We start from the raw sequence: 137,919 nt of genomic DNA, 5'->3' as shown, positions 1-137,919 counted from the left end.
TTGTTTTTCGTTTTTTAAAGACAAAACAAGAGCTCGTCGAACACGAAATGCCCCCCTTCATGCATTCAGTAATTGCACAAGGAACAGAAATTATATGCTCCCTGTAAACAAAAGTTCTACTGTTCTGTTCCAATGTGACCTTGACCTTTGACCTTTTAACCAAACAAGAGATCACAGAGTGGTCTTGGCACCAACCACTGAGCCATTTTTGAATGTTCCAAATTTCAAGACTAGATCAAGATCAAAATCAAGGTCAAATTTTATTTTGGTACAAAACACTGTGCATGTAGGTCACTAGATCAATTTCAAGGTCAAAGTTCATTTCAGTAGACAGAATTATGCATGTGCTTCAAATTTGGATGCTGTAGCTTGAGAAATGTGAAAGCAGATACTAAGTAAAAATCAATGTCAAATTTCAATTCAGAACACAAAAATATGCATGCAGTCAAAATTTGAAGCCTGTAGCTTTAGAAATGTGAAAGTAGGTCACTAGGTCAATCTCAAGATCAAAGCTCATTTCGGTACAAAAAGCTATGCATGTGGGCCAAATTTGAAGGCTGTAGCTTGAGAAATGTGAAAGTAGGTCACTTTGTCAAAATCAAGGTCAAATTTATTTCGGAACACAAAACTATGCATGTGGTCCAAATTTGAAGCCTGTACCTTAAAAAATGTGAAAGTAGGTCACTAGGTCAATTACAAGGTCAAAGTTTGTTTCGGTACACAAACCTATGCATGTGGTCCAAATTTGAAGGCTGTAGCTACAGAAATGTGAAAGTAGGTCACTAGGTCAAGATCAAGGTCAACTCATGCCAAAGTTCATCTTGCCACTTAAAACAATACATGTGGTCCAAATTTGAATGATGTAGGTTATAGACATGAAAATTCTATGTTTTTCCCTATATAAGTCTATATGAACCATGTGACTCCCCGGGGTGGGGCCATATTTGACTCTAGAGGGATAATTTGAATAAACTTGGAAGATAACTACTAGATAATGCTACATTACAAATATCAAAGCCCTAGTCTTTGTGGTTTGGACAAGAAGATTTTCAAAGTTTTCCCTACATAAGTCTATGTAAACCATGTGACCCCAAGGGCAGGGCCATATTTGACCCTAGGGGAATAATTTGGACAATCTAAGTAGAGGACCACTAGATGATGTCATATACAAAATATCAAAGCCCTAGGACCTGTGGTTTTGGACAAAAGGTTTTTCAAGGTTTTTCCTATAAAAGTCTTTATAAACCACCCCCGGGGTTGGGCCATATTCGACCCAGGGAAATAATCTGAACAATTTTGCTAGAGGACCACTAGATTTTGCTACATACCAAATATCAAAGCCCTAGGCCCTGTGTTTTTGCACAAGAAGATCAGAAACCATTTAACTGTTCCTGGCAAATGTGACCTTGACCTTTGACCTAATGACCTCAAAATCAACAGGAGTCATCTACTGGTCATGATCAACCTCACTGTCAATTTTCTTGATAACAAGCCTAAGCGTTCTTGAGTTATTGCCCGGAAACCATTTCACTGTTCCTGGTCACTGTGACCTTGACCTTTGACATACTAACCCAAAATCAATAGGAGTCATCTACTGGTCATGACCAACCTCCCAATTAACACTCATGATCCTAGGCCCAAGTGTTCTTGAGTTATCATCCGGAAACCGTTTTACTGTTCAGGGTCACTGTGACCTTGACATCTGACATACTGACCTCAAAATCAATAGGAGTCATCCGCTGGTGATGACCAACCTCCCTATCAACTTTCATGATCCTAAGCCCAAGCGTTCTTGAGTTACCATCCGGTAACGGTTTTATTAATCAGGGTCACTGTGTCCTTGACCTTTGACATACAGATCTAAAATTCAAAAGGGGTCATCTGCTATTGATGACCAACGTTCCTATCAACTTTCATGATTCTAGGCCCAAGCGTTCTTGAGTTATCATCCGGAAACGGATTGGTCTACATACCGACCAACCGACCATCTGCATCCTTCTTCGAAGAGGGGCATAAAAATCCGATATCCCCTCCATGCTTCCGTAGATGTGAAATGTAAAATGGAGATAGATGAGAGGGAGAGCAGCGCCTATAAAACAACACTATGCTTATTTATTTTCAAATATATTCCTTTTATAAAAGAATCTTTTTCCAAGGCTACCTCTTAAGTGCTTAAAGTATTCTATTTTTAATAACGTTTCCACCGGGCTTTCTTTAAAATGAAGAGGAAAGGGAGCCTGATATTTGATGGTTGTGTGTGCGAGCGTGCGTGCGTGTGTGTTTGTGAACGGTGTTCCTAGTATATGGCAAAGGAAAATAAAACTCCTTTGTTAAGTCAATGTAAAGGAAAAACTGCATGATTTGAAAGAAATTTGCTGAGTGGAAGAGGCATCTATTAGACTTAGAAGAAATGAAGCCGTGGTAAAATGATAGTGCAAATCAATCAAATTCACATCATTGTTATACTAATAAAGCTAATTCATTGAAACAAAAAAAACCCCCTAGCTCTAAGGTTAATGTCACACTCAGAAGACTTAGTGCTCCAACATTTTTAGGAACGACAACTCGGTCATAAAAGAGACTTTCATCGTGATTGTCATGGTGGAAAAATCTACTGTTCTTTATTCACAATGAAATGATCTAAATGATGATTTATGTAAACGATTTTAAATAAATGTCATATACAGTACTGCATTGTGTCACACAAGATATCAGGGTCCATAAGTCTAAACATGTCTTATACAGTACTGCATTGTGTCACACACGATATCAAGGTCCATAAGTCTAAACATGTCTTATATAGTACTGCATTGTGTCACACAAGATATCAGGGCTCATAAGTCTAAACATGTCTTATATAGTACTGCATTGTGTCACACAAGATATCAGGGTCCATAAGTTTAAACTTGTCTTATACTTTAGTGCTACATTATGCCATACAATATACCAGGGTCCATAGGTCTAAACATGTCTTATAGTACTGCATTATGTCACATCATACCTCTTCTCGGAGGTCCAATTTAATTTCTAGACAATATCTTTGTATATCATGAGATTAAAAAAATTGTCGCCTTAAGTTTGTGGCACACGTGTTTCAGTCAGGCTACTTTGAAGAGATTCATGAGTATTCTGTGCTGCTTTAAAAATAATTATATTTTTCTCTGTGTTATTTCCTCTTCCAAAGCGATAGTCTTGGTTTGTCTTTCGCTATTAAGTGAAATGTATTGTTAAACAGGCCGGTAGATAATTCAGTTAAAATGTTTATATCTCATCAATTATTGTAAAATTTCTTACAATAAATTGATAAGTAATTATTACAACTAATTAAATTTTACAAATATGTTTTATATCTGCTTCCTGGATTTCGTACAAATACTCGAGCGTTTTGAGAGGCCGCCATGGAATTCCTCTTTTAAAGGGATCAGAACCCAGAAACACCACTACAAGAGATCGACGCTTAACTACAGTTTTATTTACGGTGTATTAGACTGTATGTCTGGTGTTTAGTGTGGTAAGGGGTCGTACTTGGTATCTGTTCACATCGCATAGCTTTTGATCGATATTTTTGAAATTGTTGGGCTAGTTCTAAGTGAGCTCAAATTAAGGGACTAATATTCGGCATGTTCGTGTCTTTGAGCGTTGACTAGATGTTTAATGATCAAACGTACTTCTCAGTATTTTCGAACTTCTAATTTGGAGTTACTGAATGTTTATTGTATTCATATGGTGAGGCTGGTATTTAGTTTAGTGGAGAATTGTTTATGAAAAAGGGGATTAGTTTTTGGTTTGGTAGAACTTTGTCTAAATTTCTATATTGTCGTTGGAATGTCTCCTACAAAATAATTCATAATGTACTATTTCTAAATATTAATAATAATATTCATAGAGTTCTTTTTTCAGTCCTTTATCTATAGAATTTTAGTTAACATCGTGACACTACCCAAAAATTATTTTTAAAATTGATGTAAGCAAAACTTTGCAATTCATTGTAATAGAATTTTTCAAAAACTCGGAACTGAAACACAATTAGGGCGTAGTTATTTTACATTTGCTTCGCATATCTGCGGATTTAACCATTCTCTCATATGAGGTAAAGTATGCAACTAGCAAGAAGGTATAATACCGGCGGCTTTAGCCAAGTACTCGCCTGCATGTTCTTTATAAAATTGTTCAGAGGTGCACTTGGGGTCTTTCACCGAAGACTTTATATGACCTATATTTGTGCTACTTACAATTAATCAATATAAGCAACTCGTTGTTTAAGAAGTCATGATATGCATGCAACCTTTCCAACCACTGGTGTGAGCATTTAAAACTGTAATTAAAGTTTTAATACTGCTTTATATAAGCACCCGCACCCGAAAATGCACTACACATCGGAACTGGTTCAGCCTGCAGATTTACGCTCAACTATCTGATGTGTCATGTCTCACAAATCCACAGCTACGTTTTGTCCTTTAATTGACCAAAGAAGCTCTATATTCTATCTCCGAAATCAAAACTAGCTGGATCACGAGTATACAACACACGTACATGTACAGCGATAGTGTGTATCAAGGAAAAATATTCATTTCAAATTCATAACAGCATAACAGATATGAGATCCGCAGGTGATGCGGTTTTTTTTAGCATTTGATTTTGTTACTCCCCTAGGAGCAAGGAGTACTGGCATTGTTTTATTTTAAATCTAGACAAAATTATGTTAATGCAAAGAAAAGGGTTACTTCTTGATGCATCAGAGACAAAAAAGAAATACATTACTATCTAATTGTATGAAGATGCAAGTATATATAGTCATGGTAAGTATGTAAACATTGTTGGAGAGACGTTGCTGCTGCTACTTTTTGTCAATTTCAGGATTCAGCATCAAAAGAGACTTAACAGAACGATGCGGCTCCAGTGTGAAACATGTTTACTTTGTTGACAGTCTGGAATGTGCCAAAAATAAGTACCTTCTTAGTTGTGTGCAAACAGCGTCAGACTATATCAATAATGTCACACTGTGTAATTTGTCAAATATACATTTGGGTTGCTAGCAGTCGCCACACCGTTGCTAGCAACCATACTCTTACTCATACTCAGAATCTTATCTCACGAACAGAACAATGAAGGTTTTAGTCGAACAGTCAGCATCTGAGACGGAGCCACTAAGGTTTGGTGTCCCGCAGGGTTCTTGTGCCGGACCTGTGATCTTTACCCTGTATATATCGGCTCTTAACCGAGTGGTGCAGAAATATCCAGCTGATCTCTATGGATACGCGGACGACCACAAGATTGCGTTAAAAATTCAAGCGGGAAATTCTCAAAATGAGACAACTGTTCTTCAACAACTCGACAGTTGTCTAAATGAAATCATAAAAGGGATGACAACCTTCAAACTGAAAATGAATCAGTCTAAAACTGAAATTATTATGTATGGAACAAGACAACAGTTAGCGAAATTGGACATCACAAGTGTAAACGTTGGTGGGTGTGACGTAAAATGCTTCAATCACGTCAGAGACCTAGGTGTAACTATGACCAATACACTCAACTTTGACCATCACATTAAGAAAAAGTGTCAGATAGCTCATGTACAGTTACGAAACCTTAGGGCTATACGGAAACATCTCACACAGAAGTCATCTGAATCATTAGTGCATGGATTGGTTCATTCTCACATTGACTTCTGCAACAGTTTATTTACAGAAATTCCAGCCTACCAAATCAATAAACTACAGCGAGTCCAAAATCATGCCGCTAGAGTAGTCAAGAATGCTTCCTATGAAAAACCAAGTACCGAACTTCTGAAAGAATTACATTGGCTTCCAGTTAAGGCTAGAGTAATGTTCAAAGTTTTAGTAATAGTCTTCCGTGTCATCAATGGTACAGCTCCAGTATATCTGAGGGAAATGTTTGTACCTACTCGACAACGATACAGACTTCGCTCACAAAGTGACACTAACTTTAACATCCCTAGACGGCGAACAAAACTAGCAGACAGATCTATGGCAGTCGTTGGTCCCAAATGGTGGAACGTTCTGCCTAGCTATCTGAAAAACATTCAGTCTGAAGCCAGCTTTAGATCAAAACTGAAAACACATTTATTTAGGCAGTTTTATGAACAATGAGTGTAGTCTTGTTAAAATACAAAATATTCAGAAGTGGTGTAAAATAGTATTTATATATGTCCAAATCTTTAAATCTAAGTTCTAGAATCCTGTTCATATTTTGTATGTATATATGTTAAATGTGTGTTATGTAATTGTAAAGCGCAATAGAATATTTTATAATTTTTGCGCTATATAAATGGCATGTATTTGTATTTGTATTTGTATGTACTTCTTTATATGTGTTACGGGTCAAGCCATCTAGCTTGCGACCCACGCTTAATAATGGAGCCGTGTCAGTTTGAAAATCCATATCTTTAAATAAATGATCGAATATAATCAATAAGGATGATAATAAACCTAGAATATATCATGGGTTAATGGTTTGATAAATACAGGTACGTGTGTACCTATGTCACCATGGTAAATGGGTCAAGGTCACTGCCTGTAAGTGTTGAATATCGTATGTACATATAGCAACACTTCCTGGTTGGCCGTACTTTGTCTGTTTCCGTATCTGTCTGCCTCTCCAATAATTGAATATTAACAGTGATTTTATACATGTTTGTGTATCTTAGACTAAATAAATCGTTTAGACGGAGGGTACTTATAAGATAGCCGGAACAGCCTTTAATGGCCACAAGGATGCGAAAAGGAGTAAAAAGTTATTACAAAGTAATGAATGAACAAAGGCTTTCCTATGTTCGAGCATTTGATTTTATTACTCCTCTACAAGGAGCAAGGAGTATTGGCATTTGTAGCAGCTGAGTTTCGAAGAATCAGATTCAAATAGTGCGTTACCTGAATTTCCTCCCCCAACCCACCCCATTGTCTTTAAATAACTTTCTCATTATCTCTTTCTCAATACACAAGAAATGAAGCAAATAAGCAATCCAAAAAAATCAGTTTTTGATGAATGTTTACATGACCTGGCTACTGAATATCAGTTAGACATGAATTGTTTACTTTGTGATTGATGTTACTTAAAATACCTCTACAATAACGACACTGAATAAATGTGCATTTCTGTGGATCAATTGTGCCCAGACCTCTTGAAAAACAAGAAAAACCTCTGAACTTTAAAGTGTTTACATTATTGTGATAATATCATGTTACATTATTTCAAGAGTCAAACTGCATTAGACTAAGCTCCCTTCATTTATGTTGCTATGTTGTTTATAACTAAGCTTCAGAGAATATCTACGGTATTCATCGATACAGATGAGTTTCGGGGAGTCAGAGCTTACACGGTACAATTGCTCATTTATCACTGTCTGCAAGTTTATTTCTGTGCATTTGTCTTTGACTGTAAGCTGTAAAACGTCTCCCCGTACTTGGATTCAGTGTTGTTATATTTTCTGGTCCTTTGGGATCATGGAGTCCATTCAATATAATGTGTAATAGAGTTCCGCTTAAGGCGGTGCTAGCAGGCGTGAGAGGCGTTGCACTTTTCATTACCTCTCGTGAACAGACTCAATCAAACCGAGTCTGCTTTTATCATTCTTGGTTGCATTATTTGCTTCCAAGGATCTTTTTACAGATTTTATTACCGATACTTTATCTTTCTTCAGCGGAAATGCCAGACTGTCTCATGGTGGGCTGTATTTACGTCGACCAATGCTCTAACTTTAATGCTTATCTACTAAAATAGAAACTTTGAGTAGCTTTAACAATAATTCTATTTTCCTCTGATTTATTTCACCTTCTAACGCGATAGTCACACTTAATGTTATCATTGTAATTTGACTCTGTGAAAAGAATAATGAGTTAACGTATACCTTATTATATTTAACAATGATATATAATAATAGTTTGTATTTCATTTAAAAAATCCTTGCGTTTCTATAATGAACTTGTCCAATTTTCAATTTGAACAGTACCATTAACTGTTAAATGATCTACACTGGTCGCAAAGGCAGAAACAATCGAGTCCAGCATAATAAGGGTTAAGCGCAAAGGACAGACTCAAATAACATTTATTTGAACCTGAACAGAAACAACGTTTATTTCTGCCCTTGTAGTTGCATATAAAGCTAACAATAAAAGTTTCGTTCGCTGAAGTGATCAAAGGTAGTTAATCATGCCCATGTTCTTCATATTAAAATATTATATTAAAAAAATTAGAACCGATGTACCTATTTTTCATTCTTTCAATATGGTAATAATTAGATATGTAACGACTGACTTAAGCTTCTTTCGAGATTTTCAAACGCTAATCTTAGTTCTACATTTTACTGAATAGATGCTGACTGAATCTGTCAACTTGGATATTTTCTGTGTGGGTGTATTTCATTTTACATTCAAAAATGATCTGGATTGCTGAACAATGACCCATTATAAAATGGCCCTTTTGAAGAAAACCACTAAACTTCGTGCCTGCGAAGTCAAATGATTCCATAGTATTCATAAAAATCTTACAGTAACATGTCCTAAACAGGGTACAAGAACCCCTTGAAAACGATTTAAATCACACAGAAGAGCAAGTATGAATTCAGCAAACTTTAGAGGCAAATTGTATTTGCATTAACTCTCTTTATACATCGCACACTACATATGCATTTTTTCCTGAACTATAGAATTCATGGCTAAAGAGTTCTGCCAGTGAACTGAAAGATGCAATCTTGTGTCTCGTGGCAGTTCAGCAAAAAGAACACATTGTCACGTTTTAACATGTGTTTGCGTTCAATATTCAAACGATCTTAGTTTCTTTTCTTTTCTGGTGAATTAGAATGTTAAGTTAAAAATTGTAATATTTTTTTCCGATTTACTTACGCAGCTGTTCTTGTAACTCTACTGAATTAAAACATCGGTTGTCTGAATTTAAAGCCCTTAGGCACTTTAATATGAATAAGAAATTTAACCATTAACAAAACATTAAACAAATGTTGAAACAATCTCTGTCGCTAAAGGTTCTCGCTGATCTTTTAAAGTATATTTACTTAAAAGACTATGTACTGAGTGATGATTTGATTACGAGTATTACCTAATATTATATCAAATGGAATCTGCTCGTGTCCTTCAGAGTCAAAATTTCATTTATTGAATGCTTGGACTGTTTAACTTCATTTATGACATGGATGTTGGCACTCGATATGTTCTAGACAAGTGACTAGTACTCTTCATGTTCTGAACACGTCACTAGAACTTAAAATATATTCAAAGCTTTAAATATATACACCGTGGATAACAACAGTCTTCTGTCGAGTTTTAAGTTTTCTTAAGCAACCTTTGTGTATTATTGTTATGCTTACCAATGCCGCTATGAACCAGTTGTGATCAGGGTTCACCAAGACATTCCAACATAAAAGCAAATCATTCATCATTACATGATGATGTATCGTGTACAAGTTTCAGGTCTCTAGCTCACAGTTACAGGTTTTCGAGTTTCAATTCTTTGTCGAGTCCGTAATTCTGTTACGTTTTTGTCAAGAATGTTTACCAAAAGATAGTGACTGGTAAACTATTTGACATAAACATCTTATACAATGTGACATTGTCACAAAAAACTGCCATACCCCTAAATCTAAAGCATAAGATAACTTATCGGAGGTCCAGTGTATTTTCCAGACAATATCTTTGTCTTGTATTACAATATCTATAAATTGCTCTGTAACTTGACAAGGTACTGTGCATTTTAATTTCGACATTCATGTTAAGCTTCAAAAAAATGAATATATGATTTGCTTGTTACTCAAGCGTTTTAGTAAGATAATTTAAAAATGTAACTTCTGTCACTTTAAAAGATCACAGCGTTAACGAAATGTGCATTTTTGCACTTGGATTATACCAATGCATCCTTATATATGTATAAATATTTCGGTATAAATTAACAGAACACCGCCTTTGCTGGTTCATACGGATATCTCTTTTTATTGTATTATTTATAGACTTCGTGGATATAGTTTACCTTCAGAAATTCAAAGTTAACAATCTGAGCTTGTTTCTGACACTTCCTCGTTTACAGCAAGGAACTGTCTTTGTCACATCTTAAAGACATTCGGTTTCTAGGATTGTGAAAGTTTTGATATTTATGAAAAAATCTTTTATCGATATACTGGACTTCAGATAACAATGCTTACTTTTAACTTTGTTGAAATAAAACTGTCAAGACATGAAAATTGCATCATTATTCTTTAAAAAGCTAATTAATTTCTTCAGTCACAGTCCTTGAGAAAGGAAGGCATCTGATTCATCCTAAACTATGTACAGTACTGTAAAAAAAAAACATTAGGATCGCAAAATCGCATAGCAATCAAACGTCGTCATATATTCAAGAATGAATGATAGTCTGGGGTAACATTTCTGCAAAAAAAGTTAGCTTTTTGTAAAAGCTAGTTTACGGACCGTTTATTATGCTAATGCTCATCATAATAGAGACTGAAAGATCTACGAAATATATATACTGGCATACCACCGAGCAGTTACACAAAAAGGATTCAATTTACATGCGGCTCAGTCAGGACCTAGCAATAACGTTTCCAATCACCAGATTTATAGTGCGTTTTAATCGACCTGGCGCGGCGCGCGGCGGGGCTTCGCGACGGTCGTCTGCATTATTGTGTAGTATAATCGGCAACCAGATTTTTTATTCAGTGGTCATCTACCTTACATTGTAACTAATGTAGCGTTGAATTTTAGTCATCGGTTTGCTCTACCTATTTTGCTCGTTTTTTGAGATTATCATTATTTGCTAAGTCAGAGGTTAACTCCGCCCCACCAGGTCAAATAAAATGGACTATAAAAAGAAATTAAAACAACCGTCACATTGTTATTACAATCGCACTAATATAAAGTTACATCACTTTAGTGAGCTTCAATGATAAACTGCATTTGAATAACCTCCCTTCGTTCATCTGGGCTTGTTTCGTGTCAACTTACTGAATTTATATTTATATGCATTTGCTTTTGATTATACGTGCTATTAAGGAGGTAGGTTACCTTGTTACCAGGGTAAATTCAAATTAGTTGAACCGCAGTGATTTTTTGTATTTCGTGTAATTTAATGTTTTAATTGCTACAATCTCAGTTCCGTTTATCTCTGTCCCTTCAAGTACAATTTTTATCCAGGTTTGAAATACATGGCCCTCTTAAGGTATTTTATATAGAAAGAAGAAGGAAAATACGGATATTTAACACTTTTCAGTGTATTTTGGTTTCATTGTTATCCGTATAAGTCTGCATAATTAATAGTTTTACTAGTATGCGCATTAGCTTTCTAATAAAAGCTTAAAATGTACATGTCGCGGGGCTCGTGTTTCCATGGTAACGCATTTTCTCTAATTTTTCAACAATTATGAATGAAAATGGGTTTTTTCGACGGCTTCAGTGCCATTCTGTTATTGACCAACATGGAATATTTGGGTAATATGATTAGCAAAATACCAAGAACTTTACATGGTACTATGTTTTTCTTAAAGTTTAGAGTAACCATGGCAACAGAGATGTTTAAAATAGCTTATATGTTGCATTTTATCGTAATTTCTTATAAAAAATATTATATAAAATTATCTTTCTTGTTAATGTAGCTTTAAAAACATTTTATTTCTAACGTTAGTAATATTTTCGTATGAATTGCAGTTAATTTAACAAATTTCACAGCTTGAAATACTTACAGCAGTGCCCGTCGTCTGACATTTTTATTGAAAAATCGTTCTGCATGCTGCTATTATTCTCATGGATATTGTTGAAATGAAAATAAAAAGCCGAAGCTGTGTTCCTTAAATAGACCAGTGTCAACGCTTTTGAATTTTACAATTAGACATATAGGTCACGGGCTTCGTTTCCATGGTAACATCAATTTATTTCAAGACACCACAATTTTATACTGAAATTTGAACAATTTTAGAGCTTAGTTTTAGTATTTAAGTAACAAATTATCACGGAAACTGGGAAATAGGTATAACAAATCAAACTGCCCAATTTTTATATGTAAATGACCGTAATAAGTTACCTTTCAGCCAACTATATTCCCAATCACATCAGTTACCAGCATCCATTTTCTTACATTCCGCATAACATTTCAATATAATTACATAAAAGAAGCAAAATATTGATCATTTTTCAGAGCAAAAGACTAATAAAAAGTATTTCAGCAAATAATGGCTGTTTAAAAATAGTTCAAATAAAGAAAAAGCACAGAATAACGTACTTTCAAAATAAAAGCTATTAATTTTGCGCGGTAACTGACACGTAACGTTATGACGTCAATGACGTCATTTTAAGGCAACAATGTTCTGAAGCGTTTCTGCGGCAATTCTTTCATTTTTTCTGCATTATTAAACCATTAAACATAAGATCGGAGGCAGGTTCAAGATTTATTTCCAGAAGAATGGATATACAAACACATTTAGTTTGTCGTAAACGTCGTCGTAAATCGTCACGTTAGCTTCCGGTTGGACATGCGCACTTACAAATATCAAGGTAACCTACCTCCTTAATCACATATTGTGTCTGTGTGGAATCTACTAATGATCGAGGTAAGAGCCTCCGTGGCCAAGTGTTAACTGAGCTGACTTCAGATCACTTGCCCCTCGTCGATGTGGGTTCGAGCTTCACTAGTGGTGTTGCAAAGTCGCCGTATGACTTATACTTGTGTCGGTGCGACGTTAAATTCAACGAAAACAAAAAAAAAATAATCGAGGTATATCTTGTATGTAATAACACAGGAACAGTGATGTTGTATTGATTGATCTAATGTTTGTTTTATTCATTTCCAATTCCAACGCGTTTGCTATATTTTCTGTTATCATTGTTATTTCAAAACGTTACAGTGTTCTCGGAAATTTGATACTTTTGAATCCGCTCAAAATATTATTGTTTTGCACAAATTTATTTCGCGTAAGAAATGTTATATAATTGACTAAGTCGTTTGCATGAAAGACTTCCGAATCATTTCGAAATATTTTACGAAGGTGAACGCATTGCGGGAAACTTTTCTTGAGGATTAATCGCATTCAGTACGGTGTCTCATGGTACGAATGGTTTTAGAACACGTACATCTTATTCTCCAAAATAGTTTCTTCTTTTCTAATACTATACTATATGAAAAGTCATCTTGGCAAACAAGACAGAAAACTGCCGGTAAAACCGTTTTAGTCCGGTACTTATTTGCACAATACTTTGACCTGGTTACATTTTTCAGATTTAATAAGAAGTAGGCCTACAAAGCAGTCTTCTACAGATTGTTATATTTAGTTAGTATAGACTACATCTTTCCTGGTAAGTTCTCACCTTCATACAAAATGTATTCGTTTTGTAGATAAGACTTACTCTGCTTTTGATTATGGCACTTTTCATTCATTTAGTAACAGCCAAACATAATGAGTATTTGTACAAACGAAAAGAAAAAACAAAGACAAATATCAAACAGGAAATGCCACGCACCAAAAACGCAGCCTCCCCAAAACGAAGCCCACAGCACGCAGACATGGACACCACAAACACACACATATACACACACACACAAACTTGCACACAGGACAAAACGAACAAACAAAGGAACACAGTGGGGCTCCGCCTTGGAACGGTCAGTGGCAAAAACACCACTGGGGAGCTTAAACCGGTTTATGGTGCGCACCCAACCTCCCTCTTACCCCCACCATGTTCCAAAGATACGGGACAGTGTAAATCAAAGTAAAACCCTCCATGTGAATCTCTAACACACGTACTGGAAACAAAAAGGCATGGCATGTAAAACACAAAAATGCTCCTGTATAAATATATAAAAAGCAAACCTTAAGAACCAAAAACGTATGTACTCAATGCCTTTTCAGAAGACAGAGCAACTAGAGAAACACCCTTAAGGGCCCGACGAAATAGGCCAGAAGACAGATATCAAAACATTTCAGTCCTGGTAGGATTTAAAAACTGCTTATCATAGAGTCCTCCCCCTCTTCCGTTAGACACAATCAAACAGGGAAGCGTAGTGTCAAACTGTAAACGGGTTGAACACTAAACATGCGGTATGTCTCTTTTTCACATCCATTTTGTTGAAGTATATTTATCATTTATTTTATTCTACAGCCATTAATAAAGTAACAGGTATCAGCGTCTTTTCTTAGATAGATTTAGCGCTTGTCAGGAAATTCGCTTGTCCCCTTGATAATTCAAAACGCATATGTGTGTTTACAGGCAGATATTAAAATCAGTTAAATTTTCTGTCTTCAGCTGTCGTTGGAAAACATTTATAAGTTAATTCCTGATGATGAAATAAAAACGATTTAATCTTATGCAATATAAGTGGCATAGCAAATATGTGTTTCCTTACTATGTCAATATGCAACAACTCTCTAGACACCAATTTAGTCATTTCGCAATCCTTTGGTGTTATATAGCTTGAGATCTCGTGGCAAGATCGTCTGCGATTTTCAGCTTCCCTATGGTATTACATAATGCACGTATCTGCTAATATGGCCTGGCTTCAAAGAGATTGTCAGCATTTCATTTGATAAATACCTAGCATGGTTAACTTTTTATGTTTATTGTTTCCTACTGAGCTACGAGACGTTTTCTTTTCTTTGGCTATTCAAATACTAATCAAGTGTCTTAATCATTCTTATAGCGATGATGTGGCATTTTTAGTTTAACACAATGACTTGGAAATGATTTGGCATTAATACCTAGTTTCGTTTTCACTCTCAGGTCAAACGTTTTAATAAAGACCGCAAACTTAAACTTTTGTGATCGAAAAACTTTTGAAGTGAGTACATAAACACATACTTTCAACACCGGTTTAGCATAAGAACTATTCTTATATAGTGTTACTTGTTTATACAGGCCATCATCTACAGAACATTGATTGAGGATACGCAAAAACATTATAAAGATTAAATTTATATTAAAATATCTGATGACAATTTTCTAAATACGAACGTATATTAGGGGTGTCGTTTAGCTATTCAGAACGCATAATAATTATTTGTATAGTCATTTTCATGTTATGTTAATGAACGAAACTGAAGCTGAATTATAACTTCAGTGGTAGATACGTTTCGATCCCTGAATATAATATTATTATGTCTGCTTGCAATTCAAGCAATTCATTTTGATTTGTTAAAAGGGACACACACATCACTTTAGAAAAAGAGAAAAAGAACTTACATGAGCATGTCATTAATTCAATGATCTTCAGAGTCAAATTGCAATTGTGAGATACTCTCCCCTACTTCGTCAATATATTCCAATGTTTGGTAGAGGTTCTGTGGATCATTTTCCAAGAGGTTCCTTTTTGCATGTTTGTAATGAAAATTCCTTTTCAATATTTTCATCGAGTTAGATTAGCTTTAGAGAATCGAAGTTAATAATCTGATCTTGTTTCGTGTCAGACTCTCGTTTACTACTGACTGCGTGTTTATTTATATGCATTCGTCTTTGATGAGCCGTTTTATTGTCGACATTTTGTCTTTATTCAACTAAAAGACCACAATAGCTCGTGATTTTCTGTGTCTTCGTGAAATTTATCAATGATCTAAGTATTTTTCTTAGATAATGAAATAGGAGTTCTCTGAAGTCTTCTTAATAATTCTATTTTTCCTCTGATTTATTTCCCCTTTCAACGCGATAGTCACGTTTTCTGTTACAGTTGTAATTTAATTCCTTGGAAAAGGTTGTAACGTTATCGTGTAACTTCGTATGTTTGAATATGATATTTAACAATATGTATTGTCTTTTATTTGATAAATCAAGTCATATTTCATTGTATTATTCATTAGTCTAGTCGATTGAATGAAACATTCAAGATAATTAAAAATCTTAAATAAAACCATTTTTTATAACATTCTGAACAAAATGCAGATGTTTTCCTCCCTCTGCATTAACATTAAATATCCACAATATTACAATTGCTCGCATAAAAAAGTAAGGGGGCAAGGGACAGTAGATTTAAAAATTTAACATTTTTGCGCTGGAACCAGTGCGAAAAAATGTCATTAAAAATCCAATTTTGATAAATTCAAGGCAAGTGTTGAGCGGATGTATTGCATATACTTAGCACTTCATTATGTGACATTTTCAGCCTGCCGATTCTGTTGCTTCTGTGATAAAAATGAGTAAAACGCCGGTTTCAGGACACTAAATTTTGAGGCAAAAATGGCTCAAAATGCACACCTTTCGCGACCTGTACCGCATTATCTGCAAATGACTGACCTAAAACACATGTATATCTTTAAAGCAAGTGACCACACGACAATAATGGTGGGAAGAAAAGCGTCTTTTAACCGTTTACTTTTTCCGCAAATTTGAGCTGAATCTGGATGGATGACCGTATCCATTTCGTCTGACTTCCGTTACCTCAGGTAAGATTTCAGACACTGCCGTCTACACGAGCTAGGAAAATCGATTTAAGCACATATTTGTTTTACACAATAATTACTTGTACGCAGGAATACTTAGTTCTATAAACATCATAGATAATCTCAGGTAAGATTTCAGACCCTGCCGTCTACACGAGCTAGGAAAATCGATTTAAGCACATATTTGTTTTACACAATAATTACTTGTACGCAGGAATACTTAGTTCTATAAACATCATAGATAATCATTGTAATCGAACAGAAAAAGTTTACAACAGTTTTATTAACAGTACCCTTGATAATTCAAAACGCATATGTGTGTTTATGGGCAGATATTAAAATCAGTTCAGTGCCCTGTCTTCAGCACTAGGAAAACATTTTATAATTAGCTATTCCTGATGATGAATTAAGATGATTTAATCTTATATAATATAAGCGGTATAGCAAATGGGAGGTTCGTAACTTTTGACAATTTGTGAAATTTCTCTAGACACCAATTCAGTCATTTCGCAATAGACTACCTTTGGTGCTTTTATAGCTTTAGATCTCGTGGCAAGATGTCATCTTCAGCTTCCCAGTGGTATCAGATAATGCATGTTTCTACTAGTATAGTTTAGCTTCAAAGAGATCGTCAGCATTTCATTTGATAAATACTTAGCATGGTCATCTTTTTGTGTTTATTGTTTCATACTGAGCTATGAAACTTTTTCTTTTCTAGGGTTATTCAAATACTACCCAAGGGCCGTACTTATTCTTATGGCAATAATGTTTAAATGTTTATCTTACAATATTTACATGAAAACGATTTCGCATTTATACCTAAGGGTCGGTTTCATTCTCATTTCAAACATTTGAATAAAGACCACAAACTTCATTTTTTGACACTTTCAGCAAAATAATACATGTAAAACGGTTTATCACAAGAATTATTCTTATAGTGTCATTTGTTTATACAAGCAATAAACGCTTTTCACGCATTAGAGACATTTTAACAGATCATTTATTAAAACAAAAACATTATAAACTTTACATTTATATTAAAATGATTGAGTACTCTTTTCTTATTACAAAAGCATATTAGGGGCGTCAAGCATGGACAAGAATTCGTATATGCATATTCAAGTTATGCTTTGTGCAGGAAACTGAAATTGAGTTATAACTTCAGTGGTAGATACGTTTCTAACCGCTATAACAGGGAAAAGTAAATGACACAGTAATGTCTGTCAAACGATACTACTATAGAAATTGATTATAGATTTCTCTTTTTTGAACTTCAGAGCTATAACATTACACTAATCTTCCATCATTAAGTTTGTTACATTCACTGACAGGCAACGGCCAAGAGATACTCGGGTTATGTGTTACATTCCGTAAGAAATAGCAGATCTGCATGTGTGTAAACTATAATAATTTCTGACTACAATGCATTCTTCACCAGGCTCTTCAGGAGAAACAGAATGCATACGGTTTAGCTAAACTGGACCCAAGAACTTGCATAAACAGTGACAATGCTTCGATCGTCCTTAGACAGCATTTTTTCTTAAACATCTTCTGAAACTGCAAGAAAGAATTATGCTAAACTTGGTCTGTATCTGCGACCTCTCAGAAATCGTTCAAATGGTTTTACCTGAACACATTAAGCGGTCGTCAGGGCTGAAACAGAATAAATACTAAAAAGCTTCTAATAAATACGGATCTTCAAGAAACTTGTTACGAAGCATCATTGAATAGACGTTTCCTTATGCTTGTAAATAAAGTTCTGCATGAGGCATACATGACTTTTAAAGGGAAGAAAAAAAATATTGCGCTGCCAAACTTGCATAAACATATCATTAATGAAACGATCTTTAGAGCTAAATTGCAAATGTGAATTACCCACCATGTCTCATCCATGTATGCCAAAAGTTTGGTATGAGTTCTGTGGATCATTTCACAAGAGACTTCTTTTGCGAGTTTTTGACGGAATTTTCTTTTCAAGAGATAGATTAGCTTCAGAGAATCAAAGTTAACAGTCTGAGCTTGTTTCGTATCAGCACCTCATTTACTAATGACTGCGTGGTTTTTATAAGGGTCGTCTTTGATGGGCAGTTGTATTGTCGGCATTTTGTCTTTCTCCAGCTAAAAATCCACACTATCTCGTGATGTTCTGTGTCTGCATGAAATCTATCAATGAACTAACATTTTTTCTTAGATAATGAAATAGGAGTCTTCTTAATATTTCTATTTTTCCTCTGATTTATTTCCTACTCCAACGCGATAGTCACGCTTTCTGTTATAATTGTAATGTAAGTCCTCGGAACATTTGTTCCTTTTTTTTTTTGCATAGCATTCTGAACAAAATGCAGATATTTCCTCCGTCGGCATTAATTGGAAATATTCGCAATATTGAGTTACTGATTTTTTCTTTAAATAGCATTAAATAATATCGTTAAATGAATAGCACATACGATATATTTCAATTTCTTTCAAAGCCCCTAACAAAGGAATAATGTTCTACTTGTGTTAGAAATAGTTCCAATTCAGTTTTTTACTTCTTGGACGTCAGACCAGTCCCGTGCCTTAGTAAAAGACTGTGGAGACCGCGGTCGAATTTCGCATTCTGGATTCGAACAAGAGACCTCCAGGAAAGTAATCCTACGCTCTATCCTGTCGTAATATCGACTCGATTTAAAAATAATCAAACTTCATATTTTTATTCCTGGTGTCGTATTCATAAAGCATCTTAAGTATAAGTATAAGAAATTGATTATTTACTTAAGTATTACTTAGGTAAGAAATTTATTTTACTTAAGTATATTTGTTATTCATAAAATAACTTAATAAGTAATTCTTGGCTTTTATTGTGGACGAAAACATTAAAAAAAAACATTAATTTCAGACAGATACAACATGCACAATTATGTTTAAAGCGCTTTTATCTAAAAAAACAACACTTTAATCGTACTCACGACGCCATTTTGTTTTCTGACTTAAGTCATTTCTTACGTATCTTAAGTTTAAGCTGTTTTATGAATAGGACTTAAGTTTTTTACTTAGACTTAAGCTGAAATCACCACAAACTTAAGTAAAATATTCAGCTTAAGTCACAACTTATACTTAAGATGCTTTATGAATACGGCCCCTGGTCTATAATTTACATCTTCATTATCATTTTAATAGATTATAAATGTTTCTGTCAATTTTCAACAAAACAATCTTAACAGTCAAAAAGATTGTAAAGTTATGGAGTATCCACAAGGCTACAGAGGCTTATCATTGTTAGGCGTCTTAAACTGCTTATGCAAAGTTGATGGCACTTGACGTGTATTCTAATGGAGGCTTTGAATTATGACCTAAATATCTTAATGTAGTTGAATAATTCGTATTTAATATTCTTGGATAACGAGTTCATTTAACTGCATTTTATTGATGATTTAGTACATTAAGAGCACAGATATGATACATACTAAATGAATATCAATTAGATATAAAGGTTTCCTGTATTCTCATATTTGTAAATTATATTACTTTAATACTTCTGAAATTATTAACGTTAGCGTTTTGTAGCGGCTCAGTCTTGGCCTAGCAGTAACGTTTCCCAACCATGAAACCTGTTTAACAATGAAGTTACACCACTTTTGTGAGCTTCCACGACAAACTGCATTAGAATAACCTCCCTTCATACATACACAGGTATGCGTTGTGAATGCAGATCCGATGTTCGTATACATAGATTAGTTTCCCAGAATCAAAATTAACAATTTTTGTTTGTTTCGTGTCAATTGGTCATCCACTAGTTACTGTATTTATATATACATGTATGTGCATTTGTTTTTGATTATACATACTATTACCCATATTTTCTTTCAGACAAAAATTACTGGCCGTACTATGTCTGTGTCGAATCTACTAACGCTCGAGGTATATTTTATATGACATGAGGAAATCTGTGATGTTGCATTAATAAATATAATTTATGTTTTATTCATTTACTATTCCAACGCGCTCCCATTTTTTGTTATCATTGTTATCTTAAAACGTTACAGAATTGTGAAGTTAAATACTTTTGATGGTGCTAAAGATGTTTTCACAAATTTATTTGGCTTAAGAAGTCTTATATGTATTGAGTAACTCGTTTGCATGAAAAGATTTCCGGACAACACTTTGAATCAATTCAAAATCCTTATCAATGTGGATGCATTACAGCAAACGTTTCGCATTCAGTAGGGTGTCTCGTGGTACGAATGGTTTTAGAAGATCTACACCTTATTCTCCAAATTATTTTCTACTTTTCTTATACTATACAATGCAAAACATCTCGGCAAACAAGACAGAAAACTGCCGGTAAAATTATTTGAGTCCGGTACTTATTTGCACAATACTTTGACCTGGTTACATTGTTCAAATTTATTAAGATGCAGGCCTACAAAGCAGTCTTCTACAGATTGTTATATTTAGTTTGTGTAGACTACATCTTTCCTGGTTAGTTCTAACCTTCATATTGAGTGTAGTCGTTTTGTACATAGTTTCACTCTACTTTTGCTTATGGTACTTTTCGATCATTTAGTAACAGCTAAACTTAATAAATATTTGTATAAAAGCCTTTTTACATGTACATGTATTTTATTGAAGCATATCCATTATACATTTAATTCTACAGCCATTAATAAAGTAACAAGTATATAAGCGCATTTTCTTAAATAGATTTAGCGCTTGTCTGGGAATGAGCTTGCATTGCAGCAAATGTTTCTTGAAGTATCGTGGTACAAATGGTTTTTGAAGACTGCTTTGTAGTTTGCCTACTTCCTAATAAATTTGAAAAATGTTACCAGGTCAAAGTATTGTGGAGAATAAGATGTTACATTTAGTTTGTATAGGCTAATCTTTCCTGGCTACTTTTAACCTTCATACAGAGTATATTCGTTTGAATATAAGTTTCACTCTGATTTTGCTTATGGCACTTTTCATTAATCCCCCGCCACGAGTGGTGGTGGGGGCGGGGGGGGGGGAGAGAGAGAAAGTTATAGGAATGGTCTCCGTCCTTCCGTCCTCATCCATCCGTCCGTAACACTTCCGTGTCCGCTCCATATCTCCTAAACCCCTTGAAGGATTTTCATGAAATTTGGGTCAAATGATCACCTTATCAAGACAATGTGCAGAACTTATAAGTCAGCTATGTCGGCTCAAGGTCAAGGTCATAACTCAAGGTCATAGGTTTTAGCCTCCCATTTCGTGTCCGCTCTATATCTCCTAAACCCCTTGAAGGTATTTTATAAAACTTGGGTCAAATGATCACCTCATCAAGATAATGTGGAGAACCTATGAGTCAGCCATGCTGGCTCAAGGTCAGGGTCACAACTTAGGGTCAAAGTTTTGAGCCTTCCATTTTGTGTCCGCTCTGTATCGCCTAAACCCCTTGAAGGATTTTCATCAAACTTGGGTCAAATGATCAGCTCATCAAGGCAATGTGCAGAATATTTGTCAGCCATGTTGACTCAAGGTCAAGGTCACAACTCAGGGTCAAAGGTTCGAGCCTTCCATTTTGTGTCCGCTCTGTATCTCCTAATCCCCTTGAAGGATTCATATGAAACCTAGGTCAAATGATCACCTATCCTAGGCGATATGCTGACCTCATGAGTCAGCCATACCGGCTCAAGGTCAAGGTCACAACTTAGGGTCAAAGGTTCGAGCCTTCTATTTTGTGTCCACTCTGTATCTCCTTAACCCCTTGAAGGATTTTCATCAAACTTCGATCAAACGATCACCTCATCCAGAGCTCATGAGTCATCCATCTCAACTCAAGGTCAAGGTCACAACTCAAGGTCAGAGTTTGAGCTCTGTTTCTCATAAACCCCTTGAAGGATGTTCATGAACCTTGGGTCAAATGATCACCTCATCAAGACGATGTGCAGAATTCATGAGCCAGCCATGTCAGTTCAAGGTCAAGGTCACAGCTCAAGTCAAAGTTTTACCCTTTTACTATCAATAACAGTGGCGGGGGTTAAGCTGTCTTACAGATTGCCTTGTTCCTTGTGACAGCCAAACTTAATGAATATTTGTATAAATGAAAGACTTTTTCACATCTATATATGAGTCGCACCATGAGAATACCAACATAGTGCATTCGTGACCAGCATGTATCCAGACCAGCCTGCGCATCCTCGCAGTCTGGTCAGGATCCATGTTGTTCGCTAACGGTTTCTCTAATTGCAATAGGTTTTGAAAGCGAACGGTATGCATCCTGACCAGACTGCGCGGATGCGGATGCGCAGGCTGGTCTGGATCCATGCTGGTCGCAAATGCACTATGTTGGATTTCTCATGGTGCGGCTCATATATACTTGCTTCTACAGCCATTAATAAAGTATCAAGTATCAACACGTTTTCTTAATAGATTAGCGTTTGCCATGACATTCGTTTGTCTTAGAACATCATTGTGCTAGAACAGAAAATGTCTACAACAGCTTTATTAACAATTCCCTTGACAATGTAGTACGCATATGCAGACATTAAAATCAGTTAAATCCTCTGTCTCAGCACTCGTAGGAAAACATGATGATGAAATAAAATGATTAAATCTTATGCAATATAAGTGGTACAACAGATCGGTATTTCCTAACCTTTTTCAATTTGCAAAATTTCTCTAGACACCAATTTAGTCATTTCGCAATACTACCGTAGACTACCCTTGTAGCTTTAGTTCTTGTGGCAAGATGTCATCTTCTGCGATTTTCAGCTTCCCGATGGTATAACATAATGTATGTTTCCACTAATATGGTTTAGCTTCAAAGAGATCGTCAGCATTTCATTTGATAAATTTGTTTCCTGTTGAGCTATGAAAGGTTTCCTTTTCTTGAGCTATTTAGGTATTACCAAAGGGCCGTATTCGTTTTTTAAGGCAATAATGCTTTCATGTTTATCTTAATCAAAATACCTGAAAACGATTGAGTATTAATACCCAAGCGTCGTTTTCACTCTCAATTCAAACATTTGAATAAAGACCGCAAACTTAAAACTTTTCTTGACCGAAGAACTTTTTAAGTGAGTAGATAAATATTCCACACACTTTCAAGAGACACGGTTTAGCACTGATTACTATATTCTTATTACAAAAGCACATTTGCATGCTATCAAGCATGCATAAGAATTTGTATATGTATTTTAAAGTAAATTTTATGCACGGAACTGAAATTACAGAATTATGTCTACCAAAGGATACCATTATAGAAAATAATTATGATTTTCTCTTTTTTGAATTCCAGTAAACGAACTTCAGAGCTAAAACATTAAACTAATGTTCTCTCATTAGTTTTGTTACATTCAAACTTGGGTTATGTATTACAAACCGTACGAAATAGCTGATCTGCATGCATACAAGTTATAATAATTTCTGACTACAATGCATTCTTCATCAGGCTCTTTATTTGAAACAGTATGTATACTACCAATTCACCAATTTTACGGTTTAGCTATTCTGAACCTAAGAATAAGCATAAGCATGTGGCAAGGCTTCGATCGCCCGTAGACATTTGACAGTATTTTACTAAAATAATCTTCTGAAACTACAGGAAAGAATTATGCTAAACTTGTTCTGTAGCTGGGACCTCTCAGAAATCGTTCACGTTCAAATGGTTTTACTTTAACGCATTTAGTAGCCGTCTAAGCTAAATTAGAATAAACTCTGAACCGTTCTTCTAATGAATAAGGATCTTCAAGAATCTTGATATGAAGCATCATTGTATATAATAGAAAAAGTGAAAAACCACAGGTCGCCCATAACGACATAAATAAAAGGGTTGATGCTCGGTTTGATTGAGCCTGTTCATGGACGGTAGTGAAAATGCAAGCTACCGTCCACGCCATTTAGCCCCAGGTTGAGAGAACTCAACATTTGCACATATTATAAGTACAACCATATAATTTAGAGACATCCGAAGATGTATTCAAACGGCGATGCACATGGAACCTTCAATAATACACAGAGTGCAATTCCATGAACAGCGGCGTATGGTCCCCAGTTAAGATAATGGTTTTGTCCTAAACGAGAAAACAATGTGCAGAACTAAACAAACTGGAATTTATAGAAGGGAGCTGAGGCTTTGGGGTCTGCATATCACAGAAACTGTCAAAAGGCAAAATTAAAAAGCAGGCACAATACCCAAGGCTGTTAAACGGGAAAATTGGAGCCACCCAACCCGAAGTGGTCCAGCTGAAAAGTTAAAGAGTACACTTACACAACATAAATGTCGTGCTGACCTTTTCCTAATGTTTGCAAATAGGGTTCTGCCTGATAGCAGGAAAAGAATCTCTTTGAACAACCTCTTCTATCGAACCGCTTTTATCCTTAAAGGTTTAGATAAGTAAAGAAAATCCCAAAATACACATCATAATCATCATTATAAAAGCATGATGGCTGTAAACAAGACCTAGGTCACAATCTCTAAGACATGCCATTATACTAGACAATCAGTTCCTAAACTTAAACAGACACGTTCTAAGAATGTTGCACTTCAATAACAAATCACTAAAACAGTGTATGTATTTCTGTATAGATGACGAACACTTGCATGAGAATACACAGATGACGTCTGACGCGTACAGCTTTGATACAAATTTTGTTTGGATGAAGAAAAGTGGACAAATAGGACTGAAACTTGACCGTATGCTGCGCATTCTTAGATTGAAAGTCAAATATTAGAACTTCATTTAATTACGTGTGCTTGTAGTTCAAGCGATTAACTTCGAGTTTTAACAGACATATATATCACATTTAAAGACGGATAAAGAACAATTCTCTGCCTAAAATACATGATCATATCATAAATTAAATCACCTTGAGAGTCAAAATGCAATTATTAATTACGCATCCTTACCTCAATCATGTGCGCCAATATGAGTTCTGTGGATCATTTCACAAGAGACACATTTTTCGGGTTAGCAACAAAAAGCTTTTTTCAATATAAACTTCATCGAGATAGATTACCTTCCAAGAATTGAGTTTACAATCTGATCTTGTTTCGTGTCAGACTCTCGTTTAGTACTGACTGCGTGTTTATTTGTATACATTCGTCTTTGATGAGCCGTTTTATTGTCGACATTTTGTCTTTATTCAACTAAAAGACCACAATAGCTCGTGATGTTCTGTGTCTTCGTGAAATTTATCAATGATCTAAGTATTTTTCTTAGATAATGAAATAAGAACTCTCTGAAGCCTTCTTAATAATTCTATTTTCCCTCTGATTTATTTCCCTTTCTAACGCGATAGTCACGCTTTCTATTACAGCTGTAATTTGATTCCATGGAAAAGGTTGTTGTGTTACTATGTAATTTAGTACATTTGAGGATGCTATAAAACAATATTTTTTTGTATTTCTTTTAATGATTTATTTCATATTATTTCATTGTATTATTTAGTAAGTCGTTTGAATGAAAACAATTCAGGATCAATAAAATTTCAAGCAAAACATGTTTTGTATAACATTCTGAACAAAATGCAGATACTTTCCTCCCTCTGCATTATCGAGAAATATCTACAATATAGAGTTACTGAATTAGATGCATGTCCAAAAAAAGATAAACTATCCGCATTGTTGGCTTTATCTTCTTTCTGATTTTATCATTTATTCACTGGACCTCTCGGGAATAAATTATATCAACAACCGGAACAATATACGGATTGTCCACAATAAGAATATCGTCCAAACACCAGAGTGTCATTAATTGTAAAATGCAGTTATTTCATCTGCTTGGTTAACATCGTTACAATATAAAAACAAATCTGTCATCAGTGGTGCACAGTCAGTTCTCATGAGAATTTAAGTTACCTGTTTAAAAACTTGATTCCCTTCACTAAAATAATACATAAATGTTGTGTTATAAAATGGAGAGACTTTACAAACTTCGACATAGGGCAACATAGTGTAATATTGAACAATATTACAAGCGACACGCAAGAAAAACAGCATTATCCCATGCAAAACTTTTTCAATGAAAACAGAAAGTTTGTTATTTATTATTTTGTATTGCAAAGTGGCATATAAAGTAAAAAAAATCGTATGTACTGAATTTTACATTGACTAAGAATTTCACCGTATTTTTACTTTGACCAGTGCATGTGTTTCGGGCGTTTTCGTGTTCTTTTTCACAAGATCATATCATGTGGACTGTTATAACAGTTACATAAGAAATTAAAAGCTTAGATATGTTTGTAGTCGTATAACAGATTTGATTAGTAATGAAACTAACTTGTAAATAAAGTTGAAGAATTCAGTACATGCTCAGAAATTAATCGTTTTGTTTACATTGGTAGTGTTTTCAAGCAATTATTGAGATACGTTGCCATTAAGACATTCATTCTGCTTGTTCTTCTGTGTCCGACCCGAGATAGAATCGCGCGAACTATGCGAGAACAATATGGCGGAATGAGAAGGTACATCAAAGAAACATCGTAGCGAAATAAACATATGATAAATTTATGACCAAATAAAATACTATTTGAATGAAGAAATTACACTACTTTTGTAGAAATGTTGGTCTACCCCCGTTGATAATGTAAACAAGACTACAAAACTCCACTTCCGGTTCCCGGTGTTAGAGCGTTTTACTCGAGCTACGTGATCCGACTCGACTCAATTCCATCCGGGGAATAAACGCCCAAGGACACCCTCAGCTATTGCAATGAAGCATTTAGGTAGTAGCTGAATGGTGACAAACGTTACTTTAAAATGTAAACGCATTTAAAGCAGTTACCGTTGACCGAATCTAACCTAACAATTCAAACGTGTCTATATATTCAAGTTTACGTGAACTTAACTTTTGTATTCATTGTTTTCTTGACATATTTGTTAGAAAAAACACACATATCCCTTTTAAAGGAGAGAAAAGAAATATTGCGCTGCCTAACATAATCAGCTTAACTATCTTTAATTCAAAGATCTTCAGAGTAACAATGCAATTGTAAATTACCAACACCTACCTCATTTTTAAATGTTTACTTTTTAGTATGAATTTTGTGCATCATTCGCAAAAGACTTCTTCTGCGGGTTTGTAACGGTATTTCTTTTCAATATCAACTTCGTCGAGATAGATTACCTTCCAAGAATTGAGTTTACAATCTGATCTTGTTACGTGTCAGACTCTCGTTTAGTACTGACTGCGTGTTTATTTATATGCATTCGTCTTTGATGAGCCGTTTTATTGTCGACATTTTGTCTTTATTCAACTAAAAGACCACAGTATCTCGTGATGTTCTGTGTCTTCGTGAAATTTATCAATGATCTAAATATTTTCCTTAGATAATGAAACGGGAACTCTCTGAAGTCTTCTTAATAATTCTATTTTTCCTCTGATTTATTTCCCCTTTCAACGCGATTTTCATGCTTTCCGTTATAGTTGTAATTTGATTCCATGGAAAAGATTGTAGTGCTATCGTGTAATTTGTAACGTTGGAGTATGCTATAAAACATTTCATTTAATGAATTGTTTCACATACTGTATTGTATCATGTAGTAAGTCGTTTGAATGAAAATAATTTAGGACTGAGTAAATAAAGTTTCAAGCAAAAGCATTTTGTTTGCCATAACATTCTGGACAATATGCAGATACTTTCCTCATGCATTAACAGGAAATATCAACAATATTGAGCCACTGATTTTTTTGTCTTTATGTAATATCGTAAAATAAATCGGACATATGACAAATTGACATTTGAAAACTCCTAACAAAAGAACAGTTTTCTACTTTTGCTTGAAATAACGCCAATTTCCAGTTAAGATATATAAACCTGTTTATTCTACATTAGTTGTTTGCACACCTATTTATTTTACTTTCTGGATTTCAGAGTTTGTGAAGACCGCGGTCGAATTCCACTTTCTGGATCCGAGCCACCATTTTTCCTTAATAACTTAAAGCACGCTCAGCGGTGTAATATAGTGGTTCTAAATTAGACCATATTAAAGTGCTTATATTCGATACGTTCATATCATAGGATTTGTACTCAGTATCATAATCTTTTATTTAATTTTTGTTTCGTTTACAGGATGTATTCGTGATTCGATCCGATGACAAGGTTCATATTTACAACATTAGCTCGCAGTATTTTCGAATCGTGTTTTAGTCTCATTCCTTTAACAACACAGAGCTCTACGGTCGGAATTTGAAGTCTTTAATATGTTCGATACAGTGATTCGGTGACGTTTCTTTCAGACAGCGAGTTTGATATGCTGCTGGTGCAAACGTTCAGAAACGCATGTTTTAATTAAAGATCTTGAAGCAGTTTGGCCCAACTCCATACCATTCAGAAGTTGATATGATATGTTGAAAAAAAAAACTTCTTTAATTGCATGTACTATTAAATTAAACAAAAAACTTGTTTACAATATTATTATTATTATTATTATATTATTATTATACCAGATTTATATAGCGCCCTTTTCATGATCAATTTCACGTTCAAAGGCGCTTTACATAGTTCAAATGCAGCCACACAGGGCGCATAATTCATCCTCTACTAGTACAGACACAGAGCGATCTGACCAGAGGGAGAGAGTGAGACAAAGCCCCCCACGACAGAGAGATCAGAAATCAGATACAGGCTTGTCCGGCTAACTTAGCCTAGATCGTTGCGAATAGACAGCCTGGTTCTTTAACGTGCCCAGTGTATAGCACTGACACGCGCAAGGATTGCCTGGGTTCCTGACCAGTACACCTCTAGTTGGGTGGGAAACACTGAAAAGCGTTTCTGAAAATTCCGGAGTAGCTGCCGGGGATCGAACCCCCGACCTCAGGATTGGAAGGTCAGTGTGCAAACCACTGAGCTATCCGTCCACAATAATAAAATTTTGTAAAATACTTTCTCTGTTTAAGGATAATGAAGCGCTGCTGAAAGATGATGTAGGTAATATATTGATTATGTTAATTGAACATTTCAGCATAACTACACTCTCTACCAGATCTTCTTTGTTACGAAATATGTACCCAATAACATGTTACACGCGATTAATCACTGTCTAAATGTTGAAGGCTTACTATAAAAATCCATTTATTTTTCTTATCATCAATTAATTTTTCTATGCATAATATCAATATATTAGGAGATGCAAGTCCCATAAAACAGAAACTGGCTTTATTAATCAGAGCTCCTGGGAATAAGTAAGATCAACAACTGAAACAAAACACGTTTTATCCGTACTTAGAATACCATCCAAATACTATTATATGGCAGATTAATTGTAAAATGTCGTAATATCACCTGCTTGCTGATCTGTAAAAAAAAAGCTCTTATTGACAGTACAGTATAACAACAAATCTGCGACAAGTGGTGCATAATTAGGTCTTATGAGAATTCCTATTAACAAGCGCAAAATTACATACCCTATACTTTACATGACTATTTTTTTATGAACTGGAGAGACTTGATGGACTGCGACATCGAGTCACAGAGTGTAATTTTTAACATTGTTTATAGCGACATGACTGTGATATTCTACTCTGCTTCCGTTATATGCCGACTAAATACTCGACTTTTTCAGTGCTTAGTAGTAGTAATAAAAAGTACATCAAATTTTCTGAGACAAATTATTTCTAACTTATAAATTTATTTGTTTATATTTTTACCGTAAGAAAATGTTTCAGCCAGTATAGACAGTGTCAATAAGTTTCAAGTTCAACATCAGTGCATCTATATCTGGTCGTGTACATATTTTATAATTTCTGCGTTGTAGGCATCACATATGTCAACAAGATTATACTTGAACAGTAAATAACTTACAATTCATGTTCCAGTCTCCCAGACTCAAGTGTTTACATGGTTTTCTGGTGTGTATATTGCACTGTCATCATAGGTGACTTGTGTGATTTTCACAACAGTAACTACTTAATACTTTAATTAAAATTTACTTAATATCGGAAAATTCCGTTAGTCAACGCTATCCAATCATATAAAGGTGTTAATAATAGCATTTGATCGAGCTAAAATGTAGTGCTGTAAAGTACGACGATTTTGCGTGGTTAGAGTCGAAATAATGAATATGTTCAAATACACAAAGTGCATTCACGCTAACACTGAAATGACGTCACGTCAACGGACGATGATGTCAATGTTTTATTCGCGACCAAGAAAGGGCGCTTTTAGATAAATGGAATATTAGAATATAGCAAAATTGCGTTTTACTTGATTAATACAATCAATATCAGCCAACGGCGCCAAAATAATTCACTGGGGCTACGCCTTTGTTAAATTATTTTGCGGACATAAAACCTCTTTTTCATGTATTAATAACGTTTAAACAGGTTGTTTCTATACATTATTTCTTAAATAGATTTGGGTATTACCCGACATCATGTTATAAAGCTTATATGTACTGATGTCACTTACGCGCACGCTGATTTAGATAATGTTCCGATAGAGAAAAACAGGAATATCAAAAGATCTCAGGCACGTGTTCGGATAATTGAATATTTCTCTTTGTTGAGTAGGCAAGTATCAATCATGTTCGAACTATAGCTGCAACCATTACTAGTAAGGTGTCATAATTGAGCCGCGCCATGGGAAAACCAACATAGTGGCTTTGCGACCAGCATGGATCCAGACCAGCCTGCGCATCCGCGCAGTCTGGTCAGGATCCATGCTGTTCGCTTTCAAAGCATATATTATTACAGAAACCGTTAGCGAATAGCATGGATCCTGACCAGACTGCGCGGATGCGCAGGCTGGTCTAGATCCATGCTGGTCGCAAAGCCACTATGTTGGTTTTCTCATGGCACGGCTCATATAAGAAACCTTTTGTCATCCTTTTATTTTGATATATAAATTTCTTAGTAATTTACAAGCGAGCAAATACATAGCACGAACTCGTACCCTTTCCTTCGGTTAAGTTTAGCTTGTCTGTTATTTGTTCGTTTCATTTTCTTTCATAACTTTATTATGGTAACGAAAATTTTTACAACTCTTTTATTTATTAGAACTAGTTCTCTCGACAATTTAGATTACATGTTTTTGTTTTAGATTCTACTTTGTAATATAAAATCAGTTCATTTCATTGACACTAACACCCATTTCTATAAAATCATTTATTTTTAAGTTCTAAATGCTGAACTAAAATAATTTTATTTGTGAAATTACTAAATGTTATTACGGAATTTTGTTTTTAATATTTTATCAATTTGCAAAATTTCTCTAGAAACCAATTTATTTATTTTTCTATGCTACCGTATGCTTCTCTTGGTTTTTATAGCTCGAGATATCGTGCCAAGTTGTCATCGTGTGCGATGTTCAGCCTCCCAATGGTATTTCAGTTTCATGATACTGCATGAATCTGCTAATATGTTTTAGCTTCAAAGAGATCGTCGGCATTTTATCTCATAAATACCTAGAATGATCAGCTGTTTGTATTTATTGTTTTCTACTGAGCTAGGAGACACTGATCTCTATTGTTTACTTTTCGTATAGAGTATGGAAAGGGTTCACCAGTACCAAAACAAATACACTAACGTATTCATTTTTAATGTATACGTTTTTCTAGGTCAAATCAGAATGTAATTACATAAATTCCATTCCGGATCTCCAGGATCATTGAATTATATTAATTTTCTCCAAAATCCAAAGAAAGTATGTTGCATAATAGAACCTCATTGTATCACAAAAAGAGAAACTCTACAAATTACGTTATCCAAAAATACCAACAAGTTTACGTCGAAGATTAAACTTACGAGAAATAGACAAAATGATAAAATTGTAAAATTTCGTTTCGTACCTAAAAACCCATCTTCCACTTCTATATGATGGTCTATCTGTATGTAATATTAATTTAACTTAAAATAATACTGAATAATTCTAATGTATTCTTATTCAATCTATATTTATAGTAATTTCCATTGGTCTAAACACGGTTGCAAGATTATTGACTCGACGGAGAGGTCTTATACTCATATTGATCTATAACAGTGACGTCACCATGTTGTGACATCATCAAATATTAAGTTAGTAACATAAAAAAAACACCAGCCCTTTCAAATGTGTGCAACCCGTTCCAAAAGTAACCTTAGAATGATTGGGTTTAATTACACTGATCGAAAACAATTATTGCCTTTACGGTCAAGTCAATATGAGGATATATCAGCCCCACTGAAAGCCAATAATTGGCAATTATTGTATTGTACAAGTTGAATAATACCTGCTTTTATTCGTATATCTAGAGCAATTTATGTACGCATTTTGTCCAGTTACATTTAATATGTACATATAATTAATTTAAGCTATTACAATGCAACATAAACCATGAATATTACATTTTCAAAAGAAATTTTAATTCTTTGTTAATTTAACTGAACACCCGGACATTATTTCGGGCACGATCTGGCACATGGGTAATCATAATCTACCTTCTCGTAAGTCAAGTTGGGTGGCTTTCTCACATGAAATACATGTATACCCTAGGCGAGGTTTCTAACCTTTAGCGATGAAGGGTAAATGATTAGAAGTCAGCGACCATAATAAAATGCCCACAGGGCCTCTTAACACCGCGATGTGTTGAGTAATGTTATGTATGCTCCCTGAAAAGGGAAGCATATAATTATGTCGCCGCGTCGTCCGTCCGTTAATGCGTCCGTCCTGCAATTCTTGTCAGGAGAATTTCTCAGCAACTACTCGCTGGAGCTGAGCGAACCTTCACACCATGCTTCACTCCAAAGAGGAGATGCGCATGATATCTTTACCTTCCGGTCGTATGATCCTATCTAACAAAGTAAAATGTATCGCCATCCTTATCCCTGGCGTTTCTCAGCAACCTTTGGCTGGGATTCAACGAACGTTTACAAGAGAAAATGCGCATATTACCTTCATGTTTGGTCCGATGATTTTTCACCACATTATTGTCATTTGGTTTTACAACGTCAGTAAACAATAGCATCATTTCTTGTCTGGGGTATTCTTCAGCAACCACTAGTTAGAATTCAACGAAACTTCACAGGAAGTTCAACTCTCAAAAGGGGATGCGCATGTTGTCTTCATCTTACGGTCTTCTTGAAGTATTGCTCTTTGGTTTTAACATTAGCAAACTATAGTACCATCCTTGTCTCAGTATTTCTCAGCAACCACTACTGGAATTCAGTGAAAACTCATTGGGAGCTTCACTCTCAAGAGGAGATACATAATATTATCTTCGTGTATCGGTCCAATGAATTTTGCGGAGTTATTGCCCTTTGATTATTCAACATTAGAAAACTAAGACAAATATCAAACAGGGAATGCCACGTACCAAAACCGCAGCCATCCCAAAACGAAACCCACAGCACGCAGACGTGCACTCCACACACACAAACGCACGCACGCACGCGCGCGCACGCACGCACGCACGCACGCACGCACGCACACACACACACACACACACACACAAAGCCAACACACGAGGACAAAACGAACGAACAAACAAAGGAACACAATGGGGCACCGCCTTGGAACGGTCAATGGCAAAAACACCACTGGGGAGCTTAAACCGGTTTATGTTGCGCACCCAACCTCACTCTTACCCCCACCATGTTCCAAAGACACGGGACAGTGTAAATAAAAGTAATCCCCTCCAAGTGAATCTCTAACACACGTAATGGAAACAAAAAGACATGGCATGTAAAACACAAAAATGCTCGTGCATAAATATATGTAAAAAAAAAACCTTAAGAACCAAAAACGTATGTACTCAATGCCTTTTCAGAAGACAGAGCAACAAAAACTATAGAGCTCTATTGTCCGGAGTATTCCAAAGCAACAAATGGCTGATATATGGAAAGCTTCATGACACACATATCTTGCGCGTGCGTTCTCTCAACAACCACTTGTTGGAGCTCTAAGAAACTTATTCGGAAGCTTCACTTCAAAGACGAGGTATGTGCCCAGTCGATGTATTCTGCTTTTGTGCTTTTAAAATGCAATAAGCATATTTCGGTGGAACATCCATTAGTTTTACCGATATTTGATTTATCATATATATTAAAGAAAATTTTACGTCGGTTAAGTTTCTTTGTAGAGATTCAATCAACAGGGACATTATCCTAGCACAAGCTCTTGCTGTAATTTTTTCATAAAAAGAATAAGCATATATACATCAAACAGTTGTGTTCTTGTTTCCAACACTGAGGGTCTTGATTTGCATAATTTATACTTAAGGCAAATTTCATGTATTTATTAGCTTCAAGTCCCTTGCTGCAACAAAGCCTTTGGTACAACGAACGACAGCGTGTCTTGTGCTGTTAGGTTGCTAACCAATCTGTACTCTTTTATCGTTTAAAGGCCGATGGCTTTGCATTTGCGTGACAGAACGTTGTACTGCACACTGTATTTCAACAGTAACCAATGGAGCTTCTTCAGTACATGTAGGTAGAGGTCCATTCACACAAAATCCTTGTTTATGCTCTATAAAGGCCTCATTGTCTTTCTGACGTGCATGAAATCTGGTCAGACTGTTTGGTTTTATGAACACTAAATAAGGTCTGAAACTTGGTCATTTGAGATCAAGAACTCACTCCGTAGGTAAAATTATATAAACCCTGTTAACACGCCAGATGCCATTCCACTTGATCAATATTAAACTTATTCAAAATATTCTAAATCAAGTTTGAAACTGAATCATTTTGAATTGAAACTAATATCACTAGGTCAAATCAAAGAAAAACATGTTGCAGTGTTAACATAGATAAAGGGCAAATTGTCTATCCATTCTTAATGAAATTTCTTCAAAATATGTATCAAACTTTCAAATCAAAGTTTCAAACTGGTTCATTTAGGGTTAAAAACTAGGTCAGATTATTCCGATCAAGATCCATGTATGCCCAGTAGAAAATACGGCATTATGAAAAAGGAGTCGGGGTACGATATCTTATACTGTTCAATTAAGACTATAATTTAAACGATGTATTTTTATTCAAGACTCTGCCAGTCAAAATTCATTTATCTTCTGTGACGTAAAAACGCATGTACCTGTGCTTTAAACTTTTTTTTCAGTTAAACATTAATTGCAAATAATATCATGTTTTATCAATCTAAATACAGAGACTGTAAAAAACGTTGAAATATAAGCCACAATCTGACGTAATGAATAACTGAAGTCTATTACAAGTAGAGCATAGAAGTGTAATACCTAGCAACGAAATTGTCTGTTTTTGATAATGAACATTGATAAGTATTTGATATTTAATTCAATGGTATATGGTCTTCTTTACTGATTGTCATAATACACTGCGCGCACACTTAATATGCAATCAAAACTTATTTAACAGTCGGGTGTTTCAATGGTCGTTATATTTGGCCTTAACCAATAACATGTTTTATCACGTCACTAAATGATACGGCCAATAGATTATGTTTAGTGGGAACTATTTGAATATGTTAGCTTCACTGCAAAGACGTAGTTCCACTTTCCCTGCATAAAAGTTTGACTTCCGTACCCTGTTCTAATATTTGATTATTTGCATTATTTTTCGTTTTTTTAGTTAAGAGTAAAAGTAAATACAGTCTAGCAGATATTTAGTTGTATTGTCTCAGCTTACCTGGCCCGTACATTAGAAAAACATCAATAATACCAGGAGACTAAGAGCCGCTCAAAATTTAGTGCGCGTGTTCGTAAATTAATGCGCGGTGGAAATCAGTCAAGTTTGCTTTATAAATAGATCAGTTATAAAAATTGTGTGATTTTCTCGATTATCTTGACACATATCAACCGGGACAAAACACATTATTCATGTTTCACTTTTATTTCAATAATTCAAAGCTCGTAAAATTGATCGAGGCAGTTTAGTGCCGACAGGATTCTGTTGTTTTATGTAATAAATATAAATAATGGGGCAATAGATCGCGGCAGCTGGGTCTGTTTTGGTACAAATAATTAATGTAATTGAAAAAAAAATATGAAAAAATTGATAATCAATGCTAGTATATGTGGTTTTACAGCACCTGATTGGTTATTTCTTACAAACATTTCGAACTTGACCAATGTCGAAGCCGCACCATGAAATTTTCTTTTTTTCTTTTCATACTGTTTAGTGGTATGGTGGATGTTATATGAGCCGCACCATGAGGAAAACCAACAAAGTGCATTTGCGACCAGCATGTATCCAGACCAGCCTGCGCATCCGCGCAGTCTGGTCAGGATCCACGCTGTTCGCTCTCAAAGCCTATTGGAATTAGAGAAACCTTAAGCGAACAGCATGGATCCTGGTCTGGATCCATGCTGGTCGCCAATGCACTATGGTGGTTTTCTCATGGCGCGGCTCAATATTATATTGTTTCGCTGTTTCAAATAGTGATGTTATCAGTTATAAAGTCACTGGTACGGAACTTCGACTGAACGCAAAACAAAATGAAAACAAACATTTTATTTTTAGATATAAAAAAAGTGTATTTTCTTTTTTACTTTGAAACGAAAATTACATGCGTTAGAATCAGACAACTTTAGTATCTGATGTATTAAATTACGTTGATAAGCATCAATTTTCAAAGGACTAGAAAGATATCTTTGCTGTTTGTTGGAACAGCTTCTGGTGTAGACTTAAAGTTTGATCTTTCTTGGCAATGTAAGCGTACACCGCTTTACTTGTTGAATTATACTGACTGGCAGCATGTGCTGATGCATTTGTGCAATGCAGGGACGTACATATACATAGTTTTTCTTCTTTTGAAGCTCTAAGAATCGTTGCTGAAAATTGCACAGTGCTCGGCATCCACACCGCTAGGTAACTTCTTTAAAGACATGTGGAACAAAAAAATAGAAAAAATACGTCACTGACAATGCAAGTGAGTTTATAATATATTTCGGAAAAGCTTGAGTAAAACAGGCATATGAACCACGCATGAAAAAAAGGAATTTATATTCTTGTTCATTAGAAACTAAATAGTGGGTAGAACATAGATCTGTATACTACCAAGAATCCGAAATACACCCAACTTTAAACATTTAATAAATTATATCTCTTCAGTTACTCTACACTACTGGTCCATGTCGGGCTGTCTTTCCTATGACCACATATTTTTGTTTGATACTGATATATAAATGATAATTATTCCAACTAATTTTCTAACGTTGCATTCCATATGTTTAAACCTTTCACTAGACCCCGTTTTCTATCTTTTACATCACCTAGTTTAGTCAGGATTACTTGAAAATAAAGAATTTCAAAGAATTATGTGCAATGCTGCAAACGCAATTACTTGTTGTCAATTTCCGTTAAAGCAACCCGCCCATTTAAGAAATAAATCTTTTTCTTCTTTCTTCTTGTTATTTTTTCTTCTTCCAGTAAGTTGTAAGATCAGATGACCATAGTCGCACTGCGATGAACAATAATGGACTAAGAAGGTCCCAACGAACATTCAGTTAAAAGCTAGTTAAAATAAGCGTGGCTAAGGTTACTGGTTGTTGATAAATGCGCTAATACATACATTGAAGGCATCAGTAGATGGCGCTGAGATGGCACTATTTTGAATGAGATTTTTAAGTACTTGGGGTAGTCGAAAAGAATGATGCTTTGAGATCGTTGGCACGGTGCTCCAACAATGAATTGGTTACACTGCATCGGACATTCGAGCAGTTGGCATATTAACAAGTTGGTTAACTGTAGTATATTCACATGGAATTCCTCCCAGCTGAATTCTTTGGACTGCAGTACTTGGACTGCAGTGTGACAGAATATAGCAGAACTCTGAACAACATCTACCTTGTTGATGTTGGTCTTGGTAATCGGGTTCCAGAGGATGGGTGCATACTCCAGCTGGGGCGAATCAGTTGTTGTATCAAGGTGCCTTGATATCCTTTGGGCAAAAGACAGCTGCATATGTAGAAATGTTGTTGTTAGTCTTCCTGGACATAATATTGATGTAACTACTGAAGGTCAGGTTGCTGTCTAGGATGACACCAATGTACGCAGCACTGTGTTTTTTCTGACAGGTCCTTGTTGTGGATATAGAAGGTACTGATGATAAGACGTTTCTTGCTGGTGATGCGGATGTGCTCACATTTGTCTAAGTTGACCTCTTTATGCCAGTCACTCTATATCCTGGATGTTGTTTAGATAATTCTGTTGATGACTATATATAAACATTTAACAGCAAATTGGTGAGCTGTAGAACTGACACTAAAAGGTAGGCAAGAACACAACAGGTCCTTGGACTGTACCTTGGGGGACACCTGACGTGACTGGGACGCTGATGACAATTCTTATCTAAAACAACCTGTTGGCTTTAATCGGAGAGGATGCTCTAGATCCACGATAAGGCATTCCCTTGGATGCCATAGTGGTGTAGCTTCTCTAGCAAGCATTAGTTTTGGAAATTACCGAATGTTTTACTCAAGTCAAGAAAGATGTCATCAATTTCCTGTATGTTATTTAATCCTGATGGAAGATCATGGTCTGTATTGATGAGTATAGACTCACTTGATCTCTCCTTACGAAAGACAGTCATGCTGTTGATCGCATGATGTGACTGTGAACAATACGTTCCATGACTTTGCAACAGTTACTTCGCTGCCTTGCTTTTATCACCTTATTGTAGAGTGGATGTAGCCTCTTTTCAGCCGCCTGGGACACGACACATGCCTTGACTATTCTTTGACTATGTGGTGCCTGGAAGATAAGAGTCAAGAATGGTGACAGCGGGGATATCATTTTCCTTTAGAAGCAAGAAGATACCATTTCTGGTTCAGTAGCTTTATACGTGTTGAGATCATTTTCTGTTTTCTAACATGAATGTGTGGAGGTGGAACTGTAGAAGGCAAGGGCTGTCCATTTTATGGCATTAGTGCGTAGTCCTCCTGAGTGAAAACAGATAAGACTTTACGGTTCAGTATCTCAGGCTTAGCTTGGGTTTCTGCATGAATGACGTCATCTTGTTTGTGGTGATACACACCGTGCTTTTAACATAGGAGCAGAGCTTTCATGCCTCACTAACAATATTCCTTTTCATGTTGTGGCATGTGGCTTGGGTGTTGTGCTGGAAGTTTCGGTAACGCTTCCAGTCAGCAACAGTCTTAATACAGCGACACCTGCTTGAATGTTTCATTCTTCATTTGAGCCGCGCCATGAGAAAATCAACATAGTGGTTTTGCGACCAGCATGGATCCAGACCAGCCTGCGCATCCGCGCAGTCTGGTCAGGATCCATGCTGTTCGCTAACAGTTTCTTTAATTCCAATAGGCTTTGAAAGCGAACAGCATGGATCCTGACCAGACTGCGCGGATACGCAGGCTGGTCTGGATCCATGCTGGTCGCAAACCCACTATGTTGGTTTTCTCATGGCACGGCTCATTTCCTTCTTGACAGACGAAGGTTTTGTCAAAATATGTTGATGTCATCTTGCAAGGAGCATGGATATCAAAGGATTCGTCGCACTTCTGCAAATTGGGATGGACGGAGAATGTCTGAATTTGAAATTAGTGGAGAACTGCACTCGGTCTTCTGATATTTCCTGATAATTGCCCATTTTCTATAAGAAAATACCCGCTTCACAGTCTTCCGTCTGGATGGCAAAGTGAAGATTCACTATCAAGCCAAATATCCGGTCCTTGTATCTGGCATGAATGTCTTGCGTGACATTGCAGAGCTGCTTGTCTGAGGGAGCTTGTAAATGACTCTCATGTTGATCGGCTTCTTGGGTTCCCTATATCGAGAGGACGGTACTACAAATTACATGCATATATCAACTTTTACTGGGCACCAGCATCATGCCTGGCAATGATGCCAACACCCTATAGTGACTATTAGAAAGGCCGCATCTGGCAACAAATTTGTAGTTGGCTCCGCGTTCTGACAGTGAAGGACTGTGAAGATCAATAAAAAAGGGATTTACAGTTGGAAATACCTAGATACTGGATGCAAACAACAAGGACGTCACGTGGTGTAAAACTAGATAAAGGACGAAGAACGCCGCCAAGGCGGGGTAGAGTCAACCACGGTTGGGTGAATACTGACAAAATGGAATAAAACAATCAAAACAAGTTTATATGAGCTGTAATATAACTTAAAATTGATAATTTTTCTCTCTCTACCTGAAGTTTTGCGTTGAACATTCATTACGCACATGCTCAGCTTTTATACTTCAAAGACAAGTCAATCTGAATTTTATATCTGTCCTTCCAAGACTAAAGCTTTAGATCCACGTGTTGTAATAAATAGATGTTTAAAAAGCACATTGACGGCAAATTTCAAACAGAGATAGGGAAAAGCAAATAATGCGGCGACTGGCGACTACAACAGCCAGTACCGTACCGTACCGTACCACACCGTACTGATGTAGCTGAGAGCTTTCTGCTCAATCCTGTATGCAGTTTGCAGTTATTGTATAATTATGTGTGCTTGCAGATATGACAATAGTGTTTTAACTAAATTTTCAGAGTGGTGGTCGATAATTTGTTCAATCGGAATTATAAAGATTCATTCTGTAATGTTTTGGTTTTAGTTTTATGTTTGATATAAATCTGTGTAAAGTCTCGTTCGAATTTTCCATACATTTTGTACTTTCATTTGCACGTGATTCACCAAATTGTATACATGCATAAAATGCATAAATAGATTTCAATCTCATAATCTGAATACTGTTTTTAGAAAAAGGTGGCTACTGGAATGTGTTTCATAGTATCTTACTTGTTAAAGTGAGATTCTTTTTCTATTTGCGGACAATTCGAAATTGCTCTCATAGAGATACATCATGTGCAAATGAGCGAAGCCACACCCCCTCCATCCTCTCCACCTCAACACACACATGTGTGTCAGAATAATTTGTATGTCTGGTTTGGGTTCATTATGTGGATAGCTGGATCCCAGCACCACACATTATGTCATAAACAAAAGTTAAAGGGAACCAGATTTTTGATAAAACGCTATGTTTAAATTTGGACCAATCAGAAACAAGTTCTATAAATAGCACGTCTGCTATGGTATAAATAGGCAGATGGATGACAGAGAGTTCATTCGGTATCCAACGATCAAAAAAGACACATCGAGGATTCAACTAATAATTTATCCCAGTACCTTGAGAAGGAAGTTATTGCAACTACCCTGTCAGGGCGGATAAATTATTAAAAAAAAAGTTTGAAGTTCATAGACTAAAGAAGAGTTGCAGAATTTCAACAAGGTTTCCAGCTATAGGGTCAGCGCATAGGAGTTTTACCTTTATGGTAGTTGAATGCTATAGACTATAGCAAATATAGGGTGAACATCGGAAAGCTTAGACAGAGACCCAGAGTTTGGTAATCTACTGAGAGTAGGAGAGTTCCAGCTTATAGACGGTTCAGCGTTATTGGCGAAGTACAGCCAAGGCATCGGGATAAACCTATATGGTAGTTGAATGCTTCATGTGATAGCATATAGGCTCTGAGCATCCAGGAGTCAGGGCAATTATATAGAGTTGCAACTTCAAGTAAGAGGACATCGGCCGAGCATCTATACGATAGGACTCGTATGTTGTTGATTCAAAGACATTGTCTGACGGGAACTTCAACAAAAAGACTAGTCAAGTAGAGTCTCCAGCCTATAGGAGTTTGAGCTAATCATTATTAATTGAAGATTGTTAGTTTGAAACATTTAGTGATTTGCCTGATCCCTGCATAATAGAAATCATTCACAAATCATTGGTACACGAATCATTTAGGCAAGGTAGCCAGAGGAAAATTCTATATATGAGATATTTGGTCTCACCAGCTTATACGTTTTAACAAAAGACATTCTACATCGATTGTCAGCTAGTCTAAGACATAGTCACCGAAGCGATAGGACCCAATTCATTGTTCAAGATACTAAAGGCGTAGGCACTTCCCTGGGTCATATAACTCGTATCTTGACAATGTGTATACGTACTAAACGAGTTTTCAAATGGCAGTCATCCCTCACCGCTATGAGTTCGATACCTTGCTTGAGGTTTATGAGTCGTTTACACGATGGAACTATCCGGCTGGTTTGCAGAAGTTCGGTGGTTCTACCGAGGTGCCCGCCCGTGTCTGAAGTAATGCTCATAGGGGCGTCTGGGGTTTTCCTCTTCCACGAAAAGCTGGAAAAACATAGAATGGCCTATAATTTTGTCAGCGTTTCCTTAAACCCAACAAAAAACAAAACAAAACAAGGGCTGCCGGAGGACAGCAACGCTAGACTATTCAACAGCCTTGTCAACTTAATGAATATTAAAGTCGAAAATGTGTTATAATTTTGTAAAAATGCTAAGTAAACTTATGGAACCTGTGTACAACATGTCAGATCATCACAGTGAACAAGTGTTAAGTTTCAATACAATTTCATTAGTGGGTATTGAGACACCAGCTTACATACAAAAACTTAACCAAAAATTGAGAGGCGAAAATTGATTATACACAGAGCTTTCAGCAAATTCTTATCACCATTGTGGTTTGGACACTATAACGATTAACTTCTATAGACCAGTCAACGAACTATAGCATTTGATCAGTTGGTTCGACGAAGAGAAATGTTATGCATTTTAAACCGGTCCATAACACATACCTAAGTTCAGTATTCATAAAAGCTTTACTGTTTCGGTTATTTGCCTGGTTACCTCCCCTTCAGTGTAATGTCATTGCTCTTCAGGACAGATATATAAACTTGTTCAGAACAAGTAGAGGAGGCTTTCTATGAATGTTTGATATACTTTGACATAGTTTATATTGTAGAGAACACGTAACTTTTTTTCACTCAAAATATTGTGTTCATGTAATTTTAGGTAGCGAAACATAAAACACTTTCATCTTATTTAAATATAGCAGCATTTGGTATCTGAGACAGTTTACTTGAAAACTTTACGGTCGGTCGTATTTAAAATGAACGTTTGTTGTAACACTTTCACCAGTGGGACCATTTTTTTAATATGTTAGACAATTAGTGTGAGCATAAACAAAGCCTGTTTTTGAAAAAAAAATAAATAAAACAAGTGTTGGTTTTTGGGTGTTTTTTTTTTATTTGGTTGGGGGTGTCTTTTTTTAATCAAATAGTCGAGCTAAAACGTTGTTTGCATATTGTACACAAAACGGACTGTGGGCATTGGAAATATATGAACACGGTATTGAGTAATCGTTGTAAAGCCTTTCCTGTATACTTCTCCAGGTTGTCCTATAGATGAAGATTATAGATCATGTTCATTCCAAAAAACTACTAGTATGATTTTTTCTACATTAAATGTTGAAACTAGAAATGCATTACAAAATTACTAAATGATGTTGTATTTAAACAAAATTACGTTTCGTTATACATTACTTAGTGTACCTAGATGTATCTGTCGGACACAAGAAAAAAACATTGTAAAATATATTTTTGATATAATAAAGTCCTGTGTTCCCTACAGATACACCGTGAAGAGACAAAGAATGTGCTATTACAGGCAAAATTTACTTTTCCACAGGCAGAAATCTGTCCAGAAAAAGTCATCTACCAGTACTTGTTTTAAACAATTAGGTATACACATTCTGAATAGTTATGATCTACAAAGTACAGAATTCAAATGAAGGGAGGTAACCAAAAGATAGCACGAGCTTTAATTTACAAATTTCAACGTACTCTCTGAAATGTTTAGTATTCAATTCGCTGTATTTTCTTACTTGACAGCAGGGTTTTCATGGAGATAACTCAGATATTTTCAAAATGGTTCGTCAATTGTTAACGGTATAGATGCATTTTAAAACTAATACAGCATTTTCAATCATTAAAGGTCTACTGAGTAAAATAACTTCAGACTTATGCGTTGATGATTCTTTGCTCAGGAATTCTCTTTGGGAAAAGTAGATAGTTAGCCTGTTTGTGTTTATTTTTTCTCAAATATTTTTATTGTTTTGTTTGGCATTTTGTCATCTTTAAGATGCTAACTCTTGCCCTGCAAAATTTCTATTATGAACGTGTCCATCTTTCAATTTGGACAGTACTTTTAACTGTTTAAAGGGGTGCTTACCAAAACGATAATGACTGAATGGCGAACAGTGTAGGTCAAGATCTGACTGCACGGATGTGCAGGCTGATCATAATCTGCGCTTGCCGCAAAGGCAGAATCAATCGTGTCCTGCATGATAAGAGTTAATGTCATCTCTATTGTTTGGTGTATACAGCAACAGTGTAAAAAGTACCATTAAATTTTCTCATTGGTTATCATACTCGGGTTATAGTAATAATGTTATATTTGAGGCACACATTTCTGAGAAGGTCGATGAATTAAGCCGATAGATTACACACAACAAACAAACACTGCTTTGAAATGGAATTTTAATCATTTCTACCACATAACATTTGACACAAACAACAAAATGCACACTTATAAAAATGGCCTCGTATAAACCTGACATTCTAACAACAGAAAATGTCCTCAAAAAAGCATTCATATGTGGTCTATGTATAGATTTCTCATTCTATATTTGAATTCTCGTTCTTAATTTGTTCTCAATTTGCACCCATGAAAAATATGTCGTAACACACCACTGAAGTTAAAATAAACAACAAAAAAATGATCTGAAACATTCTTCATCATCCTTAATCTTAATTATCAATTCACTGCATTTCCCCAGGAAACTTAGAAGTGACTTATAACCAAATGTCAACATTCTTTCAAAATTTAAGTAAAATCAGTGCAATGCAAAACAGAAACTGACAGAAAATTAACGAATATGGTATAAGGTTTGTTTAAAGCCACCAAGAGGTTTTGTAAGAAAAGTAACACGCTTTCGTTTATGTTTTAAACAATACTGCGGTGCTAATATTTTTCTTCCGAGATGAAAAATAAAAATGTGAGTATATATATTTACACTTAATCAAATACTAAAAGCCTTGAAAAAAAATGTAACGCCTATTCTTCATACCAAAGAAGGTTGACGTTGGTTTGATCTTATCCATGGAGAAAAGAAAAAAATAGAATCGAACTGAGTAAAATACACACCTCGTAAATTAATGAATGTAAATACTTTTAGTAATTTAAGGACAAAAAGTAGTCCCTGTCAAACTGTATGGTAAATGCGAATCAAGAAATATTTTACATGGATAATAAAATGATGCGATCTGAAATGCCGATTAAGCATATTAATGGCAACTTTTTAAATTAATGAATATATACTTTTGAATGGTGAACTTTTTATGTAATCAGAGGGGAAATAAAACAACATATCTAATTGCATCAAAGTCTGCGGTAGGCCGAATATATATGCAACTGACTCATTCAACGTCACAAAGCGCAGCGGAATACGTCCACAAATGGTATCCGATGAAAAATAATTTAGTTCTGTTTCAGCATAAAGGTCGCATGCTCTAAAAAAAAAAAGAATGAGTAAGTTATGAAAAATCGTTTGAATCAAATCGTGTCACCCATCGGAGTTATACGCCATTACACTTCAAAAACAAAGATAGTATCAGTAACTCGACGATAATATATTTAAATCGTTTCTCAATAAATCATTAATAGTCATTCTGTTTGAAAACAATTTTTAAAACTAAATAATGACACAGGTTTTCTCCCTTTGATTCGTTAGAAATAAAAGCAAAAAATTTGGTGGAATTCGCCAGCTTTTATCAAATATTACAATAAAACAAGTATGCAATTTTCTCGTGAGCACGAGATACTCACACTCGTGGTCGCGAGATAAAAACGCATATTTGTCACCTCCGAGCGTCCGTAGTTTTCATAACAAATTGATGAGAATGTTTTATCATAAATTTTGTTCCATAGGATTATCAACCAATACAACGGTTGCGTTTGTGTGACATAGACATGTACTCCAGAGTTGCGGCCCTTGAAATAATTACGAAAGACCGACAACTCTGTTTGAGAGCTATAAACATGAAGAAAGTATATATAAGCAATAATACAAGCAATGCGTAGTAATTATGAACAAGACTAGATTTTGGTTCTGATTGCGAATTTTAAAAAAAAAAAATCGCATTTGTTTTTTTTTTACAAATGTGTTAAGACTTGTGAATGAGTTATAAAAATTATGACAACCTCCAATAAGTACTAAAATATGACAATGTAGGAGAAATTTAACATATAAAGACCCGTCAGAAGTATCTAGATGAGACATGATTTAAATACAAATATGCTCAAATGTGATACAAAACAAAATAAATAGTACATTCTATATAGCCATATTTATATATAATATATTAACTGTACATAAGGAGAACACATGACCGGATTATCTACTCTTGTTCATTTGATAATTTCAAATATTCAACAAAACAAACCCATAACAAACGTTTGACAGTTTTTAATTAATTAAAAACCTGCAGACAACGACTTTGATTTATTGAAAGAATGGATGGAGTTTTGGTTAAACAAATGTATATACTTCAGCACAGTGAGAAACTCCTGCAGGAAATCCAGACACAAACTTAAAGGATTACTGAAAACAATATCCGAGTTTTATTCGGAAATGGTCAAAACTGATGTAATGTGATTGCAGAAAATAATTTGATAGACTCTAAAATATTTGCGTCATTTTAAGAATGTTTCATTACCAGAATTATGAACGAGTTCTTGTTATGGCAATTCTTTTTTATCAAAATTATCTAGAAGATATATGTTTTTATAATAGAGACAACTTATGGTTTATTTTGTTGAATATTCATTTTACTTATTTGGCAAACAGAACTGGCAAGACTGAATAACCTCTACGTGATTTTGGCAAGGCACTTCAATTACCTCCCTTTAACTGAATCTATGTATTGTGAAAATGTGGTTTTATCTAAAAACGAATATTTTCTTGTCCAGTAAGAAGTGCTCTTAAGTAACGAATTTAGCTATAAGACCTAAACAAAGTAAATGTCTTTATCATGATTTTGTTTTTGTATCAAAACCTCGAAATGTCTCCGTATATCAGAAACAGAATACTTGTGGATTTCTGCAAGCAAGTTACTTGGGTCAAAATTAGCGCAAACAAAAACATTGTTTCAAACAATATCAATAAAACTGTTTAACGGCAAGTATTTGTGTTAGACACAATCCATCAACAATACATCATCCATGTATCTGAATGAGTCATCGGAATCATGTCACAAGTATGTGTGCGTATGTCTGCACACAACTCCTGGTATCTGGTCGGGGATCAATGATCGATTGAAAAGCAATCAATCATCATTAGCAATGTGATTGCACGCGTAAACAGACACCTGTAAATCACGTGATGTCCCCCGGGTTTTCACACCTCATTTAGCTATATTTCTAGTTATGTAGTCCCATATTTCTTTATTTTTCAATTTGATGGAACTAAATAGGGTAAACTGAACACCCCTGTTACAGTCCACGAGGAACGGCAAATTGTAAGACGATTACGCTGCTAATGCTGTTATATTCTTATTTGGTGTTTTTAATTCTCCGTCGTTTCTTTCTGTGACTGCACCATTCAAATAATGCCATAATTCCTTAAGATACTAGATTCACAGTCACTCATCCTTTTCTGTTTTTTTAGGGTCCATATTATTTGGCGTTGTGAAACTTTTGTCCATTATTTTTAACATTTCGTTAAGATAGTTCTGTACTGACGTAAGTGCGGCTACCACTGCCGGAGAACCAAACCCGTGCGTTATTAAACTGAAATGTGATAGGTGTCTTTGTATGTTGGGCTCTAAGATAAGTTGAGGTCGTGTATTTCCAAGTGGTGATCTGTCTTGATTTAATAAGTCCATAAGTTCTTTCAAAATTTGTCTGAAAGAAATAAAAATCTCTATATGGCATATGTAAAACAAAAATGTTATTTCTATTACTATTATTATTATTATTATTATTACTGTTGTTGTTGTTGTTGTTATTGTTGTTTTACCACATTTATATAGCACTATTTTCATGCGTATGTACATTATGCAAAAGTGCTTTACAGAATACATTCCGTATATACATTTCATTTATCATAAAACAATGTTGTTATGTCTAATGATTTTCAAGATTAACCTGCGCTCATGACAACGAATTTCCCAATAAAATCATACCAATACAAATATGATCTTATTAAATATTCATTTAAAGCCATTAGGAGTAGCATTCAAAAGTTATTGCCTTTCCAACATTTCATGACTAATTGATTTATTCAACAACCTACTGATAAAGTCATTTTAATTTGCGTCTTAGGTATTCAAAAGCAGACAAAAGCTTAGTTAACTTACTTAGTGGCAAGAATCATATTTTTTCTGGTCATTTGGTCGGTAGGATCCGAGTACTGCCGAGTGTTATATTCAGCGCACTGACGTGAGGGAAATTCTGTTTCACATAAATATCCAAAATCACGTGCAAGACGAATTGCCTCCCCTGAAAGTATAAGAAAACGTGAAATATTTTATCATATATTGAGGTAAGAGAACAAACTGAAATCAATTAATACATATGAATCAAATACGCTGAGTAATGACATCGTCAAGAGGGCTCTTTCCAATATTTTTCTAAAAGAATCAGGGGCATCACGCGTCACATACAATGAACTAGGTACTGCAACAATGCATGGAAAGTTATCTTGAAAAATATGAAATATAGTTAATGTTCTGTTCAGTGCGTACTTATAACAAATAAAATCTATTCTAAATCAGTTTGATCGTTTGTCTCTTAATAAATCAAATCAAATGGTGTCTTATTTTCATATAAATCTTATGTGCGTTTTTAAAATTGAATATCTTGTGGTGAAACAGATATCAAGTGTTATATAATAAAATGATACAATCTTTTTAAAAAAAAAATCCACAGTCCGACTAAACGAGCGTTAATACAAAATGAAATCACAATGTAGCGCAATAATTTTAAGTAGTAATATCATAATCAAGTAAAATCCCAACAAATTATTCCTTTGATCCTTCAAGAGCATACTTTCACAGGCTAATATATTTAGTAATTAAACAAGCAGGAGATTTCTGATAACACATGCTTGTGCACCTCAGAAAGTAGGCCGATGCGCAAACTTTTTCACCGGAAGATACTATGACTTAAAAAAAGTAGTTCTTTTAAAATCCAGTTTTCAATTGTGGATTGTTTTCCGACCAAAGTGTAGGTATTTTTCGGCAATGAAAGACTGTCTGGTAATGTGTGAACGCCTACTGGTTCCTAGCAAGATACAACAGAGAAATCACGCTCACGTGAAATAATATCAGATTGAAATTTTATAGAGTCATAAGCGACCCAGCATGGTTGCTGTGCGGGTACATAAAATTCCCTTTGAACATATATCCAACCTACAAATGTGCATTAACTAGCTATATATATTGTGCTAAGCGGTAGAATATCATGAGGAAAATGATTTGTTAAATTGCACCAGATATGAAAATAATTGCTTTCCGCTTGAGCGAGCGTCGCGGCGAGAAATATGAAAATGTCTTAATTAAACATTTAGATTTACAATAATTGGAATGCAGATGTGTACGTCGTTTTAATATTCGAATCGCGGCTTAAGTAAAACATTTAATTGTTTTACGTGTTCAAGTTTTTATTATTTATTTCAGCTGGTGAATTTGAATAAAAAGTATATAATTCACTTGATTGTTCGCAGTAATCCCTCTACGTGGACCAGGAAACAATAAAACTTGAATTCAGTTTCTTGTTAACAATAAATTAAAGCTCTAATTTAAGCTCAAATCAAAGCTTAAATATTCACAATTGGCCACAAAGTTTATTCAAAAGAAGATCTCTTAAATGTTCACCTACAGTGAAGGAAAAGAAGCAGAAATATCGTGTTTTACTGTAGGAATAAGAATTGTTCAGGAAGGCGGTACGGTATAGCACGGAGCCTAGGCTATTTCAAGAAGTTTTTAATCTTTTGTTCATCAGTCCCTACAAATCACTGTACCATATACTGGTCGATTTCGGAATCTGGATATATGTTAATCACTAAATTTGGCAGTTTCGCTGGCTAAACATGGTTTCTTTTGAAATTAGATTCTGACATGTCACTGTCTATTGTTGATGTAGTTGGTATTGTAGAAATGACAACAAATATAGATAGATGAATCTACTATCAAAACATTACCCCACATATAGGGACACAATCTCTATAGACCTAATGTTTAACATGGAGAAAACCTACTAACACAAATAAACAAGAATCCTTCCTCCTATTCAGGTGTCACACGTAACTTAACAATGACTGATAACTCAGAATGCGGACCTTGAAATTCTTACGCCAGATAAATAGGCCTTCATTTGGAAATAAATTACATGTTTGGTGGACCATTATTTATATTAGATTGAAAAAGCTGTCAATCGGAAAATAGGAAGGTTAAAACGATGTCTCATACGGGTACAAGAATGTATACCACGATAGTAATTAAGGTGGACACCGCAGTAAACAGATTGGCCATTTTAAAGGCCACTGAAAATGACGTTCAACAATAGATTACATCACACAAGTTACATTAAAGTCTCGTAAAATGTCTTTTTATAAAGAAAATTACAAGCACTAAGCTGGAGAAGGATATAAAATTTCTGTTTACAAGACTACCAATTTTGTAATAAAAATGGCAACGTTTAACTAAATCATGATAATTCTGTTGTTTTGGAACTAAAATGTTAAAGGGCTATAAATATCGCAAACGCACTATTATGACACGCCAAACATGCAAATCAAGTGTTACGTCATAGGTAAAAATCAAATACACTTTATTCTTCTATTTAGCATATTTGCCAAGATTGAACACTGAAGAGTTATTTTAACATTTATAAATGTAAAATGATAATTTTATTTAAACTTTCGGTAATTTTATTTAAGATGTATTAACATGTTAATGCTTCTGTCCGTAATCATTCAAACAATTGCCTAAACTTTGGTATTCCATCTTTATAAAACAATATCATGAAAACGCGACGACTATTTTGCGTCACTTTCAATCTTAAAAACTCTGCGTGAATATAAAATTCAAGCATTTCGTGTCTTCGTTTTAATTAACATTTAATACAAAATCACCCAGTAATATACATATGATTTAAAATAATAAAGAATAACTGGGGATATAATTTATACAGAGTGTAAAGATTATCTTGCCAGTAGCCAGATTTAGCTTTTACTAACAGATATGTATAAAACTATTCATCATATACTAGTCTTTATCAAACCATACATCAACATATCTTTGTTTACCTTCGACTAGAGACGTCAACAATGTAACGTTGGCTGCTTTTCTTCTACCCGCAGGTAAATTCATACCCATTTTATCTAACTTTTCTCTTAACGACCGCCCTCCATTCTTTGACTTTGCCCTGAAAATACAACAATGAAACGTCAATATCTTTTGCGAGGGTGGACGACATGTACTGCAAAATATCAATCACGGCCGTAGCATTCGCTGATATATTCTCTTTAGGGAAGCCAAGAGGTGTAGGCATACGGCGCCGCTCTGACATCTCAAAGGACGCCGGTTCAAATCCCGTCCGCTACGATAAAAGTCTAATGGATACAACATTGTTACACTACGCCAGTCACATGTATGATTTCTTGTCTCGTTCTCGGACAAGGATAAAACATGTTCCATTGTAAACAATTAAAACATACGCCATTTCAGTTCAAACCTTTCAAGTATGCTCATTCTATTAAGTTAAGGCATTTTCCCATATAATGAGACCAAAATGGCTACTTTACATCTAATTACCAAACTTGGTTTGTATTTTTTTTTCGGAAAGACACATCCAAAAACTCATTTGTCATGACTTCCCATCACATGTTAGAAACAAGTAAGTGATTAGGAAAAAAGAATGTAGTTAGTTCTTTATGGCGTCAATGCATAGAAAGCAGAGATACCACCCTTTTTGCTCCATATTGCTAAAATGCACTGCTTTAACCATACCAATTACATGCAAAGAGAGAAAATGATTTCAAAACCGAAGCCAATACAATTCTCAAAGCAAGCATGGAGCAAGTAAAAATATATCATTTTCAAGAAAGAAAAACAGAGAAATTTGTATCTAATTGTTAAAAGCTGTGATTTTGTGGTAGTTAATCAATACAAGAGAGCTTGAGGATTGCCAGTGTCTGAGTGTGTGAATTTATACGCAGCAGACGACAGGTTGTACAAAGCTACCGCGACATGGGATTGTATATAAACTTTGAGACATATGATTCTCTATTGTTCATCCACTGGCCTCTCTTTATCGAGTCCTTGCACGGGACAATGGGAGCGCAGAGGCCGAGGCACGGATGCTAATTGAGGCACGCCCCAACAATTAATTACAAGGCAGACAAGTTACTCCTTTTGCAAGGAAAATGAGAAAACGCTACTTCCCTAACAAAAATGTACACGTAATTCATTCGGAATTCACGGTTATGCCAGCAACTGTCTTCGCTGGAGTCAGATTTGACGCTGTGACAAAAATGTCTTTGAAATTCAAGACGGGAGAATTATCTCCAAAAGGCATGTTATATTTTGCAAAAAAAGATACATTCAAATAAATTATGAAATAAGTTACATTCAGATGAAAATGTTTTAGTTATGACACAGCGCTCATATTGATCAAAATTTCAAAAAATCGGAACAATTAAACCATCGAACAAAATAAGATTGCTGGAAACTGATATCCTTTTCATAATCAGATGAACATAGTTCGAAAGATTACAACAAAGATACAGCAATGAAATCTGAGCCCTGCTTCACATATTAGCAGAACACAGGCAATGCCAAAACTTGCATATTGCTGTTATAAAACTACACATAATTTTCTTTCATCATTTAATAACTTAGTGTTGCGGTAAGCGAAATAACCACAACAAAGGTTACACGCTCTGCTTGCAAGAACACGTACATAGTTTTACAGGAGAGAAAGATGTATGGCTTATACTGCAAATAAATTTTATCCACAAGAAAACGAATGTGGAATGTGAAAGTTCATTAGAAACAAACGACACTCCGTTATATTTAGAATGATGGCTTGGCAAAGAAGTAACAATCAGATAAAATGAATTTTGAATCAGAAAACACAGCCGACACTGAAGACGTACATGTAAATGTGTTTGCCGAAGGAAAGCCACATATGAGGTACTTGGAACAAATAGTTCGGGTTATTAGAATTTATTCCCCAACAACAGACAGAATCTAACCTTTTTTTGTGGAATCACGTCATTAAAATCACCCCATAAAGCGAAAGGTTTGCCAAGAACATCTACCTCTATGTCTTCATTAAGACAAACCTAATAAATCTAATTCTAGCCAATAAAATACAGTTGCTACAGTAAGTTACACAGCGTCCGAAAAGGCTTTAAAATTTGTTTAATAACGACGTTTAATTGTCAGAATCGTTGGACTGTACTCTTGATTGGGAATATGTTCCATTTCTGTCCGCATCAATGTAAACGATTACTTAAACAAGTCAAATATGTTTCTCTTAATTCCTCCTCAGGACAGAAAATTGTCTAACAAAGCAAAACATGTAATTATTTTAAATTAGAATGCCAAGAAAGTAAACCATGTGTCAATCTGTTGACGAATGAAAGAGGATTCGCTGTGGACAACCATACAGAAAAAGTTCCATTAAGTTCTTCTGTGATGAGAAAAAATATCGCTGTAAAAATGTCAGAGTCTCAACTACAACACTTTATATGTACTTTTACCTGAAAATGAAGGTGTTATATTAAATGTTTCATTAGCATTTGTGGCTTCAGGAAATATTTAGATTTAATAGAGTCTAATTAAGCAGAGAGGGAGCTGTTGCATGTTGTCTTAGTTTTGTTATATGCGATTCGACATTCCGCATTTTAATCATTCAAAGTATAATTCTGTAAAAGACTTTGTTTACTTAGATTTAACACTTCACTCTCAGACTTTTGCAAAGTGTCTGTAAAAAGCAATTTAATTTTGCACGGGAAATGTGTTTAAGCTAATAGAGTTGCGCATGAAGCAAAGCTCTTTGTCTGTAAGAAATGGTAGTGTTTTTGCTGTTGTAGGACGGGATGAAACGGATGCTGTAGTTTTTGTAATTTACATTGAACTGCAGCTACCAGAAAAGCCAAAAGAGTATTTTATCACAAGGAACAGCATCAAATAAAGTAAACTAAACCGATTCGCTTGAGTGAACAAATGAATGAATAGATCAGACGAGTCCTACATTATGAAATATATAGGAAAGGAAAACAACTTCTCAATGAAGAGTTGGCCGTCAAAAGTATGGCCATTTTCATAATACGCGAGACATGTTTTATATTTGTGTTTAGTATTTATAAATCAGCAGTACTGTTTCATGTTGCTATCATTGTCCCAGCTAGATAACTTCCCTGTGTACGAACCGACAATTCACTACAAAGACTTCAGGATACATTAAATATGATATAGATTCTGACCTAGATACGAATGTACTGTGATCCCACCACAATTAAATATTACGATGGTATAAATGTCACAGTGGACAGAGACATGACCATTTGTGTAAAGGTCATCTCTCAAACTACAATCAAATCTACTAGACTAAGTATGCGTTTCAGACAAAGTTCATATGGACTGAAATACGGCGGTATGCATACTGATTGCTCATATTTCTGTAATTATTAAAACTCCTTTCAGTTGGCCATGAATCAATTTTAAACAAACATTGGGCCCCATTAACATTAACATTTTAATGAAATTGGTAGAAACTGATATTATCTTAAAAGCGAGGGCCGTACAAGACGCTGTTTAAATACCACCAAATGGAAGGGCATTTAAACACCAAATCACTGGCTAATAAATACTGAATGGGTATTAAAGCATTCGGATACCAGTCTTCCTGGCGAGCCTTCAAAATATTCATATTGAAAAGCTTGTGATCAAAGCCTCTCAGTGGGGCGCAGGTTGGTGACAATACCAGTTCAAAGTGTGTAAAATTTTAATGAAGTAAAATCTGTAGTAGTTGGTTTAAGCAAAACTGTCAGTATTGTAAGGAGTAAAGTATCCGAGTCCTCAAAGCATTAATGCATTAAAGGTGCGGGATAATCATGAAAGATATGCGTGTATGGTTCCCACTGGCTACCGTCTGTCACCTGCCGGCACTGAAGAATGAAACAAACTTGGCAATTATAAACACTTGAAGACATCAGTCAATCTAAAGGCCACTGAAACGTGTCTTGATAAAGACTTGGACAACAGTATTGGGTATTATAAGAACATTTAAAAGGAGGAAGCAAACGGCTACATATTTAGGAGCGTGTATATACAAAGAATCATGTAATTCCTTGCCGTCAGAAGAACTTAAACAAATATTACTACGAATAATATACCAAGAACTAATTACTTGAAACTGACATCCATATCTAGAGTAGAATTGTTTTTATCTGATGGTATTCCTTAACTTAATAGGTACTATGAAAAATGCGTGCTAATATCAAATAAAACGTACTGGGAAATGTAATTACTGGATGCTATAAACAATGTTCGAATACATCCGTTGAAACATTTCTAAAATATGACAATTAATTCCCCAGAAATGAAGAGCAGACAGTTAAGTTCCAGTAGAATTAATAGTGACCATATATTGTTTTTCAATTTGCAATATCTGTTGCATAAACTGAACAGTTCTACATCTTCACTGGAATTCGGACATTTTAACTCACAAAATGAAAAAAAAAAGTCATTTGTCTGAAATGAGCTGCAGTTATCAAAAAACAAGTCGAGTCACGGCACCAAATAAGTGAGCATTTAACGCCCCAGATTAGATGGTAAGGAACTTGATAAAGGTTGGATTGAACGAGTGGTTTAAAGTGCCAAGATAGATTTGAACTTTTAATTTCGTAGCAGACACTGCATAAAATTATGACCACACGTTTAACTTTGCTACTGTACTGCGTAAATACGTACACATGATTATGTAATAAAGTTTAAGTGTGAAGCAATCGCAAAAGAGTCGGGGAAAACGGCTTGCCTTATCAGATCTGATAGACCTATTACTACTACTGAATATATTCCGCAAGTCGGGAAATGCGCGGAATGTCACAATAAAAAGATGTTGTATTGTTGATAATACAGACTGCTCTCTTATTTACTTCACACAATCGGCATTGGGAATCTTGCAACCAATAATAAAAATCTTCATGATGAAAGTATTGAATAATCCGTATACATTGCAGAGGCATTTTGTATAGATTTAAATGTTTCATTGCAGAATAAAATAGTGGGGGTCTCCGCACTCTAGCTTTGATGTGTTTAATTAAATCTTGTATTAATTGTTTCTCAGATGCAGTCAAAGATACGATAGAGACAGGTGTTACAACGTTAATCTTCCTCTCCAAACAGAATTATACAACTTGACTTCTATTGTAAAATGACATTTATTTGTATTTACTGTGCTGGCGATTACACCATCAAATGCATCGATTGTTAAATGGAACTTTGAAAACACCAATAAAAGAACCAACAGTTAGCTTAAGTATCATCATCGAATTGATATCAATGTGAAATCATGTTAACAAATTAAACATCAACATTTTGTTATACCAAGAAAACTGAGAGAACGGCATGGACAAAACTGTCAAATATTTAAGAATACAGCTAGCCAAAACGGCACCCTAAAGCAGTGTATGTACAAAGTGTAGATCATTGGCATCACCTACATAAAATACTTTGACAAAGAAAAATATATAAACATTAGGGACAATACAAACAAATAAAGGAAAACACTGGAGCATCTGATTGGGACAGTCAGTGGCAAAAACACCACTGGGGAGTTTAAGCCTTATTTGGCTCAGCTACTAGTATATCAACTTAAATCATTTTGAACAGCTATATGTACATGTATATGGAAAAAAGAAATGTAGTGGGAAAATCATCACGACATTGTACATGAAAAAGATAGACTGATATATCTGCATAGTAAAATGCTCAACGGCAGTCATCAACATCACGTAACTTTTGCGTTTTGTTGGTTACTTAGTTTAGTGGTTTATAACTTATTCAAAGCATTACTAATTATCATCTACATTTAGTGAGCTGTTGTACAAACCCTTTAACATCACGGGAAAAAATATCCGTTAAAAAGATGTGCATTAAATAAATTAATGCAGGAAGGCTATGCGTTTGACTGGAAGAGAGGGGGAAGAAAAGGAAACCTAAGACAGTGAAAATAACGACAAGAAAATTACAATGCCTACAAAGCGGAAAAGTATAGAAGAAAAGAAACGCAGATTTAATTGCATTGGGCTCGCGTATAAGGTCAACTCTGAAGAGGGGCATACCCAAGCAGTCAATCATCGTGGTTAAAAGGGTATCAAATTCTAGTGGAAAGGTGACAAGGGCTCTTGAACGGAGAAGTATTATCACTCCATAAACCAACACATTTCCTTTAATGATATTCTGTTAAACAAGGGTTCAAGATAGTCTTGAAGGTGACTCTGGTGCAGTAGAATGTCTTTTATCATGGGCAATTTTTGCAATTTGGTGTGTCGCCGAGATTTATGTTATCGGACGTTTTGTAATGGCTATTTTGTTCCCTCTTAGTCATCTAAAAAGTAATATTCTGTTTCAAGTGGCATTTGACCTCACAAGATTTCACGAAATTTGTCACCAAGTTCAATTCGCGAGCGCGTTCTAATTTGAAGGAGGCTCAGAAACGGAATTTGAAACTTCATTCGAACCTTGTCCAAGTGATCACAAGCCCTATCTAAGGGCTCAGTGTCAGCCCAAAATAGATATCTCGTGGGTCAAGTTGATACAAAAATGTTTGAGTCTTCAGATGAATTATCAAGCAGGCGCAAAAAGCTTCAGATGCTAATCTGAGAATTGTAAAATTGAGTTTGTCGCCACTATGTGTTAACAATCTACAGCAATTTGTTTAGATCTTTATTCTGTTAGCAGTTTATGTAATACAAACCATCTTAAGTTCTTATATAGTTTACTCTGTATTGCAAAATTAACGTTTTTCGACGGAATGCGACAGGGAAATACCGTTAGCGCATTTTCTTTTCCTTTACTTGTTTCATGTTCTTATTTGTTACATTAAGGGCATTTGTAAAGTATCTATCATTTTCATATACTTCCCCCCCTCTCTCTCTCCTATCTCTCTGTTAACGATACAGATATAGACAAAATTAAATAATTAATTATGCACAAAGCCGACAGTTTACGACTATTTGTTTAAACGAAAATTCGTGGTTTTTGCTTTTTATTTAAAGTAATTCTACTAAAAACTCCTTTTCTTATCTTTTCGGGCAAAAAAAAAACATGATATACATCATAGCATTTTAATTCAGGCCGAGATATTTATTTTAATTCACACAAGATAGATTGACAAAAAAGTAACATTTTGCTTTGATATAAATACGCAATATAGCTACGTAAACACAAATATTGTCGACCTACGGAGTCTGACCTGGTTCATTCCACGAACTACTTGTCGTTTTATTAATTTAGCTCTCTGTTTACACTTGTCACTAATCGTTGATATATTTAACCCCAAACAGAGTCGAGCAACATGGCAGCTGTTGCCATTTTATGCCTCTCTGACCACAATGTACACTGTACAGTTAGATAAATATTTTTACCTTCTTAAAACTCCGCCTAGAAGTGATGCATTGAGACACTCAGGGGGAGACAATCTTCGTTGAACCTCAGCTACGGTGACTTTATACTTTGAGGTTGAGCTAAGGAGTGAAAGACGACCGGGAACTGAACAGAACACATCGGTTGGGGCGCCACCTGCCAGCGATGAGGTTATCATTAGCTGCTTGCCGTTCTCTAGCTTAGGTCGAATACCTAGAATGAAAAATATGGTTTAGTTTGCATATTTTGATAAATTACGTTCAAATGAATATGGAGCATTAGGGTTTGATTGTTTTATATAATTTATCTTTATTCCGTTATTCTTTGTTGTTGTCTATATATGTGTTTGGTTTTTATTTTGTCTTTTTTTTCTGCTTTAAAGAAAACATCAATTGTTTTCCACCTCCTAATGTAGGCTAAATTAGTCGTGTCTGATGAAAAGTTAGGTGGCTAGCTGTTTTATACATGTACCGTTCTGACAGTTTGTGTCTAAACTTTAGGATGTAAAACACAAGAAACTGTATAGTCTACGTGTAATAAAATCTATCGGTTTTGTGATCCGTTATTCTGTTGTTGTTTTTTCTGTAATATAGTGGTTACTTTATCATTTCAAATTTCAAAATGTAATTTACATCTCTTTGCGTTTTTGTTTATGTTCTTTCCGCGAAATTATGTTGTTTACTGTTGTCTTAATTGGATCGTACATTGTTTACTGAAATATGAAATTGTGTTGTTTATTGTTCTCTATGTCAGGTCTGTAATTTGAATCTTAATGTGCCTGTTTACTTGTTTACAGTGGATATATCTTTTTTGCACTGACGTTTACAATTCGCCGCTTTTATGATACCAGCGCTGGAGTAGTTAATGCTGCAACAGTACCTCAAATATGTCTCAAAATATAAAATAGTTGCCTTAGTGTTAAAAACCCAACCACAAAAATAGCAAAGCTTACTTGATCGCTTCTGTATAATGTATAATCATGCGGTTTGAAATACTGCTTTGTAATTGTTATTTACTAATATTTTCTTTTTTGTCTCTGGTGATATGCTTTCCCTTTCCCATAACTTTGTTTGTTATGTGTAATATTAGCTAAAACTGTATTTATTTATATATTCCAATCTGACTTAAGTTCCCGATCTTCTTAAGACAGCCCAGTCATATTCATCTTCTGTATTATCGGATATTTTTATTCCCACTAATCTATTTTTATTTGAACCAATCAGACGACTTGTTTCAATAAGACTAAAAAGGACTGGACTCAGATTTTGGCTAAAATGTTTTTTTTTTTTCTTTAGAAGAAAAGTTCCATTATATTATGAACACAAGAACATGAGATTTTGTTTCAAAACTATCTTTAAAAAAAGTGAAATCAAGAGAAAGTCACGCCCGAATCTGGAATCGAACTCAAGCCGCTGCAGCAATAAATACTTTCCTGCCTTCTTCACCAATACACCACAGAGGAACTTTATAGATAAGGCAGTTTACATCCAGTACCCTTTACAAACGCTTTTCAATTTTGAATGGAAAAAATAAGAAAAAAAAACTAATTCTCATGTGTTTCTATAAGCTTACAAACCCGTACGTGATATTCACATATTTCGAAAACTGGAATCCCAGGTTAAATGTAGATTTTATAAACTTCTACTTTCACTTTCAAAATTCTTATTGGTGAAGGTGAGTCTCAATAGCCTGTCGTCAGATCCAATGCGTAGCGTTAATTAGAGATGATTCCAATCAGATTGATATATATATTCTTAATCTAAACATGTTCGTTTAGATAAAAGTTGTCTTCTAAATTGGAAAGTCGTATATGACATGTTAATTTTCATACATCGTTCTCTTTAGGGTACTAATAGTCTAATTTGTAAGATACTAAGTCCGATTTTGTTAAATTGTTTCTGCAAACTGATTCAAATTTTTGCTATTGTTAGAAATAATGTAGTCCTATCAAGTGGAGAATATCTAACAAATTTGATTACAACATTGTCGGTGTCACTTTCTAATTACGTTTATGTCGTTACTATATTTACTTTGGTTGGGAGAGTTACAGTCATTCTACCACTGCTGCTAATACACACTCAATTAATCTGCAGATAAGGATTATTTCAATGACTCCACTATCGCGGAACTTTAATCACAGGAATGGAAATACAATGACAAGGTCTATTATTCATGAAACGTTCACTTCATTACATTTCTAGTAGCCAAATCAGCGATAATAAAAGCCAAACCAAATACCATACATCTCTTCAAACGCAGCCGTTGTAGTCATTCGGATCGTTTTCATATTTTTGGATCGTTATGACAACAGTTTGTCTCGGAAGTGCGAATCTGACAGATCAAATTAAACGCTGCTTCCCAAAGATAATAATTTGAAGAATTAAGTGCTGATCATGCCGTCAAGCTTTGCTGTCCAATCTGAGATCTCAATTTGCTCTCATTAGATTTTAAATTGGCGCTAATATGACGATACGGAACTAATTCAATTGCCTCATTGCTTTCTCTGTCGAGTTCTCATTCCATTTTTCAGATTTTTTGGAGTAAGAAGGTTACAGCGGAACAATGCGATTAGTTGAGAAGAGTTGGAAAAGTTTGCTGTAAATCACTGGCAAGGACTGGATACAGCAGCAAAAATCGATCCAAAGGACCAAGGCTGATTCAATACTCTAGCACCTGACATCGCTAAAACTAATTATGCAAATTTTGTTGGCGTGATTGATGTTCGTGAATACCTGAAATATTATTTTCTTTTGTTCTTAGCTGTGTTAGTGGTAATTTTGCTGGAGTTAAGGGTGTTACACTGTCTGTTTGGGAGTTATGATTTATTTTGAAATATGCTTTTATATTTTGTTACTGTGTTATTAAGCAATGGCCTCTTCATGAAATCGTATTGTATTTTCTTGGACGTTCTGATGAGTTTTTGATTTGTTGGGGTTGGGGTTTTTTGTCTTGACTGCGATTATTTTTGGATTTGTAATTACGAACGACCGCCGTCATATAAATTACTAAATTAATATGGAAAAGGTTTTTGTTAAAAATATTTTTTTCTTTAGCTTCTGAAAGCAACATTACTTAGTTGTATTATAATTAATACATTTATTCATATAGGTAAATGATTTTGATAAAACTGGTTTTAGTTTTTTGGAAACGAGTCAATTATTTACATTGAAATGTTGAAATCAATAAATTCTTATACGTTACTGTTGTTTTTCAATTACACACAACGAGTTAATGAAACAATTTTATCCATACTGTAGATGTAATTTTCATTGATTTAGATTAAATATTAAACATGTAATAATATGAATTAAGGCACCGCCTAGCATTGGGGATTTATCTTTTATATATCCGCTTAGAAAGAAATATTCAACGCTCAAGAAAGTGAAACTTTGCACTAAACTGTAGTTTACATTTAGTGTCATCATACCTCTTACAGCGAATATCATACTTTGCAAAATTTACGGAAGCCATGCCGGTGACGTCATTCAGCGTTCTCGCACTAGCTTTTAGAATTTTGTTTTGTTTGTTTGCACTCCACGCAGAAACTTGACGGTCTCTACACTTCCTTACTGTTTTAAAAGTGTTTTTCAGTTGCATGTACAGTTTTCATTACGATAAAGAAGTAAAATAATCATGTTAGCGCGGTTTACGAGTTTCTATGACTGATTCGGGGTGCTCGGATGTTCATAAAGACAACCAGTCAGCGGATTTTACATAAACCGGAACCGGAAAACATCGAAAAAATTGCCTCAGTATATGCAAACAGCAAAGACGAATATCTATATACGGACGTTACCGTCTCGGGGATTTTCATCCCCGGCGCTTCGCGCCGGTGATAAATCCCCTATTATGCTTTAGAGAATTCTGACTGAAATATGTACTACCACATATTGTACTAGGTAATCGATAGCACATTTAGAAATGGATTATATCTACTGATGACTTTTATCTACGTTAAGTTTGAAATACTGTTTGTTATCTATCTAGTCTGTGTGACACATTGAATGTTTGGAAATACATGTATAATATGAGAGTTATAGTTTGATTTTGACGTTTGGGAGTTCAATTTATAGAATCGTCTGCCGATAAGGGATATCAGCATGATTTACTTTGCCTTATTTATGTAAGAATTTAAGAAACACTATTGTACTGAATAACGTTACCAAAATAACAGACCGTTCCATTTTACAAGTACAAAAACATCGCTGGCCTCAAAACCGAACTCAAATGGTAGCTTTCAAATTGAAAATATTTTATAATGCACCCTTTTTCCAAGAAACGTTTTATCCCCAAAATTGCAAGAATAGTCGTATTTTCTATGTTGTTAAATGTACTTGTTACCCTATTCTTGTTTATATGTTTTATGCACACACTGGTATGTGTAATATGTTGATTCATTTGTGTCTATTTATAGATGCATTGTCATTACTAGCTACTGTATATCAAATGTGGACATACCAGCTATGTATAGTAAGATATCGATGACACACGACTGCAATGATGTTAGTACATGTATACAATATATATTCTATTGTGATATATTAACTTATTTTGAACATAACATAAATACTGATTGTTGATGGAAAACTTTGAAAGGTCAATGGATGGAACTAAATTTTAATGGCTGGTCGGATCTTTAACGGCTCGTGATGCCTTTGTTTTAATTATGACTGCCAGATTTTCTGTTAAGAACATTATATACACTAATTTCTTGTTAAATTCTATTTCTGATGATTAGTTTCTTTGACATTTGTCAAAGGTCTGAATATCGCTGAATATACTAGCATGTTTTCTTGAATCTATTGTTTTTTTTTTATCACAACCCTTTATGGCTCTAACTATAACAGTTCATGTGAAATATTAAAAGTAGCACTTTTCTAACCATGTAAGTATGTATTTCATCTGTTTTTTTTAAGATAAAAATTTAAAGCATTATGGGCCTTTAAAAGTAATAAACTCCTAAATGTATCAACTCATATAAACGTAGTTAAACGTATACTAAATATAGTACCGGCTACTTAATATGGTAAATTTTGTTATAAATGTAATAATAAACTGGTCAAATGTATAAAATAATTGCATTTTTATTATAGTAATATCTTGGTACTATTTTGAAAGTAAGGCTTGTAAACATCTACATAAGAGTACAATATTACAACGTTTATAGACTTTGATGCAATATAGATTTTTATTATATGTCTATGTTTACATTTTGTAAAGTTTATAAATATTATGTGCACTTCTAAATGTATGACAAATACATATCTATCTGACACAGAAATATTCTATAAATGGATTTTCCTAAATATAGCGGAAAAGTTGAGCCAAACAAAACTGATTTAACAAAGCATTTTGTTTCTAAAAATAGCGCAAAGGCTGAAAATTTATACAGTATTCGAATGTTTAGCATTAATATATTTCATGTTCTTATTTAAATAAAAAATCATATTCAGTTCATGACAGATACAAAACTGTCATTGTGTATTTTGTCTGATTTATTAGGCTTCCCCATTCATTTAGCTAATATATCAGCTCTTCAATTTGTTATTTATAGTATTCAAATGTTTTGTTTTCGAATTTTGGCTTGTGTCCTGAAAGCGACGTAATTTCTCTTTCTAAAGTGTGTCATTTTTACCTTATGCAATACATTTATCATTGTGTACCGCTGCACTAAAATGTAATGTGTTCTTTTCATACACAATAAAATCCACTATTTAATAATTGTACAATCTCCGCATTATAATTTCAAAACTGCACACAAAAAAAAAACTCTTTGACATGGTGACTGTATTTAGACAAACTAAATAGCTTAAACTTTCAGGAAATAAGAAATTTTCATGAATGGAAAGGGGGATTAAAAATTAAAGATCAAAGACAGAATAGAACAATGTAAAAAACTGGACAGGAAATGTACACAGTAGCAATCCATGTGTCTTTACACCTGTTAAAATTTAGACATTTTATCATATTTCTTAATCCAACAAATTGATCCATTCTAGTGGCAATTTTGATCCTTAGAATAAACAAATAGTGAAATAATCCTTTTACTGAAATAATCTTCCGAGAGCCACACTCCAAACATTACAATATGCTTTACAAGTTAAACATAACCTTGTAGGGTTAACCAAACTCGGAACGCTTTAATACAATTTCATGTCAACTTTTAGAAAGAAAACTGCCTAATATTAATTTCTAAATTTTACAAACAAATTAGTCTAAAATTCTGAATATCATATGTGGTTTTGCTCATTCCGGAAACTGCGAATGTACATTTCATATTGCTGCCCATGGGAATAGCTCTTAAAGCTATATTGATGTTTAACATGAAGTATATTTATGTATCAATCATTTATAAATGGAAGTGGCAGTGTATGTGAGAATATACAAAAGGCGTTAGGTCAATAAATACATACATACAACATGAAAAAAAGAAGTCAATAACACAGTGTATTATTTAGTTATTCTGCAAGATCATTGTGTCTGTTGGAAGCCTGGAAAGCAAGGATCTAGGAAGCATGTCCATAAAATTCCAAAGTAAAATTTTACCTAAAGAAAGGTGAAAAAACAACAAGTAGCACAGAATTTTCCCGATACATATCTATAGTATGATAAAGACCAGAATATCGTTTGCAGTAAAAGAAATAAGGATTTTAAAACTCTTTTCATGTACAACTGACAGCTGTTTAAAACATTTTTTTCCTTTCCGACTGCGACAGGGGTGTATATTTCAAAATATTTGACATTTCCATGTTATATATCTAAATTCAAAAAACGATATATACTCGTACAGAAATCATATCGTTTTACATTGGAGACAACAAAATTATATGAATTTATATAATCCATACTTAGGAATGGGTCATTTGATTCATCAACATCAACTTTTTAATCTCAAAATATGTATTGTTCAAAATATATCAACTTTGATATTATCATCGTGTGTGCTATATCTGAAATACATTTTATTATCAGATATGTAATAAACGATTTCTCTTTCTTGTTGACGTTTGGTTAAACCCGAGATAGGATAGGTCACATTAAAACTATAAATTACCATACATTACACGGGATGATTAATATCTCGTTCTTCATATAAGAAAACTGATTTCTTAATTTTGTAATGCGAATATTAACGGAAAAAAGCAAATAATTTGGAACAGGTTTTTAAGATCACCACTAAATACAGAATATAACTGCTTTTGTGGTTGTTCAATGCAACTTTTTTGATCCGAGGCCAACTAAGAAACAGCGGTTCCAGACATAATAAAACAAAAATCTGGAGTTAGTTTTGGAAGAAAATATGTCTGAACGCATAGGTGTAAAACACGTAACCTTTAATGTATTTCTAACTTAACATGTAAGTTTCAAAGTTTCAGATTTTTCAAGTAATAAAGCTGTTTTCATCTTATTTTTAGGCTGGTGATAATAAATGCACATTTACTGACTTTTTCTGAAACTGTCGTAACTGTGTTACGTCCACATTTAAATTAAAAATATAAACATTTTGTATAACCGAACAAAAGATGTGTTTTGAATGTAAGAAAAAGGCCAAGAACGCCAAAATAATTCTCACGGAAGACTAGATTACAAATATAGTAACTTCTCGTGATTCAGTAGCTGTACATTCAATGCCGTGCAACAAGTCTCTAATATCTAATATCTTCTAACATTTTTTTAGTGGGGCAAATTAAAATCTGATTTAAAACGACGAACTAAATTAAGATACCAAAAGTGACATCTCGTTTACAAGATAACATCACTTATGAATTTATAAGCTCGTATTAAAGATCTCAAGCGAGACGTTTTTATTTCCGCCATTCCAACTGACAATAGATGCTTTCAGTGAAGAACAGTCGCCGTATTTTATAGCGGTTGACGATACACTACCGTCTTTAAATAACAATACATTTTGAAAAAAAAGCTTTTTCCCTCAGTATTTCTGTATATAAATCATTTTAATTGTAAAATTTATATATTTCATTCAAATATTGTGGCAGCTTAATTTCATTATTTCTGCATTTTATGCGTTAGGATATTTCTACTGGTCATAACATTCTATTTTATCTATGTTATATAACTGTGAACTTGTTTACTTTTGAGTTTTGTCTTATGCCATTTCAGCTTTTGAATTTGCTTTAAATAGTCTTTGAGTCTTGCGCATGCGTGAGTCTAGCGTTCCTGACCACAACGCCTTCGATATTAAGTGTGTCTTGCTATGTCCACTTAGACAAAGATTACCAGTTCGGTTTGAAGGTAGCAGTGAAATCTTTCTTTAAAACAAATATATGAAACTCGCATAGAACATAGCCTGAAATCTCCCTAAATATCGTGACAGCAAAACGAGACCTCGTTTACTAGTTAACACTTTATTTGCTTTTTACTAAAAGGGAATGGCGCTGTTGTTGTCATGATAATTCTAGAATTTCTTAAATCATTTAAAAAAGTGAAAGAATTTTCAAAATCGGCTTAAAAATGAGAAAATTATGAGCATTTGAATATCTAATCAAAATAGTGGCCATTTTGTTTCCATGGCAACAAAAAACAAAATGGCGGATTTATTAAATTTCTAGATACATATTTAAACTGAATTTACTTATTTCTGTAAAATAACTTCTCTAATTTTTACAGCTATAATTAAAGAAATTACCATTTTTTACAGCTTACACTCAAGAAACATAAGAAATTAATCTATTCAAAAGGTTATTTGCTAAATAAAGAATTCAGCCGTGTGTAATTGACGTCACAAACACACTAAAATGGCTACCTCCATGATCAGCCATTTTCTTAAATTTCAAATTGCCATATCTTTTTCAATAATAGTCCGATTTTAAAAATCCATTCAGCGTTATGACAGGCTTGAGGATGACTTTCATTACTAGTAAAATTAACTTATTTCAGACATTCCTTGCCCTTAAAAGTTCGAAGTGTTGATCACAGTGATACCTGACGTCACGAGAAAACGGCTAGTTTCAATTCTGTTGTTTATTATTTCTGTTAAAACAAATGGGCTGAAAGTGAAATGGTGAGCATCAGCTAACACATAATTATAAAACACTTGCAGACGGAGCCAGTGGCACCGGTGGAGATGGTTTACATTTGCCTGTTCATAGAACCGTTATTGTTGCTAAACAGTATAGAGAAATCCGTAAAAAAACACTAATGTTAATGTAGACGATTCATTAGGACAAGATAAGCTTTCTTATATGTGGAATGCATGTAAACGCAGACAGGCATAAGTTAACATACGCTTTGCTGAGCAAATGAACATTATAGATTTCCGTTTGAAGTTTTATGAAGTGTTCTAACGGCAAATAGACAGAGTAATGTTTGAAGTTTTGAAGTTTTCCGTATGTCGGCAGTTTTAGAATAGGGGAAAATTGCATGCTTCTCGGCGGTTACGTTAGATATTGCCTTCTTTATTTTACTGACGTCATAAGTGACGTCATCAAATACAAAAAATGCGTCTAAACAAGTATAGTCCCAATTATAGCATAGTGAAATTTTTCTATTGTAATGAACTCCGTATATCAATAAATGTGTCATTTCGCAAAGCAGACACCTCGCCTGATTATCTTAAATAAATCCAGGCACCAAAGAAACACCAAGAACTGCGAAACAAACTGAAGATTTCAAGAGAGAAAATTCATTCTTGCTGATGAAAAAGAAAACGACGTCACGAATTCTTAAGTTCATTCAGATAATATGTCAACAAAATATTATTTGCGAGATGCTTTGGGCCATAGTAGTAAGATGATATGGTCGCCTACGGGGGAAAGCCTTTGGCAATATGATTGTCTCGGCTTGATTTTTGTCAAATACACAAAACATTTAGAACATCACATATCTGCAGGCAATGTCTTTTCGCTCTAAATATGAAGACAGTTTGACTTGGTTATCATTTTCTAGCTTACGGCCGTTACATTTAGATCTTTGTACAAACGCATTTTCAGTGATATTTCATATGAAACTTCTTCGGGTTGTGATTTCTTACATTTCTTGCGTCGCAGATGTTTAGTCTGTGTTTTCCGTAAATATTCAGTAGCGGATTTTTGTCAGGGGATACTGTGTTTTGTTTTTTGACTTTCGTATTTGTAAACAAGGAATTAAATCTACTCATAAGGATATACTTTGAAGGGAAATATATGTGTATTCACTATTTGTTCAAGACACTGCACTTGGAATTTACCATGACGTCATTTGCGGTTAAGGATTTTTATATCAGTTAAACAGTGCCAATATCAAATATGAGATACACATTTAACGTGGTGCCGGAAATGTTAAAGAGCAAACAGTAGTTCGTTTGGAAGAATCAGAAGATTTGTGTTTCATTGATTACGATGTTGTATTCGTAAATACCACAATTTTCTTGGTATATTGTTCAAGCAAACCGCCAAGAGTGCAATATATCACAAGTTTCATTTCAAAAGAACTTTCATTTAAAAAATACTGCGCGACTTTATTTTTTATAAACTTTCAAACTTTTTTCAATTGTTAAGATGCTAATAAAAAGTTTTATTTGGACTTATTCTATTAATTTTCTTGATGTCCTTTCACAGAAAGTCTTGAAAATGTGCAAACACAACTTTTTGTCGCACAACTGAAGTCCTACTAATTAAAGTTTTAGGCTTGTTTTGTCAAAAATATTTCCTATTTATTAGATATGATAATATTCCAAGAACTGTTTTACGTAAATCATGTATAACTAGTGAATGGGTCTGGTCTGGATTACAGGAACATGTTTGAAGATGTAATAGCCTTACCTTTTCTTATGACTGACTGGTTTTGGTCCAAATATCCACCAGTGTCATCTAAACCCTGAAAATACAAGACGGATTACTTCTTTACAAATACAGAAACATTCAATAATGTAAATATTAAACAAGATAAGTATGTAATACAGATTGTTATACAATGGTGCTAAATAGTAATGTATTATAGGCCCGTCCGTTGTCTTTGGGCCGCAGAAATGATTTCAGTCCGTGAACAAGTGAAACTTATTCAAAAATACTTTTTAAAATTACACTACATGTTGAAGTCGCCTTGTTTTATTTTCATTAACAGAAGAGACAGATATTCTTACAACAGTATAGTCAAAAGAATATAGAATGCTATCGTTTCCTGAACAATTTCCTCCTGTTTTGTAACAATTAGAACTTTTTTGGTAAATTACAACTTAAACACAATAACAAAAAATAAGTTTAATATCGAAATGCGTAATATCGCTGAATTAGAATCAATTCTCCAATGACTATCTTTGACTTCTGTTTCTTTTTTTATTATTATTATTTTTCAATTACATGTGACGTTTTAGGCCGACCTGGTTCACGTCTAGGTTGCGTTGAGATCTTGAAATAGTTTCGCTATAAATCAGCAAGTATGTCAACAATGACCTGTGACTATACACAAAATCTGCCAACATAAATATTAATGGTCAAATATACATCGCTTCTTCTCGAGTATATCGGCCTAACCAGATCACTTAACATGAATGTCTATATTACCGTTTAAACTTCAGTAAAAATATGCTTTTTATACTTACTAACATTAAGCAGTCAAATGCCATTTTAGACGACACAACTGGGATTTTGTTTCCTTCACTAAGAAACCTCAATGCTCATGAATTCTCTTAATTCAATTTTTATTCAGTTGATAGTTTAAGCCTAAATTCTACTACAGTATGAGAACAGCTGGGCAATAATGATAAATAATTTCAAAGAAACATGCAAGCATTGTAATAAACCAACAACTTTTTATGAATAAGAAATATAAGAAAATCCGTGAATTATTTCATACAGAATTAATGTAACCTTAACTTTTTATGACTAAAGTTCTTAACATTTAACACCAATATATAAATACTTTTCAAACGCATGTGCTTGTATGATGTTGTTGGAAAAAATCTTCAAATCTTCATTTTCTACACTGTTCATTTTCAGCTTGATTTTCATGCAAAGGGGTAGCTTTACTGTTATCAAAAACAAAGAAATTTTAATTTTGTTGGAAAAATGGGGAATTTGTATTTAAGTTAGAGAATATGACAGTATATGACTTCTAAGGAAATGACTACACGTCTTTCATCCGTATCCTTTCCTATTTACTTTGTTTAAACTATGATGTATGTTGTTTTATTTTCAGTTTCAAAATGTTATTTCTGGAATCTTAACTAAAACTATCACTGTATATTTTCTGGAAGAAGGAATCATTGGTAAATAACAAACAAACAAAAAATATTTTGCGTCCCGAATCAAGTAGGCATTTTTGTTATTCTGTGTTTTATATTTTTGGGAAAGCGATGTACCATGTGTTCTAAACGTATATGAGTAGCGTGAAATATTTTTATAGACAAGTATGAAACTGTTTATTTGCATTTACACGTTAAAGTTCTTCCGTCTGTTGCATGTTAAACAAACAGAAATAAAACAGTCATTCTCGCGGGACAAGAAATGGCGCCAAACATTCTGACCAGCATCGAATGTGTCGTCTGCGTTTAAAGGCCTTGTCAATTCTAACATTTCAAGTCCGTCCGCTTCAGAAATTGTTGCAATAAAAATATAATGTAACATAACTGAACACCTTGTGAAAATGTAAAGTACTTGTACTTTAAATTAAATTAGTTCATCTAGAACAAATAAACTGATTGTTTTGGTTTGGCTGTTTGGTTACAGTTATATGAGCCGCACCATGAGAAAAAATAACATACAGCGTTTGCGATCAGCATGGATCCAGACCAGCCTGCGCATTCGTGCAGTCTTGTCAGGATCAGTGCTGTTCGCTAATGGTTTCTCTAATTGCAATAGGCTTTGAAAGCGAACAGCATGGATCCTGACCAGACTGCGTGGATGCGCAGGCTGGTCTGGATCCATGCTTGTCGCAAACGCACTATGTTGGTTTTCTCATGGCACGGCTCATATCATATTTTTGTCTTGTATTATCATGTGTATCCTAAAATGAATGTTACACAGGAAGAGCATCGAATCCTTATAAATAGCTACAAACGATCAAAGTACCCTTATAAATAGCTACAAACGATGGACAGAACGGCCCTAGACAAAAAAGCAAGAAACAATTTCATATTGTCCTTATGTTACGTATGAGCTGCTAGCTTAAACAATGTGTCATAAACTGAAATATTTCCTTTGTTTTACCATGAATAGTTCTCTAAACACAGCAATTAAGGCCTTATTAATATCGTAGCATTAAAGCCATTATAAATCATATTAATTAACTGGAAAAAATGGACGCTGAAATAAAGTGTAATGTCAGATTTATTGCCCGTGATTTTTTTTTCATATTTTTATGAGTGAGGCGAAGCATTTTAAACTTCCAATCATTTGAACAGGAGCAGTTCACTTGTTTATAATTATTCATGTTAAATGTAACATTGACGAAACTTATGGTGAATCGGGGCATAACGCGCGGTTAAGTTTGATGGATTGAAATGTACATGGCCGTCATTGTCATGACAACGCGTACGTGAATGTCATTTTTGTCTCGTGCTGTCGTTTGTCAAAGTTGACGGAAGGTATTGCCAGGCTCGGTAAACGCAGTGACACAGCTTGGTTTAATGATGGTCTGTTTTACCAGTTTATACTCACACACTAACACCAGATGTATATGTAACTATCAATCTGCCGAACATATTTCTATGTTTCATTCGGTGGTTTCATTACATGTGACCAACCTTTTGCGTGTTTATACGCTTTTCCGAAATTTCAGTTGATATTCTGACGACACCTTGTGTTTCTCAAAATCACACACGCTATATTTCAATCAACAAGGTCCTAAAAATTGGAAAATGCTTCTGATAACAATTCTAATTACTTAATCTAAAGTTCGACTCCTGTTTTCTCTTAATATTGAACATAACTTGTCATTAATATTTTTCAAGTTAAATACATGTATCTTTCTTGATCTTTCTTGAAGATGAAAACGAGAAGCCGAGCGTATCTGAAATAATTAGTTCCATTAAAAGACTTGAAAATATAACAGATCAATGTATCGGCTAGCGTTAAACGATCCATGCTGTTCTACAGTACATTAAAATAACAATTTCAAAGGCTGAACATACTTCTAATTTATTTTCACGAGTTCGGGTTTGAGCATTTTAACGTCAAAATGCCTCCTGATATTGGAAAATAGTTAAAAATCACCTTTAATGGTCATTTATTGGACTACAACAAAGAAAATGTCAAAGTTTCAGGGGAATATTTTTTGAAAAAAAATGATGTATTTATGCAATAGTTCATACCCAAGCAGATTAATGTTCTTGATAACCTGATGGTTACTAACCTAGATGTATTTTCGCTAGTTTTCCCAAACAGCTGTACATTCATGGTTATATATGAAAACACATACTGATATCCAAGTTGCTCGAATTCATATACATAGTACTACAGCATACATGCATGATAATTTTCAATAACTGTACATAAAATGCCGCTTTGACCATAAATTTTAGCAACATTGCTTAAAGGAGTAACTTAAATGATTTGAATACAATCATATTAACATTCAAACATCATTTTAGTCAAATTAACTTTTCACCTAATTAAAACATTTCGTAAACCAAAGACTTTATAAAATATTCTGATCGCGAAAAGGAAGACAGTTTATTTGCATATACATGTGAGACAAAATTAAAGTATGTTAGAGAGACATAAGTATGTATATACAATCTGAGAAAAGCATATCTTCATTTCCAAACTGCCCTATTTTTTGTGCGAACTACGTTACAGTAACGTTGCTTGAGAGAATATTTTTCAATACTTACAAAGAATTTTAACAGGGAGTATTCATGTTTTTGGAATATTATTTTTTAATTCGCCAAGTTTAGCTTGAATAGTGTAAAGCATTAATTACCCAATAAAAGTGGGGTACTGTACATAAAATGCCCATTCTGTGGACTTGTACATGTGACGTGTTAAAGACAGTCTACAAGAAAATTATGGCCAACCAACCAAACAAACATGCTATAAATATATGCAGTTTTTGTTTCATGTGAAAAAATGACAAATTTGTTTATTAAGATTGGGTATCTTTTTCTAGTTTCTTATTCTTAGACGGAATTAACATGTTTCGCATCGCCATTTTTAGTTTGTGTGGATAATGAAGGCATAAAGTTATATATTAGGCGCCGACTTCATTGTCTTCAATATTTTTGCGTTATGAAGATATTTGAGCCGCGCCATGAGAAAACCAAAATAGTGCATTTGCGAACAGCATGGATCCAAACCAGCCTGCGCATCCGCGCAGTCTGGTCAGGATCATTACTGTTCACTAACAGTTTCTCTAATTGCAATAGGTTTTGAAAGCGAACAGCTTGGATCCTGACCAGACTGCGCGGATGCATAGGCTGGTCTGGATCCATGCTGGTCGCAAATGCATTATGTTGGTTTTCTCATGGCGCGACTCATTTGTATGCATATCTAACTGGAAATTTTCCTTCACAGAAAGTTCAAACATGTACTGGGCCAGTAATATCTTATGTCTGTATCTAAATTGAAAGTGTTTTCATGTCTCAACCGCATTTTCTATCTAACGCAATCTACCCGGATATTCCAATACAATGTGATAAACGTTCTTTTAACATTTACAGTGTAACAGCGTTGTCGCTTTTACTTATAGTGTTTCCTAACAATTCACAACCTGATTCAAATTGGTATGTATTGTGAAATAACAGTCACAGATAAATCTTTACATGAAGAAATAAGTTTTTAAATTATTTTCGGCCTATTACTTCAAATGTGAAATATCACAATTTAACGCTTATGTGCACATTTAAATCACCAAAATTATAACGTCTAGGTTGAGTAAGCCCTATCATATAAAGTTCAATTTGTGTGGTATGTATTTTGGGATCTGGCGAGATGTAGTAAAACTTGGCCTTCAAAAAATCTAAATAAATGAAATGCAGTTTAACAGTGTTGCCTCCGTTACTATTCTACCGCTATAGGGACGTAAGTAACGTTAACAGATAACGTAAACTGTAAATTATCAGGTAACCTATAGGTTAAAGAACAATTTCCTTACTTCATTGGGTAATCAGTTTTTGTTTTTGGTTTTTTTTGCTCCTTTTTATTAGCTAATTGTTACGGAGAACAGACAAGAACAAAAGTATATAAAGATTACGGTTATCATAAAGAACAGTTGCTCGTCAATTCTGAATTACTTCCACTTAAAATGCAGCCACACATAGTACAAGAGGGAAAGGGGCGTTATTATTATGCGCACTGTCTGCAATACATTGATTAAGATGCGTGTGAACTATCTAAACGTATGTGAGCGTCCTGTTACTAAAGCAAAATAGCACCAAAAATAGCTTCCAAAGATACCGCTATATTAATATGTAAATCGCCACTTTATTGAACATTGCCACTTTCGAGTCCTGTTATTTCAGGACGATTGTATTTCGCTGTGAGATTTCATAATTTGCTAAATCGGCTAGGATTTCCACAAATGATTCTCACCTAATCGTATGACCCACTCGGGGGTCAGTAAAAACGTATAATTGTCGCGAAATATCAAAGACTTTCTTACAGGTCAAAACTCCGTTTAATCACGGTAATTGGAAGGCCGGACACTTGGTTTTAACGTCGTCAAGATTGACCATTTCGGATATCACTAATGATTTCATGAAAAATTTGATTTTTATAAAACCATTGCTTTTATTAAAACCTTAAGATCACGTTTTTTTTTTATAACGCGCACTTGTTGAACTTTTCATTGGGAGACACCTTTCTGGTGGTTCCGATAATAACAAAACGCAAATGAAACACGATTATATTTTTGGCATTTAAAATGGGGGTTTATTTTGCTAACTAAAGATTAAATGGATAAAGAGCTATAGCCGAATTAAAAGTCGTAACATTCATATTAATTACCTCATCATGATCATATATGCAGTAATTTTGGTGTTACTTCGTAATTAAATCAAGCGGTTCGTACTCGGCACCTGTCGAAATCAGCGCACATATGGAATAGCTGCAGTAAATTATGCAACAAGTTCTTATCATTTAGTTATAAAATAATAAGTTTAACCAAAATTTATCTATTATCGAATATTTCGTAACAAAAAAATGCTGATAATTATGATTTAAATCTTTCTATTTTAGAGTTTTGAAAAATATATTGACCTGTAGCTAAATTTCATGTTAATTTTTAACGTACTTGCCTCTTCTTCTGACCACATTATGTTAAGTATGTAAAATATATGCAGATGTAAATATTTCTAACAAACCTTACTCATACATAAACATTAATTGCATCCATTCTGCTTAAAAGTATACTGCATAAGATTCTCATGTAAAAGTTCTAGCTTTTAATTACTACACCTGATCTAACACGGTTCGTTCGTTTACCATATGTCCCCGAAATTTTCCCACAAATTGCTAGCAAAATACTGCTTTCGATTATAATCTTTCTAGACATATTGTAAAAAGTGAAATGCATTTAATACCCTCATTTTCTCATACATATAAAAAGATTTAATGAAATTATGACAATTCGTGTACTACATTATGATGCAGACATCGCGTGTGGTTAGGCCAAAGTATTGAGAGAATGTGTTTCTAAGACCTGGAATAAAAAAAAATCAAATACAGATATTAGAAGAGTCGCATACTGGAACCCTGTCATTGGTCAGATTCGAAACTAAGCCCAAGATCTACCAGTCAAAAACTTCAGTATTGAGACTGGTATCTCGAAACCAATGTTAGAAACATCTATGATCACTTTCTATCCTCGTATATTTAATTATATGCTTAACGATTTCAGAATTACTGATCCTGTTGTTGCCAAAAGTAAAATGGTTGAAATTGATTTACTCCTGTTATCTCTAATTTCGTTATTTTAAAGTAATTTTCAAGTTATCCGAAATATGTGATATATCAAAACAGCATACACACAGACAAAAAACAGCTTTGTGTTGACATTTTGAATACATACATTTTACATATTTCAGGAGTATTAAATGATATGTTTCTGCTATTTCTTATGACGAAATTCATACAGAAACATATGTCCCATAAATGTCAAAAATAAAATGATGCACGAGTTGTCGAAAAGAATAAAAACTTAAATGTATCAAAAGAACTTTAGTATGTGTATAAATGTAAACACTGCGTTTTCAAAACGGCCAAGTCTTATCACATTTCAAGAATAGAGTTTCAGGATAGTTTTGGGAAAACTAAAGAGTGCCGTTTCTTGGTATGGGACCGGTCCCGCATTCGAAATTTGGCTAATCTTAGCAACAATTTCCGATAGAAATAATAAACTTAATTAAATTTGTTTGGTTAGTGTTAAATGTTTAAACTGGCATGCGCAATATTTTCATTTCTGTACATGATGTGGAATATGGCAGCCTATGACACTAATTCAATAATGACCTCTCAGGAAATCACCGAGAACTGTCGGTAAATGGATAAATAAACGCTTCTGATCACTGTGTGGTCAGTGCTTTGTCACTGACCACAATATTATTGGAGAAAGCATGATCCAATTTAAGTCATTTAACTGTTTATTTTCAACTGAAATAATATTTTCTATTTTTGTGCAGTCTCATCTTATATTGTAAAACAATTACGCAAGAAAATTATAACATAATTATTAAATATGTTCCACCTATCTCAAAATAAGTAAGTTAAAAATGGCATAATTATGACAGTTCAAAAATTTTATTGTAATACAGTATGGTGTACATATGGTGAGACTAAGATTAATGTATACTATTTGAATAGTCTATTTTCGTCTCGTAAATGTGCAATCTTGATTATGTTCTAAGAGTTATACAATATCTGTGATAGGTTAAACAAATATAGATACTTAGTCATTGTTGGAACATTTTAATACAAAGAATGGAATTAAAAATGAAATTAGAAATCGTTTTGTGTTTGTAACTAGTGGGCAAAATACAGACAATTTATTTATTTTGAGTACGTCTGTTTGTTCATCTCAATATATTATGTGTTTTGAAGATTTAATCTCATGTGTTGGGTATTTAATAAAATGTATGTGTGTGTGTTGTTCTTCTATGTTTTATTTATTTATTTGGGTTTTACGGCGCACCAACACAGTATAGGTTATATGGCGCCAAACAGGACTACAAATTTTAGTTCCACCTCTCATTTACATCGAAATACAAACATGAGGTATGGAATCAAAATTTGCATACCTGCTGGAATCACAACAGTTATGTTTTATTAGAAAAGGTATTATGTACATTTTAAAGCCGCTGCTTATTTGTAGAAACATATTCAAGACAAAAAATAATAACTTAACATTCCCGACTTGATACGTCACTTCTGTTTCGTTTATTTAACTTCAAGTTAAAATGGGACTTTAAAATATTTCAATGATTTGATTTTATGAATGAAATTCTTTCAAGGTCAGCAGTGTTTACTTTTGCGTTTTATATATACTATTAACAATAAATGAAGTTTGCCTGAAGGCCCTATGTCGTAAGCCGGCTTTTGTATAAGTCTATACAATTGAATGCATATTATATCATAACCCGAGGGCCATTTTGTCAATTTTTCGGAGCGCGACACACTCCTTAATTGTGTCGCAAAATTTCCTCAGGATATTTTGCTTTGTGTTCATGTACCGTGGCCAAATAAATTTAAGTTAAGTTTAGGAAATATTTTGAAATTAAGCCGTTAAAGATACTAAATGGAATTAAAGTACAAACGTATTGAGTAAAATAAATTTGCATTATTTAGTAGCAAAATATTTTACTACACTAATAAATAAACAGTCTTACAGCATAACATACTCAAACTGAACAGGTCCACGGATTTCAAAATTCGTGTTCCATAAAATGATAAAAAAAATCATTCATTATAGTTAATATCATTTATGGAATGTACAAAGTTTTAATTATTTCAAGAAAAAAAAATATTAGAAAAATTCCCAACCACATTCCTCTTTGACATTAGCTGTCTCAAGCTACACTCTTGGTTCACATGTAAAAGTCTCACTAATGTGAAAAAGATGCGCTACTGTTATGTAACTAAATCTTTGATAAATTAACCAAATGGTCCCAAACCGGCGATCAGATTTCGCGATGCAAATGAAAAATCACTCCCTGGTTTAAAATATCAGCTAAACATCCCGCGATTTAGGTAATTTTCTACGATTGCAAGACAAAATGAAAACGAAATTAAATTAGGCAAGTTTCCACACTATCAAGCTAATATCCGGTGATTTCTTTGACAAGACATTCTAGAAAATGTGCAATGGGGATTTGTGTCGGAAAGGACGATTTTATTTTTGGGATAAAATTCAACTTCCGTATTTATTCAAAGTGTAATTCTAGTTACTTATCTACTAAATGGTGATGTATATTCATAATAATATACATGAAGTTATCAAGTTGCTTTTTTATCTGATTTTCCGTATGCATTTACAGGTTCTTTCTAACCCGTTAAGGATTACTGTATTTAATTTGATAGAAGGCGAAGAAATTAATTTCAGAGCTAATTTATCAAAAGCTTCTAGATCCTCAAAGCGACTTGCAAAGAAAGTTAATTCTACATCAAAACTAAAACCGTATTGAAGTTTGAAAAGACTTGTTACATTAATTACGTAATGTTTCTCTTCCTGCTTTAGTGCGGACGGCAAATAAAAAAAGATTTTATAACAATATTTATGCTAAAATTATGTTCCAAAGATTACGCATATATAATTAACATTGGTGTAATCAAATTCGGAACTTTCAGACAAGGTTTTGGTGTCATAAAATGCGATTTTGCATTTTTTCGTCGTTCAAAACGCCCTAGTTGTTAAAACTTTTTGCTTTAATGTCCTGTTGGTACTGGAAGATTAAAAAGAATATATTATTGTTGTTGTTGTTGTTGTTATTGTTGTTGTTAATGATAAGATTTAAAACATAATATTCTAAAACTTTTTCGACCGGGAAACAGTATGAAATCAGTCAATATATAATTGTATTAAACAAATTGCATCCATTTTTAAGTTAACACCAAAACACCGACCGCAATAAAATGACAAATTAAAATGAAAGAACGTTTATTATGTTATTAAACTGTGAATACCCATCATAAAGGACTTAAATAGAATTATTCGTTGCAAAAAAAATTACCATATATGTTTTGCAAAATAAAATCGTCCCCTTAAATCTAACATACCACTTAATTTAAAATTATTTGTGGTAGATTACAAGAAACCGTTCTGCACCATTTGTCAAACAAAAATTTATTTTCCATCCCAAAATATACATGCTTGTCGTGTTAAACACATATAGTCACTCACATTAGAAAATCACCCTGAATCATTGAAGATAAAATCTCAATCCCTGCCCACTATACAACATCTTGGCGACATTAAGAAAATATAAAGATTGATCTGAAAATATCACTAAGTCCTGAATAGCGTACCATATTGTCAGCATAGAAAATCTTATCTTTGCAAGATTTTGTTTTTATCATTCTATCTAAACTAACCGTTAAAAAAGAAATGCAAATTCTTCTATTTATAATTTCGATTTTTCCATAAACATTATAACCGTTAGCACGGGCTATTTAAAATAGACGTTTTATAGCATCGAATTAAACACGAATTAACCATGTTGCAATTGTGTTTGTATATTTATGTAACATTTTTTAAAATTATGAATAAGAATTTCATTTGTTTTCATATGAATTAATTTGGTTAAATATGACATACTTTTAAGTAAAAAAAAAATGCGACCAAACAAAGACAGGCAAATTTGAAAACGTCTTAATGGCAATATATAGCTTTGGAGCACATTTTCATATGTGTTGTTTATAATGGTTTCCTCCTATTATTTCTAAATTTCAAAATTTGTTTTCTCTGTTTATCTAATACCGTAATCTTGTAACTCCTAAAAATAATTTCAAAATGAATTACCTGATTTCCGTCATCCATCATGTTTCCTCCGTGCAAGCTGAGGAGGGATGGGTCCGTATCCCCATACCCGATAGATAAAGGTGCCCGTGGCACGAGAAGGTCCGTGCGCCCCATGCCCCCGTAGTCTCCTCTATTTCTGTCATGGGGCTGGAGGCCGCCGGCCATATTGTGTATATCGTCCCTATGGCGGAGCACATTTCTGTCTGGAAGCTGATGGTAGTGTTGTTGTGGGGCCTGGAACCCACTAAGATGAGAATATGGGTCTGCGTTCACATGGTGTGGATGAAATTCAACTGGTTGTTGAGAGATAGGGTTATACGGTGGCGGAAAATATGGCGGTTGAAAATCCGAAGTTGGCGTGTGTGACAGCCGTGGTGCCGGCGGAAATGATGCCGCCGTCGACACTGTGGCTACCAGCTGTCCAAGACCCGCGTGTGAGCCCAATACATCCCGTCTCTCCTGGAATCATTAACATATTTCACATAAATAACACTCAAAGCACTATAAACATATATGGCTGACGCCATTTCTATTTCTTTGAAATAGCGCCAAAGATATTTATTCACCAAATAAAACAACAAAAGAACACACTGCACTAATTCATCCAAAAAAATGTTTCATAAACAATCCAGTTTGAAGTTATAACGACAACTGTACATTATTACAACGAGCATTTCGTTGTATACTAACAAGGAGACAGAGCCCACGGCGACATTTGGGAGACCAACTAGAAAATGGAAAAAAAGGAAAACTTAAAATCTGCCCGCCGGCGGGGTTTAGACCTCGTTCATTAACGAGAGACACCAAAAGCTCTTGAAAACTTTAAATGTAAATAACTCCAATGTTACTAATGGGGTTTCAGTTAACATCAGATACAAAAGAAGGAATGCGCTTGTCTACGCTTTTAAAGACAGTTTAAATTTATTAACAATAATTTCATTATTATTTAATAAAAGCTACAAAAAAACTCTTTGATCTCATGAGCAAAATCATAACATGTCGCAAAGAAGGATCGACTGTTAACCGGCTGATATGAAGTCATATTCAAAATAGAGCAATTACCATTACTCCACATTTAACGAAATCTATAACAAGATCCTATCTCCGAAAATGAAAATGCAATTAAAAGTTAGTACCGTCACCACTTATAAGTAGTAATAAAAAATATCCAGATATAAATTGCAGATAAATGTACTTGATAATATAAGAAAAATCGATAATAATATTTAAAGAAAAAAAAACAAAACAACAAAACAACAGAACAATGTAATATAGCCACCTCAGTGCCGTTTGTCGTATTTCCATTTTGATCTACTACTAGGCCAAATGCCGACGGCATGGTTTCACGTTTATAAAATGTCGGGGATACCCTATCCAATTCAGTTAATACTCCGTTAGATTTAAGAACACCGTTTTCTATCCCAACGTTTTCATCTGAGACTGAAGTCAGTGGGGCAGAATCCACGGGGCTTAACTCGGCAGTCATCATCGGGAAGATCTACCCGCTAGAGGGAGCCACCCGAGGCTTACTCGATCAGTATCCCACTTCACCAAGGACGAACAACAATATCCCCGCTACAGGCAATGTTTACATTTCATTTAAGTCTAAAAGTAAATCTAATCCAAGTCTTTGAAAACTGTTTCCTGATCCGAACAAAACTTGAATCACTCGATTATCATAAAAATAAACTTTTAACAAAATCTTTAAAAGAATGGAAAAAATATCCAGAGTATGTGGTCAGCAGAACGAAAAAAATCCCTGAAGGTATAACTTTGGCCAACTGGCCAGAGGTCAGCTTTTCAAAGTATCACTGTCAAATGTAGAAAGTTTTAGTGAACATACTATCAAATAGCCAGGAGCAAAACAAAGTCGAAAAAGACCTAGAGCGATGTTCTATTTCTGAACGAGAAGTGGGCGGAGTTTAGCGCTCCAGCGAGCACAAATTACTCAATAGTGGTAGAAATAGGCTGGAGCGTTCGTCTATTTTTGCGGGATAATGTATCGAGCGCTTCCGTGATTGGCGTTCAACGGTGTAGTGAACAAATTACTCTACTATCTAAACACGGACTTTTAATTTTCACGGAAGCCTATTGATACGTCATTAAGAATGTAATAATGATGTCTGAATGGACCTTTTAATTGAGTAAATCTTTGAGAAGATTGGAAAGTAGTCATGAAACGTATAGACCACTAAGATGTTTTATAAGCATAAAAATCGATCTGAGACACTGACTTATTTAATCTGAATTTACATTAATGATTAAAACAATGTAGAGAAAGAAAGACTAGCTTCTAAAACACAAAATATTTTGATTGACTTGCTACTAGTGTGTTGAATAAAGCGCATAGCGTTTTTTTTTTCTTTTCAAATTATACACTTGGCTTTCAAAATATCACTGTCAAGTTTTGTGAACATACTTTCCTTCAGACGTCGGGCAATAGTTTTGATTATTGACTGGAAAACCATTCAGTACGTTTTTATTACATAACACCAGAAATTTATTTACGCAGTTCCTTAATATTTTTTTTTTTTTTACTTATTAGCCCTGTTATCATATTGCCTTTAAGCCTTTTTGTATACGAAACGGCGATTTAATGTAATGAGTCATGTTAATAATTACTTTTAGTTTGTGTTAATTAGTTGGGCTAAAGTCAAAAATAGAAAGAGAAAATACCTTGAAATTTATTTCTGATGTCATGTTATAAAACACTTACTGAATTGATTGTTGAACAATTAGGTACAATATTACTGCCTAAATTATTTCTGAGAAAGCTGATCAAAAAACTTATTATAATATAATTGCTTCAATCCTCGAACTGATTTTGTCACTACTAGTAAAGGCAGAATCTAATGCAAAATGCTTACGGAAAGAAATGGGTTGAAAAGAGAATTTTGAACGTTTCTGCGCTTTGAGAATCCCAATCCATTCCACTACATATCCACAAATTCACCCTGTCGAAAAAGCCGATAATCGATAAAAAATAGTCATATACTTCAATAATTTTACAGAAAATACCTGGGAAACAAAAGGCTTAGAGTTGCCTTTATGCTTGTAAACGTATAATGTTTTGCCTTTAAATGAGAAAAAGAAAGAAAAGAAAAATAAGCACGCGAATATTTACATGATCTGCCTTGAACATTGTATATATATTAACAACTATGACGTCTACATGTTTTTCTTTGTTTTGCATAAAATTACAGTAATTTGACTTCATAGTGGTTGGTTAACACCCCCCTCCCACCCCTTCCCCTCCAAAAAAAAAAAAATTCAGTTATTTTAACGAATTTTATATTATCGAAAAATAGACACTAAAATAGTGACTCATTATTTTAGATTAAAAGATAATTAAGTATTCAATTATGTGTAATCAATCAAATATAGTTACGAAGCTGAAACACATATTCCCTTGAAATTTTAAATAATACGGAGCTTCAGGGCGCAATTATTTTTGTGTCTCATTCCTTCTTTTTTGTTGCACAAACATTATTTTACATGTGTGCAAGTTGAGAAAAAATGGGGATATTCAAATTGAAACAATAGAAAAAAGTGCATTAAAATGCACCTGGGAATAGAAATTTTAATACCTTCGATTTCAATTCATGGTGTTTTACAGGGGAACTTAAAATTTTATTTAATTTGAGTGGTTTCGTTAAGCAAGTTAAAAAAATTATTGGGACAAAATTTAAGAAATTCACAGCATTTTTTTGGGTAAAACTTTTAGCGATCGAGTTATTCAATAATTATAGGACTGTTTTTATGTACATTTATCATATAGGTGATAATTTGTTTAAAGGCGACTTTAAGTCCAGGTGTCAATGTCATGTGAAAAGGGTATTTTTCGGGTTTGTCGCTACTTAAGTAGATATTATTTTGTGACAAAGACAAACAAATTGAATTAAGGCACATTCTTTCTGAATTTGTATGTAACAAAAGCAACAATAGATGAAGTGTAAATGTTATTTTAAAAAGAACAAAGCAAAGCTTAAAAGACAGAAGGTGTTAGTCTAAAAGCAAATAGAATAGAAGCTTCGTATGTCACGTGTGTTAGAGGAGAAAAAAAAAACACATGTGATAAAAGTATATCGCCATTTATAAAAGTATATTCTTAAAATTTTAGCGTTCAATAGTTAAAGAATTCAAAACGTGATACACCATTGTACGTTACTCAAACGTTGTTCCTACGTATAATTTTCGATTTGCATAGTATACAACAACAATTCTAAAAAGCTAGTCTTACTGGTTGAAACGTGCAAGATTTTACTGATATATATAATTAGATAAGATTGATCAGTAAAATTGTCTAAACTTTAGAGGAATTAAAACCTTAAATCTGGGTGACGTTAATTACGTATCTCTACACGTTTCGGAGTTTATCTAAGAGAACGTGTGGCACACTGCCTTAAAGTGAAAGAAGAGAAAACGTCATTAAAATTCTGCATTATGAAGCTCTTGGAAACAAATATCAAAATTATAAGAACCACACTCTGAGTATAACCATTGGTAAGGCCCAAATCTAAATTGTTGGAATTACTTGTGACTTTCGATTATATCAATTTGAATACATTTACATCACTTAAGAACTTTTTTTTACTTAACATCTATTCTAATAGACCTAACATAATCTTGACATAGAATTTAACATTGTTAATAATTATTAAATTCTGTAATCAGATACATCTATTATGAAATTTTGTTAATTTACGTTACGTGCAAAACTGCCAAAAACTGTGTACAACATATTTCTGCGGTAAAAAAATGAAAACGCGCAAAGGTATTACTACCTGTGCATCGGCGATGCTGCTTTTTTTTTTATTGGTATTCAGTCTTTACCTGACTGACATCTCTATCTGGTAAACAGGGTAATTTTTTGGGTATGCAGTAAGTTATATATTATGTTTACTAGTCCTCGTTATTCTTTATCAAATGAACTACCTTTCTAGGGCTGCCAAACTCACAACCTGGACCATTTTAACATTTTGGCACCATTAGATTTCCAAACAAACAACACTCATGCATTATAATTTTCTCTATAAACAATACAAATGCTCCATAAATATTCCCTTATTATAATTCTTATGCATCATACTGTCATGTTAGATCAGATAGTAGAATCTAGAGGTTGCGAATTCGATACCCGAGCATGACTTACTTTTTTTCCTTGAAGATTTGGCAGAAGACAGTGATTCTGAAGTCATTTGACCTTTTAATTCATATGGGGAATTTGTCTATTACAAGCCAGTACTAACACAGAATCCAAGAACACTGGTAAACTTTACTGACTTAAATATTATTGAAAAAAAGAGAAAACAGAAAACGGCGTTAAACGCAAACAGAACAAAAACCATCATACTGTAAGCTCTACTTCCAAAACTGTATAGAATGTCCGAAGTTTCCATGATAAGTATGATAAGTATCAATGTCTGATATGTGATTTCAGCAAAATGTCTGCCCTTGAAGTAAGGCAAAATGTCTATGGAGAAAAATACGTTATTAAGTTGATGTACCCTCCCCCACCCCCACCAATACCAAAATAATCAATAAAACAAGTAATAAAACAAAAAATACAAGAAACAAACAAACAAATGGATGGAGTTTAAGTTCCTAAACTTTTAGACAAATTCTTTTTCACCAGGTTAAATCCCGTCATTTGGATCGTACAGAACCGTACGCTTGTCCGTAATTTATATACAGGCAGAGTTCTTCACTTAACTTTTCACGAAACCTCTTTCCATTGAAGGCAAACTATTTATGATGATGCTTTACGAATCCACTCTTATAAAATAACTGTTTTGTCCGAGGAACCTGACATTTTTATAATACCTTACAACACCTCCTATTTTGTTGGAAATCTTCATGCTGCGAATTCGCAGCGATCGCACCAAGTCATGTCGAGAAACTATCGAGAACTTCGCGATATTTACAGACATCTATCGCGCTGAGAAACTTTTCTAATTCCGTGATCTAAGGTTACACACATCACCCCAAATCTCATGCCTACCGCTTTGAACATCGGTTTTATACATGAGATGTAATTAGCAACTTAAGTAGGTATTTAGGAGTAAATTGGCTCATTCAGTGTGGTATTAATTTCAAACGGAATTTATATATGACGTGGTCGTCTTTGATGGTTGCGTAATCTTGCGAAGAAAATGAAATATATCAGGACACTAAACCGCTAGCTGCGCAAAATGTAAATAATATTATAACCAGGGTTTATTGGTACCTATTAACACACTGTTACATTCTTCTGATCCAACATTTTTGAAAGGCTGACCCCACATGACCCCCTTGCATTTTCAGTCAGCGCTGACTCTTTAAAAGATATTGCATTCAACTGCATACAGCAAATTTATTCAGACTTCGGACTTGTCTTAAGACAACTTTTACCCGCATACAATTTAAGGAATATCTGTAAAGACATTTAAAGAAACTTATCCCCAGCGTCTCGGCGAAATTTTTTCTAAAATGTATCTCACACAAACGGCTCACTACCAAAAAATATGCACAACTGAAATTGCTACTGAAATAATGAAGAAGAAAAACTATCGACAGAGAAAATTGTTATTTGTTTGAAATTGAGATTGTGGCCGTATAGTATCTAAGGGCCTATTGTATGTCCGCTAAATTCTATTTGGTAAACCAACAGGGACATTGTTTAGAATAAGTATCAATAATTTAAAGGGAACAAATCTTCACCCTACACTTTTGGTTGGCTGTTTTCTGTGAGAATTTTAGAACTATTTTGTTAGTTTAGTGGATTGCGTATTCTATTACAATGACAGACGTGCTGGCGACACTGGCGTAATGATACAATATGGCAGGTCAGTGGCAATCTTGAGTCAATCTTTGACCGCTGGTATAAGAGATTATTACGCGTGAAAAGTCCTGTTTGGGTTAAAATAACAGTTTTTATTGTAAGATAAACTCGATTGATTAAATCAACAAAGCAGAGGGTAATGTATGAAATAGAGCAAATAAAACCGGATGGTCACTGCCGATTTTGCTATCAAGGTTTACAATGATGATTTAAAATATGCAGCAACTGGAACAACTGATACGTATTAGACCTTCCTGGCAGCATACAGTTCAAATGCAAACGAGGCCGAGAAATCACGTATATTTTCATACACGTTATTTGCAAAAGAAGCCAAAACAAAATTTAACTATGTCTCGCAGATTAGATCATTTTTTTAAAAAAAAGATTTTTCATCCATTTAAGTAAACACAAAAAATAAATGCAAATGTTTTACTGTTAAGAATTACAAAAGACCACTTAAGTCTCAAAAATGACCCATATTTTAGTATGGTTATATGTACTTTTCACAAACTCATTTTAATTAATTACATTAAATAAGGCCAAAGTAACTTTTTTAAGCACACATTGTCAATTTGCTATATAACTACGTCCAGCTAAATCCGGTCTGTATTCATACCGTGTATTTTGTTCATAAGAGGTAACCCGGAAGTTATTGATAATTATGTCCCTTTTCGCGTCAAATTCTATTGAAACAAAAATTAAGCGAACAAAATAGAAATTACGACAGCAGCATTTTTTAAATTCAAAAAGGACTATCTAGTTGATAGCCGGACTAGGATAAATCAGAGGGGAATGCACAAAGACAATAAATTGAGAGGTCACGTGACCAGTCAATGTCGTTCGCAGACCGCGGTTAAAGGCGGACGGACCGTGTTCAAAACCCTTTTTCCAAGAAGAACAAAAGAAATTATCATTTATTATATCTTAAACTCGAGAAACTAAAGAAATAATCTAGCTTAAAGGGTATTTGCTAAATAAATTATACCAAAATATGTAAATGGCATCATAAACACACTATAAAAAGCTGTCTCCATGTTAAGCCATTTTCTTAAATTTTAGAATGCCATGTATATTTCAATAGAGGTCCGAAATAAAAAAAAAAACGAAAAACTTTTCATGAATAATTTAACGATAGCTCTCACATAGAATCAATGGTTAAGCATTCTTTCCCCTTAAAGGTAATAGGCTCGTTTTAAAAAATACGCCATTTCAGTGCGATTACGTATCCCGTATTTCGGCATCCTTCGGCCATAACACAACATTATTTTTCATAACAACCGGAGATTGCCGAACTCACATACGGAGAATACGTATTCACACGGAAATTGCCGATTGTCGTAACGGATCAATTAACTTAACCCTTACCCTGCTAAATTTTCATAATGCACCTGTCTGTCTTTCAATTTGGACAGTACCATTAACTGTTAAAGGGGTGCATACAAAAAAGTTACTGACTGAATAGCGAACAGTGCAGATCATGATCAGACTGCACGGATGTGCAGGCTGATCATGATCTACACTGGGCGCAAAGGCAAAATCAATCGTGTCCAGCATATTAAGGGTTAATACTGGCTCTTATAAACAAACCGCATTAAAACAACAACAAAGTAAAACAATTTTGTTAAAATGGCATTTTCAATTACCTCCCTTTTACGGACTTTATTTAGTAAACTCATTCAAGACTTGAATGAGATGCTTTCTATAATAGTGAAATTATGAAAATACTGAAACATGTATTTGGAGAAACAGCTTTGGCTCAAAAGTCAAAGGTCAGTATCGTTATTAGAGGGCTGCATACTTAGACATGTACAAAACTGAACACATTATCTACATTAAATTCCGCGTTATTTTGTTAAATTATGCATGATACTTTGGAAAAACATAAAACAAACCAACGAAATCTATTTTCAATTCCGATTTCACAGTTTTGGTATTTTGAAGATCGGCACTAAAATTTCGAAAACAACTTTATTCGAATTTCTGGTCAGTACTTTGAACATTGCATAGGACATGACCCAACTAAGACAATACAATCTTTACACAATTTGTCCAGAAACAGACAGGTTACTGCAATTTTTCCAATTTTACTGCTATCTGTACTACCGAAATCATGACGCATTTTTTTTTTATTCGAGATGCAAATGTAAGTAAGAAATTTTCACACTGCAGCTAAAATCACGGTAATTTTAGTAACCCTAACACAGGCCCAATACCCTAGACCTTAACCCTAGACCCCTAACCCTAGACCCTTAACCCTAGACCTTTAACATAACGTTAGTATCTAGCTTCAGCCTTGGAGTACTCTGACCCTGCGACATCTTTCTAACAATCACTTTAGGCTGGAATTATACTTAAAATTTCCATCTAATGCACTGTTGAATCCTTGCTTTGCTAACTTTCTATAATGAACTTGTCCATCTGCCAATTTGGACAGTACCATTAACTGTTAAAAGGGGTACTTAACAAAAATATACTGACTGAATGGCGAACAGTGCAGATCATAATCAGACTGCACGGATGTGCAGGCTGATCATGATCTACACTGGTCGCAAAGGCAAAATCAATTGTGTCCAGCATGATAAATGTTAATCAAGATATTTTCAATATTCTGGATAACAATGATGCGGTTCATGCTGTTTCGTTATGTTCGTTTTAAGTTTTAACATGTACACACGTAGGCCTACAAGTCTAAATAAATTCTGTTCTGAAATAACTTAATGAAAATATTAACATACTTTGAACATGTCGATGCTATATTAGTGTTCGGTTTCAAAAGCATAATTGCCCTGTCTGTGGTAACGTTTGCAGGTAAAACCTCTGCATACTCGCATGCGCGCGCATTTTATGATTGTTTTTTTTTTGCATGCATGCGCAATACTATTATAGTTATTGTATTTTGTTGCGGTTCTTTATATCTTTTTATTAGACATTAGTATAATAAATTAGCAACGCGTACCAAAACTAGTCTGAGAATGTGACAACTAGCATACCATCAACAACTGTAATGTACATGAGAATCTTCAAGTGCAGGTAAGGTAGTACTAAAACTGCTGCAGGATTTCACAAGGTACACACGTACTAAATCTAGACACATACTTTTCTTTTGATTGCCTGGCATGGCAGTGTTGTTCTTATGTTAAATTCTTTTACATTCATTTTCTTGACTTTAATTTTTTTCCAAATAAAACAATAAAATCTGTAAAAAAGTTCCCCTGACTTGTACAAAAAATACATGTGTTCTAAGTTTATATTAACACCGAGATCTATCATAACAGTAAAGCGGCTATATGATCAAAGGATGCTATAAAGTATAAAACGTGTATTTCCTTACCAGTTTTTATGTTTATTTTCGCATGAATTTATTATCGTTTAGATAAATTTACTGACACTGTTTTTTTGTTTCTTTGAAACTAACCAGTTATAAATAGATAGCTAGGAAAAGGACTGTATCATTTTAAATATATTCTTGATTAGAAAAAAGTATTTATATCTGCTACTTAACACTTGTTGTTTAATATATTTCAAAAGAAGGATGCCCAAACATTTTTATAAATGAAACGAATGTTATACGTGAAGCATCAAGTACGATATACCAGTATTCTATTGAATATTCAGTTTTTAGGTTTCTAACTAATATCTCCACACATTATTGCCACAAAATAAAATAAAACAAACAATTTTTGTTTATTAAAGTGTCACGTGTATATTATGCAAACAGTATACACATGTTTCAGTATATAAATGTGATATTTTAGTAAAAATAAAGTCTCTTGTAATTCTAATCATAGAATGGCCATATACATTTTATGTTTATGTATATTAATGATTTTTATTATTTGTGTATGGATGAAACTATAATAAAGAATAAAATCTGATTAAAAAATAAAATAGCATTTATAATACATCCAGCCAAATATGGCTTATTAGATACTGCTGGTACAGAATTATACATGAGCCGTGCCATGAGAAAACCAACATAGTGGGTTTGCGACCAGCATGGATCCAGACCAGCCTGCGCATCCGCGCAGTCTGGTCAGGATCCATGCTGTTCGCTAACGGTTTCTCTAATTCCAATAGGCTTTGAAAGCGAACAGCATGGAGCCTGACCAGACTGCGCGGATGCGCAGGCTGGTCTGGATCCATGCTGGTCGCAAACCCACTATGTTGGTTTTCTCGTGGCACGGCTCATATGAGTCTATATTTGTAAGTTATGAGACCACTAAATTTGTGATGGACAGTAATTGTTCTTCTAAATATCCTTTATGGTATAAATTATGAAGAGATAGGTAAAAAATTATTACAAGATGCATGGGATCTGTCACATCCCAAAGCACTTCAAATAAAACTGCCCCAAACTCAGGGACAGAGCCCACATAATCCCCAAAACATGTGACACATTGTACTACTATATCAGCATTACAAAATTTATTTTTCTTGATTACACTCCCTCTTTATCGCTCTATATATGTTTACTGAGTGCTACACATTCCGTAACTGCGGGTTTTTAAATGGGTCTTTGTAACTCATACGACCGTATTTTTACTGTAGCTATACCAGCATGCTAGACAATGTACACACAGCGTCCCTGGTCGAATTAAAATCAAAGAATTATAAGTCAGACTACACTTTTCCACCATAATTCAAAAAATAAAAACTTGCTTCTATTAATCTCATTTCGTAAGTGTGCATCTTTGAAAGTAGGACATAACATAGTTGGGGCATTGTTCGTCATAGTTCCAACAAGAAACATGGACTCGTGGTAGACCTCAATGGCTTTTTGATTTTATCCTAATTGCCAAACAGTTAAATGTTGACATGAGTGAATCTAAAAGATGATTTACGACATATAAAAGACAGACTGACACTTAAAAATCTGTTGTCTTGGACTGTCGCACGATGATACGGCAAACATCTTAAACTGGTCACATCAAAGCAAAACTTGTAAATAACACAAAATCGTTACTTGTAAAAGAGTTTTTTTTCCCTCAACTGAACAGACATGTTGATAATCAATTTGCACAACGTACAAGTATGTACTTATTCTGTCACCAATGATCAAAATGATTAACAGGATGTTACACTATTTATCGATTTCAACGATCAGTAAAAGTATGCATGATTAGGTTAAAATATCTTACGCGTTGAAAGTACGTTTACTCTGAAAAAAAAATATGCAGTTCGGGTCGAGTGCAGAAGCTTCTTAACAATTTCTTAAGAATACTTTATTAATATTTACAACATCTTGGAAATGGATCCATTCGTAAAATCATTATAAGATCTAGGTAATAAAATTTGATACAGATATACGAGACAAAACATAAATTAAAAACCTGAATACGATTGGTCATTAACATTGATACTGGCTACTATGAAAGCGGTGTCACAGTAAAAAAACAACAACATGGTTTGGTTAAGGAAAACTAAAAATATGAATTATGATACGTTTTTCTAGCATAATACCTAAATACGAAACACTGAAATGTAATGATAGTGATCGAACATTTAAAAATGTAAATGTTTCGGTAACCCCTTAAAACTATACATTTAGTTTAATAGTTTGCACTAATAACTAAATTAATGTTTCTGTCTTTGGCGTATAATTCAGAATAGTTCAATTTGTGGAAAAAAATACAGGTAATTTTCGCATGAGTATGAATGACGCGAACTAGTTAAAGAAATTACAAAATCATTTCAGTGAAAGATATTTTTTTTTTTTTTTTTTTGTTAAACAGTTTCATATAATTTCTAAAGATATAACTTTCGATTACGTTTCAAACATGCATAATTTATATACAATAAAATATCATATATTATGCATTATATTTAATAATCCCACCTCAAAAGTAAAGTCCCTTCCGTCCAGAGCTGTTCTTCTTTACAATCCAGTGGTAAAAGCATCTAATAGCAAATGTTCAAAAATTAACTTTGGCACAAATACCTCCTTTCCGAGATATATCTAATGATCCTACAGTCATAAAAATGATTAAACAATTACTTGTTAAAACAAAGACAACTATTTTGTAATTATCTTTCGTCTCTTCTTCCTTTAAGTTACAAGTCATCTGCTTAGCTTGCTTTTTTTGTTGCAAATGAATCTGTTAAACCGTAAAAGGACTACAAATCGGAACTGTCATAAAAACTGAGACCCACTATATTTATACGTGCCCACAATTAATGAAAATTGCAGTTCTAACAAATAAACTAAATATTATTGCAGTGTAGTAATATTTATCATAGAAAGAAAAGAAAAAATATATCATCTCTTTTCCAAGATTTCCTCCCTTGACAAAAATACTCCTTTTTGGGCATTGATAAATGACGTACACACTGACCTCATCATTAATAAACATGGTGGTTTTTGTTGCACAACAGGTGTTGTATTTTGTCACTGTCCGTGTAAATAAATCATTGAATACACAACTAATGACACTTTGTAAAGACTTAATCATGTAAAATAAAAAATAAGAGAATTTATGATATAACTTTTATGCCACATTTCCTTTTCCTGTGGTTATTGGCCTTGTTAAATTTATCAATGAGTTATAGAGAAGCCGTAAATTTGCAGCTCATCAAAGACAATATAATATACATCTAAACTCAATTTCTGAAAGCGAATGCATGAATATTTTTTTTTGGGAATTGTGAATGCATTTTCAGTATTTAAGTAAATGATATATTGAAGATGAAAAAAAAAAAAAAAATAATAATAATAATTATGAAAGATGTATGTTGCCGACTGTAAAAAAACAATTAACTGTACAATTCGTTTTACAGCTTTCGTATTTCTGAAAGGGTAGCTGAATATATACGATGAAAAACATTCTTAGACTTTAAAAGAGGCTTTCTGGAAAATAGCACTATGAAAGAAATGTTAAACAGAGTACTGAGTTTAATTTATTTCCAGTAATTAGTAAAAATATAGCAGTTTTTATTGGGCGGTAGAATAAACTTGTCACAGTTATGAATTGCAGCTTCGTCAGTAATTTAGTAATTTTGTCCAGAAATCTGACAGTAAACAAATGGACGTTCGTGCGGTATTAGTTACCCGCCCTTGCAAGTTGTCCAGACGCTTGATTATTTACATTGATCAAGCGTTCGACGTGGGCTATAAACACGCGACCTCTTGACGCCCATTTTTGCAGAAGGTAAAAGATTCACTGGATATCTGTAATCTCACACACCCCAGACTATTTGTTTACATAAATGACGCAAGAAAAAATAATCTGGCACGAAAAGATAATTGATATTAGGTGAATCCGCACCAGTTGCTCCAAGGCAAGTGTCAAAGTTCAATACGCTGTTTACAGTAAGACGCATCTGCAACGCACTCAGATCTTGTTTACTGGAAAATGACTTCAATGTTAAAATTCTGCAATATCTCTTTCAGGTAAACAAATATTACATGCCTACATTAAGGGAGTGGATAACTGCTAGTATATTTCCGTACTTGTCTACACGCACAGCAATACATAATTCAAATTTATAGTCATTACACCAATGCGAACTCGATGGTGATTCAAAACAGTATCATAGAATATTAGAAAGAAAAACTGCAGTGTACAGATAATATTACAGGAAAGTCCTTTCATACTGAATTTATTATACGAGTTGGATAAAACAATAACATGCGAGATTGACAAGATTTTTTTAATCAGTTTTATTCAGAAATACACAGCTGTAATATCCTTTGTATTACATGATAGCTTTTTGTGCTGAAACATCGAAATTTCTTCTTTCTTTACCTAATTTAGGCAAAACCAATTCGACCAACGTCTCCTACACTTATGTAATACTAAAAATATGTTCTGGCTTTATTTCACTCTACGTCAGACATGTGGTAAAATATTTTGATTAAGATTAATCAAAATAAGCCGCGCCATGAGAAAACCAACATAGTGGGTTTGCGACCAGCATGGATCCAGACCAGCCTGCGCATCCGCGCAGTCTGGTCAGGATCCGTGCTGTTCGCTAACAGGTTCTCTAATTGCGACAGGCTTTGAAAGCGAACAGCATGGATCCTGACCAGACTGCGCGGATGCGCAGGCTGGTCTGGATGCATGCTGGTCGCAAAGCCGCTATGTTGATTTTCTCATGGCGCGGCTCAAATTACCCTTGTCCCACAAGTAACATGTTGTACTTTTTTTCTTTTAAAAACAATTTTATTTATTTATTTATTTATTTGGGTTTTACGGCGCACCAACACAGTATAGGTTATATGGCGCCAAACACAATTTTATTTCAGTTTGGTTTAAACAATAGTTATTTCCAGATATGTGTACATTTCAAAACATATATTAATGCCACAGGAATGAGATGTAAGCTCCAAGCTTGTATTGAAACACCTTTAGTATATACTAACAATTACATATCTTATTTGACAACAATTTTGCTTTTCAAAAATATTGCAAAATAGCAGACGTTTGATGTTGTTATTACTAGCTCTAACCAGGTAATGAAACAGTAAGATCGAGGAAGTAGGGAATGGCACTACTTGCTGAACTGCAGAACATGAAAATAATATAGATGCTATACTTTTCTATTCAAGAAATAACAAAATAAAATAAGAAGTATAGATAGTCACATTCTAACTGAGAATAAAGTTTTAATTTGATATATCGTTATAGAAACCAATACTGTCCAACCTGGCCCTAATTTCACGAAAATATTTAAGTTTCTTTATTGACTTAAAAATTTAATTTGCTTAAATTTTTACTTTTCTTAAGAAAATTAACAAACTTAACTACTTTCGTGAAATCTGGGCCTGGTATTTCCGAAGACATTCAATGCCACAAAAAAGCATTCATGACTATTCATTTATCCAGATATTTATGCACATTAACAGCAATAAATGGTTCATCAGTTTAAAATAAGTTAAATATATGAGCCGTGCCATGGGAAAACCAACATAGTGGGTGTGTGACCAGCATGGATCCAGATCAGCCTGCGCATCCGCGCAGTCTGGTCAGGCTCCATGCTGTTCACTTTTAAAGCCTATTGGAACTGGAGAAACTGTTAGCGAACAGCATGGATCCAGACCAGACTGCGCGGATGCGCAGGCTGGTCTGGATCCATGCTGGTCGCACACCCACTATGTTGGTTTTCCCATGGCACGGCTCATATACTGCTATTATGATTTGCAATGTTTGTCCCTATGTGCATCTTGTCTTTGTAATATATAATAAACTCTAAGCTCAAAACTCTATATTCATATACTCCTGAGATTGAAATAAACTAGATTTTTGTCTCCCTATATAAATTCTAAAACTCTTAGAAAAGTCTTCAAGAAATATGTGTTTCGAAAAACAACCCGAAATATGTTCAACCACGATGCCGTTAAATCTACTATAAAAGCTATTTAGATCAAAGGCTTAGACCCAGGGATAATTATTCCAGCCTACAACTTTATCCGATATTTATAACAGAAATCTAGAAACGCAGTAAAACTCTTGATCTAAAATGAAAAATTCTTAAAAATTATCAATAAAACATGAAGCGGTAAAAACAAAGCCCATTCATGCTATACTAGTTCTTGACCATGACAGTTTAAACAACATTTGACCTAAACGGGCAGTCAGACAGACAAAAGTGAGTTTGTGTCACAACGATATTTTTCCGGACATCTGAGGACAAAAATCATGTTATAAAAGATATTTAACGCTAGAACAATTCCTTGGGACAGACAGGAACAAGAATCGTGATATGCCGATCAGGATGTAATATGGAACCTAGATATCCCGCCTATGTTCCAACAGAATAATCTATTACTGATATATTACAATAATACATCAAAGTAATGGTGTAAATAACGATAAAAATCATCACATATTCAATCAATTTTCGAAATATCAGCGTGAAATATATCTGGTATTTTCAATGTGAAAAATATCAAATATATTTTTCACTGGTATAAAACTATAAAATGGGTAAATTTACTCAAAGAGCTATAAAAATTCTTTGATTTAGTCAAAGCATGAAATAAAAAGAAAATTGTTAGTTTTACATGTAAGATAAAAACAACTCATGAAAACCATATCTTACATTTTCACTCGTGGCTATGCCACTCGTGAATATGTTGCATCTTTATTCACTCGTGAAAGAAATTTCAATCTTACAGTTACAGTGAAACACACAAATATCCTCTATATATACGTTGTATTCAATTCGTATATATAGGGGCCCTTCTATATATTAATAGATATAACAAAACTGACTTCCTGGTTTTAAATAGTTCATCTTAAAACTTTATTTTTGGTCTTAAATACATCGTTAAAAAGTGATCGAGACAGTTTTTGACAGAATTAATTTATAAAAACACTTGCGTGCGGTCTGCGTTTGTAAAGTAATCTACAAGTCATTGTATCTCTAAATTGTAGGAATTGAGAACGATGCAATAAATTGATTTGGATAGAGTTCACCATGTGTTCATTAGAAAGATATTTTCAGATGTTACTATGTGTTTTGTTGTTTAATTTTAATTGTGTGGTGTATATCTGGTGGCATTCCTATATCAGGAATCGGTTTCATATTCAACTTATTCTTTCCCTCACACTCTCTTTAGTTAAAATTGCTAATATCAGTTTTGTGCTCGTTTAAATTAAAACATTGGTCCATTTAGCCGGGTGCTTTCGTATTTCTGATTTTAAATTTTAATTGTTATCATAAATGCACATGTCAATATGACAAGTAAAGTTCTTTCCTTATATTTAGGGAATGAAAATGAAATGTTGTTTCGGACACAATGACAAACCAGTTAAAAATAAAGGTGTCGTTCACCTTCGGACTTCTTCATTGAATCAAGTATGAATTTTGCATATGCAGTAGCGTGAGAATTTTGGACGAAATGTGGGCGGGGTTTAAAGACACACCAAAATGTCACCTGCCGACCTTTTATAGTAAATAACAACTGCCTAAGGGTGTATCAATATTTCATATCAAAGTTTACGTTTGTAATTCATTTTCTGGACTTACTGATTTGTTTTCAAAATTCTCTTAACGCGACGCATTCAGTGATAGAAAATGTCGTTTCTAAGAGAAAAACTTGATTCTGTTCCTAAATGATAAAAAACTGAATGTACTGGGATAAAATATTCGACATACTGGTAAATAAGTATTAAAACTTGCTGTGGTTAAACTGAAAATCAAAAGCGCCACGTTTTCTATGCATAGAAACAAAACATAATTACAATAAAACGAAAAACATAAAAAACAAAACAAATAAAAACAAACAGACTGTGAAATTGACAAATTATAGTGAACCTCTGCCTACAGCAAATACAACGGACAAAAATAGCAAATATGCTCTTTGAAGTATGTCAGATGAATTAAAAAATATACTTATGTTTAAATTTTGAATACTGTCTAATTAAACAAACAATAATCAAATATGCATTAATAGTGGTGAGTGCAAATATGTAAACTACGAATTTTATTAAAAAGATACCATGTTTTTTAAATAACGAAATCTAACGTTAAAAGAACGACGGCTGACAGCCGCCTTACATAATCATACAATACAGATAAAGATCGGTCAAGAAATTTCAGAAAACGAGACGGCTTAAGACAAATTGCGAAAACTTTTAACCTTAATTTATAAAACGTATAAAAAAAACAGCAGGGAAATTATTCCTTTTAAGTATGATTACACTCATTAATTGGCTTACCATCCATCCTGTTGCCAATCCATCCATCCATTTATCAACACATCCACACATTTATAAAACCTGTCTTCCGCAGAAAACTACTTCAACACTTGTATCTGCAACAAATTTCTTTTTCACTTGTCAGACTCACAGCTATTCTCTCATTTGCATATACCCCGCCTTACAAATTAATCAATATTCATGACAAAATAAAACCCGCCTACCGCGACGCAGTGTTTAAAGGGAAGCTATCAAATCTAAAACTTTGTCAGTATGGCAAAGATCATTTCCCTTGATCCTGATCTTCGGAAAATTCGCAACAATTCCCTGTGCACAACTTATGTGAAATTTACGACCACTATGTAACCGAAGGCAATGCTTAATTCTTTGATGCAATAAAATTTACATGCATAATACCTGTCGTGTTCTATGTATAATCACACCGATGAGATTGGCCTTGTGGTGTTTTGACAGTACCCGCGATAGAAAACCATATTATATTCAACCGTAAGGGACATCATCATGCGCGTTATAAGGTAATTACAATGAATAACTGAAAATATGCATGCATAATTTTTTTTATTGAGTTTCTCTTTCAAAAGTCTTTTCTGGCGGTCTTTCTGGTACTTCACAAGTTTGACAACGTGTAAATCGTGCCTTAATGTGCGTTCACCAGTGTTTAGTAGTAACCCATACTTTCAAAAGAGTGAGTCAAGCAAATAGTTTTACGGACAAGTAATTTTACCTCCTAATACATATTAATAGGTCGTGAGACAAAACCCATTTTTTCCTGATTAAGAAGAATAAATAACACATGAAAAATACGTGTTATTACAGAAAAAATACACACTCTGACTCACTTTGTATTGTACAAAAGAAAGTAGAGCCATATCTTCCACGTTGGTAGGATTTGACCCTAATATGGTTGCCCTGTGATGTGACATTGAGTACTGAGGGATTTAATGAGAAGCTAACTTGATACATGAAGCTCATTTGCGGCCCGCCACAGGAGGGTGTTTGAATATGATGTAGGTAACCGCACATCAATGGGGACCGACAACTTGTAGGTGTCTTTGCTGTAGAAAAACGCAACAAAATTAATTAGAAATCACAGCAGCTTTGCCATTACCACCCTTGAGACGGATGAAAGGTCAACTGATGATGAGTGTAAAAGACAACTGAATAACAAACCAAAGAAAGAAAAGAACCGTTTGAGAGAAAAGAAAGTTATTTAATATCGTTAATACAGAAAAAACGACAAGGTGGAAAAAACTACAAAGGAAATCTGCAGTAAAGTGACCAAAATAAGCATATAAAGTGTTTTTAACCGAGTATACCGTACAGAGTGTCACATTTAGCTTTCATATATGCTTTTATTTACAATCCATCATAAGAGATGTGCAAAACTTTGCTACAATGGAGCAAAAATTAATATGTCAAACTGCAAAAAATCTCATATTCCGTATAAGTGCCAACAGAAATACGATGTTAGCCGCTCATCGGCTCTAATGACATAGTTTCTCACATTTCAGTATTTCTTAGTTACACAGCCTTGACCTCACCCCATCCCCGAAAATATGCTTCTTCTTTTTCTTTTTCCTTGAAAAAGTAGTTATCTTGTTTGATTGAATAAATGTGCTATTGTATTGTCCTATGTGAAAGAATAAAAAAAATCTTTTTTTTTTTTATTTGGGACTATCCCTCCGTTTGCAAGATCTTTACTCTGTACCACCATTTTGCAAGATGTCAGTGCAGAAAATAGAATTATCGGGTTATATTAATTACGGCACCAGACCGCACTGTAGACCGCAGATCAGGCATAAACAGATCTTTCCACAGCACAATTACAAGCACTTTGGACTACAAAGTATACCATTTTTAACATTATATTTACCTTTACAATCTCATTTTTAGGAGAATAAAACAAAAACTGTATGGGCAAATGCAGTGAAATACGCTTAATAAATATCTGTATTACATCAACAAAACTCGTAAAGCTACGGTAAAACTGTTATCCATATAGGCTCGGTATAAAAAAATACAAAAACCCAGTCTCAGGTGAATTTCATTTTCATTTTCTTAATTAAACGAATACAGTCTAGATAAATGTTGATACAAGTTGAGCTAGTGCAGTTGTTTTGCCAATTTTTAGTAGTTCAGGCTCCAAATAAAATCTGTTGATATGTAATAGATTGTGCAAATGTTATAATTAACAATCTTACGATGCTGATAAGCCATTTGGCTGCATGTGGGGTAAAGAAAAAAGTTAATAGCAATAACAAGTGCTATTTATTGTTTTCAGTGCATTGTCGCGTATCTCTTGAGTGCAGAAAAGGTTAAAACACAACAAAATGAAGAGGCAGAAAAAAAACATGAAATCAAAATCGTGCAACAAACTAATTTAAGTGAAATTATGACATTTTGATCACAATAACAAAATTAATATAAAAAAATCGATTTAAAAATGTTCAATTTAAGAAAAGGGTTCAAAATCGCACGGTGGGTAAAATTCTATGTACAAACTCCTATCGTAGTGTATTTCTTCATTTAAGAACCAACTCGACTTTAAGTCAGCTTATGATTTTACGCCCATAAGGAACAACAACAAAATCTTTTCAAGTGTGCCCATTTTAGTTCAAACTGAAAACATCTTGTATCTAAAAATACGACGCCAATGTGTCTTTGTGAGGCAAAAATGTCAATAATCAATTAGTATCATTAAATACTTCAGATTATAGGCAAACTGCAATTGCGCACACTTGTATGCACAAGAACACGTGGGTGAACTAGGTTCAGACCGCTATCATGAGCAGACGGAGATACTTCGCCTGATGTATATTCCAATAGTAGTTATTGTTCTTTGAATATATATTCAAGCATGCTTACAATACAGTGCCTCATTTACATACGGAGATCTGTCTCTAACAGAAAACAATTATACGCCTATACATTCGTTTTAAGGAACTGAACCTACTAAATTAATGCCAGTTTTTAGCGCTTTCACTAAAACTTTCATAAATGACATATTTGGCTTTTAAAACCAAAGCAATTAGTGATCCGGTTGTCAAGAACTACACACTGTCTGCAAATGTTTTAAAATTTGACTTTTATGGGTGAAAAACGGGAAAATCTGAAAATATGGTGCACACTGACGAGACAGGAAGATAGGGGACAGTGCGGAAAGATGATGCAAAACTTTAACAAGATAAATTGATTAGTAGCTTTCTTGTAATGATTACTGTCTCGATAGGGTGTACCAGTAAAGACGCCCGCATTGGTATAAAAGCAAAAAACCCAGATGTTAAATGCAGTGTTGCCTTAATCAGTCTACATTTTTTCTTTCAATAACACGATTAAAATCATAAAGTTAAAACGTTCAATTGATTAAAAAAATCCCAAACATTTAAGACAGTAATTAGCCTGTTGTACTGAAGAAGATGTTTGAAAATTTATTTGTACCATATTAGACATTAGAAATCGAATTGCTATTAGTGACTTTCAGAAATAACACAGTCGGTCTGCACGTGACACAAGTTAACATTTGCTGGCACTTTAGGTGCTGGGTGATACTGTAGATATAAATATGATGTAAACTTATAATTAAGAATTTTAAAATTTAAATTTCTAAAGGGACATGCACAAGAATTTTGAAATTTGTGCATTGTACTGTTATCTTCATTACATTTTCTTGTATATACACACACTTTGTAAACGTGAAAATAAAAGTGAAAAAAATAGAGAGAATATTGATTGGGCTTTTCAATTCTAATTGTAGAAATATGAAAATGGTGGTAAAAGAGCTTTGATATGACATTTCTTTAAACATATTATAAAATTGGGCTGAATTACAATAATTATAATACTGGTGGAATTTACGGAACTCTCCAAACCAGACCTTCTGTTGCAACCCCTACTGTTGTTAACTACAACACAAATTCTATCGAAGCTTTCGGTCATGGTCGTGCAGAACTGAAGTTTGGTTCTTTTGCAGCAGAATTTATTACTTAGGCTGCAGTCTTGATTTATAAAGCAATAATGAGATACATCATGTTAACAAATGATTTAAAATGCAAATTCTTTGCAGAAAGGTTTTACGAGTTATGGAAAAATATGCCGAAAGTTGTTTTCATTGGATTTCGCTGTAATAGTTGGTGTTCCGTCAAGCCACACCTGTCAACGGACATCTTAAATATTAAACAAACCAAAGTCATTTTCCTATCTTCCATTGAATGGATTCCAAAGTACCTGTGCGCAGCCCCAATAGCCTATGGTGTATAGGAGATCCTGAAGACACGTTTTTTGATTTCCATCCAAAAACCATATAACACTGATCTGAAGGACCAGTTACATACACATGACCAATAAACTATTAATAAAACTTTGCCGTCTTGTTCCGAGCGTTGTAGAACACTTCATCACTGTAACAGATATCAAATTGAACAATACATATCATTGACCATGTTTATAAGCTCAACATCTCTTTTAGTATGAGGTACAAGCATGAACAAGACAAGGAGAATACTGTCAAGTTTGTGAAAATATAAATCTACATTGGAAATGTGTAGCGGTTGATATACTTAAATTATATTAAGCATTTCTATTCGATAATCTTAACGAATCTAAGACATTTGCATCCCATTCACATCCAGATGGAAATGAAGCGCATATAGATATGGTGATAAAAAAATGTTGTCAATATAATTGTACAGCACTCAACCTGAGAAGCTTAACAAAACTCTAAATGTATGAAGATCTCATTTTGTTGAAGGGCAAAGAAAATGAAATTACGCCATGAGGAATAACGCCAAATGAGCACAGCCCTCCCACATTTTACCCATATGAGACTCGACAGCTTACATAATTGAGCCGTGCCATGAGAAAACCAACATAGTGGGTTTGCGACCAGCATGGATCCAGACCAGCCTGCGCATCCGCGCAGTCTGGTCAGGCTCCATGCTGTTCGCTTTTAAAGCCTACTGGAATTGGAGAAACTGTTAGCGAACAGCATGGATCCTGACCAGACTGCGCGGATGCGCAGGCTGGTCTGGATCCTTGCTGGTCGCAAACCCACTATGTTGGTTTTCCCATGGCGCGGCTCATATAACATTCCACAGTCCTTAAGACCATAATCATGTCTTGTGTTAGATACGATTTAACAAATATAATGTTCTTTATGACCATTGACAGAAGAGTAATTGTATAGTTGCTCAAGTGGGGATTCTGACATTATTCACAGCAGATTTACATGGTATATTTGTGATGAACTGATCTATGGAAAGTCGTTAAATGTAATGCACCTGATAACACAGTTATCAAATTTAGATTTCAGACGGACAGTCTTCACATGTTTTACTCCGATATTTTATGTTACATAGGACTGATACAGCGAATATGACGAAAATAATACAGAGCCATTACAGTATGTTTTGCATGGGTAAAATGCTTCAAGGCATTCAGTGGCTCATCCAAGATTTTATCCGATTCCATTATAAGGCTCAAAGAACCGGTCTCTATCTAGCTCAAGTGATTGTCAACAGAGTGTGCAGTTGTCATGAATGTGCAGGTCTCATAAAACCGTACGGAAAAAAATATCAAAATTATAAGTGTATGATTTTAACATATGTTTTGTGTACGTAGAGTTTTTTGTAAATTAGTAAAAACTTTAAAGATAAAACATAAATAAAGCAAAGTCATTGCAATGCAATGGCAGTATACTAGCTGATGTTTTAACTGATTTATAAAGCACAGTGCAGTCTGTCTGTAAAAACGGGACGATTCTACACTTTTTCACATCGGTTCTTCGTAAATCTGTTACTGTATCATTTCAGTGCACGTATCCCCGCCCCTCTATTTCAACAATATATTAATTATTTTGCCCGACAGTCTTTTCCGGAAAAAGTCTTCTTTGTATCTAATTTTTGTTACAACAAAGTGAATTAATTAAGTGCATGACATATCGGATAATTCTAGCTGTTAATAATTTTGACAATCTGGTGGGTAGTGTCTACAAAAGACCAAAATGGTCAACAAAAACGCGAGATAGCCATCAACATCTTATTAAAATCACCACTTGACACAGTGACATAATTAATGACCAGGTGGACACCTTAACTGGACAGCTACTAATTGAAGATGACCTTTAATACTTTATTACCGTCACCAACTTCCGTTATGTTTGAAAGCAAAGAACGGGAAAAACTTTCATGAAAAATACCTAATGTATTTGTTTTCTTTTGTATGTGCATGTTTAGAAGCAAAAGATGTAGAAAATTAACGGATAAGAAAATTGTTAAATGAAATGATAACTTATACTAACTACCTCATTATCATATCCTGTGAGGCTTTGCAAACATGCACAAGGTCATGCGCTTCGTACATCTACAGGTGTTTTAGAAGTTGCCATAGAAAGCCAAAATAAACCTTCATCGCCACAACAAAGAAACATTAAATATTTCAGTCATAAATGAACACGGAAGCAACTGCTTGTGCTCTTGGAAAGAGGTCCGAATTACATACACAGGGAAGAATAGCATCTAAGTAAACTACGCGTGATCTTTTGCTCATACCTCTTTTGTCTCTAGCGTGTTGTAAAGTCAAAATGTAGATTAACTGTAAATGTTTGTAATTGCGATACCTTGCAGTAATGTACAGACTCACATTTGAAATTCTTATGAATGGAATTTAGAAAAGCACATTTAACGTATGTTGACACATCTTATATACAGTTTATTTCAATCGAAAACGTTTGATCCGCGAGTTTCATGGACAGGTTATTAAGCGGTACAGAATAGAAGTTAATTCATCCAACGGATATAATGTTGTGTCAAACTGGGTCCAATCCGCAATTAACAAACCACGAAAGCGCTGAAGAAAAAAACTCGTAATTATTCCAAAGCCTGTTGAAAACAATGGAAAATGCATCACTGGAGACGTGCTTTATTAGAGGAAAAAACACAACAAACGACTCAGACATTGTACTACCATACTTGTGGCCTAAGGCTACCGATTTAATGCAAGACTAAACTGAGTTTCCATTGTTACGGAGTCCATAAGGCACTGTCCGACGAACGCAGAATGGCATTTTGATTCGTTAATGAAGATTTGGGAGCAAGATGATTGCACGTGTTAAGAAAAATAGAATGTATTTGTATCATTCTAGCTCTCGTTTTCCATCGAGCTGTTTTGGCGATTTGGACAGGGTTATTCGTGATGCGCCATCTTTCTGACATTGATATTATCGTGTTCATATTCCGAATGAGATTCTGGTATGACAACAGCATGTTGTTTAACCACATTCATAACACCTGATAGTCTCACTGCGGACAAAATTTGCATAATTTTCTATAATTAAATATTAAAATGGAATGGCTACAGAATTCGAATACTAATGTATATTACATGATGATGTTGTTTAAATGATAGCAAAAATGTGTTCAGGCCACTACATTTATTTTACTTTTCATTGTACATAATGATGCTTTGAGTTTTTATGTAACGATATCGGATAAAATTAGCAACGACTGATAGGTCAAAGACCGAAAGGTCAACATCAGATTTTATTAACCTTCACCCTGCTAAAATGGACTGCTCCATCATTCAGTTTGGGCAATACCATTTATTATTCGAAGGAGTGTTCACTGAAAATTTACTAACTGAATAGCGAACAGTGCAGACCATGATCAGCCTGCACGAATGTTATAAAACTATTACAGATTAAAATGATTGTTGAAAAACTGCGGTAAGTTTTGTGAGCTCTTGCAATTTATTAGCAAAGAGATATTAACTTAAATAGACAACAAAAGAGAATTTATTTTTGAAATACCAAAGTTTCAAAGTTTCAAAGTTTATTGGCATAAACCATAATCATAATACCATAATCATTGTGATTAAACGATACTTTTAAAACAATTTGTAACCCTTTATGTAAACCATCAGTCAAATTAGTCAATCAAATTATCGATGACAGATTTCGTAATGTCATCAACATTAAACTCATCGACTACCAGTTTTATGCGTAAATGTGTCATTTCATAGGAATTTATTCCTAAATTCAATTATTAAAGCTTTTAGTTTTAATTGAACAGGGACATCATGAAATACCAATAAAGCAATTAAAGATTTTAAATGACATATGCGTTATCTACAAACATCAAATAAGAAATTTAATACATGTCCTTACATGATCAAAAATGAAAGTTTCCTATCAGAGATGTCGTTCTTATAGTACGAAGATATATACATTTGTTATGAAAATATTTTGAATAAATCGAAATCGTTAATCAAATTCTAAAATTAATCTGTAGAAAAGATTATTTTTCTTTACTTCATGTGCATCAATATACAAAAACAAACTAACCACACTTTTACTGGTCGCTTAAGAAAATTTGTATCGGGTGCACGGAGATTTTAATTGAAATGTTTGACAAAGTTCTCAATTTACATGATAATATTCATTTCAAAAACGAACACGTTAAATCTGTTTAGATTGAAAAAGGCAAAAACAAAGTAATTTGAACGACTGTATATTTGTAGGATAATTTTATTTCATTAAACGATTACAAAATCCCACTCACTTATCGCATGGACAGAGGGAATATTTTTCTGCAGAAGCCTAATTAAACAGGCATTACAATGAAGAATTCGCAATTATAAGAATGCATTTAATGACAAAACTAAAACTGCGGGAATCAAGACGGTAGCGGTCGTGTGGGAACCGAACATCTCTGGCGAAAATAAAATATGACAGTATCAAATGGCTACCACTGACTCAGTAATTGTTTTTCTGTCCATTATGGCTTCTGTGTCAATATTAAACAGTCATTTTATTGTCTCTTGTTCATGTCACAAGCCAGTAGTATTATCAATTAATTAGTATTACCGAGTTCAAAGAGCAAAGTAACACGAACGTTTGCCATTATGAAAATCTTTAAAAATATTGCTTTTGAATATACGAGGTACAATAACAAAATGAATGCCGAGCCGAAATGTTTTCCCAAAGAAGACGAGAACGATAGCAAGGGCCATGTGCTTCGTTTTTTTTTTTTATCTAAGTTACAAATAGAGACTCCGCACTGAACTGGTTGCATAATTATTTGTGCATTCTCTAGTAGCGTACAAACGCCCCCGGCAAGAATTGTGTTGTGTGTGCAGGTGCTATTGTCTTTGGAGAATTTCATCTTCTAGTAAAAGTAACACAAGCAGATCTTTGTTCTCTTTCTCGTTCATATTCGCAACTGTCATTTTCTTTTTTTCTTGGTTAAATATCTTTAAATGAATATATTACACTCCCTAAATATCTTTAAAGCCGTGATTATATTTCATTTTCTGTAGTTCATTAGTGGGTGCATTTTGAAGGACGGTATATACTGAGTTTGTTTTGTATTTGTTGGGTTTAACATCGCACTGACACAGTTATAGGTCATATGGCAACTTTCCAGCTTTGATGGTGGAAGAAGACCACAGGTGCCCCCTCCGTGCATTATTTCATCACTGACAGGCACCTGGGTAGAACCACCGACAATCCGTAAGTCAGCTGGAGGGCTTCCTCATATGGAGAATTCAACACTCCGAGAGAGGCTCGAACCCACATCGGTTAGGGGGGTGTATACTGAGAGTAAATTAATAAAACTTAACACTTACTTCCAAGACGTTCAGAACTGACACCAGATTAAAACACAGTACCTACGTGACAAGTGCAAGACCTGCAGTATCAACACCGAGTCGCCATTATCCTTATCTGCTATATTTCTACCACTTGAATTAATATTGTCGGCAGAACATATTGATTTGTGTATCAATTCTGTTGGTAATGGAAATGAACTTTTTAAATTTCAAAACTGTTTCTAACTTACCTTTTTAGATATCGAAAACGTTTCTAATTTACCTTGTTTTTTTTTATGAAAAGAGATCATTTAAAAGGTCAAAAAGTGTTCGTATTTACCTAGTCTTTTTTTTATAAAAAGAAATCATATCGAATGCCAAACACGCTTCTAATTTTATGAAAAGACATCATTTCGAATGCCATGAACCTTTTTAATTTACATTGGTTTTTATGAAAAGAGAACATTTCAAGTACCATAAACGCTCTTAATTTACCATGGTTTTTATGGCAAGAGATCATTTCAAATATCAATAATGTTTCAAATTTACCTTGTTTTTAAATGAAAAGTGATCATTTCAAATGAGATATCAGAATTACAATGTCTAAGGAAATGTACAGAGCTTTTACGTATGAAGACCCATACAAATGCATGCTACCCAACACCCGCTTGTTACATAATTGTACAAATACCACAGGGGCATTTGAAGCAGTTTATTAACAGCCATCACCCGTGCTTTAAATGACCGTGTGCCAGTGTTTTACCTGACTATTGTCTATGTCATTCGTATGCATGTACTTGTCATGGATATTTGTAGGGATATTCTGAAATAAAAGACAACTGAATAATTCTGTGATCATTTTCGTGCTCAGAAACAACAAATTACTACATTTAGATTACAATTGATACCACAAAGTAGCAGCGGGACAAAAATCGTGGGAAAAGCGAAATAAAAATACATATACCTCTTTTTCTAACCCCCCGGCTGACTATTTTACAGTCTATGGGGAAGTACCTTGAACATTTATACACTTCAATGTATTAAGAAGATGAATACACAGGGCACATTAAAAAACAACAACTATCCTTACTACTGTCAAAAGCAACAAACAAGTAGGCGAATTTATACTGAAAACGTTAATTTCCAGGGATTTTTTTTATCAAATTGGAAGTTGAAATTTAGAGATTTACAACAGTTTAGCGCCAGCAGGTATGTCAGTAGATTATTACACTGAATAAAACATTACCTTTAGCCGGAGTTCTCACACAAAATATCATTGATATAGATCAAAATAGAAAAGAAAGTACTAAATCAGCTACAGCAGCCAATGGCCTTCTAAAACATATTTCTTCGTATAGTATCTTCAACTACATGTGAACACCAGATGATGCAATATTTTACTTATGGCATAGAATTCATTGGCGTTTATAAACTGAAAGACATTGTGCTTTTAAAGGCTTAGTGCAATGCCACTTGCAATGCTTCGGATCAGCAGCCTTTATAGGTAATTTACGTGTACACTTTATCTAGTGTGTTCAAGATTAGAAGCCCCATTCGCGGTGTTAAGAATTCGCGAGTGTTTTTTTTGTGTGTGTAAGGACAAGATGCAGTGTAATATTCGCGAATATTTTGAATTCTCGCGCGATATTATTTGCGAATACTAGCGAAAATAAAACTATCACTTATATAACCTAGTCTACAATACATTTCATACGCTGTTTGACAACCCCTGAAAAGAATGTCGTTAAAATGGATTCGTCTTTGCTCTGTATTGTACCGTAAACAGTTTATATGATAAGGTAGAGGATCCGTAACAATACTCGGCAGTTTTCGTTCGGCAACGTATGCTCCGTAGGCGATTTCGGCATTTTCCGGTGGTTATGAAAAATTCTAACACGACCAGCTAATAACCTATATACTTGTAGAGCAATATACCTTGAACTATGCTGCGCGCGCACCGTGTTTTGGCTAATGCTGCGGCGTAGCACGTAGTTGTAATTTACGTTTGATGAAGATACTCCTCTGATTCTGGTCTAACGTTATTTGAAGTAAGTTGTGTTAGAATCGAAATAATAAGTATCCATTTAAATAAGGTTTATGGTAGAATAACCTTTGTTTGTCGTTCTTAAGCGTACAAATATATCCTACGGCCTTCGTGATATATTCATGGGCATACGAACTCCAAACTCGGGTTATTCTATGATAAATCTAATTTTGATACTTATTAATTCAAGTAATTGTCTGTCATGGCCGAATAATGCCAAAATAGCATATGAATAATACGTAATTTCACGGAAATTGCCGAGTGTAGTTACGGTTCCAGTACTTTAAATTATGGAAATATACATGTAGAAGTTTGATATTGTTTTAACGACCTGACAAAACAAAACTGCCACCAGTCTTTTTTTAAACAAGAGGGCCAAGATGGCCCTAGGTCGCTCACCAGAGTAACACAACATAAGTGTGTAAATATGTTTGTCCTAGTGACCCAGTTTTTGACACCACATGACCCAGTTTCAAATTGGTCCGAGCTTTCAAGGAGATAAACCTTCTGACCAAGTTTCATGAAGATTAGAGCAAAAATGTGGCCTCTAGTGTGTAAACAAGATTTTTCTTCATTTGGCCTAGTGGCCTAGTTTTTTATCCAACCAGACCCAATTTTTAACACGTCCGAAATTTCACGGAGACAAATCTTCTGACCAATTTTCATTAAGATTGGACCATAAATGTGGTCTGAGTGTAAACAAGCATTTTCTTTGAATTGACTTAGTGACCTAGTTTTTGACCCAACATGACCCAGATTAGAACCTGTCCTTAATATCATAAAAAACATTCTGACAACGTTTCGTGAAGATTGGAGCAAAAAAGTGGTCTCTACAGTGTAAACAAGCTTTTCCTTTGATTTTACCAAATGACCTAGTTTTTGAACCTACATAACCCAGATTCAAAATCATAAAATACTTCATGATACCAAATATTCTGTCCAAGTTTTATGAAGATTGAATCAAAAATGTGGCCCATAGAGTGTAAACAAGCTTATTCCTTGATTTGAGCTGGTGACCTAGATTTTGATCCCACTAAACCCAGATAAAAATTCCTCCGATATTTCATAGAGACAAACATTCTGACCAAGTTTCATGCACATCCGGTGAAAAATGCAGCCTCTATTGCATACACAAGGTTTATCTTTGATTTGACCAGGTGATCTAGTTGTTGACCCCAGATGACCTATAATCGAACCTGATCTAGACTTCATCAAGAAGATCATTCTGATCAAGTTTCACGAATATCCATTTAAAAATTCAGCCTCTATTGCACACACATAATTTTTCTTTGATTTGACCGGGTGACCTAGTTTTTAACCCCAGATGACCCAGATAAAAATTCCTCCGAGATTTCATAGAGACAAACATTCTGACCAAGTTTCATGCACATCCGGTGAAAAATGCAGCCCCTATTGCATACACAAGATTTATCTTTGATTTGACCAGGTGATCTAGTTTTTAACCCCAGATGACCCATATTCTAACTTGACCTAGCTTTCATCAAGACAAACATTCTAACCAATTCTCATGAGTTTCAAACTTAAAATGTTGAGTGTTAACAAAATTTTCCTTTGGCCTACTGACCTAGTTTTTGACCCCACATAACCCAGATTCAAACTTGGCCTAAAGATTATCAAGATAAACATTCTGACAAAGTTTCAAGAAGATGGGGTCATAAATGTGGCCTTCTACAGTGTTAACAAGATTTTCCTTTGATCTGGCCTACTGGCCTAGTTTTTAAACCCACATGACCCAGTTTCAAACTTGACCTAGAGATCATCAAGACAAATATTCTGACTAAGTTTCATAAAGATTGGGTAATAACTGTGGCCTCTAGAGTGTTAACAAGGCAAATGTTGACGGACAACTGACGACGCACGATGCACGACGACGGACGCCGGACAATGACCAGTCACAATAGCTCACCTTGAGCACTTCGTGCTCTGGTGAGCTAAAAAGGGATATGCTCCTGTGGCCTCGGAAGCTTTACACAAACAGACGTAGGTCATTTTGTTAACACCTGCCCCTACTCTTACATGCTTTTGACATAGAAGAATCCTGATCCATTACGCTTGTAACCACACATTCGTATTTAATACAGTAATCACAGTGAAGAAGGTATATATATTTGCATTATAAATCCATCGTTTGTCTGTCAAATATAAGTCTAAGTACACCATCACTTTCATTGTCATTTGTTACCTTTTTCCACAGTTATACAGGACTGAGTCATCAGCTAAACCTTACCAATCCTCGTCTGTAAGCTATGATTACTTCTCACCTCGACTGATGGCAAATGTCAGCATCTAAGACAAACTACAAGCCATAACCCTTTGTCGTCTTTTCTTGTCGTTCTTACGCATAAATGACACACTTCATTATTTTTCAAATATACTTGATTTTCCAACGAGGTAAAATTGATGTACTCGAATAGCAAAATTATGTGTCATTCCTGTTGTTTCATTGTCGTAGTATAGTCGTACGTTTTACGTGAACTTTTAATACACTTTTACATGCGTACTCCCGAGGGATATTGAAGTAGATCTATGCTTTTGCTTCAACCCAACAAAATTGTCATGTTTATAAACATTAACCCTTAACTTGCTAAATTTTTATAATGAACTTGTCTATCTTTCAATTTGGACAGTACCATTAACTTTTAAACGGGCTGCTTACCAACAGATACTGACTGAATGGCGAACAGTGCAGACCATGATCAGACTGCACGGATGTACAGGCTGATCATGAACTACACTGGTCGCAAAGGCAGAATCGGTCGTGTCCAGCATGATAAGGGTTAAACAAATTTAAAAAGTTAATCTTTTTTTTCGTAGAACTCATGTTCTTCCATAACGTATATTTTTTACTTATATCAGAAAATGTACTTAAAGATTAAGTAAATGAAATGTATTCTTGTCGTGTGGATATACTTGGTCAATGAATATTCTTTAGATATATTGATAAAAGTCATAAAACTAATCATTAAAAGTCCATATACATGTAGATGTCAAAAAGTACATTGACTTCTTCCAATGTATATGAAATGTTAAAACAAAATGGAAAATGAAATGGGACAAGTGACGTCAGGAATTACTTTTCTTTTATAATTATTTTTCTTTTATAATTATTTTTCTTTTTTAAAATTTTTTTCTTTTATTTTAATATGAACAACAAAGGACTCAAATAATACATGGCTGATTACCTAATCGTTTTGTATTAAGGGCTTTCATGGTAAAAACATCAAAACGACAAGCAGTAAAAAGACCAGCAGAAAAAAAGAACTTGAAGAAGAATGTAAAGGTTATATTTCAAACGTCATGCCCGGAATTTTTTTTTAGATTTATAATGTAAAAATGAACGCGATCTCGAACTTTATAGACAACAATCCATATGGTAAGACAAGATTTGGGTTTCGTCAGCAGTTGAATGCCCGTAATGTAAAGAATCGATATACTTGTATCTTTTGGCTTTGCAAAGCACGACTTGAATTTGAATTTACACCTTTCAGTGGGAGAACAATTTGCGTACCAAATCGATGGTCAGCCCAGGCTGCAAATCAACAGCCAAAAGAACTGCATTGATTGTTTCTGCACAAGAATTGTGTACAAATGTATTATCATAAAATAAAAGGACATTGATGAATACATGCGAACATTCGTACAACTAAAAATGTGTATAGTCCGTGGAGAATTTAGCACGTGCATGACGAGTCTTGGAACAGATAACACCGAAATGAATAATAGTATGCTATGCCAGAATCAAGAAGGATTTCAAACAGACATAGTACACACTTTCTAAATGATCTGATATCGTGACTGCGCTTGATTAATTTTTTTCTCAGAATTTTGTTTCGGATATTTGTTTTTCTAATTAATCAACTTGTTCATGTTTGCCTGCAGGTGTTTAGACATGCCGTGGCATCTATTCTGTCACGAGACTGAGCAACTAATTAGAGGGAGTATACTAAAATGGCATTGTTGTTTTTCCTTTTGTTGTTTGAGTTTCCATTAGTTTAAGTATTCTAAGCAAGGGTGTTATACTTAATTTTACAGAGTTGTGTCAGTTCCATTTATTTATTCCATACGGCTACAAGCCCTTAATGACATTACAAACACACATATCATACAGCATTACAAATACACATATGATAAACGAGGACCAGCAGAAATATGTGTTTATAATTACAGAACAACAAAAATATGAAAATGTTAAGACATCATGAGATAATGCTAATATGTAATGCTTTAATATAACATTTTTACATTATTGTATAAAAGACATGAAATTATTTATACACGTTTGTTTCAGATAGTTTGAAAACTTGTGTGTATATATAAAAATGAATGCATATTTATCGAAGCGAGGTAGGGATGGTGGCAAAAAATCACAACTTTCTGTACACAATTATAAGATTTTTACCCTTACCATTTGCACTGACTTAGTATATTCAACTGCTATACTTGAGATATATCAAAACTGAACAGACCTTAGAAGTGAAATTAGGCCATGTACAGATTTTGGTACCAACTTGGCTTTTTATGGATTTACACTATTACTTAATTAAGATCCCGATGGTACGTATGACGTCAAAATGCATTCTGCTTAATTAATGGTACGTCATACAGAAGCTAGCTTCATATAAGCAACCAAACAAAATAATAACACACTCGGTTTAATTAGATATGTTCATTTTGGAACAATGTCTAAAAATTGTAATTTCTATCTGTTCGTTTTGGTACAATGTCTTAATCTGCCCTTTTCTTGAACTCATTCGCTTGCACTGGTTCATCCGAAATCATTACAACATGTTGCTTTCCTTTTGCATCGACCTGTGCATTCTACAGACGCATTAATACTTGAACGATATGTAAATTACAATCTTAATGTTACCCTTTGGCTATTTATCCGTTACGGATGTTATTGATAGAAAAAGTGCAGCCGGTTTTATCAAACGGATCTCAGATGGTCAAAGTTAATATGATGAAGGGCTGATATATCTATTTACACTCTATTATCTTGAAATATATCGTGTTGGTTATTTAAGAATGGTAGATGTTTATAATGAACTGCCTATACTTTGCCTAGAAAAAAATGTACACCTCTTTAGCCTGTTACTTACTAATATCAATTACATTTTAGATTTATCCATTAATATACATGTATAAGCTAAAAACATCTAATTGTTACATGTATACGAGCTGTCGCTGTTTTATTGAACCGGTTCTAAAATATATACAGTGTTTGTCACATTTCCACTGTATATGATAACATATGGTACATAGGTACTTTTTTCCCAAAGCACCAAGTTTGTCAAAAAGAGTCGACCACTGAATAGAGTTATCTCTTATTGCGTCCGTTCTGCCACATAATATGTCAACTGTCAGTATGGTTGAAGTGGTTCTTTAAGAGACACGTGCACCTTAACGAAGCTTATAAATATGTCTTACATGCTTACAAACAACTTAAGACTAACAACAAGCAAAATAAGAACTTTCCGTTTTGCTTCATGGAAAGTGCAAAAATGCTATAGAAAGAAAGTTAATAGTAACTGAACCTTAAAAATATGATATGGTACAAAATTGAAATAAAAATATGCAGATATCATGTATTTGTACAAATGCCATCGAAATAAGTTTTGCCACTAGAGCCATTTGTCTCACTCTGTATGGCACTATCGCTTTTTGAATACCCCACATGTTTCAAGACGATTTTCTTTATCTCAAAAGGTGTCGTAGACATCAACATTCTCCTTTCTTATAATCAATATATGAGCCGCGCCATGGGAAAACCAACATAGTGGCTTTGCGACCAGCATGGATCCAGACCAGCCTGCGCATCCGCGCAGTCTGGTCAGGATCCATGCTGTTCGCTTTCAAAGCCTATTGCTATTAGAGAAACTGTTAGCGAACAGCATTGATCCTGACCAGACTGCGCGGATGCGCAGGCTGGTCTGGATCCATGCTGGGCGCAAAGCCACTATGTTGGTTTTCCCATGGCACGGCTCATATAGTGAAATATGATCTTTCATATCGATACACGGCATCTACATGTAACGACATCTGTATGTAATGCATGTGCGTGTGCAATGTTTATGTCGGACATTTAAATCCAGATGCAAATTAATAAGGATTCCAAACTATTCTTCTTGCGTTGATTTGCAGAAAAAAGATACAATTTGGTAGATCTATATGATTTGAGAGAAATAAGGCTCAAACCGGTACAGTACCCCTCTTGTTATCGAGACAGGATTGCATGTATATTCATAATTAAGATATGTACAGGACATTTGAAAGGTTTTATGAGTTTGTACGCAAACATTTGAGCCAATATCAGGTAGAACCTTATAACCATAACTAGGACTAGACAACAGCAACAAATCATCTGAAATCATCATTTTTTTTCATATTGAAAAATCATCATTTTTTTGGAAGGAGTAGGGAGTAGTGATGGGAACGTGTATGAATAGCGTCTTAAACTGAACCGTATGATATAGCGACACTTTTATTGAAACAGAAACAAATATAGAAACCATTAAAAACAAGAAATCTGCGTTATTCTCTAAGATTGGTATTTCATTTCATTACCTGGTTATGTTTCATTGTTTATAGTCTACACGTGCCTCGGGACATTGCTACACAACAAGAATGCAATTTGGAAATATGATATTATTACACTAAACATCCGTCAATAGTAATAATAATATAAACATCGATAATAAATGGACGATATTGTTTAGATTACAAGTCAAATACTGCAGTTATAATGATAACAAACATCGTGATATATTATTAATTTTTACATTATTTTGTCTTTGGCATTCAGACAATTGCTATAAAGCGTTTAGATTGCAAATAAAATGTTTGAAATTGTTTTCACAAATCCACAAGGCAGCACTTAAATTTATAACAAAAATGTTTCTGACAGTAATATATTTTGCAAGAAGATTCAAACAAAGGCATACTTTGCTATTGACTATACTCCTCATTTGTTGGTTAATGCCATTGTTGTATTTTATTTTTACTACGTCTAAGTATAACTGTGCAAGTTTCTTTACATGTCCGAGTATATTGTTCTGTATGTTTCTTTCTTTCAATCTCTTTGGGGCGGGGGTGGTGTGTGGGGGGGGGGGGGGGGGGGGGGGTTTCGACGTGGCTGTTGTTCTTTATTGGATGTATGTTCTTGTTTTCATGAATATTGTTCATCATATCATACCTTCGAAAAAGCTCGGGAGTTGTTCTTGTATTTGGTGTAACATGACATTCTATCTTGTTTTTATGTGTCCTAAAACACTCCAGTTGAATATGTGTATCCTTTTCTAATTGTTTTCATTCACTATGAAATTTATCAAAAGGATGCCTTTTTTGTGGACAGTCAAAATTATTTATTCGTTCTTTTAGAGCGCCTTCTGCTTTGGCTTTATAATTGTATCCTGTACTAGTATGTTGATGATCATATGCATTCATTCGCCGTCTATTTTACTGAGTTTCTAACATATGTCTGTTGATATATTGGTGCAACGACTCTGGTAAAATGTAATGAGATGGCGCTGTCGTAATAACCGAAAGGTACCGAGTTCGAATCCGGTCGGCGGATTTTTTTCCCGCGCAGTATTTTCTTATTCATCTATATAGTTATCTTGATTTTTTGTGTTTCACGAATTATGCATACAGAATAAATTGTGTAGAAAACGTTAGTAATTTCACTCCACATAAAATGGCTAAAATGCCTATGAACACGTTTTTATCTGTAACGAGCCTTTGGAAAATAATGAGAAAGCTACATGTATTCTAAAACACAATGGACTGACTGACATATGTTGCATTAGCATTTGGTATACTTCATACTAAAATAAATGGTTGATAATTAAAAAAAACTAACTCGAAAAACATATAAAAACAACATTTCAACAACAAATCAAGGAAAGCAAATGTACTAATAAACTTTGATAATGTGGCAGTTGACCTCAATACAATCATCACTGGTTATTCTTCAATACAGGTAAATCCAATACCTGCTTTACAATGGATCTATGACGGATTATCTTCGAACACCCCCGGACTTACTGGACTCAACTGCCACATTATCAAAGCTTATTAGTAACTGGTCTTTCAAACAATATATTTTTTGCTACAAAATAAATATAAAATATACCTCGCCTACCACTGGTTTCGAACTTACATCGCCCGCATGACAAGTAGCCAACACATCCACTGGGCCATACCTTACCTATAGATTCTGATATGATAAGGACATATTTCTTTTTAATATAAGTATACATCCGTTTGGGGATATTCCATAGTTATTTATAGTTTGTTGACAAAATGACGTCACTGTCAAAAATTGTCGGTGGATTAGTATGTCCAATCATTCCCTGCACCACTTCATACAAGTTCAAGAAAGTATGACACCTCATTTGTAATGGTATTCACCGAAACGATGATGTGAGAGAAGACAAGTCAAATCATTTTTAACCATGTCGGATACCATAGGTGTATCTTTCAAAGTACTTTTTAGACGACCTAACTTAAGGACATGCAGTCTCTGACATTGCCTACTCATCGCATTCTGTCGTTATACTTCCACGTGTAGTTTTTTATTATTAATACATTTTACGTTTTTGTTTAAACAACATATTGACCTCGCTAAATCGACTACAGTAAGTTCAACTGGTCAGAAGTCTGTTAAAACAGCGTAACAGAAAATCGTCTGGTGAATAAAATGCGTGGCTCTTTCAGGATACAATATAAATGATGATGTGTACGAATCATCAAAATCTACTCTTGATGTACATACTGAAAATCTAAAGAACAAGATCAACATTTAACAGGAATAGCTTATTAAAAAATTGTCAAAGAGCAACATGGCTTACATTTCACATCGTTTAAAAAGGTTTTTGGACTAACCCACTGCTCAGCTGGTTGGTGTGAACTAGAAATAAAGACAGGAATAAAGTATTGCTTTAAAATCGTGTTAATGGCTCTGAAAGCTTTTGTCTAGTTATTCATTGCATGTAATGCTTTACATCGGGACAAGTTACATTATACTAGTATAATAAATTATCAAAATTGCTGAATTTTTACTAAAATTATAACATTCTTTACGTTCTTAAAAAAGTTAGTTAGACTTGTTTAACTAAATCAAAGTATTCATTAGAATTCATAAAGTCATTAGTAGTGTTATTATACAAATCAATTACACAAACAGTAAGTGGAAGGGCGTCCCTTGCTCCGCAGGATGGCAGTGCCATTACAGTGAAGCATATGGTCGTAATATTTCTTTTTAATTACGAATAATTATTAGCTTACTTCTATTTAGAAACGTTATTTTAAGATAAAACACTTTCAAGTTTTAAAAAAAGATCATTCGTTCAAAAATGAAAATTAAACACATTTTCAATTTCAGTTTGCAATTTCGTATAGAGCTCTGGGCGGTTCGGGAAGACGATAATACCCGTCGCGGCCGGTATGTGATGCCCCAAAATGGTATATTTTACCGGCGGTATCAAGTGATGACAAGAATTTTACGCTAATCAAACGTAATCGCTTATAATTCGTTAATGCATAAATGAAATATAAACAGATGATATAATTAATTATAAAAATCATCAGCAATTACACTATCGGAGTCGACCATCGCAGACATCACACGTTTCGTGAAATTCATATACAAGCTTATCAGAGAATCGGTCATCTGATAAAATGATCTCACTAAATTATTCAGAAGTTCATCTCCCTTTTGAGAACATCCCTGCAACAGTGCCGCATGCCGAATACGACAGCTGATGACAACAGAGAGCGACAATTTGTGCAAAGGTACTATTATGCTTGCTGATTGCAAAGTATCTGTTATTGACGTCTTTCTTTCGACAAATTTTCTTCCAAGTTTTTTTTTCTATGGTTCATGATTGGTAATTTCTGACAGATTTACTTTAAATATGAGTATCTGTTGAAGTTCATTTTTGATGCAGTAGTAAACCCGACTTACCGTGTATTACAGAGAAAGCAGAATGTCCAAGTTTGTTAAAGTGCATATGTACCAAAACAAATTCGGAAAATTTAAGAAATGAGCGTTTAAATCTAATTTGACAAATGTGTTGGTGTAACATATTTATTTAGAAATATAGAACAGTCGCCAAATCGTCTTTTTTCATATCTGTTATTAAATCTAAATTTCAGAGACAATGAAAATGGGTCGGGTGGATTGAAATAAGCTCACAGATGATCAGTATAATAATTGTTTTCTACTTTACCTTCTTAATTCTTCTGCTTTCATTTTGTGTATTAAACTAATGGACGCATTGTTTCTCTCTAAATAGATTCTTTTACTCCTTTGACTTTTTGGAGCCTACATCAGATTCTTTTGTGTCTTCCCTCCGTCAGACCCTCTGACCCGAATTATTCTAGATACTAAATTTGGCACCATTTTTAGAGAATTCAATGAAAGATTACAGTGAAAGAAAGTGTTCAGCACCAGAGCCGTAACCCTATCTAAAATAATTTTGAAATGATTTACCCTTTTTTAACTTAAGATTTCAAATTTTGTTTCTATATCTATTAACCTGACACCTAATTTAAAGTAAGTTAAAATTTAGATGGCAACGCCTTTAATATAATGTTCTACGAAGTTCACAAAAGACAACAATACGTTGTCCGTGTTCCATCTAATGGCATTTGGGGTGAAGTGTGGTGAACAATGGACACGTGACAACATTCTTAAAGGTAATCGTTTAAGATCTTTACACATTAAGTTTAGTATGAAATGATAATTTGAAAAATGAGAAATAACAAAAAGGTAAAAATTGGTATTGCATATAAGAATGAAATGCAAAAAAAAAAGTGTTCAATATTGATTCGAGTGCCTTAAATATTCCCTTCGTTGATACATTGTTTTATTATATTGACATTTTGCATCTTTCCAAAAATATCAGAATCAAAACCTATTTTAGATCTTTTTTCCTCACAAGAAAATCCGAACAAAGTGCTTTCATTTCAACAATATTAATATTCTCCACCAAATAAACTCTTAGCTCTGACATTTGAACATTATTTGCCTCTTAGTGCTGTTGTATATGCAAATTTTTACACGTGGAACAAGTGTGATGCATGTATAGCTATAATTGCGGGTACGGAGGCGATATTAAACAATTTGCCTTTGGAAATTACGGCACATACATGTTCGTCAGAAATTCCCAGATGAGGTGAGATATGATTTATTGCATCGTAATGAAGTCGTGAAATTTAGAAATTATAGAGAAATTATTGAGAGATTTTGCAGGTATGATTATTGACAGTTTATAAAAGCGGAGAAAAAAAATGAAAACGGTTGTAAAGCCTAAGGAAAGAACGTAACACATATCTAAACTTAAATTTAAAGCCTAGGCAAAGGACGTGGCGCTGATTAAAACATAAATTTTAAAATCGAAGCAAGTCACGTGAATCAAGTTAAAATCTAGGAAAATTTGGAATCCAAGTACATAAAAACTTAAAGCAAAGCACGTGACAAAGATGAAAACTTAATTTTAAAATCTAAGCATAGCACGTGAAACAAATTCAAACTCAAATCTGAAATCTACACAAAGCACGCAACATTTACGTTGGAACTTTATTTCGTTATACTCAATGGAGTTCAATTTATAGTCCTTTCGTGTAAGAAACAAACAGTAATGCTATATGAAAATTCCCTATTAACAACAAAATAATATCAATTCATTTTGTATATATGTTTTAACATTTCATTTCTCTTAAAAATATCGTGTTAAAACTGGGTTGGATTTGCAAGTTACCCCTGGCTGGAATTTTATAGCTAATTATGATGAAGTATGTTATAATTGATAGTTGCAGAATGCTTAGAACACATATAAAAGTAATAAATATACAGTAAATAAACATTAATTAAATTTCCGTTGACAGTTCAAATAGGGAAAATATGGCATGAAACAAAACGATACATTAAAATTTCTATGGAAACAGGACAAATAATATCCATGTACACACATGATAGATATTTCAATGGAGAAAAGAAGAAGTGAAGTGACCTGAATACCAATATTTTTTATTTTAAAGATGTGTTGTTAATTGATTTGTATGAAAAGCTGGAGTATGATTATCATTATTAAATATTTTCAAAACGAGCCGAAAATGTTCTACTATTTCAGATAAATGCAAAGATGAGGATCAGGAAAGTGACGAAAATGGGGTAAATGTGCCATATTTAATACATAAAGGTAGCTTCCGATTACATGTTTGTGTATAAACATGTTATCCGTAACTAGTTTTAACCTTTAGCCTGCTAAATTTCTTAAATGGACTGGTCCATCATTCAATTTGGTCAATACCATCTATTATTCGAAGGGGTGTTCACTGAAAATTTACTGGCTGAATAGCGAACAGTGCAGGCTGAACTGAACAGGTTTGCGCTGGTCGCAAAAGGCAGAATCACTTGCCGCCATCAGACTACAGAGGGTAAAAGAAATGGGGAGAATATCTTTTCATTACATGACCTCTATCAAAATATTCTCTACAGAAAAAAATAAATAAACGGGTAGGTTTAATGATACCAAATTTACGTTTGATTAATTATGACTATAAAACATATGTTTTTATAAATTTCAAACTAAAATATAGATACCACTTTTATGATTTCAGTTTCTGTTTCATGTTTTGTCTAAGGTTTTGAAAAAGATCCAAATTTTAACCACACTAACAGATTACCAAACATGTAAAAGCATAATTAAAATCAAATCATCTCAATATTGCGGTATATTTTTGTTCTTTTTTTATGTTTTAGAGGAAAATATAAGGTACGAAACAACGACCAACATTTTTCCACCGTATATTATGCCAAGAAGAAATTAAAAAGTCAAATGATTTTAGGAATATTGAACAAAATGATGGTGTATAAATTAATCATGATGGCAGTATGAAATTTTGCATAAATGTTGAAAAATACTCATGGTTAAGTGCTAAAATTGTCTAACGGGAGAAAAACAATGTAAAAATCTACTACGGCACAATTTAATCTGCTGACATAACAACAATATGAGCCAACTGGGAAACACTGGGTACCAGCTTAGTCGACAATTTAGTAAAACATGGAATGAATTAACTCACGTGAAAAACATGATTGATAAACGGCATTTTCAGCTGCGAAACAATCATCACCATTATGTAACCACAGTAATGATGATAAAATGATAGGGGAATATTAGAGCTGTATAATGGTGTTAGCAATACAAACAATTTTATAATTTCAGAAATCAGTCATGAAGTGCAAATATAGATTGTGTACAGAAAATGAATATATTCCCTGTGGGTACAATAAAACACCGTAAACTTCGGTTCCAGTCGTATTTGTATAGGGCTGACTGATGATACGAAATGATTAGAATACTCCTATATTGACATATTCAACACTACCGACGACACAATTAGCAATTAGCAGAAACGTAAAATCTTAAAATTTTACACATGTAAATTCTGCTGTGTTGTATTTGACATTTGCGTTAGTTTGTAAGTTGTACTGATAGAAACATAAATAAAACTTTAAAATGTGCTATACTTCTTAAAAGGTGTGCTATTACAGCCTTCAATTTAAGTAAATTTCATATTTTGAGTAGTAGGTGTAGTCAATAGATATACTACACTCATTCAAAACACGTTTTACTTTTTTAAAATTTATTTTTACAACCGCTATTTACGACAAAATCACCCTGTTCATTCTGTTGGTATTAATTTACATTCATGACGGTTTAGTAAGGTATTCATATTGGTTGTTGTTTGAGTGCTTTAAGTTTACATTTAAGAGTATCATTTTCCCATTCTTTTAGGATATCTACCCTTTGTATTTATATTTTTTAATCAATTTATTCTTACTGAGTCTTTATTTATTTATTATAATTAAACACCTGTTAATCTGTTTATAAATCAATTTTTGTGTTTCTTATCTCTTTGTCGACTTCTTCAAAAACTTTTTCGGGTGCCGGTTCCAGTTAGATCCATATTCTGTCATGTTTTCAGTATATTCGTCACTTGAATCTACTAATATTTCTTAATTAACTGTGTATTTCAAGCTTTTCAATTTTCTACAATGTACGTTTCACCTGTGAAGTTTATTTAGAAAATTAAACATCTTAAACTTATAAAATGTATATTCAGAATACAGTACCTCTATATGTAACTCCAAAGACTAAAATTCCACCCGTTATAATCATACAATAATCAAAAGAAGACATCTTAGAAACTTATATTGCCAGCACGTATTGCCTGCTATTACGAGGTAAACGTGCCTGGTTACGGTCTTCGTTTATTTTATCTGCCCGTTCAATTAATTGCTAACTTCTAATTTATTAGTTAAATTGAATATCTTGAAGGTATTCGTACAATGTATCAAAAGAGACTAATTCACCATAAGTGTTTCATCATATATTAAAGGAGGGCCCTTAGGGACGTAAACACAGTAAAGTAAATAATCTTTTAAAAAGCTGTACTATACCTTCTAGAAAAATCGAAATATTTATGCCCTCAATTCCAAAAACAAGAAAACCGGTAATTTACCAATATTGCCCGAAGTGACTTATCTGTCTAAAGCACGACGCATGGATTTAGTTAGCCAAAGGGTCCAGAATGTTTAGAAATCAACCCACCTGCCAAGAATTAGCAGCATCCAATGCCAAGAACGACATCTTGTCATGAGAAAATCCACCTTCTGCGAATCTGTAAGCCACTTTTACTGATTTAGGTGATCTCCAATGATAGAAAAAGTTGTATTTTATCCTTAGGACGCTCTCCAAGTACTCCTATCTGATATTATAGTGAAACTTTCCCCAGATAAATATTGCCGACTCTACAGTCGAGACGATCTTGCAAAAGCTGCTCAAATTGTCAAACACAGATATAGGCTTTATGTCTCCCTCCTTCGAGTCACATCTCTATCCTAAAGGGCTATTGTTTTAGTAATCCTTAAGCATATATGCGAACTTAGTTATCTTTCAGTAATTGAATGTGATTTTGATTCAAATTTACTTTTTTGTTATTACTTTAGAAGCGTCGCTATTGGATGTGACCACTATCGTGTTATAACTGGGAGGCGCTTAATAGCGAACATGAAACGCGCGCAGAGCTGGGGGCGTTTAACATTATCTGCTTGTCATAATATACGTTATGGTAACTGTTGACTTTAACACTCGTACCATAAACCTTATAATATTTCATTAGAACGTAAACAAATAGATGATTATCTAGGTGGTTTCCTCACTTGTTTGTAATGAAATATAGCTCCGTCAGAAACAAGCAGCGATTTACAAGGGTTAAATTGATAGCTTTGTTCTTTATAATGTTCTTGCATTTAATTTTTCAAAAGTGTCGGCAATCCCTTTTTTTTAATATCATTACGCGCACAATCAAATTAGTTTGAAACAATTAATATCTCTAGATAAATTGTTTTAAAATGAAATATATCTCATTAAGCGACTAAGTGTACACTTTTGGATCAATTAATTGCTAGACAAATTTTATCAATTCCTGAGAGACCTCAGTAGAAAAGGAACATAAGCGATATGGACATTAATGAAGTGATTGAGTTTGCAAATTAATAAATTGCATACACTTAACTATTTCATAGGTTCTTGTTTTCAATAACAACGTTTTGCTGCTGTTTGAATTTTCAAAAGGACAATTTCACGGGCAAATCGGTCTCTATTGAGATATGTTTATGTATGACAAAGTTATAAAATTGTAAAAGCTCGCACAACCTCTCGGGATTACTTTGCAAATTGTATTAGAATTTGAGTTTTATAAAGCTTAATTTGTATGTTTTGAAGTAAAAGATGATTGTAAAGGTTTAGGTGTAGAGTTACCTCGTCTTGTCGGCTATCCTCTCACTCGCCAGAATGATCGCGAAATCCTAGATATTGTGAACAAGGGGGACATATTCATGAATTTGAAATCAACTTGAAAAAGGGTTTTATTTAATTAAAGAGAAGACGAATTTCTTGTAAATGTACACTTACAAATAAACTTGACAGCGGGCTTGACATTTGACAGCTGTCCTTATAAACGCAGGGTTGATATTTTAAAATATATTTTTATTTGATGAAACTGACAGACTAGATTAACTTATTATCGAAATTATCAACATATTCTATGATGCAATCTAAATCCATTTTTTCAAACCTGACTTAAATTAACAAAATTGTTAATTGACATAACTAAAATATGTGTTTAAATATAATACTGTACTTTAAGATAAAAATGTCGATAAATGTTTGCATAATTTCAAGGCTATAAAAGTTTGTATGTCAAACTTACGCCCTTCCCTGCATGTCTTCTTTTCCATTAGTGTATATTTACTGACAAAGTAACTTCTTTATTAAACTGCCACCTAATGCAATCTAGGATTTATTGTAACAGCATTTCAATTTGCGGCGGTTTTAATGATCAGTTAAAATGAGCTCGAACATATTAAACAATTCCTCCGAGCAAACGTTTGAAAACTAATATAAAATTAATTGCTATTCTCCAATCACAAGTCTGTCGGTCAGCTGTTCTGCCGGGGGTAAAGTTTAGAATATTTGTACACATTATCTACTCCGTGTGTAGTGTTGTAACACATCTGCCGAAGGGGTACCATACGTCTAATAGGGGACCTGGAGCATCGAGTGATATAAACCGAACTTCGTGCAAAATGCACCTTCAGGGACCAAGCATTTCCTGATAAACAACTAATTCCCTTCTTCTTACTTCATTTTCTATTTAGCCTCGAACATAAACGTTTGTGTCTGTATAAATGTAATTGCTAGGGAAGGTTTTTGAATTTCCGTGTATATTTTGTTTGAGATCTTCTTCTTGTGTTTTAATGTGTCTTCAGAGATTTTTCTTTAATCTGGAATACGTCTTTTCTTTTTCTGTGAGCTTAATCTTTGGATATTCTTGCTCATATTTTGCTTGTGAAAGTTCGGATTATAAAACAGAAACATTACAGATACGGTCAGTTCTATTCAGTGTGTCATCCGTTTTTTTAGAAAGGATTAGATAGGCATCTTCTAAGTTTGACAAAATGTGTTCATTTGCATAATCAAGTAAAACATCTGTATTCGCAATGCGATCGTCTTTGGAGACCTAAATCTGTATAAACAAAATAAACGCACAACTAACGATGGCGAATTATAATTAAAAAAAAAACGAGGAAAAATAAGAAAAGTAAAAACAACAGAAACAACAACAACAACAACAACAAGACGGGTGTGTAAATAAATAGGGATAAAAATTGTGTAACTTTAAAATCAGTATCTGCATACTTTGATATTGAAGCAATGATGTAAAACTTTATTATTTTGGACTGTCTTATTTTATTTTGAAAATGTACATTTTTTGTTTATTTCCCGCAAGAAAATAGTACTAGATATATGAAAAAGACACAGTTACATTTTGCTTATCATTTATTAATATATTTATATTCTATCCAGAGAGTTTTGATGATTAAACAAACCGGGTCAGCAGTAGCAAACAGTTGATGAACAGGATATTTAAATAATAGGCGTTAAGATGTCGTACAAACCAGTCCCAGTTTAGAGACTGTTTAACTGTTTTTTAATTATTGTGGTAATGTATAACGAATTATTCATCCTCTGATGCATTTCATTTTGTACTTTAATTAATTCACATTAAATCTGTACGCGTAAGTAGAAAAAGACTAAGGTTTGGGCTTGGGTGTTTTGGAAAATGGACTTTTACAAATACATCATATAAATGTAAAATAGATGCGTATAGTTTCACAATAAATGTGAGAACATCCAAAACTTTATGATACGATTACATACTTAAACTTCCGTTTTATGTTTTTTCAAATGAATGATTTTAGACATTTTTGGAATGTGCATTAAAACAAAACAACAACAACAACCCAAAAAATAACAAAAAACATTAAAAAAAAAACAACAACAACAAAAAAAAAACGTGCTGTGATATAGCAATGGTGTATCATTTTAAAACAAATATTTACTACTTACATAAATGTACATACAATTTAAAGTAAGAAATGTTTTTCTTCGCTGCTGAACAATAAATGAGCGCAAACAAGAACACGGAAATTAAGAAACTTTAGCTGCCAAGCACCTATCTGTACTGCTCAAGAATTCCACAGAAAAGGAAAAGAAAAAAAAACGCTGTTGGTAGAAGGGATTTAATCAACGCTAAGTGTTGATGGTTTGATGCTGAAATGGCTTATTATTCTATAAACCGAATCATTGAATATATAGGCTTGCAAAAAGTATTACCATATAATTCGACCAGTAAATGCCAACTGTTATAACTAATAACACTTTTGCTATTAGTATCTTCCTAAAAAATGCAAAATTTGCGGCGAATAATATTACATAGAAAAAAAATGTTTGATTTTTGTTTATAGAGAAAGGTGTCCGTTCACATCTTTTCTGAGTTTGAGATGTAAATTTTGATAAAACTTCAAGATGTTATTCCAGCTGAGACTGACCACCAACACTGAATGGTCGTTTGAAAATAGATATTAACTAAATATTCAATTTTAAACATGTAACTTAAATATAATTGCGAAATAATTTATCAGACTCAGATAAGACTGCAAAGCTATCGATTTCCTTAGATTCAATATTCTTTTACTCGAAACTACGATTTTAGAGGAATGCTAAAGCTCAAGATATATATTTCAGCAACTTTCAATGATTCCTGACCATTTAAGTCTATATGTGTGTCTTTTTGAGAGTCCGTAAAATTATTATACGGTCTTTCACTCAACCGCAGGAGTTTTAATTACTTAATAAATCGCAACGGAATGACATAGAATATATGAATTTTTATTTTCTAATTTGTATTTTAAAATAAAGAACATGTATATATAAAAAAAACGATTCGATAACCAGATCGAATAACCCCAGTAGTAAGTATACATACTCCCAATTTATTTTGAAAAAAAAAGAATCAGTACGGAAGATGCCATTATGTTACTTTAATTTTTAAATGAATACTCGGGAATATTTAAAATGGTATTCTTATTTTCGGAGCCAGATGAAAAAAATGAAAACACTAAGCTAGATCTTTACGTAAACTTCTGAAATTAAAATTGTAAATTTCCTTTTATAACTTTAAACAAAAATATAATGAAACTCCGAAGTCCGTCCGTATGCGGATCATACAATAGTTTGAAAGTAAGTAAAAGAATGTACATTTATGACGGCGGTGAAGGAACATAAACATATTTCATTTTATTTATTTTATTGTTACTTCCATTTATGTGGTTGCTATGGCATATTAGAGTCAAGAATATAGCTTTAATAGAACAAGAAATCTCGTGAAAAATGGTAAGTGTATATAGTTTATACATGATATAAAAATATGGCTTTTATTTAAATTTGTCTTATTTAAATTCCGCCTGTCGCAAAAGATTAACCAAGAGATACTGTGTTTCCGTGAAATCTTGTACACATAATTGAGCCGCGCAGTCTGGTCAGGGTCCATGCTGTTCGCTTTCAAAGCCTATTGCAATTAGAGAAACCGTTAGCGAACAGCATGGATTTTGACCAAACTGCGCGGATGCGCAGGCTGGTCTGTGGATCCATGCTGGTTGTAAAGCCACTATGTTGGTTTTCTCATGACGCGGCTCATATATAAATACATTATAGAGATTTTGCTCCTCATTCAATTTTGTCCTTCGCCATCCGATGTGGCCATCTTTCGACCCGTCCATCAGACACAACAAATAGATCCTTCTATAATTTTAAAACTGCATAAGATTTATTCATGAAAACTGGTTACTGATTTGAAGAATATGAATTCTATGTTTTCTTACCTACATCTAAAATTGTGGGAGCAACTTATCTGGTAGGGGATTTTGATTGCTGTTATCAAAAGAATTTCCAGAGATTGGTGAAGTGTGGGTACCTGTTACTAAAACAACCAGTGACAAAGGTCTAAACATGACTGCTAACTGTTTTAACCTTTAGCCTGCTGCCGGCAAGTGATTCTGCCTTCGCGACCAGTGCATACCAAGATCAGCCTGCACATCTCATGGTCTGCACTGTTCGCTATTCAGTCAGAAAAAAAAAATCAGTGAATACCCTTTCTCCTTATTTCATACAATACAGTCACTTATTTTGCCATGACATGCTCTTTCTTTTACACATTTATCAGAACCATTTTAACAGTTTCGTTTCGTTTCATGGATTATCAAAGATATATGATCAGGTATTTTTATACTGTTAGTAACAATGTGATATAGATGTAATTTTTTATTTAAATAATATGTTTTAATATTTGCCCCACTATGTCATGCCACTAAAGGACCACAATGGAAATAAGAGCTTGCTCTTTATTGTGTTATCCTTGGTAATGGGAGCATGTCATGGTTTTCTTTTGCATAAAATAGTATTTAATGATGCTTATTGTTTTATTCTATATTGTGGTTGTTAATCATGTAAATGCTATTCTTTGCCTTTATCTTAATCTATCTATCTAATAATAAATGGCACTGCCCAATCCTATGATGGACCATTCCATTTTAGAAATTTAGCAGGGTAAAGGTTAAAAAATGCTAGTCACAATACGTTTCTGCCTTTTTACATAAATTATGTATTTAGTCCTTATTATAGTCTATTATGAGAAAAAAGTCCGGTTGTTTCAATTTTAGGAACTCGGATAATTTAGAAGCTATAAGAAAATGCATTTAGCTAGGTTATACATTTAAATTGCTTTCACACGGTCCTTGCGGCACAATGCATTGATATATTGTTTTAGAAAATATTGAGATATTTTTATTGTAAAATATACATTCCGAAATATTTTGAAACGCTAAAAAGTTTAGCATTAATTGCATTAAGTAACGCTTTCCCACACCAATTTACTCAAAATGTTTTAAAATAAATTCTTATACTTTAATACGTTTTCCTAACTCATTCTCAGTGGAGGCTTCACAATTTGAAGCCTTCTGGAATCAATTTTAAGTTATGATATGAATATTGAATTGTTGTTGGCTTATTACGGCTGGAAATGAATCCGTAAATTTTACTTTAATGTTGAATAAAAATGCCAGAAATAAAAGTGGTTTTAACAAACATGTATGGTGTTGCAGGACTTTTAACTCGATTAATATTACCAAGTCATCACATTTTCAAGGATTATTTATATCATGCATGTACAAATGGAAATAAATAAATAAAGTTTGCGATAAAAACAAGCAAATATAAATTGTTTCTAAGAGGCAAATACTTAACAAAACAATATGAGCCGCGCCATGGGAAAACCAACATAGTGGGTGTGCGACCAGCATGGATCCAGACCAGCCTGCGCATCCGCGCAGTCTGGTCAGGCTCCATGCTGTTCGCTTTTAAAGCCTATTGGAATTGGAGAAACTGTTAGCGAACAGCATGGAGCCTGACCAGACTGCGCGGATGCGCAGGCTGGTCTGGATCCATGCTGGTCGCAAACCCACTATGTTGGTTTTCTCATGGCGCGGCTCATATTCACTTGCAGCTCTACCAAAAGACTTTCCCAGTAGTATTTTAATATTTCCGTCCACTGACCACGGTACGCACTCCTGTCCATAACACTCGAAAGAGAGGTGCCACAATATGAAATAGATAGATAGATAGATACAGTATGACATTGTTCAAGTTTCTGTGGTTCTTGAAGTTTCGCTTACTTCATCCAAAACAACGCAAGTAGACGTAGATAAGATACTGGATGCTGACGGGTCAGGTCCGCGCTAAATATCGACAGTAATTAAAGACATTCTGGTTGTTTAGATCATTACGTTCATTTTCCAAATAAGTATTTACAATTTACAATGAAAATCACATGCGTCTGCAATTCTTAAGAACGTGTTTATAGAGGATTCTTACTGTAAGTGTCACATACCTTAGTAATAGAAAAGATATATGCATTAGTAGTCTTCGGAAGCGTTCTCAATCGTTGCATTACGCACAGAGCATTTTTCTTCATTTTTTTCTGAGCAAGATTAATAATAAAAACAATTTTGATACAGAAAATGATCAGTTGGAATCTGTGGACAAATCCTTTCATACAGATACGCCAGGAAAGAGACTTAAGTCTATGACAATCTATTAGCATCTTTGTAATCTTCATTTGGTATGATGGCAGATAATTTTCTGAAGGTGGCCGCAATTTATATATCAATAAAACGATTAGCTAAATTACTCTAGAGTACAGAACAAGTCTCGGTTCCGTATATTCCGTCTTTTGGAGCAAAGAGGAAAACCAATCCAATTTACTTTAATATGAACAATTTTATCGTCAAAAGGCAGCCATCTTCCCGAGGCTATTTTTTCGATTCCCTAATATTACTTTAGTGCTAACAGATTTGAATTATCGCCGACGAAGTGATTGAAAAATTCTCTGCTCATATATTTCTCTATTATGGAGCTAAAACAGATCGTCGCTCTGGATTTCGCAGCGGTAATTGCGTCTTGCGCGGCCAAATTTCCGCAAATTTCCTGAACTTTAGCGAACTATTATCAATATGACAGAATTAGAGTCCGAAGCTTCATGAACACGACAGATACAATTGAATAATAAATGACCTGAGTTAGATTTAAATAATATAACCAGACTAACGGTGGTAAAAGCCGTATTGTCCGTTTGCCTTGCGTAATTAAGAGGGCGTGGTCACGTCAATTACAGCGTTCCTGCAGGTGCTTGTCTGGGATATAAAAATTATAGAGCAATAAGCTCGGACGTAATTCTAAATTCGGTGACGCAGCTACACCATTTCTCACGTTTTATGCCATTTTGGATAATATTTCTAGAAAGGTAGCCGTTAATATGCCCACAGTACAATACTTTGATCAATTTTATTCACGTAATGCCATTAATCAACTAATTCCCATTTCACTTCAAGGGGAAATTATAAAAATGGGAAACAACTATTAGAATGTAATGTTATAATATTGTGTGGCTCAGGGACAAATAACCAGACAATTGTTATTTGTTAGAAAAATTTCCGTACTTTGATATCATATTGTGTTGGAACATATTGGTGTGAACGGTGCTAGTTAAAGGTCCAATACTAAGGAAAGTGAACATTTTAATTTCTTTTAAAAAGCACAGAAACTATTTCATTTTATTGGAAAATGAAAGTTGGTATGTAGAAATTCGAAATAAATCGCAGTATATGTACAATTATTTTTCTATGAAGTATGAAGAAAATTAAAAAAGACCTGGGGGATCATTCTGTCGATTCATTGAAATTTCAGCATAATACACATAGATTTCTTTGAGTTCCAAAGACCTTCTGTAAATTTTGACCTGCCAGTCTTCATTATTTAGTGTCTTGTAGAAGTCTATGCACTGGCTATGAAAAAAATTGCCAACTCACTTTCTTTAGTAATGGACCTTTAATATATTTTAAGATCAGCTCTAAGAGTAATAATGTAGATTATTAAGTATAAGCGAAACTCAATCACGCAAAAACACTAAACAGGGCGGGTGGGGGAGGGAGTTGTCACATTATTATCGCACTAAGATAGAAATCAGCAAAATCAGTTTGACACACTGTTTATATTGACTATTTAAAAATACAAACTAAGTTTTATATAATACTTCTTCTACTACTACCACTACTACTACTACTACTACTACTACTACTACTACTACTACTAATAATAATAATGATAATAATAATAACAATGATAATAATAACATTTATAATAAGAATTATAAAAAAAACAACAGTAGCAACAACAACAGCAGCAACAACAACAATAATAATAACAATAACACTTATAATAACAAGTAAAATAAAAACAACAGCAAAAAATAATAATAGCACTTATAGATGAATATGAACAACAACAACAGCAGCAGCAGCAACCAACAGCAGCAGCAACAATAACAAGACAGTAATAATAATTAAAATAAAAATAATAATAATGATAGTAACATTTGAATAATATCATATTTACCTTTTCTATTTAGGAAAAAGTTATAAAAAGTGTCTTGGTATGCAAGAAGTTTGCTTATTTAAATGGTGAGTCAAATATCTGTACACATCTGGAGTAGAATGTAATTGTTGCATTGTTATCTCATTTCTAAAGTTGGAATGTTGAATATTTGCCTACATTTTGTACGTTTTTATTAATTTGCTTGTGTTCGTCTCAAGTGTGTTACCGATAACCTTGTGCGACACTCAATAATCCATGCCGTCCTATTCAAAAAGCTCATTCACCACTTCAATAGTGTTTTAAAGGTCAACTAGGGTGAGGCAGGGATGTCCTTTCAGCCCAAGGCTGTTCCAACTCAAGACTCATTTTACATCGCTGTCATTTGATTATATTGTTTTCTATAAACTCATGTCATTCAAAAATATTCTTTGTGCGAGAGTTTAATCGTATGGCAAAATTTGATGAATTCTTTATAATGATATGAAGCTGAACACCCAGCTACATTTCCGTCAATTAAAGCTTTCAAAAATGCTTCAGATCAAATTCTGTTTATTGAGGATCTTAACACTCTTTTTGGTTCGACAGCTTAAATACAGACCACTGAATATCATCACAAAAACCTACGATTTTGTGTATAATTTGTAATTTTCAGCATTTATATTTGTTCATAGGGAACAAATTGTTTTTTTCTATGTAAACAACTCCACGACGTTTAAGGTGATCCGTTTGATAGAAAAATAACAAGGCGACGGTTAGAAAAAATAATGTCGTTTTTAGATTTGTTCTTTTAAGCGGAAGGAATGGATTGGACAATAGCTTTATTTGATATTTTTTCACAGAATTTCTTTGCATAGTTGAACAGATGATGAGCAAGGAAGAAAATTTGAATCTAATAGATGAAAATCTTTTGTTTAGAATATTTGTTTGAACTTCAGTTGCAGTTTGTTAAGGTTAAATTACCATTGTTTCAAAGTATTGTTTTATATTCTGTAAATGTTATTGTATAATGATTTGTTTCAATCTCCCAAGTTAATAATGATATGATTTTAGGTTATTTTTTTCACGTATGCGATTCGTCCACAACTTTTTTAGAACATCTTAAATCTTTTTGAAGATTGGTATTCTATAAAGATTGCCTTTTTGCACTGACATTGTCAAAGTATAGTATTGTTGTCTTGTGCAAATCAACATGGGTGTTTACAATTTGAATGTCTTTGTAAGTTTTATGAGTTAAAGAAATACTTTTATCTCAATTTATGTATTATGTTTAGTATAATGAAAAAGTTTACTTTATCTGACGAACAGAAGTTTGCCATTTAGCCCCGCTAGTTACCAGTAGTCTTTCATCATTCACAGTATGAATATGCCTTTTTGATACTAGTATACATGTACATTCATTTGAGGTAAAAAGTGTGTTTTCCGTGACGATTTGATAAAAGACATTGTGTCTGAAATCATTCGTCCTCCACCTCTGATAATTCATGTGGGGAAGTTGGCAGTTACTTGCGGAGAACAGGTATGTACTGGTACAGAATCCAGGAACACTGGTTAGGTTAACTGCCCACCGATACATGACTGAAATACTGTTGAAAAACGGCGTTAAACCCAAAACAAAACAAACAAAAAAGTAAGTGTATATACAACATTAAAGTCCCGATACGCCTATATGCATCTTGATTATATTAATGATACTTAATGATATTTATTTGAAAGAAGTATTTAACGTTAAAGTCTCAAGATAACTTTTATAAGAAATACTGCATAAACTTTGATTTGAAATATATCAATAATTATACCAAAACTCTAACAAAACATGTCATATTCTTCAGCACATACGTTTAGTTTGTTTTGTTGGGTTTTAAATTTACCGACACGGTAAAGTAATTCTGCGATATTAAACCATTTAATGGCTAAGAAAAAACACCAAGTGGCCACCCGGGCATTACACCAATCCCTAAAGAAGACTTAGGTCGAACCACTGTGCTTCGGTAAGCAAGCAAGATGATGCACCCTACAACCCTAGCAGGATGATTCAGTATCAAATGATTCGGTTGTGGATGCATACGAGATGTTAAAACTTATACAAAATATTGAACTGCGTACATGGTATTTGTTTATAAAGTTGGCCAGCTCCTGTGTCAGTTCAGTAATTTCAAGTTTCAATCGTTCTCTTCTTTGAAGTGTACAGTATATGTAGGCCACAATATAAACGTATACCTTCTTTTGATATTATGATCAAATTCACATTTAAACTTTAATCAAAATCAATCATTAAGTATGAATGGATGTTTAATTGATCATTTTATTGAACTTTGATCGCATTATTTCGTATTTCACTCCCAAATCACTATCTATCAATGAATGTGACAAATTTAGTCATTGACTTCCTCAAATCATGTCTAACGAAACCGCAGCTGTTTCAAATACTCACGTTTGGTATGAATATGTCTAGGCCATTAGCAAGTATATAGGACCAGGGTGGTATTAACATGATTATACTGTTCCCAGCTAGCACCACTATAGATCTGTAATCTGTAATGCGGATGTGTCCCTTAATATTAGTACGATAATTGAATCTGAGTAACACTAGGATGATATTATGATTTAAATAACTCGAAATTAGTCATTACATTTTCACCTCTGTCTAACTCCCAATGTTTTGACATAATGCATTTTAGTAATAATTTTTTTTTTGTTCCTCTTCTTAAACATGTTTTTCAATATGTTGTTTTGTTTTCTGCCTCATCAAATTTACCGCACAATAGATTATGTTATATATATGAATTACTCTAAGTAAACGATTTGGAAAAAAATAAACAGTCATCGTAGAAATTTGAAGCCGGAGGAAAATGCATTTTTGATAGCAACAGCTAAGCGTTTGACATTAGTATACACTACAACTAAACCATTATCAGCTTTATATCTACAAAACTAAATTCCATCTTAGAGACTTCTGAGTAGAATATATATTTCTTGCATACCAGACGGGGATTTCCGGTATTTTTACCGGTGCTGGAAAAATCCATCTTACACCCCGGGGTGTAAGATGACTCTCGTGCTAAAATGACGTACTACGAACTACATATATGTAGAAGATTTATGTAGTAATTTATATTTTATTTAAAAAACGGAATAAAAATTCAATACCTTGACAGTTCCTATTGGTTCCTGATAGTATATTTCTCGATTCAAATCACGTTATTTTATCAAAAATTCATAACGTTACGCTGCAACTGATAA

At 34.0% G+C, this 137,919-nt stretch overlaps 1 protein-coding gene across 4 annotated transcripts; it reads right to left on the bottom strand.

Annotated features, from left to right (window-relative positions):
* Positions 1–44,569: 44,569 nt before the first annotated feature.
* LOC123524781 (transcription factor AP-2-beta-like) lies at positions 44,570–125,701 on the bottom strand. 4 transcript variants are annotated; one of them, XM_045303247.2, is made up of 8 exons: positions 125,398–125,701; positions 109,475–109,534; positions 80,653–81,111; positions 69,528–69,582; positions 58,770–58,980; positions 51,417–51,535; positions 48,466–48,607; positions 44,570–48,010 (listed from the first exon to the last, which is right to left on the bottom strand). In XM_045303247.2, exons 1-8 carry the CDS (start codon positions 125,434–125,436, stop codon positions 47,749–47,751), a joined length of 1,347 nt encoding a protein of 448 aa, XP_045159182.1. In that variant the 5' UTR covers positions 125,437–125,701; the 3' UTR covers positions 44,570–47,748. The 4 variants fall into 4 exon arrangements, with proteins under 4 accessions (XP_045159182.1, XP_045159184.1, XP_045159183.1 ...); XM_045303249.2 differs by lacking the exon at positions 109,475–109,534 and having other exon boundaries at positions 125,398–125,699; XM_045303248.2 differs by lacking the exons at positions 109,475–109,534; positions 125,398–125,701 and adding an exon at positions 99,133–99,267.
* Positions 125,702–137,919: the final 12,218 nt, after the last annotated feature.

The sequence above is a fragment of the Mercenaria mercenaria genome, chromosome 3, assembly GCF_021730395.1.
Source record: "Mercenaria mercenaria strain notata chromosome 3, MADL_Memer_1, whole genome shotgun sequence".
In the NCBI taxonomy this organism is placed as follows: Eukaryota; Metazoa; Mollusca; class Bivalvia; order Venerida; family Veneridae; genus Mercenaria; species Mercenaria mercenaria.
Note: the sequence above shows the minus strand (reverse complement) of the source record. Positions and strands in the feature narration are given on the sequence as shown.

What these genes read in the sequence shown, in the direction of transcription:
- LOC123524781 (XM_045303246.2), bottom strand. Translation starts at nt 82,141, where the DNA reads ATGATGACTGCCGAGTTAAGCCCCGTGGATTCTGCCCCACTGACTTCA. An exon ending in CTAGGCGGAGTTTTAAGAAG is followed by an intron (nt 51,536 to 58,769) that starts GTAAAAATATTT and finishes TTGTATTTTCAG; the next exon opens with GGCAAAGTCAAAGAATGGAG. An exon ending in AATATGATTCTTGCCACTAA is followed by an intron (nt 48,011 to 48,465) that starts GTAAGTTAACTA and finishes TATTTCTTTCAG; the next exon opens with ACAAATTTTGAAAGAACTTA.